Raw genomic sequence first — 116,780 nt, forward strand, 5'->3', positions numbered from 1 at the left:
ATGAAGTTTAAGTTTTTCCTTAACATATTTATATTTTAGGTAATTTTCAGCTTTATTTCAATTACCAAAAACATTTATAATAGTTTTAGTTAATATAAACATTTACTACTGTAAAACTACAGTGAATTAATACTGGATCTTAAAAAAAAAAAGCTTAAAAAGCTTTTATGTTTTAGAATATTTTCATAATCATTTTGTTCTCATAGTATTTTAGTAACTGTTACTTAAGTTACTAAGGTAAAAACAGACAGACAGAAAATACGTTTTATGATTTTTAAAAAGGTAAACTAAATTGATTATCTTCGGCCAACGAAAGTAATTAAATAGGTTTGTTATTTATTATTATATATATAGATAGTATTGTATCATGCTCGCCCCTTACTCGACATTTTTCTGTACATTTATGGTTGTGGATGTATTAAAGGAAAAATTAAAGGTCACTTACGCTCTGGGAAGTGATCTTTGATTGGTTTGCCTGAGATGACGTACCCTTTGCGAGTCATTGGTCCCTTCTCCTTTATTTTACTGAGTCCCTTCTTCAGGTAACGTTAATCCTCGGGGAGTCGGGGACTGGTCGCACTAATTTAAATATTGTTGTATCGTAGCCGTGGTTGAACGCTGCGCTATATTAATACGCTTTGAGAATTATGATGTAATTTTCAATGCCTAACAGGTTAATTCCGTTTGGACAACTCGCGATCTGACGGCTTGGTAACGCGAGGAGCCGAATGTCGTTCAAATGACGGTTGAACAGCCAGTGAAGAGCAACATCATCCGCTGAGATATGTTAGCTTGTTGACAGCTAACGTTAGTCAACAAGCTAATGTAGTTAATTAGCGTAGCTAAGACCCCTGATTTATCGAAAGTGACACCATGGCATGATAATATTGTATTTGTTAGTCAATATATCCCCTGTAGGGGATGCTTAGTTTTAAACGAATGCGTTGGGCAACATATTATGTGAGGAGGATTATCTGAGGACTTTCGAGTTAGCTTAGTTCGATAGCTGGAATCATTTTAGTACCTAAGTGATTTGTCAGTGTCACTCCAGCTTGCTCTTTGTTAGGGCTTGGCTTGTGGTTAAACGTGTTCTTGAGGTTGCATCTATACGTTACTCCCCTACCGCTATACTCTTATTCACTCTTTTTGTTTTTGTTTTTAAAAATGAAAAACTGTGAGTATCGACAAATAGACCTACGAGCGCTCAGAACACCGACCACCCGGACCTCCACCAACAAAACCTTGCAGCGTGTACGGAGGAAATGGGAGGTTTTCCCTGGAAAAAACCGCTTCTACTGTGATGGGCGTATTATGTTGGCCAGGCAGTGTGGTGTGCTCCCGCTGACCATCGTCCTTATTTTCATGACCAGTGGCCTTTTCTTCAGATTTGAGTGAGTAGTGTTTACACACAGAGACACAAGTGTCCACACTGCTGGACAATACTACAACTACTTTTGACAATAGAGACATCTCACCCAGCTGATGTAGCCCTTCTTGACATCATACCAGTCTGAAAACAGTTCCTCCCCCAAAGTCATCAGAAAGCACACTTGCAATATACTCCTCGAGTTCTAACTTTGTTGTTGTCTTTGTGTTTGATTCATAACAGTTGCCCCTTTCTGGTGCATCACCTCACGGTCTTCATTCCAGTTATTGGTGGGGTGTTATTTTTATTTGTCGTCATCACCCTCCTTCAAACCAGTTTTACAGACCCAGGGATTTTACCCAGGGCTTTGCCGGATGAGGCTGCAGACATTGAGAAGCAGATTGGTGAGACTTTGATTTGTGGTGTTTATTTTTTCATTATTCTGTGTCCTAACATTTTTGTGTGTGTTGATATTAAAGTTGTGGGTTTCTTTAAAGATAATTCTAGATCTTCAACATACCGTCCACCTCCCCGCACTAAGGAGATCCTAATAAATGACCAGGTGGTCAAGCTTAAATACTGCTTCACATGCAAGATGTTTCGTCCGCCTCGGACATCCCATTGCAGCCTGTGTGACAACTGTGTTGGTAAGGCTGGAGCTCTATATTTCAGCAAACAAAGTTTCTGCATTTAAAGAAACAGTTCATCAAAAAGTTTAAATATTATCTCTCACTGACTCAACTTTAAATCATTCTAAATCTCAGATTATATGGTAAAATTTGGAATGCAATGTGAAAAGGGACTGAAGCTTTAAAGGGATAGTTCACCCAGAAATAACCATAACTCACTCTCGCGTCATTCAAACCCTGTATGACACGACATTTGTTCTTCTGTGGAACATAAAGGAAGATATTTGAAAAAAATATATATTTTTATTTTTCCATACAAATTAAGTCAATGGTTATCAACATTCTTCAAAATATTTGTGTTTGTATTTTGCAGAAAAAAGAAAATCAGGTTTTTAAAGACATGAGGGCTAGTAAATTATAACACAAAATGTATTTTCTGGTGAACTCCCTTTATTGCCTCAACAAGAACCATAAAAGCAGTGCATACACCTTGAATGCTCTTTTCCCAATCTTCTGAAGCCATACACTCATAGTGCGAACTGCGGGGGAGCTAGGGGGAGCTCGGCTTAATAAGACATGGGCTACCCTGAAAACGAGAAATGTGAAATTTTGGGGGGGTCTCAAAAATATTGACAATGTTAATATTTTAAATTGCAATTTCAGTTGTGTAATGTAATCATAATTGATTATTAAGTGTAAAATAGCAAAAACATTATTCATTCATGCATGACGGCGATTAAAACCTAATTTACTTAAATAAAGATTGCTATACATGCAATTCTTGTAATGAGCATCAAGGTGTGAGCGCTGCGCTGCAAATTCCACATATGTTAGTACGTCATAGATTAGTAGAAAAAAATTAACGTTGGAGGCCATTTATCGCACGCAAAGTCCTTCATTTATTTTGCAGTTATAGCATCATAGCCATGGCGAAAATAAAACAAGGCAGTTTAATTCATTTTGGTTTTATTAAGAAATTGTGTAGTGATGACGTTAATAGCACGACTGATTTACCTGTTGCAAGCACTGTTAGAACTCCCACAGTGCCCACTTTGACAATGCAAGAAGCTGAAGAAAAGTAATCTCTGGTTGAAGATGGTAACAGCTCGTCAAAGGCCAGTCACGATCATAACCCCTCTTGCTCTGAGTCTTCTCTCCTGTTAAACTGGAACAGCCAGCAGTAGAGAGACTGGAAGAGCCGCATGGCTGTTTGTTAAGGATGGAAGCTTGGGGTGCATCACTTAGGGATGCAAAAAACCTTCTTCCGTCTGAAAGGGTACCTGTCTGAGGCACGCAATTGTCTGAGGAGGGGATTCATGGGAAAATACGCAGCGCTGCTCAGAACAATTTGTGAAAAAAAAATATATAAACACAGGAACAGCATTGCACACAAGAGGGCCATTGAAGTGGCTAAGGAAAGGCTGTCTTCGTGACCTATCAATTTGTGTCGATGAAGTATAATTGTGCATATACAGTTGTAGCTGTTATGTATCTTTGTAAATCATTGTAATTCCTTTTTTGAGGCACTCGTGTCGATAATGTATTTTAGTGCATACACTTGTAGCTGTGGTAAGTCCTTATTTGAGGCACACGCAAGCGCGAAAAAAAAGTGGGCTCCCCCAAAGGATAAGGTATAGTTTGAACACTGCATACACTTTGTGTATAAATTGAGATTTAATTCATTATTCACTGGTTATCTTCCCTTTAGTGGGCTGTTTACCTCTACAACCAGAGTCAGAGTCATGAGCTAATCATTTATACCTGGATCTATCAGGTTCTTTCACAAACCTTTCAATGCATCTTCTAGAATCTAACCTCATGAAAAGCACCATTAGGGTCGGTGGATGTCAGGATTTTTTGTTCAACTCTTTAAATTCAACTTTTAAATTGATCCTAAATTTGTATCTTTTTATCATTCACAGCCATTGATGGCTGATGATGATTGGCTTCAGATTACTTGGAAAGTAGCGCACAAGTCAAATGGTAAATTTTTATGAAACTTTTACTGTGCTTTTGCTCTTTTGTCCCTTAAATGTTCTAATACCCATTTAGTATGATTCGATGAAAGGATGTCATATTGGTTTGAAACCACATGAGGTTCAGTAAATAATGACGGAACTGTTTCTTTAAATTTACAAAATATGTTGCTTTGATAATGAACATGTAATAGTTTAACCTCTAATACAAATCACTTCCTTAAAATCATTGCATGAGAATGCACATTGGTTATTGTAAGTGAAGCTGTGTCTGAGAATCTCCTCTCTCTGTTCCCTTTCTAGAGCGGTTCGACCATCATTGTCCTTGGGTGGGGAACTGTGTTGGGAAGAGAAACTATCGTTTTTTTTACGCATTCATAGTGTCACTATCCTTTCTGACCTCCTTTATCTTTGGCTGTGTGATTACTCACCTCACATTAAGTAAGTTTCACACACGTGAAACACGTCCTGCACCACAGTCTCCATCTGCATCAGAAAAAAATCCTAATACTTATCTATGATAGTTGTAAGTGGGAGAGCTATAAATAAGTGTATCTATGTTGAAATGGTGATTGTTCAAAACCAAGAAAACTCTAAATACATTTCTGTATAGATATGTTCAAAAGCATGGTTCATTAAGTTTTTTTTATTTTTAAGAAATAAGTACTTTTATTCTGCATGGATGGATGCATTAAATTGATCACAACTGACAGTAAAGACAATTATATGTCCTGATGAGATCCAAATAAATTAATTCCTAATCATCCTAAATCATAAAAAAAAATATTTTTCATGGTTTCTTCAAACATAAACCATTTTCAATATTGATAATATCAAATGTTTCTTAACCACCAAATCAGCATGTTAGAATGATTTTTGAAGGATCGTGTGACACTGAAGACTGGAGTATTGGCTGTTGAATAAATTACATAAAATAAAATAAAAAACATTTATTATAAATCGTAATGTATTCCACAATGTTAATGTTTTTACTGTATTTTGATCAAATAAATGCAGCCCAAACCTTTGCGCAGTATTGTCCATGTATATGATGAGATTGTCAAAATACAACAACGGATACTTTTTTTTCAGTCAGGTCTGAAGCAGGTTTGTTCTCTTATCAGTTACTCTCATCAACAGGATCACAAAGAGTGAATGGTATCATCCAGGCAATAAAGGAGAGCCCGGCCAGATATCCTTTTTACTGTGTTCAGACCCCTGTCTCCATCGCTGGGATGTCTGCATCACCCCTTTCCCCAGGACCACACAATAGACTTCACTATTTGTTTCCAGGCCCACTGCTGTTAGTTCCATCTTTTTTCTAATCCCATTTGTCCCTAATCGCCTGAAGGATTCCGCCTCGCCCTGCTTTCCTGTCAGGATGTAAACATGTATGCCCCTAGATACAGATTCTGCTGGTGTCCCTTTTAAAGACTGTGGCTTCGGGTCACAGTGTTCCACCACAACCTGTCAGTTAATGAACCTCCTGTGAACCTCATGTGATTGGGCAGAATGTTCAACAGTGGATTGATTTTGTATTATTGTTCATAAATCACTGTACTATTATGAATATTTTTTACATTAATACACATTTACAACAGATTTGCTTCCTTAACCCTTCCTTCACTGTTGTCGAGCTAGTCATTTGTTTTTTCTCCATCTGGTCCATTCTGGGTCTGTCAGGTTTCCATACTTATCTTGTGGCCTCCAATCTCACAACCAACGAAGATGTAAATATCACAGCGAATGCTGTTAATGTTTAATTTTAAAAGCTGCATCATTAATTATTTTAGAAAGTAATCATCAATTCTCATTTAACTGTGGTGTTTTCTATAGTCCGAATGAAGAACAGCTTCTTCGTGTTTAACGATTGCAGATCAAAGGCTCTTGGTCCAGTAAAAGAGGAGAAGAATCAGGGAATCCATACACCTATAACAACATCTTCACAAACTGCTGTGTGGTGCTTTGTGGGCCGATGCAACCCAGGTCTGTACTGCATGCTTATACCAACATCATAGCACATCTGAGATTTTGCTAAAGAAGCAAATATTTGTTTGTGAGTGAGTGAATGAATGAAGGATGTCATTTAGCTTAAGGCTGATGTACATCCTGTGCTCAGTACATACTGTTACAAACAAGAACACATTTAGTCAGATCTGAAATGTTAATTTTACCGATCTTTAACATGATGGCCCATGTTTCCCTATTCATTCTGTGCTGTGGTTTGAAAGTCAGGTCACAATAGGTCATTTACTCATCCTGTCATCTTTTGCAGCTTGATTGACAGAAGAGGCTTTTTACCTCCAGATGACGCACCTCCTATTGTGACCTCTGACACTGAGCTCCCTCATTTCATGGCTAAGAAGGACACAAATATGGTAAGTGTGCCTCATAATGTGGTATCTTTAAGGTGTAGGGTGGCCATATGCGGCATTTATATGGGACACGTCCTGGACAGGATTTTAATATTGCCTGAAACATCCAAAGCAGTTTGACCAATAACATGCAGGTATTGTACTTAATCGACCAATCGTGGGGCTTTGCGTGAGAAGGTGAGATCTACAGGGAACGATCATAGCGATGCAAATTTGTGTACGTGTTTGTTTGTTCATTTGACTTAAAGCTTCAATGTGCACAATTAAAAAAAGACACTAAAGTAGGTGCGATAGCGATTCTAAAGCATAAGGAGCCGTCTGCTCTGCTCTGCTCTCTATAGCTCTCACGAACGTCACACAACGATCAACCTGCACAGTGCAAACAGCCTAAACTATATTTTAGGCAATATCAAAATCCTGGCCGGGTCGTGCATATGGCCACCTTATCAAGGCAGAACATTAGTTCCAAGATCATGTTAACACTAAAATTATTTTTTAAGATTTGTTTTAAACAAATTAATTATTTTATTCAGCAAGGATGCATTAAGTTGATCCGAAGTGAAAGTAAAGACTTTTGCATTGTTACAAAAATATATTTAAGTGAAATGCTGTTGTGTTTAAGTTTCACATTATGACAATTTTTTGATCGGATATATAAATTCTTGGTGAGCATAAGAGACATCTCAAAAAGATCTTACTAAACCCCAGACTTTTGAATGGTTGTGTAATTATGAACAGAAACCATGACTTTAAAAGATCTGATAACATAAAGTTGTCACAGAAAAGCATGTGAAAATGAATGGAAAGCTCATATTTACAGTTAATGAGGCTTGCACCTGTTCTGTTGATGTGAAACATCCAACTTTACTTAAGATTTTGGAGTCTTGATTCAGTAAAAATGTAAACAAGTTTTCAATCAAGGTTACAAATGCTATTTTAAGATGTTTTTGTCACTGCTGGTCACAAAGCTAGAGTCGGTTGTAATCATGCAGAGAAGGATAGATTTGTAAAAAAAAAAATTTGTATTTGTATATTTTGAAGTCCACAAATTCCACTCCAGATTAGTTTTAGTTTATGTTTTGATATTGACTTGCATCAAGCCCTGATGTTTCAAGTTGTGAACTTCACACAGGAGGAGAACTGTCAGGAGTTTGCTCACTCCTGCACTGCCTGAAGGCTCCTGCAGCTCTTTCACATTCGATGGTAAGGGTGTGTTATGTGGCTGCCTGCATGCCATTCCATGGCTGCCTTCTCATGACTCTTGGCCTTTACTTTGACTTTTATTTGAACTGTCTAACTGGCTTCAATTTCTTTGCTTTAAAACCATTATCATAAGACATGTCCATCATGTGAGAGGAGCTTGGGCTTGGGCTTGTTGTCTCTGTTCCTTCTTTGTTCCTGGATGACACCTGTTTTTAGTCCATTTTTATGGTCGTGTTCATATATTAGTGTTCGCCAGAGGTCTGCAGTTGTTTTGTTTTTCCTCCATTATGTCATTGTTTCCTAATTAATGTATCATCGTTCATAATCACATTTCATCTGTGCTTATCTCATACTCGTCCACTCTCAGGATTCTGTTGACTAAGTGCATGTTCTCATGCACACATGTTCTTTTCCCCCTTCTCTCATGATGGATCTCATCTCATCCTGATGTTAAGGAAGTGTTTTCATCTTTACAACCCCTGGAGATCCCCTTCTAACATCCGCTGCACTGCTTGAACTAATCAGAAACCCTGAAGTGAAACGCTTTGTTTCAATCTGTCACTACATTTTCATCTTATTAGTTTCTTCGCAGTACTAACTTACTTTCATTTTTATTCTAATCTGGTTCTAGTTCCTCACACACTTGCTCTGCTGTCTAACTGCAATCAGTTGACACGTTCTTGGTTTATTTACTGTAAATGGAGCCCTTCTGAGACAGCTGTATGCATGTAAATGAACTTCACTCTCAAATCGGCATCCTGTTAAAATAAAACCTTGATGGTTCACCATTTGAAAATTGAGAAATTGAGTATGAAATGTGTTATTTTTATGCTCAGTTTATTTTACAGTATTATAACAATACATTTCTTATTCAATATCTTTGTTTCATAATATCACAATTTCAATATTCTAATTAGTAATCACATTAATATCATAACAGTTGTTATTTCGTAGTCATATTGAAATGGTCAAAAACAATAGGAATGTGGCTTTAAAAAAAAACTTTTTTAACTAATTTCTTGTAGGTGCACTCCCTAACAGTCACCCTACTAATTCTACGATGATTTATCTTTTCTAAATCATTATTTGAGTAATCATATCGATGTATATTGCAGGAAAAACTAAATTAGAGTAGTCATATTTTTTATTGTGTTTTTATTTGCAGTGCACACAGGGCACAAAGGAGCTTTTAGAATCAGTGGCACACTCCGCAGTGATCCAGAGCACCTGCACTCCGGGTACACCTAAAACCACCCCAGTCACCCAAGAGAGTCTACCAAGTACCGTCTCTATCACTGTCTCTCCCTCCAGCAAGTCTCCTTCTGCTGGCTGCTCAGGCCGCCAGGCCCGGCGCCCCATTGATGTTCCCTGCTCCCAGAGAGGGAACAAACAGGCTGCTCTTCACAACCATAAAACCATGTTGCGTGTATCCAGCCCTCCCTTCTCTCTTGGCCACAGTCCGATCATTCTTAGTGATGCTCCCGACATGGGCTTTATCCCACTTAACTGAGCACAGTTCCCCAGCCACCAGCAGCCTTGTGCAAACACTGTCAAACACTTTGAGAACAGCATCACACCTTTTAAGAAACTGTACTGTGCATACTACACTCAGGATCCTCTCAGGAAACACGGCATCTTTCAACAAATGGGAATAAGCCTACATTGACTTCTTAAATGACGGATTTGGAGATTTTTTTTATTTATTTTTTGTTCCGTTAACAACAACATAAACCTTGTGGAGAGAACACCTTCAGACGATCATTGTTTAACAGAACCTCAAGTTTGTTTGTTTTTTTTAAGCCTTTTGCAATCTATTTAGACCTAATGCAATAATTATATTCTTTGAAAGGTCACTTAAGTCTAAAAAAAAGCCTTACTTTAGAGTCACTTCTGTTCATTTTATGTGGTGTTAAAGACCCTCTACATTAAAGTCGTTGTTGGTAAAAAAAAAAAAAAAAAAGTATTCACACTAACAGCCAAGTATATAAACAGCAGTTATGAATGAGTATCAGAGAGCTTGGGATTCAAGGGTTAATGAGTTCTCTATGTATGTGATACAGTGTTACTGTTGGTCCAGGGTTTATTTTCTCCTGTATAATGTTGTGGCCTCAAATGAATTAACAGCGGCCATATTTAGGTTTATTTTGTGTCGTTTTAATACTGGGTCTTTCCTTCATTGAAAATTTTTAGGTGGCATTCCAAGTGAAGTTTGGGCAGCCTAAAGGAAATGCAATATTATTTGATATAATATTTTTGCCCTTATAGTCTTCATCTTGAGTTCTGCATTTTTAGGTTGAAAGTGTTAGAGCACAGCATGAACCACAGACCACAAAACATGTGTGGTCCATTTAATTTCTACTGATAATTTTCTACTTTAAAATACTGTCAAGGAAGTCAAATACCTTAAATAACTAGTTAGCCCTAAATTCATTAAAGGTAATCTTGGGAATAAAAATGTGGATGTTGACTTCCCATAGCACTTTGAGGTAGAAAATTTCAATTTTTTCAATTAAGGCATCGTGAACTTACAATAAAAATTGTTTTAAATGAAAAATGATAAATTCTACATTATAATACTTTTTAACATTTCCAGTCGAATCAGCTAACATTAATGTATTATGAGCAAACATTAGTTAATTCTAACTTGAATCAATTATTTCAAAAGGTGTTTTTCATTATAATTCTAAGATTACCAAACAGTCTAATTGTAATTACTTTTAGAATACATATTATGGCACAAATTATCTATAATATGTAATTACACAAAATGCAAATAATTTTTATAATCAAATTTGCACATGTATTTAAGCAGCCACCGAAAAACATTTTTAATCTAGGAAAAACCCTTTAGTATTTCCTACTTTTCATTGGTGGGTCAAAGATTTTTTTCTGATTGTTATTACAGTGTTTCTACTAAGCTTGAAAGAAGAAGTGTTGTAACTGAAACCTTTTGCCTTGAGATTGATGGATTTCTAATGAGTTATTTATATCATCATTAAGATGATCATCATGTTTTTTAATAAATCAGCTTCTGGCACAGTCATAAAGTTGACAGTATAAGTTTGATAATGTTTTGCTCATTTAAGAACTTCTAGAAGTTGATCACTGCCAGCAGCATTGGAGGGAAAGTAAATGAATAATGACTTGTGTTTTGTGTTATTGTCCTTTTTCACCTGAAGATGTAAAGACAATGTAATAAACAAATGTTCTTTCCACTTGTGATTTAGTTGCCTGAATGTTTTCATCTGATTTTGAAGGACACATTCTCACATCTTTTGTTTCCTTCTGTGATCCGCTGCATGCCAGACAGGGCACATTCATTTAAACAGTAGAGGGCACAGTTTTCCACTTGCTGTTTGCATGTGTCATTTGAGGAAGATGTAGGAAGGCATCGCTGATTAATTGCTTGCTTGATGGATTCAAGCATTTACATTTGTAGTACTTGAAAGTGATATTTGGCGCTACCACACTGCCATCAAGCTGACATTTGTTCTGGTTTATGGCGGATGTAATAGGATTGGATATGGGAAATGCATAATTGTGGGTTTGCTGTATAATCTCTCAGTGTAAACTAGTCTATTTTAACAAAAAGATGTGGGATCAGTGGAGAACAACAATCATCAGCTGAGTTTAAATTTTTTTCTCTTCTTTCCATTACAAGGAGCTTGTTACTTTTGATGAAAAGGAAAAAAGCACCAGGCCCAGATTGTGTTACACCAGCCTGTCTGAAATCCTGTGCTGACCAGCTGGCCCCCATCTTCACACAGATCTTCAACAGATCGCTGGAGCTGTGCGAAGTCCCTTCATGCCTCAAACGTTCCACCATCATCCCCATCCCTAAGAAACCCAAAATTACAGGACTAAATGACTACAGGCCTGTGGCTCTAACGTCTGTAGTCATGAAGTCATTTGAAAAACTGGTGCTGGCCCACCTGAAGGACATCACTGGGCCCTTGCTGGATCCTCTTCAGTTTGCCTACAGAGCAAACAGGTCTGTGGACGATGCAGTAAACATTGGACTGCATTATGTTCTGCAACACCTAGACAGACCGGGGACTTATGTGAGGATCCTGTTTGTGGACTTCAGCTCGGCCTTCAACACGATCATCCCAAACCTCCTCCTGCCCAAACTAAATCAGCTCTCCGTGCCCACCTCCGTCTGTCAGTGGATCAACAGCTTCCTGACAGACAGGCAGCAGCTAGTGAGGCTGGGAAAATACACATCCAGCACCCGTACAATCAGCACCGGAGCTCCCCAGGGCTGCGTTCTCTCCCCACTGCTCTTCTCCCTGTACACCAACGATTGCACATCTAAGGACCCCTCTGTCAAGCTCCTGAAGTTTGCAGATGACACCACACTCATCGGCCTCATTCAGGACGGTGACGAGTCTGCTTACAGACAGGAGGTAAAAGAGCTGGCTGTCTGGTGCACTCTCAACAACCTGGAGCTTAACACGCTCAAAACAGTGGAGATGATCGTGGACTTCAGGAGAAACCCCCCTGCACTCCCCCCAATCACCATCATGAACAGCCCTGTGACTGCAGTGGAGTCATTCAGGTTCCTGGGAACCACCATCTCTCAGGACCTGAAGTGGGACATTCACATTGACTCCATCGTAAAAAAGGCCCAGCAGAGGTTGTACTTTCTCCGCCAGCTGAGGAAGTTAAACCTGCCACAGGAGCTGCTGAAACAGTTCTACTCCACCATCATTGAATCCATCCTCTGCACTTCAGTAACTGTCTGGTTCAGCTCAGCTTCTAAATCTGACCTCAGAAGACTACAGAGGGTAGTCCGGACTGCTGAGCGAATCATCGGTTCAACTCTCCCATCTATTCAAGAACTGTACTTATCCAGAGTGAGAAAAAGGGCTGTCAAAATCACTCTGGACCCCTCACATCCAGCACACTCCCTCTTTGAACTGTTGCCATCTGGTCGACGCTACAGAGCACTGAGCACTAGAACGACCAGACACAGGACCAGTTTCTTCCCTCAGGCAATCCATCTTATGAACAGCTGACAATAATGGCGAACACACTACACTTTATATTTATATACACACACACTTTATTTATCTAACACACATACTTAGTATACACTTAAATTTTGCACACAATATATATGTACATACATAACTTCACTTTGTAATATACCTGCCTACAATTGTCATTTGTATATTGTCATTCACTGTCTACATATTTGTATTTTTTATTCTTTTATTATGTGTTTTATGTTCTGTCGCTGTCATTCTGTTGTACTGCGGAGCTTCTGTCACGAAAACAAATTCCTCGTATGTGTAAACATACCTGGCAATAAAGCTCATTCTGATTCTGATTCTGATTCTGATTTCTGTTAGTACTTAGCATCTAGATTTCTTTAATTAGAAAGCACCAAGGTGTAGTCATCAATTTCAAAGTGTTTTTTTATTTAGCCCAGAACTAACCTCAATTACCTCAAAACATCTCTTGCCTGTAAGATTCTGTCATTAAACTACAGCCATCTATCATTCAAGCAACCTTCAGGGACTCCGGATGAAAATGTTCCGATAAAGGTTTCTGCTGGATCGGGTTATCAGTCAGATGAGACTGATTCAAATCCGATATTTTGCGTATACTATTGTGTCATTTTTAAGCCCCAAGAAAGGCACAACAGCATTATAAAGCAGCATAGAGTTTCTGTGTACTATATTTCAAGTCTTTTGAAGCCATTAGTTTAATGTGAGGTTCAGGTGAATATTTAAGTAATTAAAATCAGTTTCTATACATTTATACATAAATGTCTCTTAATTTTATAGTATATTTATTTATTTGTTTATAAGAATGTATTTTGCTACAATACAAAGATCAATGTGTAACGTTTAACCAGATTTAGCCCTACACAGGTCAATACACAATGAGGTATAGAAATTATTAAAAAAAAAAACACTGCACTTTATCAATATCGGTATCGTCTGATACTCAGGGTTTCTGGTATCGCTTCTTAAAAAATCTATCGAGTCACCCCTAATTAAAACAAAGATTATTGGACTACATTTGACAAAAAAAAAAGCTTAGACTTGCTTAGACTTAGGGGCTAGGGATTTGAACAAACCTCTAACCCTTATTGAACTTTCAGCATGCACCATTTGTGCTACATGAAGCATTTTCACTTTACAGACAGTAAAATGTGTGGGGGGGGGGGGTTTACTGAAGGGACATGGTACAATGGGATCTTGTTTTTGTTATCCTTTTCAATCACTGATCTTTCCGTGTTTGTGTCAGTGTCACATTGTTTCTTGGCATTTTGAAGCTCACCCGATGATGCATTTATATATATATATATATATATATATATATACATACATACATTTATGCATTTAGCAGACGCTTTTATCCAAAGCGACTTACAGTGCATTCTGGCTATCAATTTTTACCTATCATGTGTTCCCGGGGAATCAAACCCCAACATTGCGCTTTATAGCTCAATGCTCTACCACTTGAGCGACAGCAACACTTGAAGCAGTGATCCTCAAATCTGGCTCACGAGATCCACTTTCCTGCGACGTTTAGCTCTAACCCTAATCAAACACGCATGAGTTTGCTAATCAGTGTCTTCAGGATCATTAGAAAATCACAGGCAGGTGTGTTTAATTAGAGTCGGAGCTAAACTCTGCAAGAAACTGGATCTTGCGAGCCAGATTTGAGGATCACTGACTTAAAGGATACAAATTTGACTGATTCTGAACAAAAAACCGGAAGTTCAGAGTGATCTGAAAAAAAGCAATTTTTGCATTAATCTTTGCATATTTTTTCAACTTATTTTCATGTTGTTCTTATTTCTTGTCATTTTTTTTTACATAATAAACATCTTATCTTAATTGTGCTGGTAAGGATTCATATATTTGGAACTGAATTATTTATGTAGTCATGTGATTCGGTTTTCACACTGGATTTCATGTCATGGTGAGTTGTGGTTAATCAACAGTCAAGAAATCATATACCAGTGCTTTTACGCTTCATCTCATAATTGTGTTCCATAAAAGGGTTCTCTGGCACAGGTCAGATGGAGAGGCAGTATTTTATTAAAGATGTCAAGGGCAGTGATTGATAAGGCAAAACCATAATGCTCTTCAGATGTATGTGAGGGTTGGAGGTAAAGCTCTTCAAAGATCTGAGTTCATGCCGCCCTCTATCCCTGATTCTTTCTGAGCCAAGATAGCCAATGCATGCCTGCATTGATTTAGCCATAGTTTAGGTGTCGGAAGATTCAAGATTCACATTTAAAGGCTTGTGTTGGTGTGCCAAGGTTGTTGTTTTTTTAGTTTTTTGTAACGGGCTGGTTATACTGTTTGCTTAAAAATAGCAGTAGTGGGAGCACATTTATTCCAGGCCTAAACTGTATTATTAAATTTAAAGTGGTTTATTTTAAATGCAATTTAAAAAGGCCATAATTACACCTCCAGATGTAATTCAAGGTTTTTTAGTGCCAAATCAAATCATAATTTAATTTTTCATGATAATTTTAAACTTATGCTATTGTTCTCCGGAAAAATGTGCTGTAAACAACATAAACTTACTATACTGAAAACTTTTTCCCCTGATTAAAAAGGCAGCAGTTTCTCTTTTTTTGTTCCATCAATGAATGTCTAAAACAACATGAAGGTGAGTAAATTTTATATAAGCACATTACCATTCAAAGGATTTTTTTTTTTATATTTTTGAAAGAAATTTCTTATGATCAACAGGGCTGCATTTATTTGACCTAATAAATATATATATATAACTGTAATGTTGTGAAATATTTGTATATTTTAAAAAGAACTTCTTTAGTGTTCTGCTTTTTTACTCTATAATTTTAAATGTAATTTATACATTTATTACAACATCAATCAGCTACAGTGATGTAAAGGAAGGCCAAAGTTGTAATCTTAAATCAATTATAAGCTTATATAAATGGCAGGGTGTAATAATGGCAAAATTAACCCAAACATACTAAAACTATAATTATTTCCTCACCCTAATGTCACTTTACATAAATACTTTTATGGAACACAAAGGCAGAATGAAAAGGAGAATTTATTTATTTTATAAAAGTAAGTTGTATTTATCATGATATACAACCCCGTTAACAAAAATCAGATAACAACTCCTAAAAAACAATAGCATTAGTTGCTAAACATTAAAATACTGTTTGTTTGAAAGCATTGTACTTGCCAAAACCAATATCACCATCTCATTTACTGTAGCAAGATATCACGTTGCTTTCCGGCATGCTTTTTTTCCTGAAGAGTTTTCAATTAGTTTCTGTGAGCTAGAGGCCTAGAGGGAAATACAATAAATCATGGAAGAGTGAAGTATCACATCATTGTGTGTTCATGTGTCAAAAGTGCCTGGAGAGCTCCTGCTTCAAGCACATGGAGAAGACTAAAAAGGAATGTGTAAGTTTATAGTATTTCCACCCAGTCACAGCTTCTGCACTGCTTATCAAATCTTTTCCCTGAAACAGATCCTAGTGCTATATTGTCTTCAGCCAAATCGGAGTGAAAGCAATGCTAATGAATGGGACAAGATATGGGACAAAGGTAAGCCATGGTGTTTAGGGCAGTGCCTGTACCAGATTTGTTAATAGCTTTGTCTGTGAGACTCAAATCACTTGTAATTGGATTAATAGTCGGACAGGTAAAACTGCCTTATAGAATAGGTTAAGGAGTTGGGAAACATTTTGGGATTTTTATGAACGCACAGAGGCATACAATAAAGATTTAGGTAAAAGCTGGTCCATTGTACAGGAGTGGAAAGTACTCAAGAGAATCATAAATACTTACCTGGTTTGTTAGCATGTCATATCTTATCAGGATCTTGTAATCATAAGACTCTTGCTGATATGCTTTCCCTCCATCTCTAATGGTGTTCATTTGAACTCACCAGAACATATTTCTCTGCAAGGTAACTAAATACTAACTGTTACAATACGTGTTAGGTTCTGTGAATGTAAAAACATTATATTCAGTCATATTTTACTCAACTTCTTTTTTTTTTTTTTAACTGTTCGACTCATAGTCTGTTCCTCACACTAAAGCTATCTGATCATATGACTTCAGAAGTGCACGAGTCCTAGGGACCACTTTTATGAGATTTTTTTGTTTTTGTCATTTTTGGAGCATCATTTTGACATCCTTGAACTCCTTTCATGATTTGAAAAAGAGTAACAAGCACATTATTAAAAATGTCTCCTTTTGTGTTTCACAAAAGAAAGTTAGGCATGCTAGTTTGGAACAATATGAGGGAAAGTAAATAACATAATTTATTTAATTACATTTTTAAAATGTTTTTTTTTTTTTTGTGAGTCATAGCTGGGTGAATTATGATAGTTCAGCAGGATATTAAAATCCCCCTGAATTTTTTTTCAGTGCATTCATGGAGAACACAGAAAGTTCCATGATGACCGCTCATGAATCTGAGAGTGACACATTAAACAAACTCCCTTTTGACGTCCAAAACAATCTGCTTATCATAATAACACCCTGCACAATCCTCATAAAATCACAGTTAAAAGGTCAGCTTCCAAACACTTCAGAGTGAATTTCCCAACATGTGTTATGACGTTCTAAGTATCTGCTTATCTGGTTATTACCCTATTTCTTTTTGAACATGTATGATAAAACCAGCAGATCTGTTTACAGTAAATAATGGTTACGTTAATAGGTTACATAACAGTAGGTAATAGCAGAGGCAACAGCAATAAAGGAAGGCCTGATAAGTGTTTTCCTTAACCTAGTTTTTAGCTGTCTAATACAGGCTAAGTCAAGCTAACTTCCAGTGGTTGCTGAATCCATGTGTGGACCAACATCCTGTCAAACAAAAAACTGCACATGAACACAAGCTACTAATGGTGAGTGTATTTAGCTCATCTGTGTAAGTGCAGACAGTATCTGTTTCATTCAAAACGGCATCAAAGATTACAGTAAATTAATCTAAACAGAGTACCAAGACTCATAAAGTGACCTCATGGCATAGCAAACAGATTCTGAGTCAGATATATATATTTACTGATATATATATATATATATATATATATATATATATATATATATATATATATATATATATATATATATATATATATATATATATTTACTTTAGAGCTAACTACATATCAGATTCTGATATATATATATATATATATATATATATATATATATATATATATATATATATATATATATATATAATATATTTACTTTAGAGCTACAGTAACTACTAAATTCAAAAATGCTGATTTAAAATCATTTTAAAAAGTTAACTTTCAGGAGTGAAATGATGAAGGTATATATCATCAAATGTATTCAATCCATGGTGGTTGAAGAGAAATAGATAGCATGGGGCTGCGCAAATGGATGCCTTATGAAGAATTACTAAGCGTTCCATTGGCCAAGCAACTGCTGTAGATCATCATGGGTTTTTTTTCGGATCTGTTGTCACTGCTCTTTACTTGTGAGCACTAAAGATGGAACTCAGATCTCTAATCAGTGTCTCACTGTTTTTATTGGAAGTTATGGACTTTGGCATTTGCGGCTGTACAAAAATGGATGTGCTCTCTGGTTTAGGATCTGAAGAGAAACCACGAAGGCTGAACATATTTAGCAATTCAAGAAAAAAGGAATTTGATTATGCTGTATTATTAAGTAATTTAACCTCTGTCTGCCTGTTTGTGTGTCTATCTGTGTGCATCACTATATAAGTAAAAGCGTCAAAGTTTAACATACTGTACTGCCGACATATGACATTGCATGGCAGGTTCTGGCCTTTAGTATCCACCATTGCTTCTCCTGCTACACCACTGCTGTTCCAGGGAACAAGTTCAAATATATGAAGACCGGTGGGTGCTTGTTGTGCAACTCCTGATATGGTTCCTGTTAAGGCTGGGGTTCTCTCACTGATCTGGGATCTTACGCTTAGGTTCACTCTCCATTCTTAGGAAGAGTGCTGTAAAATGTGTGATATGTGGCACAGAATCAATTCATGTCTCTCTCAAGGTTTGCATTCTCACTGTCCATGAATGCCATATAACCAGTTGAATTCCTAAGGTGACACAAAATGTCTTTGCTGTGAGACAGAATAAAAGCTTCCGAGAATGGACGAGAATTTTTTTTCATCTGTGAATATCCACCCACACTTTTCATTTCTACTGCGACATACAAATGCAGATGTCCTTACGCAAAACAAGAGGCCTGGCAGTACATTTGACCCTTGTGCTAAAAAGAGCAAACCATCCACCCACCACCAACACTGAACATGATATAGGGCTGAACTACAAGCTATAATCTGTCTTAAAACCAGTGCTAAGCTTTTTTTCTCTACACAATTATTTTTGCAATCATTTAATAGAGGAAAACAAATCTTGGTTATGTAAATACATATATAAGACCATTTAATTGAATAAACTATGTGAGTGGCACACCTTGTTTTCTATGACGCAAATGTAAAGCAAACATGACAAAAAAAGTTATTAATCACAGAGCGAGTCCACTTTAAGTGGTGAGTATTACAGGGCCTGGAGGGAGATTATCAAGGGTTGGGCTCTTCCTTGTCTGTATGGTTTCATGGAGAATTAGTGTTTTGTACAGCATGACCATGACAAGAGGCCTGTGTGTACTGTGCTAATTCAATGACTGGCTGTCTACATTTGACTGTAGTGTAACAATATGGAAATAAAAGCACGAAGAACCCTAAGACAAGATACTTATTCAAGCAGATCATATTAATCTACAGCAGCCAATGTTTAAAAGTGATGTTCGATTTAAACAACATCATTCATTTCCGTAAAAGTCCCTCAGTGAGCGAGAATCCGTTCTTGTTACAACACAGGTAAACTTACATAACTTGATTCTATAAGTTGTTTCGGACTTCTAGATAAGAACCTGTGGATTGTATCAAACATTAACCGTAGCAAAGCCTACAACAGCTGAATAACCTAGAAACATCAAAACTAAAAAACAAACTGTGACATAAGTAATCTCAGATAATACTCTCTGCATCAATAATTATCTACAAAAACATACACCACTGTTCACTAGCATTTCATTAATCATTTTATTCAGCAAGGATGCATTAAATTCATCAAAAGTGACAATGAAAACATTCGTAATAATACAAAAACTCTGCTCTTTTTGAACTTTCTATTGATTAAATAATTCTTCAAAATAAATTATGTATCCACCATTTCCATAATAATATTTAGCGCTACAAATGTTTTTTACACTGATAAAAATAATAGTTCTTGATTTTTGAAGGCTAAAGTAATGGAGACAATCCAGCTTTGCATCACATGAAATAAATTACACTTTAAAATATATTCCAAAAATAGAAAACAGTTAATAAACCATTATTATATTTCACAATATTACTGTATGTGTGAAGTCAGTTCTTCTCAAGTTACATACTAAGTGTCATATTAATTAACAGTGCACCATCAGAAAGTGACTGAATAAATGTTATCATTTTGAACTGTATATCTGTCATTTTATCTTTTACAACTTATTTTTGTAACTTTTAAAATGTGTTTGTAATTTACATTTTTCTTTAAGGTCAACGCCACATGTTTGATATTTTGTTATCTAGTGCAATTATATGATTCATTAGTTATATAACTGATAATATTCTAATATTATAACAGTGACAAAAAGTAGTATCAAAATGTGTCCAGTGATTACATGTCCCACAACCATAGCATATTTAAAGACAAGGAGGGGAAAAACATACAGACATCTTTCACACCTGTCTCACACTGACGGCTTGTTTTTCAGCTTTGCAGTCATGAAATATGGTTCTGACCTCCAGGAAACTCAGACACAGAAGATGAATGAGGAAGTTGTTCTTTGTCAGAAGTGAACTGATGAGCAGACAACTATAGATTGCAGTGTTATGTATACTTACAAGTCTGTGTTTTTGTTCTTCACAAAGCCTCATGCCTTACCCGAGCGCTAATGAAGTATGGATAATATGTTCTCAAGATCACCATGTCAAACCTTGCTTAGTCACATTGAGATGTCAATCTTGTGACGTTCTCCAGGATTTGTGTCATACTAGTGAGGGATCTGTGTTCTTTTACAGGCCTTCTACCTTCAAGAATGGCCTTATTTATAGTTTCTATTCATTTTCTTAATCATAAATGGCTTGTTTGGACAATGAATACACTAAAGTGACTGATGCATTCTGAGGCATTCTATAGGCTACTGTAAACTAGCTATGGTAAATGACATTTTATGACGCCCTTTGTGTTAATTATTTTGATGAATTGAGTTAGTCATTGTTAGAACCTAGCACAAAAAGCCCAAAAAGACCAGAATTTGGGTTGTAAAACTCAGTATGACCTGAATCTTGATGTTGATGCACTCTAGACTCATTTTAACACAGTCCTGAACTTGTTTGCTGCCCAATGTTATGGCCCTGACCACTTTTGCCTATTGCAGCACCTAGTCAGCGAATATGTGTGCAGTGTAATCAAATAATACAAATAAATCCACGTCCACTACTCTTAGGTGTTTCAAGATTCAAGGGCGGCAGAATTGCTTTACAAACAAAAAGATTAGTTGTGTCTTCTTAATAAACAGTTTCGGGATTTAGATACACCTTTTTTGGGTGTGAAACTGGGAACAGCCTTTCTGATTGTTTGCAAAAAGAGATGTTTTACTTAAAGGTATTTATCTACCTGCATTAGGTTAGATGGATACACCCAGAAGAGGTGCTATTACAGCTGAACATCCACCCAGAAGAGCCTTCTGACGAGGTGAAAATCAAGTGTTTCCTTGGTTTCACTCCATTTTAATGTCCTGCGACCCTTCTAAATCACTTCAGGCCTGGATTGTCACCAACAATGCTCTCCTACCTCAAGGCAAGCTATTTTTAGGCCAATGACGCAGGTGTCTCATATCACCACCTGCTCAGAACACCGATGAGGGCTCCCTCTTTCCCTTGCTGCTCGGCAACAGGGGATGCTGTTGCCAGGGGAACAGAAATTGGTTGACATCACACACTGTCAGAACCTCCACTGTTGAAATGGTATGTAGTTCAGTTCTCTGATCACATACACACTGATCTATCATGACTAAACACCCCACCCACCCACCGCTGCTGTTGCCCCCAAGACTGATCAACAGCTTGCGAGCTGTGAGTCATCCACTAATGCACTGCTGCAGAGAGTCATTATTTTCATCCTCTGTGTAACCAAAATAAATCCAATCAGAACACATGTTTGGATGTTTTCTTAGGCAGTCCACACAAACACACTGTTAATATGATACAGTTGAGAATTAAGACATATTTAACCATGCATCCTTCATTAGATACCCAATAGGTATGAGAGTTCATATTTAGGACAGTCCCAGTGGTAATAAGCTATTTCTGGTTAGTCTCACAGTATTTGCAGTTTTAACATCAGTACTGTGGGAGTAGATGGTTAAAGCTTGGTTCCCTTTAAACATCCCTTTTTTCAGATTTATAGGGTTTATGGTTTTCTTTCTTTTTTTTCTTTCTCTTTTGGGGCCAGTGAGAAAAAATGCCTGTTGGATGGGCTCAACATCTCACATTTGTTTGTGAAAAAGCACATTCAAATCTGGTTTCATATAAGATACAAATAAAAATGTGTATATATACAAAATATGTATATCCATTAATAGTATTGTATTACTAGCAGATAATCCAAAAGGGAGAAGTATTTTGCATCTTGTGTGTGTGTGTGTGCGTGCGTGTGTGCGTGCGTGCGTGCATGCGTGTGTGTGGTTTAGAGTTTGTATATTTTGAGCCTTATGGTACATGACATAAATATACATACATACACACATGCATGTATTGGCATGTATGTGACAAGACTGTAAGTTAAATGTAAAAAAATATATACATATCACAGATACGGAGCACTTCATAGTAAAAAAGTGTGTTTATGCTTATGTTGTTTTGTTTCTTTTTCCTCTCTTCAAAGTGAGACATTTACACTCAAAATGTCTTAGTGCTGCTTTGATAACCGAGGTCAAAGGCAGGGTGGGTGTGTTACAGCTGCACGCCTCCGCCAATCCAGTTAAAGAGTGCTGTGAAATTATTCATGAGCAGAGATTCGACCAATAAGACGGGCGTATGCAAATCTGTTGGCTATAAAGACCATTCAGATGGTGCGTATGTAGTATTACAGTAATACTTAAGGCTTCTGTCGGTCGTGCGTGGATTGGGAATAGTGAATCACGAGCGCAGCTGGATGACTTTACAAACCGTGTCGATCTATAAGCTATATACCTGATATCGAGTGCAACTGTGAAATAACTCAAATTTTCACAAACGACTTTGCGTTGGAAATTCATCTGTTTTGAAAGGCAGCGATATCTGTGCGAGAGTAGACCAGAAGTTTTGCCTTTTTAAGCTGGTTGTTCTTTCCATCGCCATGTCCTCCGGTGATGTGTCGGAGCAGTGTCGGCGGTTTTGCGTGTTATCTTGGGAGCAGGTGCAACGTTTGGACTCTATTCTTGGCGAGACGGTTCCAGTTCACGGACGTGGAAACTTCCCGACGCTTTCGGTTCAGCCGCGACAAATTGTTCAGGTTATTATGAAAGCACATAACTTTATCTGAATACGCTTTCTGCATTACTACATTAAGTTATAAAATCCCAATTTATGGGTATGAATAATATTTGACATTTATTTGCTTTATTTCATAATACGGCTAGATTGTTTTAAAATGCATTCCTCGATAGCCTACTAAAATCATACTATGTTACTTTTACTTCTTTTTTAATTACTAGTGAATAATTCAAGCAGCATTTCTTTTCTATTTCACTAGTTAACTATTTTGCATAAGTGCTTAGTATTCCAGTAGTGAATATATATTCAATTAGTTATAGGACTACTAGTCACTATATGTATTAAGGTCGTAACTGGTACTTAATCCAAATTTTCTATTTATTTGCCAGGAGTATCTATTCCTTAGTTTCTTGTAACTATTAAATTAGTAACTAGTATCTTTTAAAGCTGTGCCAGTACTAAATGAATATACATACCCATTTATCAAACACTATTGTGCATTTCAGTGTACTGGTACTGGTATTTCAGTTTACTGTGTACTTGTAACATTTAAATCTGAATTGTAATGTTAAAAGCAATAGTAATAAATGTAACTGATATTAGTGTTTCATGCATAGTAAAACTGGAATAGATATAAATACCTGAAGGGACAATGGAAACTAGAACCTAATGAAGAATTATAGAAAAATCTGAAATACATACTAGTCAGAAGTGAATATTTAATATCAGAATCACAGTTTCTTACAGAATTCAGTGACGAAAATGTGCGAATGCATTAGTTAAATTGTAAACGATGCTACAAGTGAAAAAAGTTCTAATGAGATAAGAAATCTTTGGTAAGGCAAAAATAGATACTAGTTAATTATAAGGAATAACTGTCACTGCACAGCCAGCTATTGGTGTAATGTCTCAATCCCCAAGGATAAGCAAAACATTCTTAGCCTTTGGCCCTCCAGCAGATACAGAAAACTGTGCACTTGGCAAATTTAAGAGTTGTTAATGACTTGGATGTTCTCGAAAACCTCACTGAGTGTGACTCATTACCGACTCTAATCCCACGCAACGTAACACTGCTTGAGTAAGTCCAGTGATAACCTGCATCAGTGCCCCCCTTCTCTATGAAAATAATTCTAGTTCGTATACACAAGCAGTGTGGGCTTGCATCTACACATGCAAGCAGATATTGATCTTTTCTTCAGATCACTTCCTTCAGTGCGGCTTCACCCAACAAGAGATCGTTTGTTTCAAGTGTTTTAGGTAGAATGCTCTTGCAGTTGGACAATGTGTTCAAGATTTAGCATTTATGTATACATGTGTGTGATCCCATATGGCAGCAGTTTGAGGGAAGTTGTCCATTAATCATGTCTACATCTGATATCTTTTATTTCAGTGTTCTCATATACTGTGAGTGCTTTATGCAGTGACATGCCTTAGATCCTAAAAACTGGCCAAAGATGGCCCCTATTGTCTCTAATTATATGGAGATAGAAAGTAACTGTGAAATCTGACAGTTTCCCTTCTTTTGATCCAGTTCTGCTGTACATGGAGTGGACAGTAATGAGTGGTCTCATAATGCAACATCTGCCTGGGTTTGAACAGATAGTAATGCCCTTCAATAAAACCTGACTAAGAAGCACATTATATTTAATGGAAATCCTGTAAAAAACAACTTCGATGTTTTATTACACAGCCTCCAAATGCCAAAAAATTACAAAAGATGGCCGCTCGTTTTCCTTAAACTTTATTGATTTGCCACGTCATTGCATGGACTTTGTGGCTGTTTTCAATATCATCATAATGGTGTTATGATTGCACATTTGCACCTTGTGCTGTGATGTACAGTTAAACCATAAAATGTAGATTTTGAATGCAACGTGTATACCTGACTTGGCATCATCTTCGTACAATATTTACATGTGTTGTAAGGTGATCCGGTTCAACCCTCAAGCCTTTGGTAAAAACTGAAGAACCTTTGAGTTTGTTTGTCATTGGCAATATATTTTGAAACACCATTGATTAATGTTAATACAGACAATAGTCTATTATTAAATAAAGTAAATACACTTTTTGTTTAAATAATTCACACCCTTTGTGCTTTAATAAATTGCAATTGGCCATATTGCAATTTCACCTTGATTCATGTGCTGCAAACCTGTAAAACTTATAATGTGTTCTCAGTATGTATACAGACACACGTCGTGCATAGTTTCACTGTGTTCACTTGGTCGATTGCTGTAGTTTGACCTAATGTGTAAAAAAAGAAGACTAATGATTTGATTGACAGCAGTGAGTGTAGGTGATCTGATTGACACTAATCTGACAGAGCTGTGGAAAATGTAGGTTACATGCATTCAGGACAGCCATAGTGAGTTTGATCTAAGCTCATTTTAATATCTGCATGGTCGTAAAACAATATAAATGGCATACAAAACGTCTTGCATGCATAAAATTTGGACACCCAATCCATGCCAAATTCATATTGAATTAGGCATTTATGAACGTGTTCCCGATTTACCCTTTGAGATTTATGAGACCTTCATGTAAATGGGAAGTCTTCCAACTGCCTCTATCTATATTCATAAGCGAACAGTTTTGTATAAAGCTCGGGCCTTCTAGAATGTTGTGCAGCTGTACAGTACTGCATGTTCCCAAGTGAGTCTCTGTGAATGTATTATTGTCGATGCACAGATGTGTCAATCTCTACAGTGCACATTTCTTATAAATAGAGTAATACTGATCTTTACGATAAGCTTCAGCTCAACTTTATCTATGAAAAGATTTACTGGGAACAAAATAGTGATGCTAGGTAATGAAAAATCTAAGTAAAATAAAAATGTTAAACCTAAATTACTTCCAATTAGCAAATAAGGGCATTCAGCACAGAAGATTGACAGGTTTTTTTTCTTCAAGACCAATTACAGTAAATGATGGAAAATGTGTGTATGTGGCAAGTTCAAATTCTCTCAGGTGTGGTTTAGTTGGAGACATTATTCTACCTCACAACAGTTAGAATCATAGCAACAAAGAGAGAAATGTTAAAATGGCTAATAACTGCATTGAATCGATGTGTTGTCAATTACTGACTATAAACCAACTGTGATCACAGGTGTTCACAGTGTAAGGGAGAATAAATGCAAGAAATCTATTATTTTAGCAGTTTTTGAGTCAACAACACTGATTCCTAGCTTAATAAAATGATGTGTCTTATTAGGCGGTTTAGACGATAAAAGGTAAATATCTAATTGGTAGCGAAACAAAGTATCTTCTAATTGTTCGGATAAGGAAGTGTTTAGTATGGTATTATATTTGCAGTGGTCATGTTACTGATTAGGGATACACCCATATTTAAATAAGGATTAATATTATAATTTTATGGTGGATAACTGTTAACAGGTTTTGTCTAAATAAATTAAATCAAAGCACTAAAAAAATCGATAATTTATTATTTTTTATTTATTTATAAAGGAGATTTTCTAACAGTTTTATTAAATATTAGTGTTTTAATATATTATATAAATTATATATATAATTTATTTTTTTAAATTTTGATTTTAAACTATTTCTGCAGGTGGTTCGAACACGGTTGGAGGAGCGAGGAATCACCGTTCGAGATGTGCGACTGAACGGCTCGGCTGCCAGTCACGTTCTGCACCAGGACACGGGGCTCGGATACAAAGACTTGGACCTGATTTTTGGAGTTTCTCTGTCAGATAACCAAGCCTTCCGCGTGGTCAAGGATGTGGTGCTCGACAGCCTGCTGGACTTCCTCCCCGAGGGTGTCAGCAAGGAGAGAATCTCAGCACTAACTCTGAAGGAGGCTTACGTACAGAAGTTAGTGAAGGTTTGCAACGACAACGACCGCTGGAGCCTCATCTCGCTCTCCAACAACACCGGCAAGAATGTTGAGCTTAAGTTTGTGGACTCTCTCAGGCGCCAGTTTGAGTTCAGCGTGGACTCCTTCCAGATAGTCTTGGACTCCCTTCTTCTGTTTGACCGCTGTTCAGAGACACCCATGTCGGAGTCCTTTCACCCGACGGTGTTGGGCGAGAGCATGTACGGGGACTTCGAGGAAGCGCTCGGCCATCTTTGCAACAAGGTCATTGCAACGAGAAACCCAGAGGAGATCCGAGGAGGCGGGCTTTTAAAATACTCCCACCTTTTGGTACGAGGGTTTCAGCCGACCTCAGAAACAGAGATGAAATCGCTCCAGCGATACATGTGCTCTCGGTTCTTCATTGACTTTCCGGACATAGGGGAACAGCAGCGAAAGCTGGAGGCGTACCTGCAGAATCACTTTGCTGGAATGGAGCACAAACGGTACGACTGTCTAGTCACGTTATACCACGTGGTCAATGAGAGTACAGTGTGCTTGATGGGACATGAACGACGGCAGACATTAAATCTTATTTCTATGCTTGCACTGAGGGTGCTTGCCGAACAGAACGCCATCCCCACAGTTACCAACGTCACATGCTATTACCAGCCGGCAGCTTACGTGCGAGACATCAACTTCAATAACTACTACATCGCTCACGTGCAGCCGCTGGTGCACACCTGCAGTAGTTCCTACCCAACGTGGCTGCCCTGCAACTGACCCTGAGGACCTCTGGTAAAAATCAATTTCCCATGCGGTGAAGACGATATGCAAGCAAGTGAATATATAAACTGTTTTTCCGCAAACACAAAAATGGATGTTTAGGAGGAGATTTTCCAAACAATGGCAATTGTTTTTATGTTAAATGTGAGGTATATAGAACGACTGCTCACTGCTGTATGTCTAATTTGAGCCGATCCTTACATATTCTGTTCTGCAGAGTGGATGAAGATCTTTTTCACATGTAGCAGGAAAAAAAAAATGTATTCTCTAAACTCATTATAGATTTGCAGGTTATGTAAGTGGGGAAAGAAGGCTGCATTCTGCGTTGTGAAGCTATATATGTTTTTTTTTTCTTTTATTGCCAGACTGTGGTTTCAATCAACCTCTCTTTTGCTTGGTTTTTTAAGGACCAAAGATATTTTATTTTCGTTGTTCAAAAAGAAAGGAATGTTTGCTGTTGTAATTCCAAGTGCCTAAAAACATTGTACAAAAAAAGAAAAGTGAGACCTGTGCTTTCTAAAACCATTTTTCTGTCTCCGTGTTAATTGTAAAACTCTATTTTCAGGGATGGAGGCATGTATTTCCATGTGATTAAAAAAAGCACAAAACCTATCTTCTTGTGTTCTGGACCTCTTATATATTTATTTATTTACTTATATCTATATAAAAGCATATATATTTATTGTCCCTCTGAGTTGGTATTTTGGTAAATGGTAAGGAGTTTCCATATTAATGGAACGTTTATCATGAGACATAATAGGTGAAAGTGGTCAATGGTGAAACTGCAAGTGTAGCAGTGTTGTAGTCTGAATGTGCGCTGTCTCTCAATCTGAGGAAATGGATCCATTGCAGTTCCAGGACATGAACCATAAGGATCCTTTCTAAAGCACAATGGCCCCTCTTTTAGTGTGACTCTAAAGGTAGCAGACAAAGGCTGTTTTGTTAACCCACCCATGCTGACCCTGGTGATAGAATCCGATTTCCTTTCATGATGCCTTATCCATGTCATTGTTTTTGTAAACATCAAGGAGCTGGTATTGCGATTGTTAGCGAACAGATCTAGGGATGTGACGTTAAAAATTTGTACTACTGATTAGTAGTCTAATATAGGCTGTAATTTACCATTTTTTTTAAATTGCTTTATGCATACAAGTTTAAATAGACATAAACATTTAATTTTAATGTTGTCGCTGCAACTGGTTCGTTCTTTCGGTTCAGGTTTATTTAATTTAAAGAGCACAACATCACTTTTCTTGTGATGGTAGCATAGTTACTGGACTGGTTTCTGTAAGGGGTGATCCATGAATTCTCATTTCACCATTGTGCTCTTGAGTGTTTTTGTGCCATTGCCTTTTGGAATCAATCAATAAAGAATCTATTTAGAAACTCTTCTGCACAAACTTTAGGAGTGTATGAGAATATGGATTATTAATTTTTATTTTTACGTTTTTGCAATTTTGAGTGAAAAAAGCATCCTTAAAGATATTATGACCTGTTTTCTGTCAATATGTATTTTTATGAATTAAATAAATTAAAAAATTGGATAAATAAAGTGATAAATAAATATGAAGTATTTTACCTCTAGCATTATTCTTTAACATTTAATAATATTATGTAACTATTATGAGCAATAGTTGTATTTATTTACATATATATATATTTATATATATATATTTTTTTTTTTTTGAGAGTGAGATTTACTTTTCAATGGAATAAAATGGTGTTTTAAGAACAATTTGTTAAAAAAAAAAAAAAAAAAAAAAAATATATATATATATATATATATATATATATATATATATATATTTTTTTTTTTTTTTTTTTTTTTTTTACAAATATATATACATACACACACACAGACATAATGGCAGAATTAAAATTCTAGTGAACTACCCTTTTAAGTGAAGGTGATATGTCATTGCAGTGTCTGTGAGAGACATAGGTCAAGTTTCTTTTTATTTTTGGCCCTCGCTGTTCAAAATGCATTAGGAGAGCAACTACTGTCATAAAGCTGAAGTAGAACAACTGGGGAATAATACTTCACTTATTCCCTCATAGGCCTCACATTAAAAGAGAGGATATAAATAAAAGGTTTAAAAGTCTAAGGAGCCCTGAAGAAAAACACAGCCGTTGGTAAACCATGTGTAATGTCCCAGTCTGTGCAAACAGTGTCACTGGCAAAACCTACAGACCCTCAGACAGTGGCTTAAAAAATTAGGATGAGGTAGTGCTGTTTAATTTAGTGGGACTTAAACAACAGACATGCAGGGATATATAAGGACATGCTCGAACATGTTGAGACATGTTTAGGACAAGATGTGACTTTATTTAGCCTATTATGTAATTTATATCCAGCTATTCTCTTTTATCTACACCTGTTATCTTTACCTGTAACCGTTTTTGTTACCATTTTTATGTTAACCTACATGTGTAACTGCAGATGAAACCATTAAGTTAAAATATAAAAAAAGTTTTTGAAAACATATAAATTGTCACAACGTTCACAAAGGTACATAAAACATAGAAACTTAATACAGCTTTCAAAATGAGGACAACACCTCATCTATGAGTCCTCGCATGGCAATATCATTTCATGGCACAAAATGGCAATATTATATGTCACATATGAGAACTTTGGTTCCAGTGATACACTGACCCAAAAAGGTTTGACACCCATGACCACATTTTAAAATGAAAGAACAAGCACTCTTTTTAAACATTTAATACAAATAAGCTTGTTTGGATTTAAATGATAAAACAGTAGATATATTGGTGAGATAAAATGTTTTAGAAAACGTTAATACGAAGAATTGCACAGTCGTTCTAAAGTTTGGGTTCAGGTTTGTTAAAACAAATTAACATTTAGCGATGATGCATTACATTAATCAAAAATAACAGTAAAGACTTGTTGGTTCTTTCAAATTCTTTCAAATTTTAAACACTCCTAAAAATGCATCACAGTTTATACAGAAATAGTAATTGGCCCAACTGTTTTCAACACTAATAATATTAAAATAAAATGTTTCTAAAGCACTAAATCAGCATATTAGAATGATTTCTGAAAGATCAAGTGACACTGAAGACTGGAGTATGATGCTGAAAATTCAGCTTTCACATCACAGGAGTAAATATTTTAAAACAGATAACAGTTAAGTTGTAATAACAATTCACAGTTTTACTGTGTTTTTACCGACCCAGACTTTAAATGGAAGTGTTTGCCAACTTCATTCATCCATTAAAAATCACCTTGACACCATTTGGCTAAAATAAATCGTAAAATGCCACTTGGTTCGATATTTTGTTTCTATGCAACATTTAGACATTTTGTCAGACTTTAAATGTCCAAAAGAGTCCAAATACCTTTTGGGTCAACTGTTTATTCTACACAGTTTGAGTGCCTCTTGTAAAAATGAAAACCTTTCATGGAAAACGATGAATGATGTTTAATATTTTGGTAGGGCTGGGAAATATTTCTCCTCTGTCCATGCCAATAACATCCATGTGTGTGAGTCATTCCTGTCTGTCTTGTTTCCCCTGGAATAATGACGCTCCTTGTATTCATCCTTGAATCACTGAGCGCAGGTCAACCAGACAGTTCATAAACCTCACAGGATGACCTACGGAAAGAACACAAATTAAGTTTGAAATTTAATTAATGTGTTTATTCTATTTGAGAGAGAGACGTATACATCCTGGATAATATTCTTGATCTTGTGCAGTCATACTGACAGTGATCTCATGCCGAATTTAGGTCAGTGTAGAGTTCAATCTAAATTACAACTAATGGTTTTAATGATGTGTGGGTAAAAAGATGATTCATTCTCCATTAATGAGCTATTTAAATGATACCGTCTGCCACATTTACAGCACCATCAGAGACGATGATTCTGATGCTGTGTGACACAAAATAGCTGCATCAATCTCCATTAATGAGGAATTACAACCTGTCTAACACATCTAAAAGCAGTTTCCAATTCAGGACCAAACCATACAAATAAGTTTTCCCTCAAACACCATTGCTCCATAAATGGAGAATTATAACATTAAATCTTTGCTTCAAACCTTACACAAACCAAACATCGCTGAAATGGGTATCCAGAAAATTGTTGGAGAAACAGCGGAGGAAATATAAATTCATGAATGGAATGCATATGATATGTGCACCGAAGCCTCAGGGGGCAAAGACAAAGTGATCACATGTTTCGTCATTTGAATAAGGGCACAAAGAAAAATGAACAGGGCGAGTCTCTTTTCAATAGGAAGAAACCAAATAAGTTCCATTCTTGAAGGAATGCTATAACATTGTAACTTGAACATGTACAGACCACAAAAGGTACAGTAGGTCACTCATTATGTGTTGAGGCTATTTTCCCTTGTTTCTCATATGTTCCTTAGTTGCAAAGTATCTGATATTTTTCTTCTCCTTAAAAAAAAAAAATATATATAAATATATATTTTAATCTGAGTACTTTTACAGACTTAAATTCCATAGAAAAGGCTGTTATTTCTTTTTTTATACTTATTTTTTGATTTTTGATTTTTGATTTAGTGCCTTAATCAGCATCAAATGCTAATTCATGTTCTTTTATATTACATCTTTACAATAAAAACAACATAATGTTTCATATTTTATAGTTTTCAATTTTGTTTTAAATAAATTTGGTAGTAACATTAAAATCAGCACAGTCCATTAAAATATGCTTTAATAAAAAGACATTACACAAAAACAAAACAAAAATCATTTCAACATAAAAAAAATTTCATACACATTTTTTATATATATATAATTTAACTTGCTAATAACAGTTATTGTAAAAACATCTTAAAATAGTAACATCTTGAAAAAAAAAACAGCATTAAAATCAAGGTCAGTCCTTTAAAATATGCTTAATAGTCAATGGTTACTGATATTTCTAGGCAATAACGCAGTGCGGTCTCATTAAATCCTACTATGACCTAAGATATTAAGTAGATGTCATATGTGGGTTGTTTTGATGTCTACAGGAGGTCTGGTCATTTGCATGTGTGCTTGGTAATGTGTGGTCTGTTTAATGAGACTTAACAGCAAACCGGCAAGGGAGGAAGGATATTGATAGGCTATTTACTCGCCCAAATGGCTTTGGTCTAGCTTGAGTCGACTTGGATCATAAAGCGCAGGCAGTGAACCCTCAGACGTAGCACAGAGCTGCACAACTCTCAAAACAACACAGTCACACCAGACATCTTTCAGCTTTTTGTGCGTCACTATTGTGTCCGAACACAATGTAATTACACCCTCAGTACTTAAGGGGGGTGATAATTTCAAATGTCTAATGCATTCAATCCGGATGTGTTATATTTTGGTTAGCTGCTATAATTATTTTGTCTAAACAGTTCATGTTTAACTATGTTCTTGAAACTGTTGCTCTGCCATGAAAATAGGTGGGAAAAAAACAACAGAGAAGAGCAACGCGTACCTGCGTTTGCTTCATGAATTTGCCGTGTTTTGAAACATTCTCCTGAAACAATGGCTGTTCCAAAAGGTAAGCTGTTGAGTATGGCAGCATCGCATTTATCAGTAACTTCATGAAAAGGTTAAATACATTAACATAGCAATAGCTTACATGAAATAACCATAAACAATACTTTTATAACATTTTAAATGTTACTATTAATTTTGATGTACATTTTAATATTTAAATTTGAAGGCTATTAATCAAAATCTACTTTATAGAGCGCAAGCTTTTTCTTTATATTGTTCTCAGTGTGAATGTGCCTTGAGTCCTTGACAAGCTCAGATTAAAAAAAAAATGTCAGAGAAATTTATAATTTGTATACATTAGAAATGGAATTACCAAAAATGTATTTAAAATTATACATTTTTAAATTAAATATTTTTTTGTGTCTATTTACACAAAATTTGTGTATGCTAAAGATGTTTATGCTTGTTAGAGTATTCCATTGTTCGTTTTGCAGATTAACTCAATTGTGAGTCAAACGCAAGAGCGTTCCGTTTAATCACTAAAAGCTGACACACTTCTTAGTTCATCGCGATATCACAAAGTTACCCTATAATCAATGAAGTTCGATACTTGAATCTCTTATTTACATCACGTCTACACTTTGTTATAATGAGATGATTCGTGGTGAACACAACACCTTAATAAAAACTGTGGCGATTTGTGTGGTGAGTGGATTTAAACTGAAACGCCTCTGATTGGCTGTTGGGTTCAAGAAATCAACAGATATGGCTTGTGATTGCATACATAGAGACCGACCTTCAGAGCAAACCATAAAGCACTGGATAGTTTGCTAAATCTGCAATGACAGAGCAATTAACTGAGGGTGTTGATTTAGTTTGACGGTGCTTAGCACCCCCATAGAACCGGGCCTGATTTTATGTACGGTACACAGATTGTTTCTGCGTATATAGGATTATAGGATTATAGGATTTGCCTAATATGGCATTTCAAATGAGTCACTTGAGAAGTTCATTAACCTATAGGATTCTGCCTGCTACTAGATACTATAGGCAATTCACTAGGTTCTGGAACAGAGCTTTTAAATGTCAGAGATTAGTGTGTAATGAAAGTCAACGTACCACACACATGCAAAGCTGAGAAGAGAGAGCTGGCTATAGTTATCCTTAACCATGTGAGCACACAGCTGGCCAGAAGAGCAGATATAGTTAGACTGAAGTAGGTGTTTTTAATTAAACTGTTTTGGTAGTCACATGATTGTCATAAAGTGACATCATTCTATGAAAGTTAAAGGTTAACACATGCTACTGCTGGGTTAAATCACTGGACTGGCCCAGTGGGCCTACAAATGTGAGCAAGCACCATCTTTCTTTATGGGCTGTGTGGTCTCTAAACAAGTTAGGAAGAAAGTTCTCCTCATATCAGCCTCTTACTGCAGGTCTGTGGGCTCATTTGTGGGGAGAAACATCAAAGGGAGTTTTAAAAATCTCAGCAGAGGCCTTTCACTGAGCTTGTTTAGTTCAGGAATATATTCATTAAGGAGGTCGCCCCTTGATGATGGTCCCATAAGTCAAGCTGCAAAGCCGGTGGCACTGGGTGTGCAGTAGGTTCATAAAAGGAGGAAATTGCGTGAGTATGTTACAGGAATGTGATTTCACAGGGAATGATGGAGTGCAAAAGGAAATGCCAGTGGGAGTGGGGTGGACTGTGGATATGGAATCCTCATGTGAAGGGGCTTGTGGGCCTCTCAGTTCACTGTTGCTAGGAACTCAGAATAGCTCACCAGGGAGAGATCCAATCTGTTATTCCACTTCAGTCACAACCGTTATGACTAAGGCTGCTGCTGGATGTGGTAAATGGATCATTTCTGGGGAGAAATGGTGATTTGGAGAGAGAGTTATTTAGATATAGAGAGAGAGAGAAAGAGAGAGAGAGAAAAGGACAGAATGTCCATCCTTCAGTGTTCCTTTCCCAGAGGGGAATTGGAGCTCTGCATTCCTCACATTGCAGTCCGCTGACAAACAATCCCAACTTTATCCCCAACACACGGGGCAGCTGAATGGCAGCAGTGTCTAGGCCTCAGGCCTCTGGATTTTTTTTGCAGTGGAGGAGGGGGGAGGGCGATGCCGGCCAGACCAAATCGTACAGCCCCACCACACTTCCCTACTCCCAAACCAAACACAGGCCTAGCTTAGGTGCTACTGTAAGCCTGACTGGACACTGCACAGTGCTGGCAGAGGATGGGCCGCTAGGAGCCAAGGGCAAAAGCTAACTCATTCTGCTTGCCTAGGCAGTCCATTTGAATTGGAACAACAAAATTGCAGGGTGTTACACTCGTAAATATAGCCAGGTATGGGAAACTTTTCAGAATTTAATCATTTCTTTTCTGATGATTTCATTAACAGTTTTATTAACGATTAATATTTTCAGTATTTCAACATATTTAATTAATAATTTATTTGTTTTATAAGATCCTTACTGACTCTTTAATTACAAATTGTCAAACGAAGAACCAGTCAGTAACGGTTCTGATTTAGGTTTCTAAAGGTTTCAGGGTTCCTGTGGCTCAAGTGGTGGAGCATTGTGTTAACAACATGAGGTTGTGGGTTCGATTCCCAGGGAACACATGTTAGGTAAAAATTTTTAGCCTGAATGCACTGTAAGTCACTTTGGATAAAAGCATCTGCTAAATGCAAACATTTAACTTAATTTAATTCAAAGCCTGACACATATAACTGTATCAGCTCTTGGTTCACATGACATTATGAATGACTCGTTGTTCAGTAAGTGACTCAGATAACTGAAAAACGAATGATTCATAAATGTTTGTGCAAAAGAACCAGTTCATAACAGTATTTCATTCAGGAATCATAGTTTAGTGGCTGCGCTCAATTCATTTGATTCAGAAAAATAAACTATGAACTATTTAGCTTGGGAATCAGATTAGACTGTGTTGTATGTTACTTATTCACTCAAAAGAACTGGTTCATAAGAGTCGTAGAACCAGTTCATAAGAGTCATTAGCTTGGGAATTGGACATTACTGGTTGTGCTGTGTGTTTCCCGCTGAACATTTTCACAGTATTTAGTGTTCCATTTGCATTGGTGGAAGAATGCAACTTCAAATTCTTAACAGAACCACAAAAATTATTCAACCCCCCACCCTTTTTTTTTTATAGAACTGGTGAATAATCCTAAATATAGCATTTTAAATATGACTGTTTATAATTCAGGAATACAGGAAGCTCCTAGCATTTTTTCTGTATTTACTGATTTGCATGAATACACATTTTGTGTGAATGAGCCCCTGTTGTATCTTTAATGGCTTCATGCTATCCAAGCACGCTACATGGCCAGTCTTGGGGCACTTGGCAGGACCCTTCTTAAAAGTTAGAAACAACAAAGTTATTTGCTGTCCAACCTAACATCCTGAGAGACAGAGCTTAAAATAAACTGGACACATCCAGCCAAGCCATCTAGGGTAGACTCGGACTGAATAAGCTCGCTGTTGTGACAGGTGCTGGCAAGTATAAAAGCTAATCTGAGAACAGTTTTGATGTTCCTGGTTGAGACTGTTACTCTGTATGAGGATGGATAACAAACAATGGCAAAGCAAAGCAGCGCACGATCCTTAGATAGTATACGCAAATGCAGATGATGCTTTGAGGAAACAGTGAGCTGTCCTAGACTCTCCATATTTACAGTTTGAGAAAGTCACTCTTTCCACCCCCTTGATTCTCAAGGCCAGATGAAAGCTGCAGGTTGTTCTGCCCAGGGCCAGATGTTCTCAGGCTGGGCGATTAGCTTGAGAGATGCTCTGTTGGTTGTCGTCTCGCCGCCCCACACGAAGTTCTCATGTTAAGAGGAATTAGTCTCGGATGTTATCGCTAGCTGGAGATTGAGCCAAGTGTGGCAGCCTGTGGTGTGTTGGTGGGATGCAAGGCTGTCTGTGGAGCTATGATCTCAGACATCCTCTGTTCCCAGCACGGGGAGCGGAGACCATGGGCAAGGTCACAGTGCATCCCACTGTCTGTGCAACAGTGTTCCATTGTCTCAAGTTTCTCTCGCTGTCTTCAATCAAAAGACTTTATAAGGTTTCTGGAGGGTAATGTTCTTACCCTCCCCGAGAAACAAAATAAACACGACCTCGGGAACGCACTCAGAAGCTCGCCTTCTATAAATAACAGCTGTAAGTCCACATTAAATTGTTTCAAAGCACACATAATTCAGCAACATCCACCCTTTTCACAATAAAACAATTTTACGGGAACGCTGGAACTCTGAGGCTTACATGCAAAGCTTTGTGTCTAAATAAACGTAATTTAGAAGGAATCACAAATAGAAAATCATTAATTGTTTCACTTGTGCATGGGCAAATTTTTTTTAATTAGTATTGTACTTGTTCGGTTTTAGTTTTATGCTTCGTTTTCTGAACCTTTTAAAGCAGAAATTTAAAATGTTGAATAGTTTATGATAGATTTTATATATATATATATATATATATATATATATATATATATATATATATATATATATATATATATATATTTACTTTCTGTTCCTTTTCTCACTGTAGGTCTTATTTTGGCCAGAGTTGTCTGGTTACAGTAGTGTAGTGAACTGTCTGTGCATCCATGGTATGTTCACAGCTTTTGTTGTTTTTGTTCAGCTTTGTAGATTTGGGGTATTTTTGGATCATTCATACAGACGGGTGACCTTGAGGACATTCACAGGAAAGTAATTATAGAGAGACATCACTCATCACAGGCAAAGCCCCAGCAAGTGGGGTGTGATTTGGAGTTGGCTTCAGAGGTTCTCTATGGAGATCCCATTTCCTTGATTCTTAGAAGCTGTTGCAAGGGGCTGCTGGGAAGTATAGTGTTCTTAGTCCTTGATCAAGGTTGAAAAAATATACAGGCACCCTGACATCAGTCCCTTTCCTGAATTCCACTTGTTCATCTCAATCCCAGGTGTTTTTCAAAGAGAAAGAGGCCATCTATATGCTAAAATTGACTTCTAAGTTTTTTGTTTTGTAAATGGATAGTTTGACTGTTTTGAAGAAGAACATGATATATTTTTTTCAAAATATCATCTTTTATGTTCCACAGAAGATTGTAAGTTGAAGCTTACAGATTTGGAGGGTGGAACAAAACTAGCAAACTAAGAAGCAAGCACCAGCTATAGCACACTGTAATTTTAGAATTTGTGGGATCTTTTATGAGCTTCATTTGAACATAAAGCCTCGACTAGTCAAATGCTGTGTTACATAATGAATGGGAGTGTGTTATCCTAATGTGATGTCCATATTGTAAGTTAACTTTTGGCTGAAATAAAATGATATCTCCCTGTGACTGTTTGTAGCGAGCTCAACATCTCACTAGTGTGTCAGCCTGCATCATCCACACTAGCTTTAATGTGACATCATGTCCACCCACAATTCTCTTGTTAGCTTGAACTTCCTATATTCTATGTAAAACACACAAAATCTTTATGTGTGGAGGAAACTAAAGAAAACCGCAGAGAATTGGTGACTGACGTGTTAGTGGGTGGAGTAGATATTTTAGGATAACTTTGAGGTAAATAGTTCCTTCCTTTGAAACCATACCTTCTGTCACATAAAAGTTTGATGGATAGTTGAAAGTTTTCTTCATTCTGCCAAAATACAAAAGCTTGGCCAGTTGTATCATTCTTTATCAGACACAGAATTATTTTCTCAAAAATTAATTTCCTGTATAACCAAAAGTGAATAGGCCTCTTCTCTAGCAGAAGGTCAATCACAAGGGTGGTCAGCTCAGGACCCTCCCTGTCTGTCATAAGAGCAACAGGTTTTCTTTCTTTCTTTCTTTCTTTTTTTAAAAAAGGTCTCAGCTTTCAATGGGGGGCTACTGCTGGAACAAAAGCTTTGTTGTTTACTCTGGTGGTCTATACAAAATGCATGCCAGTTAGCAATAAACCAATTATAAATAATGAAATAAATTAAGTAAAACATGATCGGTTGTGTGATAACAGCATCCCTCCTACAGTGTTTCAATACCTGTGAGATTAAAGTGCAATGATGACACTTTAGAGATGGCTTGCATTTCTTTCATTTGAAGTCTTTAGGTTATTGCCAAGATTTATGTGCCAATACTAAATCTGTCATAAAGCCAGACAGCTGAGACTTAACTGAGACTTAACTGTCAGAATTTATTAAAGGGAAGTCCATCTGCAACCATTTAATTATTATTATTTTATTGTATTGTGTTAAGTGTGTGCCAAATAAAATTAATTAATTAATTGAAAATTATCTTTACTAAACCAGAAGTTTTATAATTTACCTGACTTAAATTTTTACCAAAATATTGATGCTACATGAAAATAATAATTACCACCACATAATTTCAGAAGAACCATAAAAACCTTTTTGTTACATTGTGTTATTAAATGGTTTAAGGTAAATTTATATTGAATTATTTATTTCATTAATCTTAGCAGGAATAAAGGGAAATGTTTTTGTTATCCATGCAAATAGTTCATACACTTCTCCTTTCCAGCAGTTGTGCAGTCTGATTAATATGAACATGTCCGTGCTTAAAGTGTAGTAAATTCAGAAAAATATATATCCCCCACATATCATGTTGTTTATCTTGTTTAAATGTGATATCAGTTGGAGGAGGTGTGCTAAACTCTTTAAACCCGATGAAAAGGTTTTCACATACCATCTGTTAAATGATGTCTTTGACCCGGTCATATCTTAATTACAGCATTAAACTGCACTGCTTTTCCTCTTGGCCTGCTGACTTAAATTTATGCTTAGGTGAAGAGTTCAGTTTGTCTGTTGGAATATTTTCTCTGGCTGATGCTGGGATTTTCCGTGCCTCGGGCGGGATGTTGCAGAACGAATGAGAGAAACAGAAACAGCTACCGTAAATTCGTTGTCAGCGTGAGCCAAATCTGAGTGCTTAGACAGCTCCTCTCTCCTGCTATCTTAAAAAATACTTTACACTACACATATGTGACACATATATTCATACAGTAATCATTTCTTTCCAGCAGTAGTTAGTGGTCAGATGCCAAAAACAGCCTCGTGTAAAAGCACTGCATAGAAACACATTACCTATGCAGGTACAAAATGAAAGTGGAGCATTTAAATGTGATCTGCTAGTAACATGCACACTCACGTTTTGGACTGAGGCATTACAAACAGATGTATGAAGAGACAGGCATCCATATAGGCACACAATGGGTATGTAGTATGCAGTATGTATATTAAATATTGTATATATTGTGGTCTGTGGTTGGAGAGTTTGACTCCTAACCCTAGGGTTGTGGGTTTGAATCTCGGGCTGGCAATACCATGACTTAGGTGTCTTTGAGCAAGGCACTGAACCCCCAACTGCTCCCTGGGTGCTGCAGCTTAAAAATGGCTGCCCACTGCTCCGGGTGTGTGTTCGTGGTTTGTGTGTGTGTGCTTTGGATGTAGAGCTGCAAGTGTGCAGACCATTATATCCCACTATGGAATGTGCTTGTGCTTCCATTATTATTGTAACAAATGAACTGGAAATAATATCCACTTCATTTTTTTTATTTCCTTCATAACTCATTATTTGATTGGAGTTTACACAAATTGTGTTATTTGATACACTGTATTTACACTACCACTTGAAAGATGTCTCTTATACTCACCAAGGCTGCATTTATTTGGTCAAAAATACAGTAAATATAGTAATATTGTGTACCATTACAATTTAAAATAATGTTTTATATTTTCATATATTTTAAAATAGTTTATTCCTGTAATGCAAAGCTGAATTTGTAGCATTCATTACTTCAGTTGTCAGTGTCACATGATCCTTTAGAAACCATTTTAATAGGTTGATTTGATGCTCAAGAGATATTTAAATTAAAATTAAATAAAATGTATGCATTTAGCAGACGCTTTTATCCAAAGCAACTTACAGTGCATTCAGGCTATCAATTTTTACATATCATGTGTTCCTGGGAAATCGAACCAGCAGTGCTCTACCAGTTGAGCTACAGGAACACTATATTTCTTTGTATTATTAATTTTAAGCAGTATGTGCGCTACTTAATAAGGCAAAACTAAAGTGTTTTTTTTTTTTTTTTTACTGTACATACTGCTGTTTGAATTGTTTCTTTTTGCATGATTCATGTACATTAAAAAGTAGTCAGTATAGAGTGTATGCAGTGCAGTTTGGTTAAATTCCATTCCAGACAAAGCCAATTAGAGAGCAAGCAAGTTTCAGTCTTTGCAGCTGTGTGATTGTTGCAGAGAACGGATAAGGCTTCAGAAGATAATGAGACCGCTTGCTGATATCCAAGAGACTCAAAGTGATGATGCAGCGCTGCACCCTGGATTCCTCCGCTTGAGAGCTCAAAGGGGGATTTGATCGGATCAGATATGCCTTCCTCTCCCTTTTGCATCTCTGCCTGTTTCTTTCTAATCACCCTCTGTTATATCCTTACTTCTGCCTGTTTTCTTGTCGACTCCACTAGGTCTATTTTTCTGTTCCTGACCGTTGAATAAAGAGCATCATTAGCCTGTTTTTCTTCTTACTTCTCTTTATGCAAAAAATGTGTTGCATATTAAAGGCCTTAAACGTTTTCGGTTTGAACTTAGCACAAGAAAAATCACATATTATTTATGAATTTAACATGTCAATAATACATTTGCAGCTGTTGATTTAATTATTGACCATCTCTGAAACTTTAATTTATGCTTATACTAGAAGATGGCCAACAGAACACTGTTTCAACCATTATAATCAGATCACAAAACCGTGTTTAACTGCTCCTCTGGAGTCAAGCTTCCAGATGCACCTCTGCCTTTAATAAAATCCGCTTTATACATTAGTGCACTGATTCTAATTTTAGTTCTGGAAGGTTCAGTGAGAGGATGCTTCTCTTCCAACTGTGAACTATTTCACCAGAAACAGCTACTGCATCGGCCAACTTATGAGTCATTAATGGAATTGTGTGAAACATTGCTTGAAAGAAGTTATCTAAATTTCAGCTGCAAACCATAAGCCCCTTGAATAATCTAGTACTATACTCTTAGTCGCTAATGTAATTTTGAAAAGGCATGTAAAAAAACCTCATCACAAAGCTTTCTTTCTGTCATAACAGGGTGAAAAATGGAGTAAGCTATTAACAACATATTATTTTGCTTCTTTTTCCTCTTAAGCACTGAGAGAACGTTCTGCTTCTGTGCTCAGTGGCCTCTTTCTCCTCTTCGGCTGATTTGGAAAACACCCCCAGCAAATTGACCATGGAGGCGAGTCACAGGACCTCGTCTTTTGCAAGCACTGACCTCCTGGGTCGCTAAAGGAGGTAGCACAATGTGCAAAAGTCCCTACGGACTACATCTCATCTGGTCTGTGGATGTGTTTAGAAAGTTTCCCTGCCAACAGCCTCTCGCATGACATCAGCTACCTTGGGCCACTCTCTAGTGACATCACCCGTACCCCCGTTTAACAGGCGCTTTCCTTCTGACCTGGGATCAACCTTAAAGCCATTATAGAGATTTTCCATCAAATTCTAATGCTCTAATTCAAGCATCCAGGTATGAAGTGATTTCATGAAGGAAGACAGAAAAATGAACAAAAAAAAATTCAAAAAAATGTAAAAAAAAATATATATAGAGGTAAAATTAGTTGTAAATATTCTGATTATAAAATTGCTGCAAAATTAAAAGGTTTTAGAATATAGAAATGTAGGACTCCAAATTCAAGATTCTAATATTCAACACAAAAATTCTAATTGTACAAAAACTAGGCCGGGGGTCTGTAGGGGAAAGTAGTTATCAAAAAAGTTTAACTGAGCGCAATGAAGTGCCCACTTCAAGTGAAGTAAAACGTTTTAAAACACCAATATAAAATATTCACACAAAAAAAGAATGACATTTGTAGAAACCAATGTTGAAAACAGTCATGCTTCTTTATATTTTTATTTAATATCAATAGAAACATAATATTGCACAAAACAACATATTTGCTTGATCTAATAACTGTCACATTTGATCAGTTTAATGTGTCCTCGCTGAATAAAAATATAAATTTCCTTTTTACTGACCTGACAGCGGTCTTGTGGAGGATGTGTGTCATGGTGATAGAAGAGTGTGTTCACAGGGTCATAAACACAGGAGAGGAGTTGAAGTGAGCTAATCAGATTATAACAATGAGCTAAGTGTGTTTTCACAGGGCACGTCTAGTCTCGAGGTGTTGCTATGATACAAGTGCTCTTTTTAAATGATTGGCATCAGTGGTCAAAACCAACACATATTTTAAAGGCTAAGCACTGGTTCTCCTAGTGGTCAGTGCAATACTTAACCTATGCAGATAACTTCAACACATGCATTAGGGGTCTGCATTTATCCTCCAAACACAAAACATGCTGGCATCAGCCCAGAGAAGACAGAAAAGCTTTTCAGTTGTCTCTCACATCAGCAAAGAGCTAATGCAACTAATGAAATGCTGTGGCAGCAGATTTGTGTGAATGACAGTGAGACGTCTACAGACTCGAGTATTGGTTGTTTGTAAACGAAGTCTGATGAACTCTGCTGATCTCTCTGAATGAATCCAGATAAGAAGATCCAAAATTGGATTTGAAGTTTGCAAAAACAAACGGGAGCTGGTGCATTAAAAACTGGCACACGGCAATAATGATTATCTGTATTGCTTTACAATTGCAGTAACTACACATTTTGTCAAAATAACATCAATCAAAACACTCTGCTGACAAAGCTTTATTTTTCTTTTCAAATTTCAGTAAAAATAGTAATATTGTGAAAATATTATTCAAATTTTAAAGTAACTGTTTTAGTTTAATATACTTTAAATTGTAATTAATTTCTGTTATTGTAATGTTCTGTTAAAGCTGATTTTTTATTATTATTATTATTCCAACCTTCGGTGTCACATGATACCTCAGACATCACTTGATGATTTAGTGTTCAAGTAACATTTCTTATTATTATTGTTGAAAACAGGTGTGCTTCTTAATATGTTTGTTGAAACCATGAAAAAAGACATATAGTTGTTTATATATATGTGTGTGTGTGTTTATTAAAAAATGCAAATAAATATTTCCAGAAACTGCCTTGTGAGACAACAGTGTGAGACTAGAAGTTATTTTCAATGCCAGTTTAAAAGATTTCACCCTAGTGAAACTCTCAAGCTAATTAATACCTTTTAAGCTGATTAAGAAATAAGTGAAACTGAGTTTGTAGGTGGTAAAAATGCTTTAGATTTGGCAGCAGGAAAAGTGTATGCTATGTATGGGGATGTGGATGTTCTCACTGAAGGATTAATGGCAGATAGGTAGGGAAATGAGAATAAGAGGGGATTTACACACTAACACGCTTCTCCCTTTAACTCTCTATAGAGTTTATTGTTTGTGGAGTCACAAGGGCATGCCTTGTCAATTGCAAGTTCCCTTTTTGAAGCAACTGATGTCTATGACTGCTTATAATGACAGCATGCAGGAATCATAAGTGAGTGACGTTTGGTTAAAAGGCTGTAGTAGCATGGACACACATTGTATGTTAATGAACTGCAGTGTCTGGTCTTGTCGTTCAAAAAGGTTTGCAGCATGCAAGCTACATCAGGCTAATTATGCTGAATGAAACATTGTTAAAGGAATAGTTTGTTTTTTTCATCCAAACAGATTTCATCACTTCATGTCAGAATAAAAGTTCAAACAGCTGCTAAAAAAAATAATACAATGATAAACAATAATCCAACTTCTGTCAATCACTTAACATTTTGTGAAGGAAAAAGCAGTGTGTCTATAATAAACAAATTAATCTTACTTCAGGCTAAAATGAGTCATCTGTCCCTAATACTGATTTCTTCTTCTTGAGAAAAAATTTGTTCAGATGTTCAAATGTAAAAAAATATGCAGATCAAGCATATTTAAAATGCATGAATACTGGATTTGTTTCAAGCATGCAGCTTTTCATTTCACAATATGTTAAATGATGGACTGAAGACATTTGAATAACTTGTGGATTATTTTGATGTTTTAAATCAGCTGAACGAATTCTCATTCTGACAACACCCAATCCATTGGTCAGCAAATAACTTTAAGGTACATTTTGAGCAATTTTTTTTTTACTATTCCTGTAATATACATCTGTTCTCAGATGTAATGACAATCACACCTTTGTGGTTTCAACCAGGCATGCTGTATACAAAGCACTAGTTCTGTCTCTGGCGTACAAGTGCCACCAATCCTCAGAAAATATCACTTCCTTTAAAAACACTGGCACACGAACATGCTCAGAACTATCCCACGTAACCAAAAATAAAAATAAAAAATGTTCTTTTGCTGAGATTTTATAAATACACCCTTAACCAGAGGCTGGTGTGCATGCCGTGGCAATCCAGCCTAGCATCTTTGCATTTTATTACAGGGGCTCTGCACCCAAAAAAAAAAAGCCTGAAGCATGGTGAAATCATTCATTTTCTGGTCTGATGTCATCTCAGACTCTCCATAATTGCCGGAGTCCGGCGTCTTGTGTCTATAATTGGTAAAGACACCGCAAACTCTCTGAGAAGACACTGTAGGTGGATACTGGTGGATTCATTATTTTGACATAAAATTGAAGCGGGAGGTCATCAAAGCGAAAACCATTTTTCAAGTCTTTTCCTTTTTTCTCCTCCTTTTTTCTTTGTGGTTTGAAAACCAGGCCTTCGAGGCAAGTTGTCTGTCTGTTGCTGTTGAGAACCGGTTGCAGTTGCTGACTGATGTGGGGTGCTTTCGGAGGGTAATGATAGATCTGTTTTCCAGAAACCTGCTGTAATTCAGCACATTTTAAATGTATGTTGATAATTTTATATAATTTGTGCAACCATAGAAGCCATAGAGGTTATTTAGGGTGAAGGCATTGGAGGACGACAGGAAGTGTACACTTATAAAGGTAAATTAAGAGTAAGCTGTGAATATTTGTGAACATGAAATGTTGCTGGTGTTATGGTGAGGGTGCATTCTGTGCACATTTTGGTGGGAAAAATGCCATAATATATTTGCTGCCTTATTTTAGACAGATGTAATCTGAGGTCGCCCCATATGGAATGAGCTTTAGTTTCGCTTCTCAAACATGCTTTGCACATTTGAGTGAATTACAATAAAACCTCCAGGCCTCGCATCACAATATTCCTACAGAAAGAGTGTGATGAAAAATGTAGGATGGTTCATCACCCTCCCACAAACTGCAAAATAAAGCCAAATTGTGCATTTTAAACAAATACTCTGGGTTAATGTCTATGAAAATCATCTATTTTACCACAGGAAATATGTATAATAATGTAAATTCGTCAAAATAGGATGTTGACTGCCTCTTTAACAGTATAGAAAAAAAGATGCAGTGAAAGTGAATGGGTACCAAGACTGTCAATCCCCAGCATTTGGCTAAGCATCTCATTTTGTGTTCCACAGAAGAAATAAGGTCATGAGACGACATGAGGGTGAGTAAATTATAATTTCTGGGTGAACTTAATATTTTTTATCTATTTTGAATTCACTGCAGTGCTTTATCCTACAGCACGATATTGATATTATATTACACTGTGCTGCCATCTGCTGCTCAACTCATGTAACGCACTGTGTGTGTGTGTGTGTGTGTGTGTGTGTGTGTGCGTGTGTGTGTGTGTGTGTGTGTGTGTGTGTGGTAAACCAAATGCCCCAAAACTGTCTTTATTCTTCACACGTTGTCTGATGCTTTGACTTAATAACGTGGCTAATAAAGTGATATATGCTTGCAAATGTCCAGACAGATTAGAGTTGTGAAAGATCGAGCTACTCAATAAACAATTAAACAAAATTCAGTAAACATAAAAATAACAGACTACAAGAATGTTAAAATAGCAACACGTAACGTCTTTTTCATAAAGCGTTAACTCACCACAATGTGTCCCCAATGGAAAATGATGCTTACAAACGTGTCTAAGCGATTCAAAATACAAACACAAAATACAACGGACCCAAGTTAAAAAAATGTCTGCTGCAAATGTCTTTCTTGAAAAACACAACTTTTATCGCCCCTGGTATCGTCTATATTTAGGAGTTGTCGTAAATCCAGATGGATTGATTGACACCTCCGACTGTCCCGAAGGCCCCGCCCCCTCGGGCTCAACTGACGTGCAGGAGTAACTTATGCGTGTGACCAAAACTTAGTACATTTAACGCTGGATTAAGATTTATGTGCCAAAACGTATTATAAACACATAACGTTTTCACTTAAAGCACATTAATGCGCACACAATGACGCGAGAGGAGGACCTGTTGCGGATTGCTAAAAAACTAGACAAGATGGTGTCTAGAAATAACATGGTGAGATCCTAATTTTGACGCAGCGCTTTATGCTGTTTGTTTGTGCGATCTCTGTGCATGCTGCTAAAGAATAACTAATTTAACCTTTTTTGCATGTGTATTATGCTGTTTTAATCATATCTAATTTAGATACAGGCATGCACAAGTGTTGTTTAATTTTGTTTCAAGTGTGAGAGACCATAATGCGTGTGTAATAGGACTACAGAGATCCATTTGTAACAACAGGTGTTGGCTGACGATTGCGCAGATTTACTTTAGATTTATTCAGGGCAGCGACAAGAACGAGGACGAAGGTGATCTGTACAGACAGAGTTTTGTTGACACCTTTTGTTAATTCTTAACAGCATGTATGTATTGTAGTAAATGGCACAAGGTCGTGAAGACGGTGTGTGTTTTGGCCGACACATACTTTTACGCGCACGGGGCCCGCGCACAGAATTTAAAGGGATAGTTCACACAAAACAGAAAATGAAAACAATAATTTACTCACCCTGATGTTGTTCCAGCATGAATTAGTGCTTGCATTTCTGGAACACAAATGCAAAAATGCCTGAGAGTTTGCAGCAGTGACACTGAGTTATTATAACGTAAAAAAAATAAAATAAATAAAAAACATTAAAAGATATTAAGAAAAAAATGAATGCAATTATTATGTAGTTAAATAATTGAAAAAAAAAAAAACTAAAATAATTACCTGTCACCCTGTCTGTGTAGGACGGAGCTCTAGATCTTCTGAGAGAATTGAAAGATTTCAACATGACACTGAAGCTGCTTCAGGTACAGTATGTCTGCTGGATCTGTTGTGTTGACAAACTTCATTGATTCCTTTAGGGAATTATAGCTGTATCACAAACAGCAATCAGTATGGACTGTGCAAAACCTAAAAATCCATGTCAGAATAATATGGAGAGAATTATAATTCAAGTTCAATTTGAAATGTAATAGAGATTTTTTTTAAAAGACTTGCAAAGAATGTGAAAGATATGACACATCATATAGATTAGTACATTTTGTTACATAAATGCAGCTGTTCTTGTTAGACAACTGCTTTTGCTTTTGTTTGTCTAACGTTTATGATTTACTTTGTTCCAGGATACAAGAATTGGCATGTCTGTCAACGGAATAAGAAAGCATTGCACAGACGAGGATGTTGGGAACTTGGCAAAGATGCTAATCAAAAACTGGAAGAAGCTTTTGGGTAGGGCTTATGTTGTAAAGAAGTTATATATATATATATATATATATATATATATATATATATATATATATATATATAGGCTTCTTTTTTCTTTTTTTTTCTTTTACACAATAAAATAATCTGTACTTGATTAAAACGATTGCCAGTAACAGATCTGACCTAATGTAACACTTAACAATGACAAAAGTCAGTGATATCATATTCTAGGCTTCTTAAAAAATTGTACAGTTTAAAAAGGTTCATAATGCCCTCATTTTTATCATGCCATTCACATATAGTATAATATTGGCTGTCTTAAAAGGTTTTGTTTTTATGCATTTATGCTTTTTTGTCTTTGTCAGAATCAGCTCAAAACCAGAAGTCTGAGAGGTTGAATGAAGTGAAGAATGGCAAATATCCAAGCAAGACATCAGGGTCACCCAGCAGGACCTCACCTGAGAGAGAGTCCAGGTATGTTTGCTGATAACAGGGTAAAATATGGAAGTATTCTAGACACGGCTTATTATACAGTGTAATTGAATTACCAGGGGGTGATCTGTTTTTTTTTATACTTAGATTGATTTTTGCAAAAGAGGATGTGAGTAAAGACTTGTTGTTTGCGTAAAGAAGTATAACCTGTTTGTCTCGTCAGTCCACGAAGATCAACAGTGGAAACAAAACCAGACATAAACTCTAACAAGAAACTTGATGAAAAACACAGAAGACAAAAACCTGATGCAGAGTTCAGGATTGAGAAAAGAGAAAGTGAGCAGAAAAAAGAGAAACAAACTATTGACAATAAAAAGGAGCGAGAGAGGTGAGAAGCCCGGTGCTTTATAAAGCCCTCTATCCCTGCAAAACTCTGCCTTTAGATTGAGAAGTTTTATGTGTATTCTGTTTAGGAAAGATGAAATGAACAGTGATCAACTTCCTTCCCCAATGACGCATTCATCTCCACCCCCCAAGTGTTCACCGGCTGGGGAAGTGAAGAGGGAGAGGTTAGGGCTTGTGCATGTGACTGTGGTTAGAGGAAGCACTCATACCACACAACAAAACACGCAGTCATGCCCTTTTTCTGCAACTGTGTGGTTCTTCTGTTGGGGGAATTTAAGAATTGGCTTTTCAATTCATGTCGAGCAGGATGTTGAATTAAATTTCAAATAAACAAGTAGTGGAATTTACAAAAAAAAATCAACATATAGTCACCCAACAGAGAAATTTAATTGGTAATGCAACAAAACAAAAATAATTGCATCATAATTTTTTTTACCAATCGTTTTTTTTTTTTGTTTGTTTGTTAGTTTTTTTGAAAATACACGTTTAAGCTGACTGATTAGACATTCACTACAGTTCAGAAATTTGGGCTGAGTAAGATTTTTTTATGTTTTTGAATAAAGTCTGTAATGCTTAGGATTTGATAAATAAAATGTTCAAAAGAACAGTGTTTATTTGAAATATATTTTTGGTAACATTATAAATGTATTTATTGTCACCTGATTAATTAAATGCATGCTTACTTATAAAAACAAAAAAATAATAATTCTTACTGACCCCAAAGTTTGCAAGGTAGTGTATTTTAGTTAATTCTATAGCTAAATACTTGAAACATTACCCTACACTTAAATTTCTCCCTTAGATTCAAATTTGAATTGCAGTTCTGCATCATGTTTGCTACATCAATTCAATTTCAGGAATTAACTTTAAAAAAAAGTTGTTTTCAGATCTGAATGGTGCATGATTTCTTTTGCTGCTCTAGTTGTCTGGCCTACAAGTGGAAACAGTAATGTAATTTTTCTTCTTCTTTTTTTTTTTTTTTTAGGAAAGATGCTCCTGTTGATTTTTTCCCTCCTGTTTCAGTCAATTCCCACCCTCCTCTAAGACGCCCATCGATAGATGCAAAGAAAGAGAGGTCAGAGCGTGTTGCATATTAATATATATTTCAGTAACAAACATGTAATTCTATTGGTTTTATTGCATATTACCTACAGTGATAGTTGATTTAGAACAGAAACAGTTCAAAAGTGTGGTTCAGTAATTAAAAATGAATAATTAATGCTTTTATTCAGTAAGGACACATTAAATTGATAAAGAAATTGGAAAAAAAATGACAGTACGAATATTATATTTTATAATCCCGAATAAAAATGATCTCGGATTTTAACATATTAAGCAGCAAATATGTTTTCAACATTTATAGTAATGAAAAACATCTCATGAGCACCAAATCAGCATATTAGACTGATTTCTAAAGGATCATGTGCCACTGAAGACCTGAAGAGAGTAATGATGCTGAAAATTCACTTTTGTGATCACAAGATTAAATGTCATTTTTAAATAATAAATAATAAAAAAACGAAATGCAGCCTCAATGAGCATAAGAGAATTCTTTCAAAAAATCACAGCAAACTTTAGTGTATATCAAGTTAAAATGCTAAATTAGGATGTTTGTATCTCTTGTACAGAAAAGACACTCAGGGTTCTTTACAGTCTCCTCCTCTTCAGGCTCATCCTCATAAACGTCTCTTCATAGATGGAAAGAAAGAAAGGTTAGACATTGTTCTAGACGTGCATGCACTGTGTGACGTGAAAACTTCATCTTTTATAGAAGCAAACTTCTTCATGTTGAATCAACCTTTCAATGAGACTTGCTCATTTTCATGCAGGAGAGATGCACCTTATCCTCTTTTTCCTCTTCATCATCACCCTCATCCTCCACTTCCTCCTCCTCCTATTCCTATCCCTAAGTTTACATCAGACTTGAAGAAAGAAAGGTCAGAGATTGCCCTCAAGAACGTGTTAAGAATCTGTATTTTTTATAAAAGTCTTTAGCTAACATACAGAGTCATCTATCTTCACAGGAAAGTTCCTTCTGAAACTTTACCACCTCCTCCTCCTCCTCCTCTTCCTTCTTCTCCTCCTCCCAAACGTCTATCAAAAGAAGAGCCCAAAGAAAGGTCTGAGCACCTTTGAGTTCTAGATCGTTGATCTCTTTTGTGATAAAGCACAGTATAATACATTATTATTGCTGTAGTTTCGTTTCGTTTGGCAAAATAGCAGTCATTGCTCTAATTTATTCAGCGCTCAATTGATAGAAAATGATAAATGGACATTTTTAGTTCACTAGATGATCTAGTATCAGAACATGTGCTTCAAGTTTCTCTTTCTAATGCCACATTTAAATTGTATATATGTTGCCTAGGGCAAAAAAAGCACCTGATCCGAACGCCCCTCTTCCTCCTATACCTTTTCATCTACATCCTCCTCAGAAACGTGAAATGAAGAAAGAGAGGTCAGGGCTTGGTGTGTTCTCTTTTTGAGTAATGAAAATACTGCCAATCTTTCAGTCCCTTCAGCATCATTTTAGCGTAACACTGTGTTCTAACCGTGCACAATGTTCCTTATCACATAAATAATCAGTGACTTTCTATGCTTAGAAAAGAAACAGCTGAACCCGGTGCTCCTCTCCATCTCCCTCCTGCTCCTCTCCATCTCCAGCCTCCTACACCTACAAAACGTCCCTCATTAGACACAAAGAAAGACAAAGAGAAAGAAAGGTTAGGGTCAGGCAAACTGAAAAGCATGTTGATATTAAAGTCTGTGCATCTGTGTTTTTTCTTGATTAGTAGCATCAAAATGAAAAATAACTAAAGCTGTTTCACTTTAGGAAAGACACATCAGACCCAAAGCGACAGGCCTCTGAACACAATGAGAAAGATAGGTCAGAAGCATGAGTACTAACACTTGGAAAACGCTATTGTTGAGTGAAATTAGACTTGAAGTTGCAGGGCTACATCTAAACTAACTTGTTGATGTTATGAATTTAAAGAGATAGTCCACTCGAAAATAGGGATTTCTTCTGTGGAAGACAAAAGAAGATTCTGCTATTTCTATGCAATTGAATGGAGACTGGAGCTTTCATGCTTTAAAAAGCATCTTTAAAGTATAAAAGTATCATATTCATACTAGTTGTGCGCTATATTCAAAGAAACTCATACAGGTTTGGAAGTTGGAACTACAGGAGTAAGAGTAAATGTTGACAGAATAATATTTTTTTACTATTTAATTTGAGCTATGTTTTTGTAGTGATAATAATTGGTCACCATTCCATAGCACTGAGACAATGCTTCTTTTTCAGAAAAGACACAAGAGACAGTAAACCCCTCAAAAGGGCATCAATGAAGATCAAGATTGAGAGGTTCAAAAAAAATGTTTTGCAGCAGAAGTGCATGCATTATTCCCATTTAGACTTGGGAGTTTGAGGATGGTGGTGATTTTCTTTGTGTTCATTAAAACAATACACATTGTCACCTTTATTCCCAATTCTACTTTTATTTCTAGAAAAGACTCCACAGAGTCCAAAAAGCTCGATTCTAGAAAGCTCAGCCTGGATGGACGGAGAGACAGGTCTGCTCATGCATTACTCATCATTAAAAATGCTGAAAAGATGTGTGACATTTTCAGGCATTTGTGTTTTACTCTTTCACTGCAGTAAGGACTCTACTGATTCCAAGTCAAGCCATCACATTTTGAAACGACAATCAAGTGAACTTAAATTGGAGAGGTAACCTTGGTTGTAATGCTGCTAGTTTTGTAATGCAACAGTAACGTTTTTTTTTTAACTTTAACTTAAATCTTCATTCATGTTCACTTATGTTTATTGTAAACTCTCATGTTTTATTTCTCCAGGAGAGACTCCACTAGCTTAAGGTCTGGCAGCTCACCTCAGGGCAAGAAATCTAGTGAAAGGCAAGAACTAATATTACAGAAGCATCATTTAGATGTGACCAGCAGCATTCCATATTGCTTTATTATTTTTCAGGGAGTTCTCTGCAAATAGTGGCATTATGTTCTCACTCTTATGCTTTTGGATGCGCTCACGTATACTTCAAATTCTGCCGACTCAATGTCCCAGTTGTAATACACAACAAAATCCATTCAAATGATAAATCAACAAATCAGAAAAATAATGCTGTTCCACAGATAGCAGTAATACATAATACTGTTGTGATGTACGATTTCAGTCTGTTGTTTTAGTCTATTACTTTCACACTAAATGTTTAAATTTGATTACATTTAACCCTCATGTTTTTTACTGGTCATTTGAACCCAGAGAGGATTTTCTTTTTCCCGAAAATACTAGTTAATGTTATCACATTGGACTAAAACTTACTGACTTTGCATACACTGGGAATAACTTCCTCCCCAAAACTGATATTTTGTGTACTTTTTTGGGAGATTTTTTTTCCCCTAATCTTGTTACACTTGTGTTCCTTGTAAAAAAAAGACCGTTCTACAAAAAATTACACATTTCATATTATGTTATATTAATACTAAATTAATTATATATATATATATATATATATATATATATATATATATATATATATATATATATATAATTATAATTATTTATTTTAAGAAATCAAGTTGAAAAAGTTTAGATCAAGATCATTTTTGGCCAGGAACACATTTTATTTTCAGCAAATTGCATGTTTTAAAACTGTAATACAATACACAACTTTTAAAATCTGAGCAGATTTGATGACACTAGGCATCATTTAGTTGCAGACAAAAACTTGACATCATACACTAAACGACTGACGATCACATACATTACCAGGTGTTCCAAAGACTACAAACTTATGCATGAAAATGGGACGTATTGCTAGAAGATGCATGACAAATGAAAAAAAAAAAAAGTATACTAAATTCGTCCGTGTCCATGATGTGACATGATTTCTGTGATCTGTCAACCCCGACTGATCAAATTTCGCAGTCTTTTGGCATCTAGAGTTCACTGAACCAGACTGATAATCGGGGCATAAATCTACACAAATGTGTAATCCAGCTTTAAGTTTAAAGGAAATAGAATTCTCCTTTCATGCCTTGGTTTAACTGAAGGCCAATTGTCACATGAATATTTAGAGAACTAAAGACTTCTTCCTGTATTCCCCATACAGCAAGAGTAAGCCAGAAACCCCGAGGACGCCCACAACACCCACAAGCCCCCTTTCCCCGTCGTTGAGCTCTGGTCTGGGTCCTTTATCTCCTCACCTGCAAACTGGAGAATCCATCAGGGACAAATGCATTGAAATGCTGGCTGCTGCTCTACGTACAGACGGTACACAAAACAATGACAAACATTTCACAACCACACAGACATGCTGACATATATTGTTTTAATACTCATAATATGCTTTTCCTCTTAGATGACTACAAAGACTATGGGACAAACTGTGAGGCCATGGCTGCAGAAATTGAGGATCATATCCTTAGGAAACATATGTGTTGACTAAGTCAAACTAAGTGCAGAATCCTCTTGAATATATTGTGTAATGTTTGCAAGGTGATGTCCTTAACTGTCTTCCTCTGGCTACATATCTACCAGGAGATAAAAGCCTTAGACATGAAATACAAGAACAGAGTTCGCAGCCGCATAAGTAATCTCAAAGATCCCAAAAATCCCAATCTGCGTAAAAATGTCTTAGCTGGGGCCATCGAGTTGAGACGCATTGCCACCATGACTGCTGAGGTGAACTGCACATTTTGGACCTCTTAAATAATTTAAATTACCGTATTTTCTGGACTATAAGTCACACTTTTTTTCATAGTTTGGCTGGTCCTGCGACTTATAGTCAGGTGCGACTTATTTATCAAAATTAATTTGACATGAACCAAGAGAAAACATTACTGTCTACAGCCGCGAGAGGGCGCTCTATGCTCCTCGATGCTTCTGTTGCCTACACTGAGCAGCATATAGCGCCCTCAGGCGGCTCTAGACGGTAATGTTTTCTCTTGGCTCTTGGTTCTAAATAAATGCGACTTATAGTTCAGTGCAACTCATATATGTTTTTTTCCTCATCATGACGTATTTTTGGACTGATGCGACTTATACTCAGGTGTGACTTATAGTCCAAAAAATACGGGTAATTTAAAAAAAATTATGCATTAGTCAGTTAAAAAGAATCAGCAAAATCTAAGTTTGTCTTTGAAGGCATTATTACACTGCAGTTTTTTTTTATTGATGTTTGTCTTGTTTTCCAGTAAAAATATCCAGACTTCCTTGAGAAATTGATCAAATATAATAAAAATAATTCTAAAATGTACACATATTTTGTAAGAATTGTTTTCAGAGAATATCAATACGTTTTTTTGATGAATTTAATGGATTCTTGAAAGTATTCATTTTACCTACCTACCCTTAAAATTAAGTTCGGTATTTGCCCAAAATGTTATTATACTTAGGCTTAAAACGATAAAAACAGTGTTTTTAGATATTTTATACTGTGCAATGTCACAGGAGTTAGCCTTTGAAATTGTGTTGTCAAACAGATATTTTCCATTAAGAAAGATGATATATCTGAAGTCAGTGCATACATCTACTGTTTATAAATAATAGTGTGCTCTTGCTGTTGTAGGAGATGGCTAGTGATGAGCTGAAACAGTTGAGGAACGTGTTGACCCAAGAGGCCATCCGAGAACATCAAATGGCAAAGACTGGAGGAACCACCACTGACCTGCTGCAGTGTGGCAAGTGCAGGAAGAAAAACTGCACCTACAACCAGGTACATCAATCAAACTTGTTAGCTTTAGATATTTATAATGCATAAGAACCTAGAAGAATGACTAATCATAGTCTGAGTCGTGCACTCTTTAAAAAGTTGTCACTTTGGAGAACCTTTGAAATTGAGAGTCCTCTTGAGCCTGCTTGAACCAATTAAATGAGCTTGTGGTCATTTAAAGAAAATTCTTATTAAAAATGTCCTTTGTAAAAAGAAAGGAATTTAAATGTGCTTATGAACTAACACCTGCTTCCATTTTTGATTTTGCCTGTCATTGTTACTTTAATTTGTTGTGAAAATAAATATATTGATAAATGTTTTGTACATTCACAGGTGCAAACCCGCAGTGCTGATGAACCAATGACCACCTTTGTGTTGTGCAATGAATGTGGTAATCGCTGGAAGGTCAGAAAATTATGTTTTAGCTTATGTATTTGCTATGTACTGTATTTAGAAACAAATCATTGTACAGTAGTAAGTAACACAAGTGTCTCTTTTTTTCTAGTTCTGCTAACCTGAAGCAAGGACTCCAAGAACAATGACCATGTAGGATTCTTCCTCTTTTTTTATTTTTATTTGGAAGATAAAGTAATATAATATTCTATTCCACCAGCAAATGGCCCTAAATTCATAATATGTAAATTAAATCTTCTTAAAACTTTCACAGAGGATCACAGCATTGCAAAGAATGTGTTCTGTTTATTCATAATTGAAGTGAAAATTAATTACCTAGGAAATGTAAATCTGTTTAAATTGTACGCTTTTATACTGTTTTTGAAATGGCAGAATTCATTTTTTATGTGATTAATCCGTTTATTATACAGAATCTTATCGAAACTAGATATTCAACCGCAAAGACTCAAATTTGAATTTGAAAATTGAACATGTCATTCATAAAGAGAATCCTGATCTATCTCATATGTAGCAGCTATAAATTACAACACAAATATTTCTATATTTTTTAATAATGTTGATAAAGTAAATTAAGATAAAATAAAATATTGTAGCAAAAAAAAACTTGTTTTACTTCAAATAATAAATGTAATATTGCTTTGAATAAATTGTTATTGATTTCTTTTGAAGTAGTAGTAGTATTTTTGTATGCTTGGTGCGCTTGTCAACCTGCTGGCCCTATGGAAGCAGAAAATCCCACACATGTAGACGGCACACATTCTCTCTCTCTCGCTGTCTCTCTCTCTCTCACACACACACATACACACACACCTGCACACAAATAATTAAATTGAGATGCAGAACTGCAGTGTTGATTGATTCAACAGCTCCACATTATGCTGTCAAATTCTCAAAAATACAGAGCGAGTAACTAGTAGATTAAATTATCCAACTTTATTATGCTGTAGACGGTTATACTGCCTACATATGTTAAACAACATACATTTATGATGGAATCCATTGTCACAATTGCTCACGTTACTACTAAAACAAGCTATATTTTGAAACCTAAATGATCTAGTATTTTACAATAGAAATAAATTGCAGTTGTACCCTGTGACTCGCATAAAAGAAGACTAATAGAGTTTGAGTGAGAGCCATTTTTCCTCGTCTATACTAGTGGGAAGTTTTTTTCATTATAATGTCAAAGTCTGCCCCGTGTGTCGTTATTCATGGGCATTTCCCACTGACGCACTTTTAGCTGCGCTAATGATGCCCCGTTACTATATTTTGGGTTTAATAAGTACCCTGGTCTCTGCTATCCTCAATGCACTGTTTGAGATGAGATGAGTAAGTCTGTGTGAAATTATCCCTTTTAGCACTGAATATTCACTCAAGTTTCATTACTCAGTTTACCAGGGTGCCCACTCATTACAAGCAAATAGAATTAAAGGCTGTTAATGGATGTTCCACTTTGACAGCATTTCCTGTGGTAAAAAAGGAAATGCCACTGAGAGGACGGCATGAAACAGTGGATAACTATGCCAGCGCTGTGCAGTGTTCAGCTTCACAGAAAGCACAAGTTATTTCTCTCAGGCTTATATAATTGGATGCCCTGCAGGTAAGAAAGCTCCTCAGTCATTTTGATGCTAAGATTGAGTAGTTATATGAAGGCTTTGGCAAATGAATACAAAAACAGATCAAGGTGAGATTAAAATATGCTTACTGACACCTCAAGAGTGCACAGAAAAATTGGTGTAGGATCTACTTTAATACAATTTTCTCTTATTGAATTTCACAAATGCTTACAGAGACACAGCTAGTAACATGTTGACTTAACATTTTTATGTAGAAAAGAAAGTTTTGAATTAGAAATAGTTTTCTGGAAACCATCTTTTTGCTTTCGAGAAATAATTTTTGTGGCGCAAGACAATTCCTCCTTTTCCCTATACACTTTTTTTTTCTGTCCAAAGTTCACAACTAAGACTCAGCATTGAAGCATTGTAAATAATACTGTAATATTGTTCTTCACCTTGTTAGGCAGATTGCTTGAATGAACTGTAATGAGCTTTAATATAATAGCTAAACAGGTAAAAAAAAAAAAAAAAGATTAAAATCAATATATAATATGCACACACACACACATACACAGAAGCTGTGTAACAAGCAGGACCAACAGTCATTATCCTGTTATTAATTAATCCTGTTGTTTTTACAGAATAAAACTGGGAGCCAGAATAATTTAGAAATTATTAATATGTAAATAACTTAACGGAACAACCCATAAAAGTGTCTTTTTTTTTTTTTTTTTACCTTTTAGAACTTAAAAAAATGTCAACCAGTAAATCCAACAGCCCTTTTCTGGTGAATTAGCAAAGTCATGACACTCTTGATGGTAAAGATACTGACAGCCATCATAAAACAGGTTGAAAAGAGAAAGACACACCATGAATCGAAGTTCATCACAAGTGGAGTAGCTCCACTAGCTGAGGTAAAAGCTAATATATAGAAAGTACACATCATTATATACACAAATGCAGTAAACATGAAATCTATAAATTTAAATGTAATAGCTTAAATTCAGAAATGTATGCGGTAGAATGTTGTGGACTTGGAATATTTGTTACAAAGTTGATAATTTTTTGCACCTTTTGCTGCAATGCAATAAACAAACGATAAAACACGCACAAGAGCCCAAAACAAAAATCCCCATAGCGCGCGCGCACACACACACACACACAAACACAAACACAACCAATCCTAGCTGTAGTGCTCTAGTCCCTTTGCTGATGATGAAGTGAGTCCACTGTTTCCATGACAACTACATTTCACTGAGAGAATCCATTAGGACCTCTTGGATTATTTTTGCAGATGAAAATAAAAAACTGAGGCTCATTCTATCAAACATCGAGTGAGTTCCATTAGACTTTAACCATCATGACTTTAGAAGGTGGATGATTGCTGTTAGTGCCCACTCATCTTTACAAAATATTAAAATCTGATTTGCTGAATCCTCCCAATAAAGTTGGTTCCCTAGATGCATCTAAGATCGAAAAGAAGTACATCTATTCTACTCAAAATCAGTTAAGGAATTTAATTATTATAAATCATTGGTACAAACTGTGACTGTGAATGCACAAACTATGACTAGTCTGGCAGGAGAGAGATGACGAGATCTCAAGTGTGATGATGAAAGGCAATTAAATACAAACCAGATGTTCTGAATTAATAGTCCTATTTAAGGATCAAAATAATGAAATTGTAAGTTACACCTAGAAGACATTATGATGCTTATAGCCACCACATCTGATGAATGACAAACAAGAACATAACTGACCCACTCTCAGGCCTCTTTTCATCCCTAAAATTTCATGACATGAAAAGCATTACAACAATATCAATATGGCTTTATGGAGGCACTTTAATGAGCTATAGAAGGACACCTGCGATTGTATAACTATAAGATGATTGTGATAGTATGACTAAACGATGAGTCACGATTGTTTTGCAGACATGTGCAATAGAGACAAACAAAGAGAAGCCCTACACCCCCTCCCCCATTTCTCCCTAAATAGAGTAATACGTCAGCGATAAGAATGCTTTCTGAAATGCATATTGCTAGATCCATCTAAGATATATAACAGCAGAAAAAATATACTGTTGCTGTTACGCTTAAAGATAATGAAGAATGAATGAAGTTTTGATGCTGTTTTTATCAAGAAGCTATTTTCTCCTTCACCAAATGCTATATTCCTTCCTGACTGTAGTGTTTTAACTTCAAACCATTGCTTCTGGACAAAGTACCGGTAGGAGTCTATCATCTATAATAACACTTTCTCTGCCTGAAAAAGTCTGTCCTCTCATGTAAAAATCAATCAATGTATATGTTTTCACTTGTAAACGGTGCTTGATCTGTGCAAATTACTCTCTTGATTCAGATGAGCCTGAATCAATGGTTTGATGTAAAAAATGTCTTGATGATACAAATACACAGCTTCTCACTTTACAACATTTATTCATTACACCTTTTGGTGTGAAAGGGTCTTTACATTTGCTATAAATAGAACTTCTTATATAAAAAACAATCAAGCCCTGCTCATATTTAAAAAGATACGCAAAAGTAACACAAAAGTAATGTAACGCATTATTTTCCATAAAAAGTAACTAAGTAATGTAATGCATTACTTTTAAAAGTAACTTTCCCCAACACTGCGTGTTTTTTGACGTGTTAAACCATAAGAGACAGTGTTATATTGAAAATAAGACTTACATTTTAATTGTTTCTTTTCACAATCATGGTAGCACACAATGGCAGGTTGTGTGATATTTTTTCTTGGCAAGGCTTCAGTTTTTATGGCTTAACATCAAAAGCACGTGAACCGTCAGAAATTCAAGAAATATTTGTTATTCTCTCGTCAACAATTTTAAATATTTCTAAACTTTTAAAAGGCTCAAGATTTTATTTTGCCAATATTAAGACTTTTTTTGAATGGCATATGGTCAGTTCTTTCACAACTAAAGGACGTGCTTTGGCTTATGGTCAGGTGGTTTAATGGGTGCATCTGGCTCTTAGACTTGTCAGACTAAAGCAGACTTCAGTCTGTTAGTGGCCAAGCTCAGCATCTGGTCTTTGTCAAACGTGCCATAATCACACATGCAGGTATAATTAGTTAGTTAAATAAAAAAATAAAAAAATGCTTTATATTGTCTTGAAAAACTTGTACTGATAACTTCCAGGAATATATTTTAGAAAAACTGAATGGTCTATGTTAATGATTCAATCTTTCTCATCAAGGCATATTATGAAGCCATCTGTAATAACAGATGCTCTCTCAGTTTAGATTTCTACTGGCCAGCTAAAATAGTGACATGAGGCATTAAGCAAAACAGCCAGAGTCCAGATCACAGCTTGTGGTTGCTCTAAAATTCACTGTCTAACAACCATAGTACAGTGTCATTCGTTTATAAATGTCACGCAAATGTAATTTCAGTATATGCTCATATGCCACTCAGAAACAGAATAATTCACTCCAAATGAATCTTATAGCACATTTTGTCATCTTAAATCATGGTATATTTCTGCTAAATTGTTGCAGATTGTTTAATCATAAAACATATTTTAACAGGCTCCAAAAATCATCTTGCTTCCTGAGTGATACAAAGCTTACATAAAAGGTAACTTTAATATTTATCCTATGAATTTTGGATAAAAAGTACAAAGTTACAACAGCAGAGAGCCATTAGAGTCATCAGAGAGGATAGTGTCAAGTGTCTGAATTTGATTCTCCTCTGTTATATAATTTCATTTCCGCACAACACCTGTGATTAGAAGCAATGGAATAGTGAAGATTCTTCTTGATTGAACGGATTATGTAATCACCTGCACACGATTTCATTATCAAAATGTGGAATTATTGCAAATTGACCCCTGAGAGTCAGTGTTCTTTTTCTATGTGAGCTCAGTGGGGAAATAACTTATAGATATTGTACTTACAAGCACCTGATAATCATTGGTGTTGTTTACTATATCAGTTGAAGTTTGTACTTATGAGGAATGTGACTTGGTACATTGATGTAGACAGAAAGTATTGAACACAGACGTACTGTAGATAAAGAATGCAAATCTACTACAAGTCGCTTTGGATAAAAGCATCTGCTAAATGAATAAATGTAAATGTAAATGTAAACCTCAAGTTGAATGAACTCAATAATATGTCTTAAGCAGTACAAAAAAAAAAAAAAAAAACATGCAGCAACAGTTTGCTACTATGACTTAGGTACAAAGCCTCCAGAAGGTTTCCTGTTTTACAGGAAATTAAGCCAAGAGCAAAGCCTGACAAAACCACACTCTTGACAAATCTGTCCGTTCAAAGCAGAGAGGTCAAGAACTTATAACCCTTTTAATGCAAAAGCAGCAAAGATTAGGGTCATTTACATTAATATCATCACTGATTTATGTGTTTTGGTAATTTCCTCTTTCAGGCTGAAAAGACCTACAGCAGTGTGGTTCTGGAGAAACGAACAAACAGACAGACAGAACGACAAACACATAACACTCAGAGGCTTCATGTAGATTTCCAAACAACTGAATTTTTTTTTCCAGTTAAACATATATATATATAATATGTTTGCTTACAAAATTAACCACAAATAAAATGAATAAAACAACCATGGTAACCACAAATTCACTATGGCTTTGCCACACTAACCTTAGTTTAACCATGGTATTTGTTGTAAAACTGTGATAGTACAAATGTAATCAAGAAGCCAAAAAAATAAATACACTTTTTTTTTCTTTTTTCTGTTTTTACGCAATTTGTACTCTTTTACTGTAATAAAACCATGGTTACATTTTCATGGTTAAAGTGTTTACCTGAACTAGGTTATCTAGACATTTAATAGAAAATATAACAAACGCATTAGGTACGGCTTTACACGTGCACAGTGGGCTTTGTGGAGTGACACTTTTGTGCGCGGGCGCAGCAGCTGCCATTCGAAGTACGAGCGCGTGCACAACACGCGCGGTTGGAAGTCGACTGCTCTCCCGAGAAGAGGAGAGGACAGGAGAAAAGAGGAGAGCTACGTAAAGTGAGCAGTGTTGTTGCCCTTAGAAGCTGCTGTTCTCTATATTTCTCTATATTACGTTTAAGATATAGGCTACGTTTATAATCTTTCCGTTTCACTTATTTAGAAGGCTTTTGGAATTATACAGGGGAAGCGCATGGAGCCTCTAATTCTGCAAAACTTGAGCTTTATGGAGGAACCTGGAGGACCTCTGACCAACTGGAGCGGAGGCAGCGAGCCGAAGGCGGTGAGAGGCAGCGCTGCGGTCGCTATCGCTGTGTGCATCACCGCGCTGTACTCCGTCATCTGCGTGGTGGGACTATTCGGAAATATTCTGGTTATGTACGGTGTGGTCAGGTAAGAGAAATTGTTTATTCAGTGAATATGTACTTTAGAAGTATCTGAAAGTGGGATGATCATTATACATTTACCACACGTTGACATTAATAAGCACAGAAAACCCACTTTGCCCTAACTTTTCTGGTTTACTTTAATTAGTGCACAAAGTCTAAAGAGAAAAATACGAGAATGCAAATATGCATATTAGGTATAATTAAAAACCTTTGGAATATAACCTGTATTTACAGAGAATGTGGTGGACATGGAGTTTTGTTAGGAAGCTGAGCAAGTGCTGGAAGATGAAAGACCGGGTTGAGGACTGAAATTATATCACTCACAGATATACCAGTTTACCTCAGGGGTAGTTTTGGAGGAAGAATCATTTTCACAGCATGTACAATTCAAAGCTCAGTTGTGAAAACTGCTGTTATCATCTCATTTCATGTCCTTTTACTGCGTTTTACAGTGTCTAACAGAAATCTGGATTATCTAATCACATAAAAAAACACTTGTAATAAGTTTATATTAGGCTACTTTTTAAAATACTCAAATCAGATCACAGTTACTTTTTTATTGATTATAGGATTAAATAATATTTTAAAATGTTTTGAATAAAAGCATGGACATACAACAAAACATGTTATGCACTCGGTTCAAAAGACTTCATGGAACTTATAATAATGGATTTATTCATCTAACCACATGTATAGCCATTTACAAAGAGAGGAATAAACTGTAGTCACTAATGGATGTGCTGTCTTCTCTCTTCTTCTCTGTGAGACTTCAAATGTCAAGTCCTTAAAAGAGCTCGCGGTGTGTGGGCACCAGACAAATCTCAGAGAGGATAATCAGCAGATTACAATTTGTGCCTTTAGCATTGGGCTTTACTTTAGTAGCTGTGGTTGCATCCTTTCAAAGGATACCCCATATTTTATGCACTCAGAGAGACTCTTGAGACACCTTCATTTAATGAAAGCTTGTTGTTAGCATCTGCTGTTAGATGTTGTAACTACACTTTATCAATATTTCTGCATTGACATCCATTATAGTCAAATCATGTATTATAACCTTAATAATAATATTTCTGTGCATGTAAAATAATTACTGTTAAAAAAGTGGCTCAAAAATCTTTAATAGTAGCCTAAAATAAACACTAAGATTTTTTACTAAAAATGAAAATACTATATTGTGAAAATATTGTATTTTCTAAATGTTTTGTGTTTAATGGAAAACTCTGCAAACAGGATAACAAACCAAGTTCTTATAGTTTTATAATGTTTTATCACATCACCAGAAAATAAAAAAGATAATGAATGTACCAATGCATTACATAATTTTCATAGGTTAACATTTTAGTTCTTGAAATAAAAGTTGTTTACAGTGTGGAAGGGTGTTAAAATAAGAATCCGAATCAGAAAGAGCTTTATTGCCAGGTGATCACACACATGAGGAATTAGTTTTGGTTCCAAAAGCTTCCACAGCACAAACAGAATGACAGTGAGAAAACAAAGATAATAAAAATAGGAAATAACAATATCCCAAAAAATCTTAAAATCGTATCTCGCTGAATCTCTTAGACTGACTTATACTCTGTTTTCTACAGGTACACAAAGATGAAGACAGCTACCAACATTTACATCTTTAACCTTGCTTTGGCCGATGCATTAGCCACCAGTACTTTACCCTTCCAGTGTGCCAAATACCTCATGAGCACCTGGCCATTCGGGGGGCTCTTGTGTAAATTAATCATTGCCATTGACTACTACAACATGTTTACCAGTATTTTCACTCTGACAATGATGAGTGTGGACCGTTACATTGCCGTGTGCCATCCAGTGAGAGCCCTAGACTTCCGCACTCCCATCAAAGCAAAGATTATCAACATATGCATATGGATTCTCTCCTCAGCTGTTGGCTTCCCAGTCATGGTTATGGCAGTTACTAGAGTGACAGACACAGGTGAGGACAAAATGAGAGGAAAAAGCACAAGTTTTTGCTATCCAGCTTATATTGTTTCCATTCTGTAAGTATCCGATTCTATTCAGTGAATTTATCGATTTGATTGCACCTAATCATAGCCACAAATTCATGTAATATATTTTTTTTAAGCTCTGTTAACCAGATGTTAATATTGAGTAATATTTAAGATAATAGTTAAAAACAAAACCAGAGAAACACACAGTGTTTATTTCCTGGATGAATCTTTCTTTTTGAACAGATTGGTTAAATGAATAATTTAATGACTCGCTCAAATTAGAACTGATTAGTACAGTAAATTCAATTAAGAAATGAGTCTATACTCACCTTCTTATCTTCTTATCTCCACAGGTAAAACAGTCTGCATGTTGAAGTTCCCAGACCCCGACTGGTACTGGGACACTGTGACCAAGATCTGTGTTTTCATTTTTGCCTTTGTGGTTCCTGTTTTCATCATCACTATCTGTTACGGCCTGATGATCCTTCGCCTCAAGAGTGTGCGCTTGCTGTCCGGCTCCAAAGAGAAAGACAGGAACCTTCGGCGCATCACCCGCATGGTGTTGGTGGTGGTGGCAGCCTTCATCATCTGCTGGACCCCCATCCATATCTTCATCATCATCAAAACCATGGTGGAGATCGACCAGAAGAATCTGCTTGTGGTCGCTTGCTGGCATCTGTGTATTGCTCTGGGCTACATGAACAGCAGCCTCAACCCAGTCCTGTATGCATTTCTGGATGAAAACTTCAAGAGGTGCTTCAGAGAATTCTGCTTGCCCTTTCGCTCCCGCATGGAGCAGATCAGCTTTTCCAGAGCTCGTAATGTCACGAGAGAGCCCATCTCGGTGTGCGCCAGGTCTGAATCAATGAAACCACCCACATGACTAGACCTGGAACAGATGCCTTCTGATACACAAGCAAGGACACAGAGAGTCACCGTGATCTCCACCACTGAGTTTTAAGCTCCTTTGAGGTAAATACAACTTGACAACAAGCCAATATACTGAAGGTAAAATGCATGTTGTGGGGTTCATTAGTCATATTTTTCTACCTTTTTTAATTTCACTGTGTGGGAAAGCGAAGGATGGCTCTAAAATGATTTGATTAAATGTTTCCTAAGTGTGGAAACGAGATCATTCGGACCATCAAGATCGTAATCATGTTTTGGGAAAGACATCAAATATGTGGTTTGAATGGTCAACGGGAAATGTACATTCATTAGTGGTATATGAGCCATCAAAGTAGATTCCCATAATCAGATTTTTAAATGAAAGTGAATGCATTTTTCCTGGGAATTTCTAACTGAAATACAAGTGTCCGAACAATTTAACAAATTTATTTTCTCAAGATTCAAGACTCTTAGATTCACTCAATCTTGTTTCACTGAACAATGAAATTGTACAGAGGTCTTTTTCCGCTCTATAAAACAGGATTTCTTTAAACCTGGGGATAAAGCTATATGGAGAAAGACAGAGAATGGACCAAAATTTCATCTGAAGGTTTGCAGGATAGATTTGCACGGATGACATGGTTACTTTCCTCAGGAAGGCTGTTAAAACACACTGTTACGTAAACTCTCAACACATTATTCATTTCATGGTGCTTGTTAAGGTGTAATTTTGTAATGTGTGCTGCTAGTGAAGGTGTTTGATGACCTTTGACTATGAAGTATACAGTGTGCATACAATATGTGTAGATGTCCTCTGAGATTATCAAAGATGGGCTTTTCGGTATTTGAATCTTAGTACTGAAGTATTTAGTGCAACCAATCTTGTATTTCACTGCCATTTGCTCAGAATGGCTGTTTTTTGATCTTCTTCAAATTCCAGTCGAAGTGACATTTAATGAATCATTTTGTGATATTAGTGTTTGATTCTAAATGTCAGCTGTGTTGTAAAAGGAGAGAGAGTTTAGTTTCTTGAGCTGTTTTAGACAAACTTTTTCCAGTCAAGGATCATGTATTAGCAGTGAGTTTTGCTTTGCTGTAGAACCTGTATGTACTTTTGTGCAACTGTTGCATATTTCCTCATGTTTATATTTTTAAGGGATGCATGGCAATTAGACATCACAAAGTACACAACGTGTTTATATTGTGGAAGAATTTTTTTTTTAAATTGTTCTGTAGATTGCATGTATGTTGGCAAAAAACAACAACTTTATTTTAAAAATGTTCATTACCCATATGATAAAAAAGCTAAACATTCATCATCTCTTGAAGATATACATTCTTCATCTTATATATTGAATGATAAATACGTCTGTCACCTTTAAATGGGTTTAAAGATTTCATTTTTGTTTGGTGTAAATATACCACAAAAGCCTTAAAATATAGAAATGAAAAACTACTATGCAAATTTTCTGCAGGTACTTGTAAAGGTTGGAGACTCAAGCGCTGTTACATAATCTCTTCAGAAGACAACCTATTATGAAATACACTGGATAAGTGCTTTTGAATCAGGATAAAATAAAAAGGCTGTTGTATATCGACTGTGGTATAAAGACAAAACCTCCTTTGCTAACTTTTGTTTTTCTAATTACATGAAACATGAAAGTCCAGTGTGCTTATCAGAGTTTGGTCAAATTTGGTCAAATGAAATAATTAGCCTATACTTTTATTTGCATTTTTCACAAACTGGGTATAAAAAAAGGTCCTCAAACTCTAACCACAAGAAGTCAAACTAAGAGTGGAACTATGCTGTTAATAAGTCCAAGCTGGTTTGTTTTCACAGCGTAATTGAAAAACGGCATCCTGTGTAATTTGCCTCTACATGTGGGAGGAACAGAAGCAATCCACCTGTTATATTTGAAAGCAATGGTGTATGGAGTATACCTTGTGCCATAGTTGGGATAATGGAGTCTGGAAATGGCTATGGAAAGATACAGTCTCAATCAGCCAGCAGAGACAAATACAGAATCTTATATAAGCAAATGGCATTAATAAAGAACATCATGATGTTCAGCAGTGCTTCTCTGGTTCCTTGTGATTGTGATTTGCAGCGTCAGTTACATAATGGCATAAACAGTGGATCAGAGAGCCACACTGTTTATATCTGGTGGAGGGAAGCATCACGAGGCACAATAATGACAAGAGACACAGCATGTTGGCTGGATTGATCGGGAGCATTACACAAAATTACGCTCAACCCCATTCAGAGTCCTCATGAAACATGTAAACAAGCTCAGAAACTCAAATCAAATTCTTATTCACCAGGGTTCCTCAAATCTTGTCCTGGAGGTCCAATGCACTGCAGAGTTTAGCTCCAACCTTGATCAAACTCACCTTCCTGTGATTTTCTAATGATCCTGAAGACACTGATTAGCTCAGGTGTGTTTGATTAGGGTTAGAGCTAAACTCTAAACTCGAAAGTGGATCTCGTGGACCAAATTTGAGGATCCCTGTAGTACACAATACATTTGGCAAGTAATGTTAAACATTTCCACAGGGTAAAATGCTAAAATCAAAAACGGGAAAATGTTTAAGAGCCTCCAGTTTGAACATACTTTTTATTATATTCATTTTTATTTGTTAATGGTCGCACACAGGCCAACACAAAAAACGTGCATAATTATTAAACATTATATATTTGGTCAGTCATGCTCTAAGCTTAGCAGTTCCCATATAATTTATCTCAGGGGAATATGATAAAAATCATACCCATTTCCAGTAAGACCAGTCTAAGCAAACCTTGCATATCTAGTGTTTGCTCCGTTTAGTTCCATGGTGATGGGGTTGTTCACCCATCAAGATGAGATGCTTATTAATAACGACTGGTCTAACGGTTAAAGGCATGCTGATATTATAAACAATGCAAATTGCATGCCTAAAAGAACAGAAAACATATCTAACTCCAACAACTACAGACGTGCCAGTTTTCAGTAATGAAAACTGAGGTGCCTTCTCATCTCAACAGTTTTATCAGTTATGATGCAATCTGAATCTTTAAATAAAAATATATATGATGATGAACCGTCATCTTGGTACCAACGCGACATTCAGTTGCCCAGTGTTTCAAACAAAAAATAATTGGGCCACCAATTATGCAAATTTTACCAACACTAATGAAGCACCACACACACACCTAAAAATTTAGGGATAAGAAAAGGTCCATGTATTGTCAGTGTGGCACAGCTCTCAACCAGAAGGCAATTAAAGAGTTTTCCCACAAAAGATAATTTCGTCACTACTTTCCTTCAAGCTGTTCCATATCTGTAAGAGTTTCATTCTCCTGTTGAACACAAAAGCTATTATCAAGAAGGCTGTTAACCAAACAGTTGCTGGTGTTCAGCAATTGTTCAGCAGCAAGTCGATCAGTATGTCAAATCCAGGTGATCAACTTGAACCAGGTGCAAAATCTGAGGAAATGTTAAATTTCCAGTCTTATAGCTTTCTATTGAAATGACATTGCACCAGAGAAAACTAACTGATCATTTGATCAATTCATTTTGTGAATACAATATGCTCGAGCTGGTAATGTGGTGTCCATAATTGTAAACATGTTTTAAGTGTTTACATCACGTAAATCTTTGTAATGAGGAAAAGGAAATACAAAAATAAAATACTGAGTGCACCTTTAATAAGCTCTAGAAAATCCTTTTAAACCATTCATGAACTGTCTGGCATGAAACTTTTTATTTTCGTGATGTTTCGATGTGAAACTGAATGATGGAAACTATGAGACAATTATACTGAGAATAAGGACATCCCTCTCAAACAGATTTAATGTAGCTTGCTGCCCTTAAAAACAATAACATTTAAAGCCAGTGCCCTATCCACTTCTCAGTGCAGCTACCTCACACCAGGTATAAAAAAAAATATGATGATGGCACTAAATGATGTTACATGTTAATGTCACAATTAAATGCTTGCAGGAGAGGCTGTTAGCATTTCAAAGATTTGGCTAGTCAGGCTAATGAAAATAAATAAATCTATACCTCCATGCTCCTAAAGCCAAACATTTTGTAAGGAATATACTAAAATATAAGCAATTAAACTGAAGAACTTTACTTTAATCTTGGGAGCACATCGTCGCCATCTAGTGGACAAACTACATAAATACAAAGAAACATTCAGCACTTCTATAAATGAAATATGAAACATTAATTTTTAAAGTGCAACAACAAAATTCTTGCAGAAACACACACACAAAAAAAATTAAATGAAATAAGATCTTGCCTAAACTTTTTTTATTTTATTTAAATGAGTAACCATGCATCAGTTTCTGTAAAGACTCGCTTTTATTAATTGTCCACAAGGCCAGCAATGCATGGATACAGGTTTAAATTAGGAAATTAGGAAAACAGTTTAACACTGCAACGTACAGCAATACCAAATCTGTTTTTTGAGAGTAATATAGACCTGCTATCGTAACCTTTTATTGCTCAGACCAAAATGTGGAATATAAAAAAATGCTTTCCGGGACTTTAAAAGACATTAAATCACTTTTCGGCTCATACATGCATACAATCACTCATGACAAGTGGTCTCCAGGAAGCATACTAAAGATATCCGTTAAAAAGAATTAAGAATTTAAAGCAAAGGAAACAGTCAATAAAAGAAAAAAGGTATCTTTGATCATCTTCCGGACCATATCCAGTGAATGTTTGGGCTCCCCATAAAGCAGGATAAAAGGTTTAATTAGATGGCACTCATGACTTCTCAGCACAGGAAGCATTCCCAACCCCCAGACTCTCCCGATCATGATCAAGCTATGGGTTACAGATACCACTGATACAGTAGTTTGGCTCAGCTGTCTTTAGTCAAGGGGTTAAAGATCAGCTCTCCTGCTTTTCTTTGACCAGCAGGACAGTGTGCTGCCCTCCACTGGACACTGATAGCACTACACGGTTCTCTAGCTGCTTGCCTGCCATCTCCACTGGGCTCCATTCATCCTCCTCCTCTCCTGTACCCAGCTGCAGGTTTGTGCCCATGCCCCAGGAAAACACAGAGCCTGGCCAACAGACAGCAATGTTAGAAAACTGAAACGCAGCTTTGATGATCAAAACATGCCAACTGTAAATTCGGTTTTATTTGGTAGTGTCAAAATAAACGGCTCTGCTTTGTGCAAAAAATGTAATTGAAGGTTGAAGTTAAACCTGTGAACAATGCACATATTGCGTCTTTTGTAGCACTTGCCATTTAAAACTGGGCTCTGAACCAGTTCAAGGAACGAAAACCACAAACGAAATTAGGACAGAAACAGAAAGAAATAAAATTTTATAGTTCTGAACAGAATCAAAAATTTGAAGTGGCCACTAACCGGTTAATAACGTTATTTTATTGTTCCATCTAATATTTGAAATTTGCTGTCAACCAGAGATGTATAAAGTACTAGAGAACCATACTTGAGTAAAAGTACAAGTGCTCTATCAAAAAATTGACTTGAGTAGAAGTAGAAGTGCTCTTTAAGCACCACACTTAAGTAGAAGTACTAAAGTATTCAACATTTTTTGTACTTAAGTATTGCAAGTAGTCTATTTTAAAATTTACTACTCAAGTACTGAAAGTAAAAGTAGAAGTATTGTGATATGTAGCTATTAATAAAGAAAAACAGTCAAAAGTTTGAACATATTGTTTTTACTATTTCAAATGATTAACCTAAAGGACAAATCACAATTCCTTCGACTCTAACTTCTTGTAAACAAAAAACGGTTACCGAGCCGAGCCAGATAATGACTCGTTCACGAGTCAAGAACCGTTTCTGTCAGAAGCGTCCGATTCGTGAACCGAGGAGCTGATGATACTGCGCATGTGTGATTTAGCGTGAAGCAAACCGACACACAGAGCGTCTGGAACCGAACTGATTCTTTTGGTGATTGATTCTGAACTGATTCTGCGTTAACTCTCAATTTTTTCCTTTTCTTTTTGAGTAAAGAAAACGCTGTACTTTATTTTTATATTATTATTAGGCAAATTATAGGCAAATAATATTGTTTTTAAAAAATAACGTTATTAACCGGTATTTCTTCCACCTGAACCGGTTTCGGAACGGTAATAAGATCAGAGGTAAAAAAAAAAAAAACGTAAAAATTTCGATTCTGCTTCGAGTGAACAGATTTAATTTTTTTTCGTTTTGAAGCCCTGGGGACAAGCAATGCTAGAACCCAAACCATGATATCAGAAACTTTAAATGTATTGATAAATTTTGCCAGGGCCAGTATAATCTAAATTAGAAAAAATAAAACACTAAAACCAAATAGTTTGCATTTAACTGAATTTCTAAATTTTGAAAAATGTAAAATAAATTGTAAAAAATATATGTAAATTACCTTTAAGCAAAAAAAAAAAAAAAAAAAAAAAACTACCATTTAAAAGTTCAGGTAAGGTTAAAAAGATAAAACACTCATTTAGTAAGTATGCATTAAATTGATCAAATGACAGTAAACATTCACAATGTTACAAAAGTCCTCTATCAAATAAATGCTGTTCTATTGCACTTTCTACTAATCAAAAAAATCCTTAAAAGCAAAATATTAACTAGCGCAACTCAATGTTTCTTATGCACCAAATAAATATTTTTAAAACTAACAAAATCTTTTAAAAGGTAGTGTTATTATGGGCACTTTTTCTAATTCAATAAAGGAAGGCCCTTTCAGATACTGCTTGATGACTAGTTGCATTTCTACAGAATTTGTGTGCGGTCTGAATCGGCTTACATTTCAAGTTTTGCACAATAACTTGTAGTGGCTAAAACCTTGAGGATTAGACTTAATGAACCCAAAGCCAGAAATGTTCTTTTAAGGTTAATTTAAAGTGGTCTGGGACAGGGTGCAGACTCACCTTGTTTGGTGACAGCGTAGCTCACAGAGGCACCACAGGCAACCATCTGAACATCACTGATCCCAGAAACAAGTGTGGGCTCACTCTTCTCCCCTGGATCCTTCCCCAGGCCCAGACGACCATACTCTGCCCGACCAAGACTGCATACTTGTCCTGTGGATGAAGACATCAGTTGAACATCTTTTAATCCTTTGGTGAAACACATGATTAAAAACACTCATTTTAATGTATGAGTAACACTAATGAGGGTTGTGGATGAATTACCTTCTGAATTCAGGCACAGTGTGTGATGCTGCCCCCCAGAGAAACCCACCCAGGATGTGGTGGAGTTCTTGAAAGAACTGAGTTTCACAGGAGCAAAGCAGGTATTTGTGCTTTGGGTACCTGTAAAAAGGAGCAAGAAAAAAAAATAATAATCTAAAGATTCTGCAACAGAAATTCACTCGAATCCTCAGGACTGAATGAGCTGGAATTGTACCAAGCTGGTGGTAATTAGAAAGGCCAAATCCATAGACGTGCCCCTCTTTAGACACAGCAAAGGTGAAGTACGCGCCACAGAAGACATCCGTGAAAACGACCTTCCCCCGTGGCTTAATGATAACCATCTGCGGCTCCAGCAGCCTCACTGAAGAAAAAATTAATTGTGTTAAATTATAAACACTGCAAGATATTATATATATATATATATATATATATATATATATATATATATATATATATATATATATATATATATATATATATATATATATATATATATATATATATATATATATATATATATATATATATATATATACACACACATACACACATACACACAAACAAATTACTTTTCAAAAGTTTTGGGTCAGTGAGACTTTTTTCGTGGAAAGAAAATACTTCTATTCAGTAGATGTATTAAACTGTTCAAAAGGTGAAATAACAGGCATTTTTGATGCTACAGAAGAATTCAAATTTAAACCAATAGTTCTATTGAACTTAATTCACAAAATTCTCATGAAAGTATTCGTTTCAACAAAAATATTAAGCAGCACAATGATGTTCAGCTTGATAAATGAATCATGTGACACTGAATAGTGTAGCAATGGCTGAAAATTCAGCTTTGTAAATCACAGGTATGATTTTATATTATGAAACATTAAAATAGAAAATAATTGTAATATTTCAAAATATTCCCGTTTTACTATAATTGATCAAATAAATGTGGTCTACATTAGCAACAGACTTACAGTATTGGAACAATATGATTTTTAGAGAGCATTTTCTAACTAACCACCATTTAAATTCCAGTAGTGACCGTTCAGTGAAAATGGAGATACATACTCAATCCCTTTCTGCCTCCGCGGTTTGCAAAGTGCTCAGCCACACGGCCCAGCTGTCCCTGTTCTCCACATCCTGAGGTGTACAGCTCACCATTTACCGTCAACATCACCAAGTGGTCGTTACCTTTATATTGAATTCAAAATATTACCATGCAGATCAATAACAAACAATGATGTAAAGCTACAGCTTGACTGACTATAACACACCTGAGACTATTTTAACCACAGGCTTATCTAAAGGAACTTTGACGGGAAATGTGCATTTTTTCATGGGCTCCAGGAGTCCAATGACACCGTTATTGTCCTGCAACAAAAAGGGTAGGTCAATCAAAAGAGGTACAGTGCTTCCGCTCTGCTGCAGCATACAAAAAGGTTACACTCACTCTAAAAGAGCCCCAGACGTAGACGACCCCCTCCTCTGTGAGGGCAGCTGTGTGACTGTCCCCAGCAGAAACCTGCACCACTTTTTCACCAAGGTCCACCTTAGCTGGCACCATCTCTGAGCCCTCCTCTGATGCGTCACGGCCCAGGGCTCCCTCATCATTACAGCCAAATGTATAAATCTACACATGGATGACAGAAAACAGGCAGGATGTCAGAAAGCCATGATTAAACAACATTGAACGATCTTGTTAGTGGGGTTTTGAGGTCAGCACAACACAAACATTTACATTTAAATCTTAAACTTACGTTTCCGGTGTCGCTGAGGCAGACTGTGTGCATGCCTCCAGCCACGGCCTGCACAATCCCCTCAGGAAGTGTCACCAGAGCTGGTTTCTTCCTCTCCAGCACATCCTCTCCCAGGCCAAGCTGCCCAACATCACCCTGCCCCAGAACAAGCACTAGGCCCTTCTCCTGCCCATGACTACTGTGCGAGGCTACAAACCACCACAAAAACAGAATGCGCGTGTTTTCAGTTTCAAAACAATGTCTGCATTTTTGTTCTTTTAGGTCAATAAGACTGACTGTGAATTTTAGAACCACATTAAAGCATGGTTATACAACTCAATATTACAGTAACAACGTTCACAATATGTTCAGATGATGTGAAAATGCATTCAGTTAGAAGCAGGTTAACTAGTGATCCATGGAAAGAATTTTCTTTAAAACTATTAGTAAAAGACATGATGAGAAGTGACAGATCGCTTCACTCGACAGATATTCCTCGGCTGGGATTGTGTAGAGCCCTTTGAAGCTGCATTAAAACTGTAATTTGGACCTTTTAAGGTGCTGGTAAATATTTAAGTCCATTAAAGTTATATAGAGAAAAATCCTGAAATATTTTCCTCAAAAACCTTAATTTCTTAGCAACTGCACAAAGAAAGACAAGAACATCTTGGATGACATGGGAGTGAGTAAATAAGATATTTTTTATTCTGGATGTTAACCAATCCTTAAAAAGAACCTCTCTCCTAAATGGCAAATTAAAAAAATGGTTTTTGGACAAAAACAGCTACAGTGTGGATCAGTTTAACCAAAAAGTCTGGCTATATAAAAAAAAGAGAGACTTGCCTTTTGTTTTTTTCACAACCGTTGAGTCCTCAGGTGCTGCAATTGTATGTCTCTTCACAGCTTTTTTTGCAGGCATAGCGACTCCAAATTCGTGACAAATCTACAACTAGAAATAATGTTAACAATAGAGCAACTTCCTATATACATAAAAAAAACAAAAACAAAAAAAAACAGACTAAACAGAATTTGAGGCTTACACATGAAACAGGCCTTGACTGCTGTCAAGTTAAAAAGTGAAAATGTACGTTTTGCTTTAAATTCCTCAAACTCCTATGAAGCAAAAATACTTCCCAGGATCTGCACTGATGTACATGATTCATTACATTGGCTATACATTGTTTCTGCCTTGGCGTGTTCTTACACCAACAGCTAAAATGTTGTCAAGTTATGTAACGGACTAGGTTTTGAGACTTCACTCTATGACTGACTGCGTTAAATGCTTGATGGCGGTTTATGGGACAAAAATGACAGGGGAAAGAACAGGCTCTTTTTATGTTTCATACACAATTTAAATGCAGGTTGGTTTAAACATGGCGCAATAAGACATGAGCTCGAGTTCAAGTTCAGGGTCGTAAAGAACAACCCGCTAAAAGTTTAACCAGACCAAGTCTTATGCAGTGACCCTTTGGAGTCAGAGGTTACATGTTTCAGCTCAGTTGCAGTTCAAATCTCTGTTTTTATTACATTTCCTGTGCTTCTGAGAGACTTATATGTATTATCTTACCGTCGGTAGGAAGCGGAGATGAAAACCTACACCTATGAGTGAAAACTGTCCAGGTTCAAAGCTTCTGCTTCTTCGAGGAGGTTTGAGAACACGAGTAACTCCTCGAAAGAACAACGCACGCGTGTCTTACACCGGCACTACTTCATGTATTTCAACGGATTCGCGCTAATAAACAAATGCGAAGGCGCCACCTGTTGGAAAGGCGGGTCGGAACATGTAATGGATGAAGAATTTGTTTGATTTGTAAACGTCATTTAATTGAAACGTTATATACTGTTATGGTATTCATTACTATTATGAAGTTAATATATTTTCAATTAACTTTATTTTAGGTTTTTGTAACAGTTTTGTGCTCTGCCATTTTTATTGTTAAAAATTGTCTATTTAGCTTTAATTGTATTTCAGTTTTAGTAATTCGCTACTTATAAAAATAAAATTACAATTTAGTACTTTTTAGCTGGAAAAAACAAATAAAAAACACAAGAAAATACTACTTCAGTCTTTCTACTTCAAGGTGCCATTCATTTCTTGGTAATTATTTGTGATATTTCTAGCAATTTCTAAGTGAAAATTGAGAAGTAAACTTTTTTTTTTTATATATGTATTTGCCATAGCAAAATTTCTAAATTTCACTTAAGTTTTTCATATAATATTTATTTTATAATAACATATTTTCCAGCTTTATTTCAATTACCCAAAGGCGTCAAAGATTATTAAATTGTAAAATGTGAACCATTAATGTTTAAGTTCTGTGCACAAAATGATACAGTCAATATGTCATAAAACATTTGCAAAAAGAAAAAAAAAAAAAAAAAAAAAAGAGAGCCTCAACAAACCTTACTGGTAAGCATTTTAATTTAGATTTAGAAGTGTTTACATCAAAACAGCAAATTTACTGTCAGTTTCTAAGTTCACATATAATTAAAAAGCAAGAATATACAACGCTACATTACATTGTAGTGTTGAATAATACACTAATAATTTTGTGCTTAAAAAAATAGTAACCTATATGAGTTTCAATATATTTAAAATATTCTCCAAAATAAAAGGAAGACAAGATATACAGAAACAGTCAGCTTCATCTACAGAATGGATCTGTACAGCAGAGCAATTCATATTATCCTACTGGCCAAAAAAAAAAAAAAAAGACAAAATAATTTGAAAAAATGAAGAATTCCTGCCGCAATAACCTCAGTGTCAACAACACTTATCAAAAACTTCATTTTTAAACCTGTATCAGTGCGTGACTGGACTAAATTCATTCTTTTAAATGGGCAATAAATAATCAGGAAATCCTTTTTATTAAGAAATAAAAGATTTTGTAAACATGATTTGGACACTTCTTAAAACTGAAATAGCTGGACCTCATTTTTATGGACGGTGACATGATTAAAAACAAAATAGTAAAAGATAATAGATCACAGTTTTTTTCTGCAAACCAATAGTGAAACATGAAACGCTTACATTCTATCTAAAAAACGGATCCTATCTTCTATTCTTCTCTATGACCTCTCAAACAGTGAGGATCACAAAGTAAGGTGGAATCAGTAACCCTGTCTTGAATAAAGAGGGTCAAAGCCAAAGTTATGAATAATAGAAAGAAAAAAAAAAACTTGTGCCTTAAAGTTTCTAATATTTAGAACGTTCCAAAGAGTCAAACTAAGAGAAAAATTACAGCAGCCTATACAAACATACACAAATACACAATAACATTCAGGCTCAGGCCTTCTCGCAGTACTTCTGTCTGCCCCGCTACGCGCAGTAACTAACACTTACTGTAGTATTACTATATTTATTAGTCACATCATTATTATTACTATTATTTGTAACTTTCAGAGAGTAGAGAGAGGAATATCTGCCATTGGCACAAGTGACATCCTCTAATAAGTCCTTCATCGCCTCTCTGTCTTGGCACATGGGTCCCCTAAAGTCCAGGAGAAATACTGCATCTGTCCCCCAGAGGTCACCCGTCCCACACGATAGTGGGTGGACAACTGAGAAACGGTCTGTTTTGTTTATTCTGATTTGTTTCTGAATGCTCCAGGCGTCCCTGTGCATCTGAAGAAGTACATTCAGAGTAAAAGCAGTCTGAAGGGAGCTCTGACACTCTGAGGCTCCCTCCCCCGAAAAAAACAGCCATTTCTTCCCAGTATCCACCAGCCTTCAAGTGCTTCATTTTCCAGTTAAAAGATGCAATTAAGGACGATGGAATCTAGAAATAACATAAAACCACATAAAAATGTAAATATGTAGTTAGATGGTTTGCACAAGAAGTATTTTGTAGTTCTGTGTTTAACAAATGATACACTTACCTCGTGTAAATTCTGCTTTCCTCATGCACTTCCATCTCAGAGCTTTTAAACTCGTTGAGCTCTTTCCGAATAGCAGCCTAAACAAACCGGTTACAGATGGTTGATTATGTGTAGAGCAGATATAGATCAATCAGAAAGACATTTTTAAAAAAATCAGTGTCGTTTGACATTATAATTTCAAGTAATTAAGTCAAATTTTATATAAAGATCTCTAAATATAGACACAAATGTGTGTGGCTGTGATTTTTTTTTTTTTTGGAGATGAACCTTGTCTGCGGGAGTGAGTTTGGTCCATGGCTTGTCAGCACGGCGGTCATAGTCCTGAGCGCATGTGACCTCCACGTACTCGTGGAAACGTAATATTTTTCGAGCCTGTAGTTCGGCAACAGTCGGTCTTTCACTCAACTAAAAAAAAGAAAATGGAAAAAAATGTACGTCACAAATACTGACAGACGATTGTTTGCTTGAAATTCCTTGAATCAATATTAGATTAATTCTCTCCTCTTGCTAAAATCAACACTAAAGTATTAGTTCACTTCCAGCATAAAAGTTTCCTGACAATTTATTCCAAGATGCTCATGTCTTTATTTCTTCAGTCGAAAAGAAATTAAAGTTTTTGAGGAAAACATTCCAGGATTTTTCTCCATATAATGAACTTCAATGGGAAGTCAAAATGACAGATTTCTTCTGTAGATAAGATCCCTATTCCTCGGCTGGGATCATGTAGAGCCGTTTGAAGCTGCATTGAAACTGCAATTTGGATCTTCAACCCGTCAACCCACCATTGAAGTCCATTATGTAGATAAAAATCCTGGACTGTTTTCTTCAAAAACCTTAATTTCTTTTCGACTGAAGAAAGAACAACTTGGATGACATGGAGGTGAGTGAATTCTGGAAGTGAACTAATCCTTTCATATTGTATTCCAGGTGAAATGTAATGCAGGCAAACCAAACCTCACCTTTCTGGTGAGTCTGCGCTTGATCTCCCGGACCTCCGCTTGTCTGTCTGCTTCATTTTTGGCTGGAGAGAAATGAGAGATACCATCAACACCAATCAGGCTGATTCAAATCCAATTTTATAGGACAATTATGTGGAGTATAATAAACTATAAGCGCATTGAAGTAGAAATATAAATGAGAACAGCAAAGTATTTTGGATCTAATTTCACTTCCTATAGACAAAAATATCACAAAATATAACCCATAGTGTGTCAGTGTCAATCCTTCAGTGAATACTAAGGGAATAAATGAACAGGAATAAATAAGTAACTAATGATACGAGGAAAAAGGGACAGAAGATAACGGAAGCACAAAGATAAATCACAATACAATAACTGGAGTCAGTATAGAGGCAATTTACGCTGGAGAATGTTTCTCTGTTTCAACTCCTCAGCAGAAGGTCTCTGGCTCAATCGCCTACAGACAAAAAACAAACCAAAAACACCCCTATTATTAATATATTCTTTAATTACATTTAAATAAATAATACTTAAATATATACATTTAAATTAAAAAATATGTAACTAATTATTTATATACAGCCAGAAAATATATGTACACACACAGCATATATACATATATATACATGTATAAAAAAATATGTATGTATCCAGATGTCTTGTTTCTAGTTGGTTCTTCTTGCACTGACTATAAACCGATGGCTGATTCATAGCGGTGTTCTTATTCAGTAAATCAGTTATGGGGGTGTGTGTAGCTGAGAGGGCTATTACCGTGTGAGTGCGGTACCAATCTGTGTGCGGATGGCCTCCCACTGCTCCTTGCTCTGCCACGACAGACCCATGTGCTCTACTTTGGCCTGCCTCTCAGGAGCCTGCCTGTCTGGGGCAGAGGGCCGACTGCTCAACTTCAGCGCCAATGTGTCCTTCCTCTTCACCCTGCTGGCCAGAGCACCTGCAGCGAGCAAACACACATGCGCACATGTAGTCAGTCAGAAGTTTTGGCTCTCTTTTATATAGACAGATGTCTGAGTATACGATCTTGCTAAAAAATGAACTGTAAAAAATTAACAGACAGCAGAAGGCGCTTTCAGTTTGCCAACACTGGAATAAATGTAACAAATATATTCAAATACAACTTTTCACAGTATTAATGTTGCTACTGTTTTTCTGATCAAATAAATGCAGCCTTTGTGAACAAAAGAGACTTATATGCAATATAAAGTAAAAAAAAGCTGTTAACATACTTGGTGGGCTGTCGTCGTCATCATCCTCATCTGATTCGTCATCCTTGTATAGCACAGGCCCATCCGAGTCGCTCTCCTCCGGCCGTTGATCTTCCTCGTCTTCCTCCTCCTCGCTGCTGTTGTTTCCTTCAGGGATGACGCTGACGCTCAGATCCCCCACCAGGCATCTGCGGCTTCGAGGCTCGAGATCTGGCTGGGACTGAGGGGATGGGAGGTGAACAGGTAGAGGTTCTTCATCATCGTCTTCGTCGTCCTCTTCCTCCTCATCGTCATCAGAATAGTCATCTTCATCCCTGCACAAATAAAAATCTATTTCACACAGGATATATATACATTTAAATGTACTGTTTTTAATGGAGGGTTCAAGCAGCAGCAAGATTATAAAAAGGAAGCGCAGAAAATTTAAGACAATATTTATAGAAGTTAATAAAAAATAAATAAAAGTTAATAAAACGGTTGTTATAAAACTGATGTGATGTGATGTTTTGTCAGAAAAATTTCTGGGGACCATATGGAAAAATATATATGTAGTATATTATTTTCCTTTGAGAGGTTTCAAATAATGGAAAGTGTGTCTCAACATAGGTTTAGTAATATAAGCTGGCTTTGTAATTTTTAATTTTAATTTTTTATAAATAATTGTAACTGTTGCTTAGTAAAGATATTTTTCACATTCAATGCACAGGCTCAATTTATTTTGTCATATTTATATGTATATTCTGCTCCTTACACACACACACACACACACACACACACAAAATAAAACTACACCTAACAGAGAATTTGGCTTCAGCAGTAAAGTTTGTTGGAATGTAACGTATACAAATTATATTTAATATACATAGATGATCCGTTCACAATAAGAACTATAATATGTATCTACAAACTACAGTGAATTTTCATCTCATACAAACTTTAACACCATTACTAAGTTTTTAAGTGTTTCTTTATTTTCTAAAAGAATGCTCAGCATCAAAACAATATTTGAAATCATTTATTTTAACTTTTGATTGGCAGCTCTATTAATAAGTATAGAAAGTGCCCAGATTTCACTCACAGTTTGAGAGGCTGGATGGTGACTGGCAGTGGGCGGCTGCCCTGGTACTCCGGTGGTGTCTCAAACAGCAGTGAGTGGGCACGCTGGGAGCCATCTGGGTGTGGGAGAGTGGGTCCCGGGCTACTGAGCGCCCTCTGGATCATAATGTGTAAGGGAATGGGGGCTTGACGGGCTGGCGGTTCCTCCGGTGGGCTGGGGGGGTCAAAGTGGACAGGGAGTGGCTGGGGCAGGGGGTAGGGGTAGGAGTGTTGGTGGAGGAGATGATGGGTGTGGGCCCGTGGAGGGGAAGGGGGAGTGTGTGTGGGGAGAGGTGGGGATGGTGGAAGAGAGGGCAACTGATAGCCCCCGGGGATGTTGGCCCTGATGTCCTCGGACAGAATGGAGGGAAGGGAGGAAATGGTCAGAGGGGAGTCCTCTGCATTGCGTTTGGTGACAGGCGTGGTTCTTTTTGGGGGCATGGGGGGCGAGGGCTTGGCCGGTACTAGGTTGGTGCCTCCTTGTGTGAGTTCAGCTGTGGTATATAAAAAAAAAAACAATTAAAAAAATTGTAAATGTAAGGAACAGTTTCAAACACACTGCGTTTAAAATTTACTGTAATATTACTCAACAGAATTAAAGGAACAGTTCACCTAAAAACTATAATTCTGCCATCATTTACTCATCCTCATTCCATTCCAAAACTGTATGCCTTTCTTCCATGAAAGTCGAAAGGAGGACAAATGAATCTTGTCAATGAATTGAGATCACAAAACCAGTCAAAATAATTTGTTCTCAAGTTCAACTCCCCGACTCATTAATTCAGCTCCCTGGAGCAGTATTGTTATTTTTAGGTGAAACTAAACTATTAAAAATCATTTTCCTTACAAAGCTGAAATAAAACAAATATAAATATTAAATGAAAAGTTTAAACTTAAATGCAATTTTAAAATGTTGCCTTGGGAACTAACAGTATCAGTTGTAAATTAAAGCTAAAAAATATAAAAAATGACGACAAGCACATCATTACTATAGAATTTTAACTTAAATATAAAAATAAATGATCATTCAAAATAATAATAAACATTATAATATAAAAATCATACTGAAAAAATACTGCACAAAAGAACATCAGTCAAAATGGCTTTCCATCTGTTCCATCTTAAAGTTAATGTTTGCTTTTAAAATTCAATTTTAGATTATTTCAAATTTAAAATTGGACTACATTTATAAAGTGTTCTTGTATCCTTTTTGAAGTCTGAAAACTCAACGTAACTGTATGGTTAAAATCATTCAGCACAGGTTTGGAATGAGATGAAGGAGTGAGTAAATGTCAGAAATTTCATTTTTGAGGAACACTGCGTTAAAAAGTTTTCATATTTCAGATAAGTGATATATTAGTCGAATCAAATGGCTCCCATCCCGACTTTCCAACAACGTCACCAAAGACCAACTTATTCTTATAGAACAATCTAAGCAAGCAAGTTCACTGACAAAAAGCCATGTGTCTGTTAAATCAATGCATTCAGAAGCCCATGTCTCATGACAAAAGACATGGTGCAAGTAATAATGAAGCACAGCAGCCAAACATTCTTTTTGTGAGAAAGCATAAACTAGACAAGCTAACTGCACGTTTAAGCATGTTAGGGTTAGCCTAGCTTCCTCTCTACAAATCAAACGCATGAATTTCAGCTCTAAATCGAAGCAACCCACAGGCTTTCAGCATGTGATGAGGTGGATGGATTCAGTCCTTGTTCTCGAATCTCACAGCTGCTTGTGGAGCAACTGTCGCCTGGAGTATCTTACATGAACAACATATGCTAGCATCTGCTCCAGCAGTGATGGCTAAGATCGCCGCAATTCCACAGGGGGCCTTCTAGCCATTTAAACACCTGTTAATAATGTGCCCACGTGCTTCTTGAAACTCTAATGCCCAAAACATGCAGTTTTGCAATTGAGAATGTGAGTGAGAGTGAAGGAGAGGAGAAGCAGCAGCAAAGGGGGCATGTTAGAGGCTATAGCACACACAGCAGCAGATGAAGGACGCAGCTTTGCCGACAGCCCCGGCATCGACGTTTACCTGTGTGCATGCCTCCTGCCCGCCGGCAGAGGTAGACAGGCAGGGACAGGTAGACGTCACGGTCACCCTCACGCTTCCAACAGGACCAGTAGAGAGGGAAATCACTGCCGTCACCTCCATGCAAGGTGGAGGCTGGCGGGGGACAAAAACACACAGTCCCCGGGTATCAGACAACACATATCTTTACAAAGCAGGGACGACTTATTCCTCTAAATGACTGTAAACATCACACCAGTGTGCATGACGGTGACACTATTCACACACAAGGTTTTTAAGGTCAACGTGAAGTCAAAATTGACCCCATTTGTTTTCCTATTTCCCATTTGACATTCCTGGTATTACTGTGAATCATTCATCAGTGCTGGTTACTTTACAGAAAAAATTGTTCCTAATATCTAATCAAAATATTAAATGGAACAACTTTCCTTTTCTGGTGATGTCACTTCGGCCACGTGTGTATCCACTTGTTAAGTCTGGCTTCACGCTTCTCATAAAAGGCTGTTGAGATCATACTCTCAGTAGAAAAAGAGGCTTGGACCCGGCAGTATTCGTCATCATTACTTTAAAAGTGGATTGGATTACATTAACCAACAGCCAAACTGATAGCTACTGGTTTTAGGTATTCACCAACCTTTTAGGCATTTCACACAATTTGTCAAGTTTTAAAATCGATTGTGTTATTTATAAATTTTTTCCTCATTTTAATTTTTAATTGGATACTTTAATTTTACTTGGAAATGTCTCACATTATGAAAGTTAAATGGGTGGCAAATGGAAATTCACGTTGACTTTAAATGCGTATGTGAGATAAACAACCAGCTAAAGCGATAGATATGAATACCTAGATTATCCTTAAACCTCAACAGCATCTTTAACACGTTAGGTTGAACTAGCTACCAACTCTCATTAAAGCAACAAAAATGCCACAGCACTATGCAACCAACCATGTTATACACTCACCTAAAGGATTATTAACACCTGTTCAATTTCTCATTAATGCAATTATCAAATCAACCAATCACATGGCAGTTGCTTCAATGCATTTAGGGTCCTGGTCAAGACAATCTCCTGAACTCCAAACTGAACGTCAGCATGGGAAAGAAAAGTGATTTAAGCAATTTTGAGCGTGGCATGGTTGTTGGTGCCAGACGGGCCAGTCCGAGTATTTCACAATCTGCTCAGTTACTGGGATTTTCACACACAACCATTTCTAGGGTTTTCTAGGTACAAGGAATGGCGTGAAAAGGAAAAAAACATCCAGTTTGCGGCAGTCTTGTGGGTGAAAATGCCTTGTTGATGCTAGAGGTCAGAGGAGAATGGGCCGACTGATTCAAGCTGATAGAAGAGCAACTTTGACTGAATTAACCACTCGTTACAACCGAGGTATGCAGCAGAGCATTTGTGAAGCAACAACACGCACAACCTTGAGGCGGATGGGCTACAACAGCAGAAGACCCCACCAGGTACCACTCATCTCCACTGCAAATACGAAAAAGAGGCTACAATTTGCACGAGCTCACAAAAATTGGACAGTTGAAGACTGGAAAAATGTTGCCTGGTCTGATGAGTCTCGATTTCTGTTGAGACATTCTGATGGTAGAATCAGAATTTGGGGTAAACAGAATGAGAACATGGATCCATCATGCCTTGTTACCACTGTGCAGGCTGGTGGTGGTGTAATGGTGTGGGGGATGTTTTCTTGGCACACTTTAGGCCCCTTAGTGCCATTTGGGCATCATTTAAATGCCACGGCCTACCTGAGCATTGTTTCTGACCATGTCCATCTCTTTATGACCACCATGTACCCATCCTCTGATGGCTACTTCCAGCAGGATAATGCACCATGTCACAAAGCTCGAATCATTTCAAATTGGTTTCTCGAACATGACAATGAGTACTGTACTAAAGAAACTGTACTAAAATGGCCTCCACAGTCACCAGATCTCAACCCAATAGAACATCTTTGGGATGTGGTGGAACGGGAGCTTCGTGCCCTGGATGTGCATCCCACAAATCTCCCTGCAAGATGCTATCCTATCAATATGGGCCAACATTTCTAAAAGAATTCTTTCAGCACCTTGTTGAATCAATGCCATGTAGAATTAAGGAAGTTCTGAAGGCGAAAGGGGGTCAAACACAGTATTAGTATGGTGTTCATAATAATCCTTTAGGTGAGTGTAGATACTAACACAAATGGTGTCAAGCAAGACCTATGTACAATATCTGCTCTTATAATGCAGCAGAGCTACAGTCTGGTGGCTGCATTTTAACATAAAGATCTGGATCGTTCCAGTGTACCGAGACTCAGCACATGGTTTCCAAGCAGTAAAACAACACACAAATGAGATGTACGGTTGTGAAGTGAACTTCTCATATGTTTTAACAAACACGTTTAATGGACAAATTCTCCCAAATGAGAAAGAGTTCCCATGAAATTGGAACAAGCATGCCTTTTGTTTTTCCGCAATACCTTGGGACAAACGACAAATCCAAGATAATCCAAGCATAAATGAAAACATTGTTTTTAGTAATAACTCAGTTTCTCGCAATCAAAGACTATTATCAAGTTGATCAGCTTAATGGTCAGGGCCCCAAAAGAAAAAAAACTGGCTCGGCAAGAAGAGAACAGCAGAAGTGCATTACATACATGGATAAGATCTTCAGATGTATGCCATGGCACACATGTACACGGTTTTAATGCAGCACTGCATGTCACAATGTCTAAATGCTTAAAAAATATATTAAAAGTAATAATGGTCATAGAATTCTTGTTAAAAATGCTCTAACAAACATATAAGCAGCAGTGTGGTCTGTACGAGACGCTATAGTGTGTGCCAGTAGGTTTGTTTTGAATATTAGCTAGAATATTAAAAAATCTTTCAAACTACGCTAATACACAGTTACAAACCCAGACAGAAATTTTTAATACTGCAATCTTTATTTAATAAAGGATAGGTTGTCACAGTATCTAACAACTGTGAAATTGAAAGTATCTGAAGAATACTGAAATTCCCATTTTAATTCTAAGCTGTTTTGACTTCCCTCACTGAGCATTTTATTAATTTCCTCATTTGCATCATTTGTTTGCCTAAAACACATGTGCTTCCACTGTTGGTCAGTTGTTCCTGACTTTTTACAAAAATATTTAATACTTAAAGGCGAGTCATCAGTGGTGATTTGCAGCACAGTATTTTTGTACAGACGTGTCCTTACTATCCATTCCCAAATCTACACCCATGTCTGTGCGTTTAATAGGGAGAATTAATTATGAGAATGTGATCAGTGAGCTCGCATGAGGAAGCGAATGAATTGTGGCTAGTAATTTCACTGTCTTTTATAAGGGGTCATATTATTTATGTTATGACATATCTGAGACCACTCACCCAACATTGCGGGGTGGTTGCTGCGGTTGATTGGCTTGGGTGGAGGGATAGGGGGGTGTTTGGTGGGCTGGGCTGGGACGTTGCCCATAGAGGATGGTGCTGAAGAGGTGGTAAGGGGGGTGCTGCTGGAGGCCTGTGTGTTGGCGCCAGCCGAGGACACGTTTCGTAGCGGTTTTCCAGCTGTGCTGACAGCTGAGGAGGAGGAGGAGGAGTTGGAGGAGGAAGAGGAGAAAGCAGATGCAGGGTTGTTGGCAGGAGTGCGGGGCAAGCTGTCAGCACCAGGTTCTGCTGTGGAAGTCATCAGCCATTTTGGTGGCATGACGGACTGCTTGGGGGGCAGAGGTTCCCGCAGTGTGTCCCTCAAACCCTCGGAGTTCGGAATGTATTGACTGCTGTCAGACTCTGTAAGAGAATAAATAATATACAGAAAAACTAATTAAAATGCTTATTCGGTGTTATGTGCCTCATAATAACTCAAGCTGATCAGAAATGAGTGCTGTTTAATACTTCTAAGATAAATTTCACATCAAAAACTCTGATTCAGCGATTCAAGTGTTGCTACTGTAAACTAAAACTAACTAATAACCATATAGTTGTAGTTTATTGAAATAAAGATAGAAAATCAATTATAAATAACATTTAAAAAACTGGTCTCATAGCAAGCCGCTTAAATGGTTAATGGTTAAGTTTTTTCTTTTTTTTAAGTGACAATTTAATTTCAGTATGTCAAAAAGAATATTAAGCTAAATACATTTCTTATAAAAACTACATTGCTTTAAACATGAAGCAACATTTGATTAGTGACTGAATAATTTAAATGAAAACTGTATCATCAGTCCTAGTGGAGGGTCAAATCTGTCTCAGAATGTTCACTTTGATGAGGATTGAGGTGACTGTGGTTTATTAATTAGGAAAGAACAGGAGAATTTAGCTTAGCTGAGCTCAGTTCCTAAATAAGAACCTTAGCTGGAGCAGAACCCATGGGAACACAGACACTTGTCTCTCTCTAGTTGGCCCAACAGGAGGTGAGGAAGTGATGGTGGAAGTGTGGAGAACAAAGAACAGGAAGGTGGAAAGGGAACTAGAGAAAAAGATTAGAATTGATGCTACAAACCTCGTCTTGCCCTTGCCTCTTCGACAGACGAGTGGCGAGGAAGCGTTGGCTTCCAGTCCGATTCGGGGCGAGTCCTGCGTCCATCCTCAGAGGGGGCTTTCATTAGCCCAGGCCTCTTGTCCACTTCAGCATGCAGTCTTCCTCCATGTCGGATATCATCCCCTTGCCAGGCCAGATTAGATTTCCAGTCCTCTGTCCCAACAGACCAACCACTTCTCCTGCCATCATCCTGATTGGAGGCCCGGGGACCCAATGCTCCGCGATGATCCCCGTCAGAAGGGGCACGACCTCTGCGGTCATCGGGCTGGGGCAGCCAGACAGGGTTGACTCTAAATTCAGACTCAGAGGGCGAGTGTATCTGCTCTAGCCCAAGACCTCCACCACCTCCCACAGGCAGAGTGTGACCGTTCTTCACATAAGGCGTCTTGTGGCCGTGGGCCTCACCAGATTCTGAAAACAAAGAGGGAACCAAGAAAAAAAAAATACAAAAAACACCATTAAAGAAGCACATATGACTTTTGTGCTAAATTCTGTAATGTTTTCTGAAAACACAACAATATATTTGCGTCAGAAAAAAAAAAAAAGGAAAAAGGAAATACTATTTTTATTTTCTCCTCTGTTGTGTGTCTGAAATCTCATTCATATCATGGTGCATCAAGATGTATCACACCAGGTATGACATCAATAATGCTAAATAACATTGGACTGTATGTCTTAGGACCAATTTTATTGTGCCAAATGTCAAAATGTTAACATTCATGGGACTTAAGAGCTAAAGGTAAAGTTTCCAATGCAAAAGTAATTTATGACTTCACAACAATTGGAATATACTGCAAAATCCACATGAACCTCTGTTATGATGCTTTTTGGAGTTTCACAGCCACGGGTCACTATTCACTTTAATTGTAAAGAAAAAAAAAAGAGCTCCTTTTGTGTTATATTGTGGAATAATGTCTTAAAAGTTTTGAGTTTTCATTACCTTACTGAAAATATATATAATTAATATTTTTTATTATGTAGTAAAAGTTTTCCACAGGCATAAAAGGCATTTGAAATGCACTGTGAATATTAACAAAAGAACACAGGAAGTGCACGTACAGAAACGACACGCTTCACCTTTTAAATACTGTTTTCAGTGAACAAATATTTATGTTTCTCTGAAAGCAACAGCCTTGCCAAAATTCTAAAGGATTTGCATTTTTATTTCTAACAGAGATCGGGTTTGCAAAATCCTTTCAAATCGGGTTAGAGTCTAACGTAGTTTGCTTCTGAATCTCAATGAGCCTGTAGCTCCGATTAGCTCTGAAGTAAAGGTGGGGTCTCCTCACACATCTCTCAGAGGTTACTCAAATAAATGGGCCTCTAAAGCAGCCAGTTCACAGTGCATGACTTTTTTAAAAGCTTTTAGCTGCAAGGCACAATTTGCTCCACTTTCTTGTCTTAAGAAAAACTGCATGTCATTTCCTTCCCAAAATATGAAGAGTCAAAAATAGGTATCAAATTGAAAACTGCCTCAAAACTGCAGATTTCATCTCCGCTCCCCTGACTGCTATCGCATTAACATGGCTGAGAAGATATACAACCTCACTGAGCTGTCTGTCTGTCTCTACCATGAAGAGAGACGATGCACTAAAATTAATGTATAGCACATGTATCAAAAGAGCTGAACTGTGATTCAGCAGTAATGTATGCTGCACATCAGTAAGCAAGGGAGATATTCCTAATTTTTATATTTTCCTTTGAGGCCCCGAGTTTGCTTCTGTTGGTATGTCTAGTATCCACAAAGACCACAAATCACAATAATGTAAGAAATACAGTGAGACCACTCAAACCCTGACACACTCATGTTCTATGGACTTTTAGAAAATGACTCTCTTAAAACACTGTTTACCGTATTTTTTGGACTATAAGTCGCACCTGAGTATAAGTCGCATCAGTCCAAAAATATGTCATGATGAGGAAAAAAACATATATAAATCGCACTGGACTAGAAGTCGCATTTATTTAGAACCAAGAAGCAAGAGAAAACATTACCGTCTACAGCCGCGAGAGGGCGCTCTATGCTGCTCAGTGTAGACTACAGGAGTACAGAGCATCATAGAGCGCCCTCTTGTGGCTGTAGACAGTAATGTTTTCTCTTGGTTCATTTCTCTCGGTTCATGTCAAATTAAATTTGATAATTAAGTCACACCTGACTATAAGTCACAGGACCAGCCAAACTATGAAAAAAAAGTGCGACTTATAGTCCTGAAAATACGGTATTTACTATCACTAATATACTGTAATATCTAACAGTGTCCAACTATTAGTCAGTTACATTTTAGTTTCAACAGGTACATTTCTCACAGGATAATATTTTCATTTTATAATTTTTCCTGAATCAACAAATTTATTTTCCATCTTTTACAAATTATGCATTCTATTTGTCAAGATATCATGATGTAACCATCATTTAAGGAACAAAATTGCAAACTCCGAATTTCTTACAGTAGCCAGCATTTTATGCATTTTATGAGGTTTGATAAAAAATTACAGTTTTAATGTAAATAAAAGACAAAAATATTATGGGCAACATTATTGTTTTTTTTTTAAACAACATAACTGATGGACAGGCATGTGTAAAAATGTACATAATTAAATAAATATTGAATTGGTTTATTATTATTTCACTCTTTTTTTTTAAGATAATAATAGGTTCTGGGTGTGGAGAAAAACAAACAAACAAACATCTACACATAAAAAGCACTTTGAAAGAGGCAAATTTGTTAGTTCGTAAAGTTCATTAAAACTAATTAATAAAGTGTCCAAAGTTAAATCCATAGTTGTTGTTTGAATGTACGCACACACAAAAACAGTTTTTATTTAAAGCTAGTTATAAATTCTGTAACCCAACCCTTACCCTAATAGAAAACTTGCTGCATTTTGTATAATATAAAAAGGACAACAACAACAACACTATTTACTCTGTTGTCTAGAAATGGTATAAAAAACAAAAGACATCACCAAACAGAGGTTGTGCCAGGTTTCGCTTCAGGGAACAAACTTCTTGGTACAAAATATGGTTAAGAAAGCCTGAGGTGCACGCGCACACACACACACACACACACACACACACACACACACACACACACACACACACACACACACACACTTCTCTCTCCTACCATTGTCAGGAAGCTCCTTGAGCACCCCCTGCTCGATCAGTTCCTGTCTTGGCCTCCTCATCGACATCTTTCTTTCCAAAACTGTAGGGAGAACAAAAAACACTATATAAAAGAGAAACTCACAGTGGCACATTTTTATCTACACCTTCATTGTTATTAAAGCCATAATGAAAACATTCAGTGTTCATGGAGTTAACAGACATTAAAAGACATCAATAATAAACCAATATAAGGACAACTGTGTTTATTTTTGTATGTTAAACATTTTAAGGACTGCGTTGAGTTGGTATTTGATTTCAGAGATCAAGTCTTCAAGTAAAACCAGTTGTGACTACTGGGTAAAGTGATTTTTAAATCATCTCATTATTGTTTAAAACATCTGAGAAAACATTAATATCAGCAAAGGAAAAAAAACATTAACAAACATTAGGGTGTGATTTTAAGGGGGAAAAAAAAGTCAAGGAAAGGAAAGCTATTTTCCAACACAAACATGGAGAAAAGAACAAAGGACCTTCTGAAGTTTCCTTAAACTTCTCGCTGCTTTTCTTCTTCCTCCACTTCCAGGGTCTGAAGATCTTACCCAGGGTAGAGAACTTGCCCTTGCGTTTGGGAGGAGGGGTGCTGTCCCCTGCCGTGCCCCCCTCGCTCCCTGTGCTGCTGTGCTGCTGGTCACCTTCATCATCTGGAGAAGAGACAGAAAAGTAGGCCTTGGGTCAGATGGTTTACGTAACTCAAACTTAGTGTTTACGTAAGCATGTTTTATATAGCATGCCACATCAGGATGAATTATAATATTGTGTAACATCAAACACGCATGACAAACATACTGTCCCCCTTATATGCTGCGGTGTCCTTAGCACTGTCTTGGATCCAAACACGCCCTCATGCACAAAATACTTGATACCACAACCCTTCTCCAACCTCAATATCAAAACATACTAAACTGCTGAGCCTCCTTACAGGCACTATTGTTTTAGACCCCAACGCAGAGTGTTTTCTGGCGACTCTCGTGAGAAGACGAGCGGATCCCCATTGCAGACCGCAATCACATCTCAGCATGGTGAGCTGCTTCCCCACACATACAGCACTGTTAAACCTCTGGAGTCTAAGGGTTTTTTTGGGGCCTGGAGAAGTTTTGTCATGTCCTGACATTTGTGCTTTTTTCAGTTTCTTATACAAATCTAAATGGCTAAAGTCTAACCTCACTGTAATCAACACATACTGGGCTATAATAATATGTGAGCAGCATGTGTGTACATTATTATTTTTGAGAAGAAAAAAAATTATGCGTGGTTAGAGAAAAAATAAAAATGTTAAAACACTTGAATAAGGCCATCAAACACAGACTTACTTTATTTTTGTATTTTTTTGTTTATCTTACTTCAGCCGCTACGGGTGATCACACCAATAACTTGTAATTTTTACAAGAATATCAGAATCATGCAATGAGCAAGTCTGCGTTTATAGGACACTTAATAATATCACATCAGTTTGTGCTTTTAGAATCGCCGAATCTGCTAAGGTGGTTCCATCACACCTGCAGCGGAGACCTGAACCAGGAAGTTGGTCACCAGATAACACGGTAACCAGTTAAACCGTAACACCGGAGAGCACCAGACAGTAGGTTTTCCTCGGAGGTGCTCGTGTATCACAGTTGTGCTGCCGTGGTACACCATAAACGTTTTTGCAAAAGGAACAAAGGACTATTTTATTTGGCCTTTGTTTAAAGTATTCCCATACTTTTGATAACCGCGGCCTCTGTTTTTGTGATAGAATGCAACTTTCTCCATTCCCAGGAGCAGAAGCCGCCATTACGCGAGATGTAAACAATGTGACGCATCGACACGTCGTTCAATTTTAATGTTCTTGAATGATATCCACCGTTTAGGCACCAGTACTGTTTTAAAAGTATCGATATGGCACCGGTATCGTAAAAAAAGCAAATTGATACCCAACCCTACTAATACGGTGTTCCCCATTACTACATTTTAGTGTGTGAATGCATCAGCCTACCTGGACTCCAGCTGCCATGGCAACTTGTTTGAAAGCAGCAAGCCATACAAGTGTCTACTTCCTTTCCTGTTTGGCGTCTCCAAATCAAGAGGTGAAAATGCTGAAATAGGAGTATGAATGGAAAAGCGATAGTCCTGTAGCACAATAAGATCTAAAACATACCATATATCCAACAGTTCAGATGGAAGACCGAGTCAGGGAGTGTCACAACTCCAAAAGTTTCTTGAGTACACAAGTGTAAAAGCCAGAATGTCTCACAAAGGGAAACACCTGAAAAGAGCTGCTCCTGTAGACAGCTGCGAAACACCAGCAGTCTACCACAAATCTATGATCAGATCCTAAAAGCACAGTCGATGAGGGTCCCAGCCTTTGGAAAGACAATCAGTGAATGACGCACATCCACTGAGTTTGGTGAGAAAACAGACAAATGTGTTACGCAGATACCATCCAGCTGCATTAAAATTGAGCGTGAGCAGCCTGAGTCTAAATATCAGCCCTTAATGGATCAGACATCACTAACAGCGGTGAGACTAGTAGGAAACAAATCTGGATGACAGGGCTCCAAATGATATGCCGTAGCGCTAAAGATGTCACTTAGAGTACCGAGAGTGAGGTGTTTAAAGAACGAAAGGCTGTGCATTTATGGCAGGGAGAGATTCAGATTGCCTTGGAAAACAGAGGGGGGCGAGGCCTGGGAAACAGAGGGAGGAAATGGCACTCCACCCTGATCCTGACTCAAGGGGTGAGGGGGGTGGCGGCATGGGGTGGAAGAGAAGAGAACTGAAAATGACCCCCTCCCATAGTCCACCGCAGCGTGAAATGGAAAGACCTACAATGGCAGATAAAACAAACTCAATAAACATCAATAAACATATGTCGAGTCCAGGCTAAACAGATGTGCTTTTATTTCTGATTTGATAACTTTATTTTATCAGACAATGGATACTAACAGACTGCCGAGATGATCATATATGGATGTTTTCTTACGGTATTGCATTGGTACTTCATGGCATTGCAAAATTTAGGGGATGTTAATTCTAAAAAAATAATAAAAATTGACAGTCTTACGCACACGAAGGCTGCATTTTTTTATTTTGGGCAAAAATGCAGTAAAAACAGTTATATTGTGAAATTTTAGGGCAATTTCAAAATAACCGTTTTCCCTTTTAATACATTTTAAAATTTGTGCTGTTAAATGATTAATCGCATCACATAATTGTGTGTGTTACAGTATATATATATATATATATATATATATATATATATGTATATATATATATATATATATATATATATATATATATATATATATATATATATATATATACACACACACACACACACACACACACACATACACACACACACCCACGCATGTATACTGTATATTTAAGAACAAATTTATATATACATTATTCATACTCTTTTATACACTCACCGGCCACTTTATTATGAACACCTGTTCAATTGCTTGGTAAAAAAAATTGCTAATCAGCCAATCACATGGCAGCAACTCAATGCATGAAGACGACTTGCTGAAGTTCAAACTGAGCATCAGAGTGGGGAAGAAAGGGGATTTAAGTGATTTTAACATTTGGAATAGTTATTGGTGCCAGACAGGCTGGTCTGAGTATATCAAAAAATGCTGATCTACTGGGATTTTCACGCACAACCATCATGTCAACTCTAGGGTTTACAGAGAATATCCAAAAAAGAGAAAATATGGATTAAAAATGAATTAAAATAAACGTGTAAAATAAACATACTTATACTTTAGATGACAAAGCACTTTCACAAATAGATTAATATTTAATAAAAAAATATAATTAAAAAGGAAGTAACCAACAGGGCACTCAGTACTATGGGAAGTTTGTGTGCACTAGGAATATATTTTTCAAATAAAGCCAGGGTAACACTTATTTTACATACAGCACACAGAGAAAATGACATGAATATGGCAGTGTTTGAAATGATTAGAAATCAGGAGTTTAAAGTTAAAAGCATTCAATTAACACAGACCGACCGTCACACAGAAAACATGCTTGATACAAATGCACACTTCACAAGATCTCACAGCTGGATTCGACTAAGTTTGCAAGGTTTATGAAATTAAATGGTCATTAGCCATTCAAAGATTTGCTTAAATGAAATAAATGCATATTTGCCTAATCCTGACGGCAAATGAGAAAGTATAATAATGTTTGCCTTTCTATTATTATTAGCAATCTTTATAATACTTTTTTTTTATACATGAATTCCTTTGTTTAACCATTCTATCTGATTATTAGATAGATTTCTATCCATATTAGACAGAACTGTTTACAACGACGGCCAACAAGAGGGAAAATGTGAGCACTGTGCGCCTTTCTCAGCTCTGTCAAAATGCCTCGAACACATCGACCAAGCAGAAAAACTTAACGGCCGATGCCAATATTTGAAAAATGCCAAATATAATCTCAGACTGGTTTCTTGAACATGACAATGAGTTCACTTTACTCAAAAGGACTCCACAGTCACCAGATCTCAATCCAATAGAGCAGCTTTGTATATTGTATTTGTATATATATTTTTAATTATATATAAATATATAAAATACATGCATGCTTGCTTGTGTAATTATGTATGCATAATAAATATACACAGTACACTACACACTCATATGATGTAAACAAAAACTTATATCAATCAAACAATTTATCGTTTGACAGCACTATTTAAAATATCATTTATTCCTGCAATGGCAAAGCTGAATTTTCAGAAGCCTTTGTTTTTAATCTTCCGTGTCACATGATCTTTTAGAAATCATTTAATATGCTGATTAGATAAGAAATATTTCTTGAGCATCAATGTTGTGCTGCTTAATATATTGTGGAAACAATAATAATTTTTTTTTTTTCAGGAATCATTTCATAAAGTAGGCCCCACACCGAAAAAAAGACAACACAAAATAGAGACAATTATTAATTTCTGAAAAAAAAAAGTATTTTCTAAAAACCTTTAGATAAACTTTAAGTAGAAAAATGTGTGGTATATGTATCATTTCATGAGGTAGCTGCCGATACCCAGCCCATAACACTCCAAATAAAGCTAGAGCTGGACAAAACCAGTTCTTCCCACAGAAAGATGCCAGTACTTTCAAAAGATATTTAACTGTTTCTCAAAGGATGTGGCATTGACTGCTTTTTCCACTACAACGAGTTCAGCTTACCCTCTATTGACCCAGTGATTTGAAGGACCTCTCAACTACATTACCTAACCAGACTGAAATAATCAAGCACTTAAGCAGAACAGCAAGAACTCAAAGCCATTTTATACAGCCTGATACATCACATACACTAAAACACAATCCAATTGTCTTCCAAAGAGTGTCTCACACTGTTTTTGCAAAGTCCCCTGCATTCTGTGGCCCACCACGAAGCATTTTTTAACACATCTTATGTTAAACTGGTCATTATGACTGATTAGTTGACTTGTTGGTAAGGTAACCCTGCAAATAGTAAAACATTGTACATTTGTACATTCAACTCCAGAGCCAGAGGCTTGAGGTGTACATGCTTAGCAGATGAGAGGAGTGTGTAGGCAGTTGTGTTGTCGGAAATAAGGCCGGCATTCAGCCTGGAGCAGCTCGTTTCATTATGTAACAGTCTGTCTCCGCAGGGAGAAACCAAGAAGAGTCAATCACTGCCCTGCAACTACACACCACCCCCTTATGCATTGCTATATATGCACAAATAACTACAGTCTCTCATTCTAGATAGTCTTGTTGAACTATTTAACGTATAGCTCTAAAAACTGAGTTTCAAAAAAAAAAAAAATACTTATGAAAAATTCATCAAATCAATTGGTCAATGAGCTGCCTGAACAACTTTGACTTATCAGCTATAAGAGAATCAGATGTTTCTCTTAAGGGGCTTTTACATAAGATGTATTCTTGCAGTCACATGCAGAGCAAACTAATTCAAAAACACAAACACAGCTCAACAAATTAACAGATTGAGAGAACTTGAAAAAGCATATAAAAAAAAACTTAAAACTTGGACGAAATGCTCAAAATACCACTTAAGACAATACAAAGGCAAGAAGAAAACTAAATATATATGACTGTGGTGTAGTGTATGGTAGTACATTATGGGCATAAATAGATATGCCCTGAATTTTTCAAGGTTTTACTGTGCAAACAGCTAATCTGTCGATTTTACTGTTCGACAGCTAATAAATAAAACATATATAAATAAATAAATAATTTTAAATGTATTCAGGTGTTATGAATATTTATTTATGTTTTTAGTTTTTATGTTTAGTTTTTATATTTATGTTGTTAGTTTTCCAGTGGCTCAAGTGGTAGAGCATTGCATTAGCAGTGCAAGGTTGTGGGATCGATTCCCTGGTAACACGGTAGGTAAAAAAATATTAGCCTGAATGCACTAAGTCGCTTTGGATAAATTGCATAAATGTAATATTTAATTTCAATTTAATTATATAATTGGAATATTGCAAATATTACTTAATTATTAGATAAACTTAAATACATTTAACATCGGATATAATAATAATCATCATCAAAAATTGTAATTTAAATGTATTAATTAAAACTATACAGTATGGTTGTAGGGCATTATTGTTCCCCATTTGTTTCTGAGGTTAAGCTCCAATTGAGCATGTTGTAGGGATAAAAAGTTTCAGATGCTTCCAGCAAACTGACATTTTGCCACATAGAGAAACCACTGGAAACAAGTACAATGTCGGCAGAGGCAACAGTGAGCGGAGTCCACTGAGAAAACAAAGATGCCTGTATTGTGACATGAAACCTAGCCGTGCTGTTTGGCTGAAGAACAGTAAAGACTTGATAGCTTCCTCTGTGCAGTAACTGAATGTCAGCTGCGCTTTGTCTCCTTGCTTGTCGTCACTATCGGTGGTGTCTCACACCCTGCACTGGGGGAAACATTACAAAGACCATCAGGATTCAGACTTCAGGCTGTTCTCCACGAACAGAGAAAGTGTCAACCTGAAGAACCATTGTAAATAAAGATACATGGCATTTTGAGACTAGCTCAACTTCTATATAAACTAGTGACCAGAAACAAAAACAGAGGAAAAGTTTGGGTTTCAACCATGTTTTCAAAGTCAGTGTTGATATTTTGTGTAATAAGGATGCTTTGCCTCATAAATTACATACAGTAAACACTTCAAAAGCAAATTTCATATTAAAAAAAAGAACAATATAGGATTTCTATCTTTTGACTTGTGTTTATCTACTACACAGAGAAGAACAAAGAATTACCACCAGATGACAGTCAGCACAGTTAATAATCACAGCCGCCAAAAAGATACAGTTCCTGTGACTTCACACGCAATGTGAAGTCATGCGAGTTCAGGAAAGACAGAATGCTGAAGAATGTCTGCACAGATACACAAAGACCGCCGCCGCTCTCCCGCTCGTTGTTTCCTTCCACTCACAGCTGAGACCCACTGCTGAATCATAACCAGTTCCTGCTGTGCTGAAGTCAAGCTGAGGTAATGCTTGCTGAAATTAACACTCCTAAAACCTAGTGAGCCGCCTCACTGCTTACTGCCTACACTGGCATCTGCTTTCAGAGAGAGTTTCTTAACTGCCTTGGAACCTCAGAACTTCAAGTTTGCCATTAGCATGTTGTTAAGTTAATGAGCATAAAAGACTTCAAAAATACAAAGGAGCACTGAGCCTAAACTTTGAACAGTACTATATATATATATATATATATATATATATATATATATATATATATATAAATCAACAGTTTTGTAAACTGAATATAAATTCGTAAACAAATTAATAAATTGGATGTCACATTTTGTCATTTGGAAGCTTTACAGCCTTAATTCTCATTTCACTTTCATTACATTTAACAGAGTGGCTAGAATATTTAGGAATATTTATTGACTTTTCCATCAACAACATATTTTCACTGTCATGATTTTACCTTTTTAATCTTATATCTACTTCACAAACCTCAAAGAACACATTATACTGGTGTTTACCATTAGCAAGTTGTTAAGATAAGTGTAAGGTTTTAATGAGCATAAATATCCACCTTATTTTAACCAAGAGAGAGTACAGCACTTCTGGTGTCAGTCACTTTCATTTATTTTAGTTTCACAAAAGCACTCTGTTATGCTGCCTCATATTACTACCACTTTACTGGCCATCATATTATTTTAAATATACTTTTGTGATCATTATCACATTAGTTTGTAGTGAAAATAGTTTAACCGTTTACTGCACTTTGTTATACTTCTAGATTTTTACCCATAGAAGCTAATAAATTGGAATAAATTAGGGTAGTAGTACAAACAACACATAAATAATACCATTAATACCCTAAAATATAATAAATAAAATTACACAAATTTAAATACTAATTTTAAAAATAAAATAAATTTCTCAGTGCTTTGAAAGTCACCTTGGATTTTTTTTTTCATCTTGGAGTTCAGTGCATTTTGGGATTGCATTGTCCAAAAAGGACAGCCTATATGGAACATTGCAGCATGATTAGTCTTTTGGAACTACCTTAAAGTTAAAATACTATGTCCATAGGCTTTTTTTGACTCACCCAAGTGTGTGCAGGAGTTTTGAGGTGCAGTCTCTAGAGGGAACGTCTGTCCCATGCTCCGGCCCCAAAGGGCCTCTGTTTGCAGCTTCTGCTCAGGTGCACCCCAGTGGTGGCAATTCAGTTTCCCCAAAATCGTCTGCTTTTCCTTTCAGTTTCAAAGAATCTCTTTTCTGTCACCAAGCGTTGATCTCATGCTTCTTTCCTCCTTCCAAGCCAATGTTCCCAAACTCCTCTCTTCCTCTTCTTTGAGTGGTTCTCATACCAACTGCACTTCTTTTTTCCTCCACTCCTCCTTCTGCAACTGTCTCCACCCCCCTCTCCCTCTCTCACATGGGACCCTCCCTCCATACCACTTTCTCTCCCTCCACTTTGTAAATGAGCTTGCAAAGCAGACCAACATAGACACCGACGGATGCCTATCATTCCTTAAAGCAGAGGTCAAAGTGGAAAGTGAGTGTGAGTGTGCGCATGCACATGACTTTTAATGAAAAGCAAAGAAAAAAGAAAATGCTTCAAGGGAAGCTCTGCCAACGAAGGGAGAGATGGTATCAGCCAGGCAGACATTTGACTTTGTGGTTATAAACCAAGAGGGACTGATCACCAAAAAAAATCCAAAAACAGGTCATAATGTTCTCTGACATTACAAAGAACATTGATAACCTTCGAATATAATGTGCTCTTTGAGGTTTGTGAAGATGATAGAAGATAAAACAGACAAATATAGCTGATGGTGTTTAACCTAAAAGAAGTTAACCTACAAAATTAAATTCTATCATTTTTTCCTTACAGTCACAAAATCATGTCACCTTTATTTATATAGCGCTTTAAACAAAATACATTGCGTCAAAGCAACTGAACAACATTCATTTGGAAAACAAGTGTCTCAATAATGCAAAATGATAGTTAAAGGCAGTTCATCACTGAATTCCGTTATGTCATCTCTGTTCAGTTTAAATAGTGTCTGTGCATTCATTTGCAATCAAGTCAATGATAACATGTCAACTTAAATCTTCTATGCAATACATATGGGGAATATCATGGCCACTCCTTTTAATATAATGAAAGTAAATCGAGATTTAAGGCAAAAAAAAGCAACGTCCAATTCGTGAACAAATTGTACACTGGAGTTATTTTGACGAATTCACTGATCCAGTTGACAAAACTGTGGATTTGTACTGATCTGGTTTTAAAGTTCAGCTCAACTCAGTGGTCTGAAAACAACAATTAACAGCCCACTAGAAGAGAAGATTATTAGTCAAATATGATATACACTACAATTCAAAAGTTTGGGGTCAGTTAGAACTAATGATTTAAAAGTCTCTTTTCCTCACCGAGGCTGCATTTTTGATCGAAATTATGGTATTGTGATATAAAATAAAATAACTGCTTTATATTTATATACATTTTAAACATTATTGTAACATTTTAGCAGGCATTATTCCAGTTTTCAGTGTCCTGGGATCCTTCAGAAATCAATCTATGCTAATTTGGTGCTCAAGAAACATTTCTTATTATCATTAATGTTAAAAATAGTTGTGATGCTTAATATTTTTGTGGAAAGAGTGATAAAAACGTTTCTCTTCAAAATTATTTTAGGAACAAAGTTTTTCTAACACAGTAAAAGTCTTGTGGACTGTATTTTAAAATGAAAGCTCCAGCCCCAATTCACTGAAACTGAATAGGAAAGGAGTCTTTAACATTTCTCTTTTAGTGCTTCCCAGAGGAAAGGTTTGGAGTGATATGAGGGTGAGTAAACAATAACAATTTATTTTGGGATAAAATGTACTTTTTAGGGTTAATACTGAATAAAGGTGTTTGCCCAAAACAAAACCTCTGTATTACTCAAACGTTCAATCTGTTAGTATACACTCAGTGATCAGCGGATCTGGACTCTTGCCCTCTCACTTTACAAAATCTTCATCCACAGGAATTCCAACAACGCAATTAGCAGAGAACGGGAATGTGGAAGTGTGTAGCCATGTAACTTGACAACAGCAGATTGCACTCCTAATCCTGTTTCCTACAGCCAGATACAACTTCTCATTCAGCAGCGTATAACAAAGCAATTCTGTACCAAACCCATGAATTACATAATGTGTATATAAAGCTTCTTTTTAGATGGGAAACATCATTCCTGGGCCAGATGAGAACCCTGTGATCAACAATGATCCAGATCTTTGGTCACCATCCATGAACACGTGATCATACAGCCTAAGGAAGTGTTCACACAGGACGTGTTCTTGTGTTTAAGGTTGGGCCAAGAGACCATCGTCCATCGTCGATGGCTGCCATCACAATGATGAGCCGGCATCTTGCAAATTTAAATTGTAATGTTTCAAAATATTACAGATTTTTCCTGTATTTTTTTTTTTTTATCAAATGTAGCCTTGGTGAGCATTACAGGCTTCTTCCAAAAAATATTGCCTACCTCAGATGTTTGACTGGTAGTGTAAAAGAAGTGCAACTTCATGTGATCCGTGACTTAGCTGACAAACCCGATGCATTGTGAAGCAGCAGAAGCAGTTAATGCAAGCCCTAGTTTATAGATGGGAAAATTATGTAAAACAGGGCATTAGAACAAAATTGGCTTATGCTGTAATAATCTTAGGCTCCTTAGGCCGAACACATCTTTTAAATTATTTGAACAAAAAAATAAATGTTTGAGGCTTCAATGAAGTAACAGAGAGCCAAGAACAAACAACGCTTTTTTCTTTCTGTGGTGCATGAGCTATAAAATCTCTAAACCATGCAATAATAATAGTGAACTGGGGGAAAAAGATACAGAAGAAGCTAAAGGGAAATACTGCAATGATATAACAACACGAACGAGAAACGAAAGCAATAAGGCAAGCAAAGGAAGAGGGATGAGCAAAAATAGCTTTGTGCTACAGGGTTTTGCCATATTACATACAATTTGTACATCTAAGCTGGATAGATCACAATCACAAAAGGAACTGACCTCGTAACTCAAGGCATTCCAAAATCTTTGATATCTTTGCAACTGTTTCAAGATCAGTACCACATTAAGAACACACATGCATCTACATCGAAACAGTTGACTGAAGCCCTGCTTCTCTCTGTCCCAGTTACAGCACCTACAAAGTGAAAGTGACCAGACGTACAGCCAAGTATGGTGACCCATCCTCAGAATTCGTGCTCTACATTTAACCCATCCAAAGTGCACACACACACACCCAGAGCAGTGGGCAGCCATTTATGCTGCGGTGCCCGGGGAGCAGTTGGGGGTTCAGTGCCTTGCTTAAGGGCACCTAAGTCATGGTATTGCTGGCCCAACACTTGAACCCACAACCTTAGAGTTAGGAGTCATACTCTCTAACCACTAGGTCCCCAGCTTGTTACACTGGCTACACTGGGCACCTTTCCAACGAGAGAGAACGAGAGAACAGAGAGATGGGAATCAGCTTGTTGGTTCTGCCTAGACCCAGAACCCAATATGACCTGGAAAACAAGCTCAATGGATCTGCTCAAGGAACTGCCTTTATGCTTTTCCTAAAGGGATGACACAGAGCTCTTTACCAGTTTTTTGTTGGTGAACAGGAAGCCTCAAACAATTACTTCTGCAAGAATCCCATTTTAATCTAATATAGTTCTTCCTCATTACACAGTGCCCACAGATGAACAGTGATGTAACTTTATTACAGTACTTAAGTATTTTTGGGGAGTATCTGTACTTTACTTGAGTTTTTATATTTCAGCCATCTTTTACTCCTCTACATTTCTTAATTAAAATGTAGACTTTTACTCCGATACATTTCCCCTAAGTATATTCGTTACTTACTATAAAATAGTCAGAAGAACACAGACTGCAGGAAAACAGGTTTGACGAATCAGTGGTCTGGCGTTTGCAAGTTAGACTCCTAAAAACAATTGGTAACACTTTAGAATAAGGTTCCATTAGTTAATGTTAGTTAACTACGTTCGTTAACATGAACTAAGCAAGAACAATCCTTCTACAGCATTTATAAGTCTTAGTTCATGTTAATTTCAACATTTACTAATGCATTATTTAAATCAAAAGTTGTGCTTGTTAACATGAGTTAATGCACTGTGAATTACCATGAACTAACAATGAATAACTGTATTTTCATTAACATTAACGAAGATGAATAAATACAGTAATAAATGTATTATTCATTGTTTGTTCATGTTAATTAATACATTAACTAACATTAACTAATGGAACCTTATTCTAAAGTGTTACCCAAACAATTTTTGCTCATATGCAAACAAGTGCGCGGCATGAACAACCGCAGATGATTTCATTTTCCACTCAAGTTGAGTCTGGGGTATACAGCATCGTCTGGGATAATATGTTATGTTGTTGTTGTAAAGATGTGCAATCTGACGTTATCAAGAAGGCTATCTCACCAAATCACACACAGAGTGCACGCACATTGATTCATTAGTCTATTAAAGCTCGATATTCCAGGCATTCTTAAAATTATTCTGTTTGTTTTTAATATTTATATAATTTAATGTAGGCCTAGTTAACGTAATCTATATCACACAAAGAGTAAAGTTTTTCTGCAGATGCATGAACACATTTAATAATAATTTTATACAAGTTCAGTAAAGCAATAAGTGACTTACATTTTAGACATAATATTGCTTGTTTTAGCGCAATTTTGCCAATGAAAATAGTTCAAAACAAAGATCATAATGTTTGGCGTCTCTGATCAATGGACGATGTTTACTTAATAAATGAATCAAGTTTTGGAATGAATCGGTTGAATAAATGATTTAGTAATTCACTCTTTAACACAGTCAAATCCTTTGTTCTGAATGAATCAGCCGTTTGAATGAATCATTGAATCTCAATGACTCACTTATTAACATTCACTTGCTATCACCTACTGGTGATTTCAATTTCACGTTTCGAAATTTTTTTTCATGTTTTAAATGATTTCAAATATCAGTATTCAAATTTTTATGTAAAAAAAAAAACATTAAGCTTATTTATGCATCTGTAACTACAGGTTAAATGCGTCCATGTCCCCTCTGAGATACATTTAACTGTGCATGCTATTTCGGATGCAGATTCCAGAAATGTTTTCTTATGTTGGAATGAAAGACACTTAGTACCAGATGAAGTGCTTCCTATTCTTACCCAAAAATACAAAATGGAAGGAACTTGTTAAAACTGAAAACAATCTTGCTACTCAAGCTGTGTATGAAAATTTTTACATACATATTTATTTGCTTCTTTTACATGTTGCATTTACTTGTACTTTTACTTTCAATACTTTAGTACGTTTAAGATTTAAAAAATATTTTTTGTACTTAAGTTCAATAAATATCACATGCTTTAAGACTTTTATTCAAGTAATATTCCAAAAGGTGACTTCAACTTCTACCAAAGTAATTTTCTAGTAAGATTTCTGTACTTTTATTTGAGTATGACTTTCAGGTATTTTATACACCACTGCAAAAGAATAACAAATGTTTTTCTACAATGGCTGCATCCCAGAGTCTAGACTATGTAGTAATCGTGGTTTTGACAAAACAACTGTACCAAGACATGCCATGTTAAATCAAAAATCACACCTTGGTTTCTGGAGCTTAATCAATGTTAATCAAAATGGAACGTTTCTTCTCAATTATTCAGCATCATTAGTATCAAGGCCAGGCAAAGTACGGCAATAAATACTCACCTCTATTTTCCATTACAGAATCTGAGACACAACAATAAATGGATCCTGTAATTAAAGCAAAACAAAGATAATTAAATAGGCAGCCCATTCATTTACAGCAACACTCATTACTAATTATTACAGACAGACGACATGGCATTCAAATGATTTAATAAAGCAATAAGCCACAAGAGGCTTTAAATGGTGTCCTTACGGGAAAATGTGATTCACACTCCCTTACCCCTTGGCAGAATTCAGTGTCAGAAATAAACATTTTATTTAAGTGAAGATTAATAAAACTTAATTGATCAAAATAATAAAAACAAAACATAAATAAATGAAATCAATTATAATAGTAGTAATAATAAAAATAGGGATATTCAACCTTCTTGGGTCGATAAAAAAACACGCATTTCTCATGAATCACCACTAGGAGCTTCAAAACAGAATCTACTCCGAATGAATGGGTAAACATACAATGGTGAAGGTCATTGGTGTTGTACGGGGGTGGTCGTCTGTGGTGCCTCTGTTCGTCTATATATAATGGTTCAAAGCAGCAGACGGGGTGCATTTGCTCATCTCCAGGGGATTCCTGTAATACAGAAAGAAAACGCAAAACTCACTTATATTATATTCACTAGCTGTGATCACAGGTTCATGAGAGCGATCAGTATAGTGCGTTATCCTCAAGTACATCCTCAAAAGCTTCACTCTCAGACTCCTTCGTAAGCTTGAATGATGCTTGTTATTTCACTTTAAGTGTAATCTTTGCAAATCCTGAAGAACTTGGGAGATTCGGTGGGTCCTACACTGATTAGTCACATGTCTCACACCATTAAGGTGGCAAGAAATTTATCCGACAGATTTAAAAGTATGTGTCACACCTCCAGGTTGCACAACTGATGGGACAAAAACCATAGTGGTTTGATTAAAAATAGCACCAGAAATGAAAAGGGAAATGATGAGAAGAGAGTAAGAAACGACCGCAAATAGAAGGCAATTATCTAAAAGACGTTGATTGAAAGGATAGATAACACACGCAAATAAAATGAGAGCGTGTCTAGCAGAGGGACACACAAAACAGACAGGGCACATCAGACTGTAATGGACTGTCAGTTGAAGTGGAGGATGGATAAATGTAGGAGTGAGAGAACGAGAAAGAAAAATGCTGAAAAATGTCTCCAGGGGCATTGATCGATTAAACCGAACGTAGACAGACAGCAGTCTCGCCGCACTTCGACTTCTGTTTCGTCGCAATGAGAGAGAGAAACAGCAGAAGTCTGCACAACATTCATCTGAGCTCAGCTAATGTCATTTCTGCGATAGATCTACAGTTACACAAAATACAGTTAGTGCCACTGCCAATCAAATACAAGCTAGAATTAAATTAAATCTTTATGTACAGAGACAGAGTAAGGAAAGGGTCCTTGGAGTGGCAGCTGCATTAATATGATCAAAAATAGTGTCTTCAGTGTCACATGATCCTTCTGAAATCTGGTGCACAAGATATATTTATTATTAAACATTTGTGTTGCTTACATTTTTTGTGGAAGCTGTAAAAAAAAATAAAAAAAAATAAAAAATCAGGATACCTTGAGTATAAAAACATCAACATTTATAATGAAAATTTTGTAACAACGTAAAATTCGTTACGGTCACATTTGATCAATTTATTGCATCTTAGTGGAAGTATTAATAAAAGGTCTACAGAGTTTGCATATGTATGTTAAGCAGGCAGGGAAGCATAAGCATGCGACAGGCAGCGTAGGAGTTAAGCAACCGATTTCAGCTACGATCATTATCTCCAGCAGCCTCAAATTTTTGAGGTTTCAGACACCAAAATTATCCTAAACTGCGGTCATTTGTCTTTGCAACTTCCTCGAGAACTATGATCAAACCTAAAGCACACACGACTAGACTCAAACTACAAAAGTACAGAAGGCAAGTGCAAATTAAAAAGGACATGCAAAAGAGATGCTTTTCTTCTGGGAATTTAGGTTTTATGAAGAAGTGGAAATGTATATGTACAATTGTGGTTAGTTTTAAAAAGTCAAAACAAGCTCTTACATCTACCCCTGCTGGTAGTCTGACCATAACTCTAGCGTTCTCTTATCACGCTGTTCTTTTCTGATGGGAAAAACAACACAAATATTGACTTTCAAAAGAAAGGTGTATTGCTATTATTGTTGCAGACGTGGATACACTATAAAAAGCTTGTCTGCAGGGAGCCCACACTGGCTCTTATGCGAATCTCAGTGAGAACAACAGTGTATACCGCTGTGAAGAAGCAGTGACCAAGCAGCTGGAATACTAAATACGGTGTAACATGCTCTTCGACTTAATCGAGTGTGAAAATCAAGCAGCGTTTTCACAATGTCGAAACTGATCTTTGTAAACCTAGTATTTTCATAGTTGTTGCTTTCATTTGTGCTTTTGAAGCATGTCACAATAAGGATTCGAAAGCAGAATTATTTAGGCTTTTACGGGAATTCTTGGTGGGGTTTTTTTGTTGGTTGGTCTCTGAAACCTTGCATTCTTGTTTTGGGCCAAGTGGTTTGCGTGCTGTGACTCTGGTATCGAAACCACAGAGTAATATTGACCAAAGCTATGCATAAATCAAATAATCAATCCTTCCATGTGGTCATAGTCTAGCTCTTCAACAAGCTTGTTCCGGTATTTTAGTTCTCCAAGCCTACTTATCTACATTAACTGTGTCTAGTCAACAGTTTGAATTATTATCTCAAAACCAAAAACAAGAACAGGACGTTCTGCTCAAGCCATGTTATACCACTTTTATACCACAAGAATACAGAAGAACCTGTTGTTAGTTTGGAACAGTATACTTCCTTATTATATTTTTCAGTATGTAGTGCAGTATATATACACTAGTATGCTAAATTATTGTACAGAAGGTACATCAACTGTACCTAATAATTTTACCTTAATCATTTTCAAGCAAATTTAGGCATGACAAGATTCTAATATATACATTTAAGACAGCAGTGTTATTAAATTGTTTTATTTCTTAATGGGTTCATTATTTGATCAAACTGCCAGAACTGAAAACAGTATTACACGCGACGGAATAAAGAAAATAATTACTAACCAATATTAAAATGGCAGCAGATATGTTGATGATTGTTTTCATGTTATTGCTGATAAATAATAAACTGCCAAATAAATTTGCATATACTTTAGTTTAAATTAATAATAAATTAAAAATAGAACACAAAAAAAAAGTAGATTATTGTAAATGCCTCAAGCACATTAGGCATTACAACATATTGCATTTATGGATTTTTGACATGAGTTATTAAATAGTTTTTAAAGATTAACTTGACAAAGCTTATCCCAATGGAAAAATTTGCATGCACAATTAAATATTCAATATCAACTGAGATGATATATATATATATATATAAAATCTCCAATAATAATATAGATTATATATATATATATATATATATTCTCCAATAATAATATATGCAAAAATAAAACCAAATAAATAATCATTACTTTCTGAAATTGATGATAAATGTAAGCCATTCACAGCATTTAACATTTATTTTAATGAGGTGTGTTCCATAATACGGTTTAAAATATTTCTCATTGCAAACAGTGCACTATTCCACATACTACTCGCATCTGATTTGGAGAAATGAATGTTGCTGTTGCTTCATGCTGATGGGAATGGCTTAGGAATTTGTGCTGGATGGGCAAAAGAGCTGAGAGAATGAACTGGAGACCCTTCAGTGCCGTAGCAAATGTGTGTGTCTCAGATAAATCTGTTCCCACACCCCTGGACCAGAAGCATCAATGCAGTGAGTCACACTGTAAACTGGAAAAATGTGGAGGGTACTTCCATAAAAGGTGATAATGTATGCATGCATGCAGCATTCATGTGTGTAGTGTTTATGAGATGAATATGACTTGAATGTGTGCATCAATGGTACTATTAAAACGCAGGATAGAAAGTGAGCATGTAGTCATATTTCCAAATGCAAAGAGAGTGTCACCTCAAAACCTGACACTCAGTGATACCTAACACATGCTAATCTCCAACACACACACACACACACAGTCTTAAGACATGAAGTGTGAAAAAAAGGATGCAACTGGCCTATTTCTTCTTTGGGTGCTTAACTCCTCAGCCTCTGTCGTGCACCATTTAGGATGTGCACTCGGGGAAATAAAATCCTTCGTACTGTAAATTACACATGGCGAAATTAGTGTGGTACCAAACTGTTCAGGTGCTGACCCATAAATGATATAAAAGCTAAAAAATGTATAAAAATATGTTTAAAAAAAGAGATTTAGATGGAAACAGAATTAAAACGATCTTCTAAGACAAATGTCATTTGACCTTGCATTGTACTTCATTTCGCACGTCACTAAACAGTAAACATTTCTTACTGGAAAATTCTGGAAGAGAAATATAACCGATGTGCATTCTGTTATTGCATCTACTGTGTGTCTCTGACGTCTCGCTCTCCTTCAGAACCCCTACATGTGAACACCAAAGCTAGTTTTTTAAAGTGAAGTGACATTCAGCCAAGTATGGTGACCCATACTCAGAATTTGTGCTCTGCATTTAACCCATCCGAAATGCACACACACAGAGCAGTGAACACACACACACACACTGTGAGCACACACCCGGAGCAGTGGGCAGCCATTTATGCTGCGGCGCCCGGGGAGCAGTTGGGGGTTCGATGCCTTGCTCAAGGGCACCTAAGTCGTGGTATTGAAGGTGGAGAGCTGTTCATGCACTCCCCCCACCCACAATTCCGTCCGGCCCGAGACTAGAACTCACAACCCTTCGATTGGGAGTCCAACCCTCTAACCATTAGGCCACGACTTCCCCCTAGTTCACACTCTGAACAAAAATACTCTTGAGCCAGAAACAAAAACAAGCAAAAAAGCTCTTCATTTGTTCCAAAGTAGGACAGTACAAAGCTACAAAATCGACTAGTCAATGGTTTGCTTAATCAAGTAGACCTGAGCTTTCAAACTGGGGTCAGGCCACAAGACAAGTAAGGTGAGGTACAGTGAGGTACGTTAAGGTAAAGTAAACACTTGTCATATATCATGAGATTAATCACTAGTGGTTCAACAGATAACAAAAGTCATTATTCGGACCATATTACTGTTTTTGAGTTTTCACTTTGCTTTCCATTTATTATTTAATGTGGAGTACTTCTTACTGATAAAATAGCAAAAACTACTAACCTACTGAAACAATTATTTTTTTTTTTTTTTTTTTTTACAAAAATAAAGACAAATGAACAGCCAGTTAGGGGTGCATTATAAATATCGCCCGATAATTAATGCGCATCTAGTCAGTAAAGCCGGTTATCAGCGTGGATTTGCGCAGCTTGTCAGTTAACAACGGCTCTGTGTAGTTACAGCTGCTCTCTGTGTAGTTACAGCTGCTCTATGTGAAATCACGCACCTGATGGAATTTACCGCTGGTTAGAGAACTGGCTTTAGTGACGAGAAACAAACAACAAAACACAAATTACAAGCATAGATAAATACAACAGAACAAAGTTACGAATAAAATAAGGCCCAATAGTAATATTCTGATACAGAAATGTATTAAGTGTAAAATAAAACTGCATAGAGTTCACAGCATAAATTAAATATAGTTTAATATTTTTCCAAGATGTTTTGTTGTTTAATGAGCATTAATGGAATGAGCAGGTATTTATAAGCTGCTGTCCCTTTAAGACTTAATGCACAGGTCCAATATAATGATACACATCCGATTTCTTTCTCAGCATTTGTCAAGGAGATGCGAAAGAGGATTCAGTTCGATGTTCATGCTCTGTCTGAAACACACCTCTCTGCACATGCTTCATGTGTGTACAGCTGTGTAAATGGAAAACAGTGTGTGAGAAATGAATCAAGTTCTCTTTCGCTGCTTCTTGCGCTGGAATGATCTAAAATCACTTGTGTAACCATGTTCAAATGATACATTTTCACTCTATTATGGTTACATTATGCAATTAATCCATGGATCACATGCGCAATGAACCATGGGGCCTGGTTCATAAAGATCATGGATCAACTATGAACTGGTCAACCCCTGTTCATCATAAATTATATTATTCTGTAACATTGCAACAATGGAGAAGACACTCAATAAAATAATAAAAATAAATAAAAGAGCCTTAAACAACAACCATGGTAGGATGCTCCAAAAATAGGCATGAGATGTGATACAAAATACAGTCACCAAAGACTTTTATCTGAATGTGGATGACTGTAGAAGAGATGCTTTAAAGTCGGCTTTTCTGAAGAATTTTGCCATTAAAAACATCCAAAAATACACCTACATAAATATATATTTTTTTTAAAATGTAGATAAATTAAACATCAAAGAACGAATAGTCAGTTGTTGGACTAATCCAAAAAGCTCTGATGTCACTTAATGACTGAAATGATGAAACAATGACAGAAATTGTATCAGAGCAGATGGCATGCTCAAACGCATCCCCAAAGCTCGCTGTTAAAAGAGTGACTCTACGGCACAACCCTCAGATGTATAAAACTAGGCCTACTATTTGACTGCCTAAGAATAGCTTAACACATATAAAAATGGGTTTAGTGTCCTACATCAAGCTGCCTGAGTAACACACGGTTGATTCTCCAAACACACAAGGAAAAAAAAAGTGACAGAAAAGAAGAAAGGATGACAGAAAGTAGAGTCCTCTTCTATGAACAGAACTTTCAAATCTACGGACTAGTTCTTTAACTGGATGCACTGATTCAATTACGTAGCACGGAAATGGGAGCAGCTGATACGCTTGTGTGATCTTTAAATAGCACCCACCTCTGCGCGTCGAGGCTTGCAAATGTGCTTAGGTTTGGGCAGAGACAGCTGGCGATGGTTGAGAAAAATTGTTACATGCACTGGAGGTCAGCAGAGAGTTTCGATTTCACTAACTTTTGCCAGTTGCGAGGGAAGAAAGTATCTACGGTGAACTTCCAACCTACCAATGCAAATCAAATGCAATCTTACTGTAATTTCAAAAATCGCTCTAAAAGTTGGCCTACCTCTCAAGCTGAGACCTCAACCAGAACAGAAGATCTATAGTAAGGGAACTATGAAGCGAGACCTGTATTTCCTACCTCCAGACCGCATATCACACCCCCGGCTCCCTTCAGAATGACTGGACGGTGCTGTACGTACCCATTCCGCACTGCCTGTACGTCATTGCCATGCCTGCCCCAGAAAAGCTTCACTCACCCCAGGGACCTATGGCCCACTTTCCAAGGAGCCCAAAATGCTGGTCCAAACCAAACTTCAGACTTCCTCTCACTCTGTCTTTTAAAACGCCTGGGAAACTAATGGAACACCCAAACCTTGTCCAAGTCATGCTCCATGGAAAGAATGTCAAATCAATCCTTGTTTCCTAATGAAATTCTGTTTTATAGAGTTGGAGAAAAAGCACTGTCCATTTCCCGCCACTGAAGGAAGATTGTGACTGAATCCTGATAACAGGCAAACTGCATTTAATGAGATGAGATCTCCTGACATAAACTAACTGGATCAGTATTGGATGATGTTTAGGTGGTAGAGCAGCTCAGTGCAACACAATCTCATGGTAATTCATAACTTATTAAGTTTTGGCAAATTGGTGGCTAATTTATATACATTTTGTATGATTGGATATGTACGTTTTGGCACAATCTTCATATGGCACACTGACTGTTAGATTTAGGGGTGGACTTGCAGGATTACAATATTTTTTTTCAAACAAATTGTACATTTCTGTTAGAATCACTTACAAATTCATACAGAATCACCATAAAATAGTTAAGATTTTGAAATAGTCAAGATCAGGCCCATATTAACCAAAATTTGGCATGCTACTATGGCTTTTGCTGGCTGAAGAGAGATTTTTGCGAGGTATGATATGCTTAAATAAGAAGAACATACAGTAAAATTCACTAATATTATTTATCAACACAACCTTTTAAAAAAATAGCTTAATAATATGAAATTAATTTCAACTACGGAATTAAACTACTCACACAGTTACTCACTTATTGATTACATGTGACTTTTTTATATTTATGTCATAAATATCAAAGCCTACCCCAGATAACCATTTTAATTTGTATGGTCATTATTAAAAAAAACATTTAATGCAGTAACCCCGAAATCACTTTATTATCTGTATAAAACCAAAGTTTCTTTATGCTGCGGATTCACCATCAGTGTGAGAGTACAAAGCGAACCTGCAGTTATCACTATCAAGCACTACTTGTCCATGCAGCGTGAAACAGAATGTCCTAACAGAAGTAAAATAATAATAATAATTTTTCATGCACAGACAATACAAATAACATAATTTGGAATTTAAAGGAATATTAGACCAGTAAACAACCTTACCAACTAAAACCACCTCATGTCTTCAACATCTACACATCTCTCTGAAGTAACTATTTAGATTTACTATGGAAAGCACTTATTCGTTTTTAAACAGATGACTTGACACGATAATTGTATAGGCAAAGTAGTATAGCCAAAACACTATCTATAATGAAGACAAAATATAGTGATCTCAAACCAGGAGTCTCGTGTCATGGATACAGTTTTCACTAGGCTACATACATTTCCAACTGTCTAACTAAATATGTTAATTATTTTATGATGCAAGTTGATTTTCTTAAAAGTTATTATTAATAAAACACAATTACTTGAGGTTTCGGTGTCTATAAAAATTGAAAACCTGATATTTACACTAAAAAAACACGTTATTGTCAGCACTAGTGTCCTCATTCAGATAGAATGCCAAAGCGAGTAAAATAACGGTCTGCATTAACCACAGAGAGTAGTGAGGATATTTCTTAAAATTAAATAGTCTTCCACCCTACCTTGCAACCGCCAATCCATCTCAATCTTTCCCTCGGGCACACCAGAGAAATCAGAGCTTCACTGGAGCAATCAATGAGTGATGAATGATGGAGCTCCGAGCTGATCAAGTCCTCAAAACGGCGCGTGCACAAAGAGCAAATTAGATGCTCTCAGGATGAAATCTTCCTCTATGTTACGCAAGCTGACGAGATCAGTCTTTGCATGTGATAAGAATCAAACACCGGCTCTGGTAGAGGTTCCGTTAGATTTGAAGTAACAATGGAGGGGATGGAAATATCAGGCGGTAGATGCGAAATGCTCACTGCGAGTGGACGCGCGTGCTCCTCGTCGCTCGGATTTCAAATTAACTACCTGATGAAAATAAGCGGTGATAAATTCGGAAAGCATGGGGCATTTTCTGACAAATTAAAATGAGTTGCTTCGGTCATATATTTTTCCGTTGGGAAAATCCCGTATTAAAAAAAAAAAACGTAGAAGCGCAGCTCTCGTGCTTTGCTGAGAAATCAGCTGATCATCCTAACAGCAAACATTGGCACATGTATTCTAGGTTCGCTTATCTTCTCAGTAGGCTACTTCATGCCAGACTAAAGTGTAAATGCACCGTTCATAGTGGTTATTACAAACACTGAATGCATGCAACTGGGGAAAAACGAATCGCAAGCGTGCAGAGATGATGATGATGAGGAGGAGCATCGCGATGAGCGCAGCGCCGTTAGAGCTTTGATCACGAGCAGGCTATTGATGCAATGTTTATTTTCCTCAAAATAATACAATATACACGTTTGGCTGTGCTTGTCGAGAGAAAAAATTTGACTAAAATAAATTGTATGTGCACGAGCACCTTTGTGCATAACACTTAAAAAATCTGAGATTTACATTGCAACAACTTTCTTTCCAATGCGGTTTACCTGCGCGTGGATCATATGGTTAGTAAGTAACATCTCTTACCTTCCCCTATTACGTCTAAGGCACTGGCCCTCCTCTTCCTCCGTCTAGTACACTTCATGTACACGACAACACGGATACTTTTTCTTTAATCTCTTTTTCCGACCCCCATTGAAACTTTTCCCAAAGATACCGGAAATCGTAGAACAGGAAGTATGGTCATTGAAGTTTTCAGTTTAAAGGACCTCTTCCCACTTCCATTGTCTGCCTCAGCATCATTGACTACATTACCCGTGAGGCGCTAGAGGGGAAACGAACCTCATTCTACCTTTATAGTTGTTAAATTGTATGCATGTGAATATTTACTCTATGTATTTATTATCTGAATTGTTAATTTTCTATACAACTTGATATATTTTAAAATAAAAAGCTTAGCAACAACAAGAAATTGGACTTTGCATACTCACAAAAATACTCACATTTAGCAATACACACAAAATTGTTTTTACAGAACCAAGTGAATTATCAATTTTTCATGTTGATGTGTGACATATCATTTTGTCTTGCAATAAACCATTAAGTAAATATTAAACTCAGCCTTTGTGGAGTTTTCTATCACAGTGGGGAAAAATATATG

General features: G+C 36.6%; 6 protein-coding genes across 27 annotated transcripts; 4 read left to right on the forward strand and 2 right to left on the reverse strand.

The window, feature by feature from the left end:
• The first annotated feature begins 462 nt into the window (after positions 1-462).
• Positions 463-10,763, forward strand: LOC113059188 (palmitoyltransferase ZDHHC18-like). 3 transcript variants are annotated; one of them, XM_026227493.1, is made up of 10 exons: positions 467-1,391; positions 1,610-1,770; positions 1,864-2,013; positions 4,275-4,412; positions 5,064-5,163; positions 5,599-5,701; positions 5,848-5,957; positions 6,247-6,349; positions 7,479-7,549; positions 8,715-8,942. In XM_026227493.1, the coding sequence occupies exons 1-9, from the start codon at positions 1,165-1,167 to the stop codon at positions 7,518-7,520; spliced, it is 1,134 nt and encodes a 377-aa protein (XP_026083278.1). In that variant the 5' UTR covers positions 467-1,164; the 3' UTR covers positions 7,521-7,549; positions 8,715-8,942. The 3 variants fall into 3 exon arrangements, with proteins under 3 accessions (XP_026083275.1, XP_026083276.1, XP_026083278.1); XM_026227490.1 differs by lacking the exon at positions 7,479-7,549 and having other exon boundaries at positions 463-1,391; positions 8,715-10,763; XM_026227491.1 differs by lacking the exon at positions 7,479-7,549 and having other exon boundaries at positions 466-1,391; positions 5,112-5,163; positions 8,715-10,763.
• Positions 10,764-22,698: 11,935 nt separating this feature from the next.
• On the forward strand, positions 22,699-28,304 carry LOC113059189 (terminal nucleotidyltransferase 5A-like). The gene is made up of 2 exons (XM_026227494.1): positions 22,699-23,114; positions 26,664-28,304. The coding sequence occupies exons 1-2, from the start codon at positions 22,959-22,961 to the stop codon at positions 27,687-27,689; spliced, it is 1,182 nt and encodes a 393-aa protein (XP_026083279.1). The 5' UTR covers positions 22,699-22,958; the 3' UTR covers positions 27,690-28,304.
• An 18,943-nt stretch (positions 28,305-47,247) lies between these two features.
• LOC113059190 (transcription elongation factor A protein 3-like) lies at positions 47,248-56,995 on the forward strand. 13 transcript variants are annotated; one of them, XM_026227495.1, is made up of 23 exons: positions 47,248-47,481; positions 48,196-48,258; positions 48,574-48,679; positions 49,021-49,129; positions 49,311-49,475; positions 49,561-49,656; positions 50,478-50,567; positions 51,121-51,204; positions 51,322-51,429; positions 51,517-51,612; positions 51,858-51,947; positions 52,093-52,212; positions 52,323-52,376; positions 52,794-52,853; positions 52,997-53,062; positions 53,148-53,219; positions 53,345-53,404; positions 54,619-54,779; positions 54,868-54,924; positions 55,036-55,190; positions 56,077-56,223; positions 56,554-56,625; positions 56,726-56,995. In XM_026227495.1, exons 1-23 carry the CDS (start codon positions 47,413-47,415, stop codon positions 56,732-56,734), a joined length of 2,109 nt encoding a protein of 702 aa, XP_026083280.1. In that variant the 5' UTR covers positions 47,248-47,412; the 3' UTR covers positions 56,735-56,995. The 13 variants fall into 13 exon arrangements, with proteins under 13 accessions (XP_026083280.1, XP_026083281.1, XP_026083282.1 ...); XM_026227496.1 differs by lacking the exons at positions 52,323-52,376; positions 52,794-52,853; XM_026227497.1 differs by lacking the exons at positions 51,322-51,429; positions 51,517-51,612.
• A 5,996-nt stretch (positions 56,996-62,991) lies between these two features.
• Positions 62,992-68,391, forward strand: LOC113059191 (delta-type opioid receptor-like). Its single transcript, XM_026227509.1, has 4 exons — positions 62,992-63,201; positions 63,305-63,534; positions 65,120-65,475; positions 65,845-68,391. Exons 2-4 carry the CDS (start codon positions 63,335-63,337, stop codon positions 66,372-66,374), a joined length of 1,086 nt encoding a protein of 361 aa, XP_026083294.1. The 5' UTR covers positions 62,992-63,201; positions 63,305-63,334; the 3' UTR covers positions 66,375-68,391.
• Positions 68,392-70,706: 2,315 nt separating this feature from the next.
• On the reverse strand, positions 70,707-76,985 carry LOC113059192 (regulator of chromosome condensation-like). 2 transcript variants are annotated; one of them, XM_026227510.1, is made up of 10 exons: positions 76,829-76,985; positions 76,105-76,210; positions 75,283-75,470; positions 74,976-75,155; positions 74,800-74,896; positions 74,594-74,716; positions 73,746-73,892; positions 73,532-73,651; positions 73,268-73,420; positions 70,707-71,438 (listed from the first exon to the last, which is right to left on the reverse strand). In XM_026227510.1, exons 2-10 carry the CDS (start codon positions 76,178-76,180, stop codon positions 71,263-71,265), a joined length of 1,260 nt encoding a protein of 419 aa, XP_026083295.1. In that variant the 5' UTR covers positions 76,181-76,210; positions 76,829-76,985; the 3' UTR covers positions 70,707-71,262. The 2 variants fall into 2 exon arrangements, with proteins under 2 accessions (XP_026083295.1, XP_026083296.1); XM_026227511.1 differs by having other exon boundaries at positions 76,105-76,204; positions 76,829-76,975.
• Positions 76,986-77,672: 687 nt separating this feature from the next.
• On the reverse strand, positions 77,673-116,342 carry LOC113059193 (phosphatase and actin regulator 4B-like). 7 transcript variants are annotated; one of them, XM_026227515.1, is made up of 16 exons: positions 116,207-116,342; positions 106,849-106,963; positions 106,393-106,437; positions 92,629-92,799; positions 92,118-92,198; positions 88,954-89,403; positions 87,840-88,241; positions 84,457-84,588; positions 82,401-82,911; positions 81,344-81,636; positions 80,871-81,051; positions 80,501-80,556; positions 80,100-80,161; positions 79,408-79,545; positions 79,141-79,217; positions 77,673-79,040 (listed from the first exon to the last, which is right to left on the reverse strand). In XM_026227515.1, the coding sequence occupies exons 3-16, from the start codon at positions 106,403-106,405 to the stop codon at positions 79,025-79,027; spliced, it is 2,583 nt and encodes an 860-aa protein (XP_026083300.1). In that variant the 5' UTR covers positions 106,406-106,437; positions 106,849-106,963; positions 116,207-116,342; the 3' UTR covers positions 77,673-79,024. The 7 variants fall into 7 exon arrangements, with proteins under 7 accessions (XP_026083300.1, XP_026083301.1, XP_026083302.1 ...); XM_026227516.1 differs by lacking the exon at positions 116,207-116,342 and adding an exon at positions 115,258-116,150; XM_026227517.1 differs by lacking the exon at positions 116,207-116,342 and adding an exon at positions 113,506-113,575.
• Positions 116,343-116,780: the final 438 nt, after the last annotated feature.

This window comes from Carassius auratus, chromosome 41 (assembly GCF_003368295.1).
Source record: "Carassius auratus strain Wakin chromosome 41, ASM336829v1, whole genome shotgun sequence".
NCBI lineage: Eukaryota > Metazoa > Chordata > Actinopteri > Cypriniformes > Cyprinidae > Carassius > Carassius auratus.

Excerpts from the sequence above, each read along its gene's own strand:
- LOC113059192 (XM_026227510.1), bottom strand. The coding sequence starts at position 76,180 with ATGCCTGCAAAAAAAGCTGTGAAGAGACATACAATTGCAGCACCTGAG. Across the intron at positions 74,897-74,975 it reads ACGTCTGGGGCTCTTTTAGA|GACAATAACGGTGTCATTGG; the intron begins GTGAGTGTAACC and ends TTTTTGTTGCAG. Across the intron at positions 71,439-73,267 it reads CTACGCTGTCACCAAACAAG|GCTCTGTGTTTTCCTGGGGC; the intron begins GTGAGTCTGCAC and ends TCTGTTGGCCAG.
- LOC113059190 (XM_026227495.1), top strand. The coding sequence starts at position 47,413 with ATGACGCGAGAGGAGGACCTGTTGCGGATTGCTAAAAAACTAGACAAG. Across the intron at positions 51,205-51,321 it reads ATAGATGGAAAGAAAGAAAG|GAGAGATGCACCTTATCCTC; the intron begins GTTAGACATTGT and ends ATTTTCATGCAG. Across the intron at positions 55,191-56,076 it reads TTGCCACCATGACTGCTGAG|GAGATGGCTAGTGATGAGCT; the intron begins GTGAACTGCACA and ends TTGCTGTTGTAG.
- LOC113059191 (XM_026227509.1), top strand. The coding sequence starts at position 63,335 with ATGGAGCCTCTAATTCTGCAAAACTTGAGCTTTATGGAGGAACCTGGA. Across the intron at positions 63,535-65,119 it reads GTTATGTACGGTGTGGTCAG|GTACACAAAGATGAAGACAG; the intron begins GTAAGAGAAATT and ends TGTTTTCTACAG. Across the intron at positions 65,476-65,844 it reads TACTAGAGTGACAGACACAG|GTAAAACAGTCTGCATGTTG; the intron begins GTGAGGACAAAA and ends TTATCTCCACAG.
- LOC113059189 (XM_026227494.1), top strand. The coding sequence starts at position 22,959 with ATGTCCTCCGGTGATGTGTCGGAGCAGTGTCGGCGGTTTTGCGTGTTA. Across the intron at positions 23,115-26,663 it reads AGCCGCGACAAATTGTTCAG|GTGGTTCGAACACGGTTGGA; the intron begins GTTATTATGAAA and ends CTATTTCTGCAG.
- LOC113059193 (XM_026227513.1), bottom strand. The coding sequence starts at position 100,775 with ATGGGACAGACGTTCCCTCTAGAGACTGCACCTCAAAACTCCTGCACA. Across the intron at positions 80,557-80,870 it reads ATTGGTACCGCACTCACACG|GCGATTGAGCCAGAGACCTT; the intron begins GTAATAGCCCTC and ends TTTTGTCTGTAG. Across the intron at positions 79,546-80,099 it reads AGCGCAGACTCACCAGAAAG|TTGAGTGAAAGACCGACTGT; the intron begins GTGAGGTTTGGT and ends TCTTTTTTTTAG.
- LOC113059188 (XM_026227490.1), top strand. The coding sequence starts at position 1,165 with ATGAAAAACTGTGAGTATCGACAAATAGACCTACGAGCGCTCAGAACA. Across the intron at positions 1,392-1,609 it reads GGCCTTTTCTTCAGATTTGA|TTGCCCCTTTCTGGTGCATC; the intron begins GTGAGTAGTGTT and ends GATTCATAACAG. Across the intron at positions 5,164-5,598 it reads ATAAAGGAGAGCCCGGCCAG|TGTTGTCGAGCTAGTCATTT; the intron begins ATATCCTTTTTA and ends CCCTTCCTTCAC.